Source organism: Myotis yumanensis, unplaced genomic scaffold (genome assembly GCF_028538775.1).
Source record: "Myotis yumanensis isolate MYYU_CA2020_CCGP unplaced genomic scaffold, mMyoYum1.0.hap1 SCAF_4, whole genome shotgun sequence".
NCBI classification, from domain to species: domain Eukaryota; kingdom Metazoa; phylum Chordata; class Mammalia; order Chiroptera; family Vespertilionidae; genus Myotis; species Myotis yumanensis.
In genome coordinates, this window is record NW_027223755.1 from 72,253,588 (window position 1) to 72,378,764 (window position 125,177).

The 125,177-nt window shown below is 38.9% G+C and overlaps 1 protein-coding gene across 2 annotated transcripts; it reads left to right on the forward strand.

Moving 5' to 3' along the window:
* The first annotated feature begins 57,551 nt into the window (after nucleotides 1–57,551).
* Nucleotides 57,552–120,405, forward strand: SRFBP1 (serum response factor binding protein 1). 2 transcript variants are annotated; one of them, XM_070412521.1, is made up of 9 exons: nucleotides 57,577–57,648; nucleotides 59,476–59,644; nucleotides 72,885–72,973; nucleotides 73,993–74,065; nucleotides 95,133–95,204; nucleotides 112,988–113,069; nucleotides 114,092–114,800; nucleotides 116,426–116,463; nucleotides 119,970–120,405. In XM_070412521.1, exons 3-9 carry the CDS (start codon nucleotides 72,894–72,896, stop codon nucleotides 120,152–120,154), a joined length of 1,239 nt encoding a protein of 412 aa, XP_070268622.1. In that variant the 5' UTR covers nucleotides 57,577–57,648; nucleotides 59,476–59,644; nucleotides 72,885–72,893; the 3' UTR covers nucleotides 120,155–120,405. The 2 variants fall into 2 exon arrangements, with proteins under 2 accessions (XP_070268621.1, XP_070268622.1); XM_070412520.1 differs by lacking the exon at nucleotides 59,476–59,644 and having other exon boundaries at nucleotides 57,552–57,648.
* The last annotated feature ends 4,772 nt before the right edge of the window (nucleotides 120,406–125,177 follow it).

A 125,177-nucleotide genomic window follows, 5' to 3' on the forward strand; every position in this document is an offset into this window, starting at 1 on the left:
TTTGATCTAAGAGACAGACAAACTAAAATAAGTGCATGTTGAGAAGCACTAGATGCTAAATTATTCGCTCAGGTTCTGTAACTAGAAAACTGAAATTAGCTAGTGCCCGAGGCACTGAAACATTGAAGTTTTAATATAAAAAGTTCTGCTTATGACTTTGCCCTGATGACTTCTTGTCACTCATATGCTAAAAGAAAAAAGACCATATGGGAAAGCACACCAGGGCATAGGCAATAATAATTAACTGCACCTCACTTAAAATCTTTTATCATGCAAGGTAGAACTCCATCTCCCAATGACATGAACTTACCTAAAATGAATAATACATGGCAAGGAATGGGTCCCTGAAGTTCAGAAAGGGGATTTGGCTCTCTTTTAGTGCATTGTGTAGACAAGGCAAGGGCAATTCTCATTAAAGTGTTGAGCATATAGTCAGACCAGTGAGGCACAGAATAATTACAGATACATCCCAAAAGACAAAAAACATTAACAATGTTACCTCATACACACCTAAAGGACCAGGACTAAAGGAAGTGATTACGGCATATAGCAATTATCTCTAAATGTTCCTGCAGGGGATCTGATTAAATTTTTATGATATTCTGAGAGAGTCTTTTGTGTATTTTAAAAAGATGCTGAGTATTTAATGAGTTATGGGAAGGTGAAAATTAAGGGGAAGCCCGGCTGGTGTGTCTCAGTTGTTGTGCATTGACCTATGAAACAGAAGGTCACGGTTTGATTCCTGGTCAGGGCACATGCCCTGATCGATATCCAATGTGGGGCATGCCTGAGACAGCCAATTGATGATTCTCTCTCATTGATGTTTTTATCTCTCTCTCCCTCTTCCTTCTTCTCTGAAATCAATAAACATGTATTTTTTAAAGAAAATAAAGGGGAAATGATTTTTTCTTTTCTATTAAATTATTGCATTGATTTATTGAATATATATTTATTTAATCATTAAATATCTTACAAATTTATTTGAATAATATCTGATACATTCTTTTAATGGGCAACTACTAAATAAAATCAAACTGAATACTAATTTTAATTACTGACTAAAATATCTGTTTTCTGTGAACACTACAGTCAATACAAGCACATTTAAATAATGTTTCAAAGACTTCTGCAGTGAAAGTATTTTATAATGCTCACTTGGTGTTTTAGTATATCTGAACAGTTTACAACATAATTCTATTTTTTGGCTGGAAGTTTAAACAATTATTCAGTAATTAAAGTAACATGTGTCCAAAGCAGGCATTTATCACAAATTCATATATATTTTAACAGAAAAAATATTATTTCTGCTTTTGGATAATATTTTAATATAAAAAGTAATGCCCATGAAAAACTAATAAAAATAAATCAGATGCTCAAAACTCGGAGGGAAAGCAGGGGATGGTGGGGGTGAGGGGGAAAGATCAACCAAAGGACTTGTATGCATGCATATAAGCATGAGTGATGGATGTGGACAATAGGGGGTGAGGGTGAGGGCAGGATTGGGGGGAAGAGCAGACATTGGGGGGATAAGGACACATTTGTAATATCTTATTCAATAAAGAGAAAAAATCTAAAAAAATAATAAATAAATTTTCTAGAAAAATACATTTTAATAAAATTCAAATATTTTTTAATGAAAATGTTTCTTAAGTATTCTTTATTACCTTCATTTTTAAAGTGGATCATCTGAAATTTGTTATAACATTAATATATTTTTTAGTCAATGATCTTAATGAGATATCTAAAACAAACTTCAAAATATAATTGTATTACTTTCTTATTAAATCAAAAGTGATTAAGGCATGACTTTCTCATGCAGCCTCTTAAAGACAAAGATTTTGATACATTATTTTTTCCTGAAGAATGGTATCGTAGCACAGGACATGAGACAACCAAGTGTGAACCCCGATATGTGCTCATATAGAGAAGTTTATTAATATCACATAGCACCCAGTTTAATAGCTGTTAGTTTCTCATCATCAAAAACTATCATCAGAAACTCTAATATTTACTTAGGAAACTGTTTTTGTGGTTTTTTTCAAAAGGAAAACAGAAAGAATGGTTGTGCTCCCGTATTATTATTTGAGTGTAAAAATATGAAATATCAGTAAATACTCATCAAGCACCAATGATGTGAAAGCAATCTTTGGTTAGTTATTAGAAAGAGATATGCCAAATGTTTATGTGTAATCATATTCCCCCATTCTAAATTGGCATCGTTTTTAGTAGAGACTGGGAAATGACAAATGATAATTGTTTCCTTTTGAACATCTGAACATATATAACATCCAGCTTGGATTCTCGATAGCTGAATGTAATACAACTAGCTAATTCATTTTCTCCTTTATCTGAAAAAAAAAGGTACAAAATGAAGATTTAGTCAACCAAATAAACAGTTTGGGGCTTAGATAAACAATTTTCATTTTAATTAGATCGATGAAATGCCTGCAAAGGTCTCACTCTTATAACCTCAATTATAGAGATTTCTGCACTAGTGCTGATGTACTCACCTCTCTAGAGATAGCTAGCCTACATCTCAGGTAAGATACTCTCCCTTCTGTGTACAGAAAGCATGTCAAGTGAACATCACAGTTTTGAACATTAGGTAAAGCCAGTATGCTGAGTATCGACAAGGAGTTTACCTAAAGAAGTAGTTCTCCAATGTCAGTGGCTAGACAGCTGCTTATAAGGTTGGTATTCTGGGATTCTGGGTTTTAACCTGAAAGACTTTGATTCCATAGACGTGAGATTGGATCCAATCTTGTTTCATAGCTTTTTAAACCAGAATTTTATAAATATTGTATAATAAATATTTTTTATGAGAATCTTGTCTTCATTAATACTATGCTGTATATTTTAATGTTATACCAGATTAAATTAAAAGACTTTTGCTAGGCCGGTGTGTCTCAGTGGTTTAGTGTCGACCCATGAACCAGGAGGTCACAGTCTGATTCCTGATCAGGGCACATGCCGGGTTGTGGGCTCGATCCCTAGGAGGAGGTGTGTAGGAGATAGGCAATCAATGATTCTCTCTCATCATTGATGTTTCTATCCCTCTCTCTCCCTCTCTCTGAAATCAATAAAAACATATTTTTAAGAAAGACACTTTCCCCCTTCCAACTATATTTGAATAACTTTACATTAACAACAAGACTGAAATAAAGCATGGACATATACATTTTTATAAATATATTTTTATTGATTGCAGAGAGGAAGGGAGAGGGAAACAGAGATAGAAACATCAATGATGAGAAAGAACCATCCATCGGTGTCCTTCTGCACGCCCCCCACACGGGCACGGGTCCCTGACCGGAATTGAACCTGGGACCTTTCAGTCCACAGGCCAAAGCTCTATCCACTGAGCCAAACCAGTTAGGGCAATTTTTTGAAGTTGGCATTCTTATTTCAATATGCCATTTGAAAAGTTTCAGTTCCTTAGAGATGAAAAAGGAAGAAGTCTGTCAGATTTGAAAATATTAAACATTGTATTTGAAAGATCCCTCAACATTCTCCTACCATAGCAACCCTCCTTCAAAAAATTCTGTAAGGGATAGATGACAGACAGACAGATAAACAAATATATAGAAATATTTATATTTATATATCTCTTCTATTAGTATCAATTACATTTCCAGGCTATTTAGCTGACAACTTAAAAATGTCAGATTGGTTTAAAACATGAAACCCAGGAAAAATGAATTGTGAAGACCAGTAAGCCTGACAATGTAAATATCTAGGTGTCCTAGGCCAGGAGAAAGTGGTGTAAATTATGGAATCTTCCTGAATCTTTGTCTGGGTTAACATGTCACTATTCAACCTATATATATAAAAGGCTAATATGCAAAGTGTCCCCTCGGGAGTTCGACTGGGAGACCGAGAGTTCGATCGCTCACTATGATGTGCGCTGACCACCACGGGGTGGTGCAGAATGAAGGAAGGCCCCGATCGGCCCTAATAGCTGGCCAGGCCTAGGGATCCTACCCTTGCAAGAATTTCATGCACCAGGCCTCTAGTAAAGATATAATCAAACTTGTCATATTTAAGAGAACAGGATTTTTCCAAAGAGTGAGGGAGGCTGGCATTCTAGACCAAGGAAAAATATGTGCAAATATGTGGTATACTCTAGAAAACCTATACAGTCCCGGATTGCTGGGTTAAGTCTGGGATGGAACTCTTTAAATTTTCTAAAAAGTAGTAGGCACAGTTCTGGTGAAATAGTTGTTCATGTGATTAATGTGGGTGCCAGGCTGAGTAGAAAAGGAATAGACATCAGAATAGAGCAAAGTGTGAGAAAATGGACAACTTGATTCTGAGACTATATCAGGTGTTAAGTTTTGCTGCATTTGAGGAAATAAAATAATACTGGTTTAAACAAAATAGAGTTGTTGTTTTTTCTTTCTCTCATGTAAAACAAGTCTAGAAATAGACAGTCCAGGGCTGGTAGATCACTCCACAGAATCAGTGAACAAGTCTTTTACCTTGTATTTCAATCATCTTCAGCTCATGCTTCCCTCCTCCTGGTCCAAAACAGCTGCCAAAGCTCCAAGCATCACATTTGCTGTCAAAACAACAAAACCAGAGCAATTTCTTTCCCCAACTTCTTTTAAGGACAGTTTTACACAAACTTTTGCATATATCTCCTAAACAAGAACTTAGTCATTTGGATAAGGCCAGTTATAAGAGAAGCTGGAAAATATATATTTTTTCTAGATAGTCACATTTACTGCAAATCACGAGTTCTAAGATGAAGGATAAAGAATGTTGGAAATAGGTAACTAGAATCCTCTGCCATGATTCTGTTAGTACTTAATATTTTAGGGATAGAGAAGTTCTAGGTGATAATGATTTCTAGGAGTACTAGTTTGCTAAAGTGTAGAGAGCATAAAAGATAACGATGTTGAAGAGCTTGGAAATGCTTGAGGTGAGGAAGCTGGATGAACACTAAAATCATTCAGGTTAATAATAGAATTTGCAAAGAATGGATACTAAACTCCAGCCAAAATCCTTTCTGAATTTGGGAAAAAACTGGGAGTCAATAACTGTATAATCAAGGATGTGCTTTTTCATAGGTTAATATTTTGTAACAGGAGAAGAGAATCATGGGACAGAGTTAGTAGACTTTAACTGCATCCCTCTAGGCCAGGAGAAGCAGAAGGTAAAAGTGAATGAAGAGCATTGAGCAAAACTGATAATGAGAAAAGTATGGTCCCACAGATTTTGGGTTTAATTACAACCTGGTGTGTGAATTGGGAATAATTCCTACCTCAAAGTATATGGTAAAGATGAAATGAAATAACATTAAAACATTATTGAAATCATAGCAGATTCTCCAAAAAATAAGTCACATGCACTCCTCCATCATATAGTCCCGTCTTTCTGTAACAGGAGTTTATTGTTTATTTTTTGAGATTATAGCCTTTTCTAGAAAAATGTAGGACAGGGGACAATACTATGAATTAAAATGCATCAACTGAACTTCAATTATGAAGGTTCGTATTCGCCATAATTTATGATAAATGTATAACTCTTTGTTAGGTCATAAATTGAGGCACTTGTTTTTCTTAGTGCCCTCTATTAGACATTAGGAGAGAGAGGGTGCTGAGAGTCTCAGTGCCATGTACGAAGAATAAGCAAATATCCTCCCAGGGCCCCTGTGCTAACAGCCTGCCATATGTCCACAGGCACTGGAGCATTAACAGCACATCTCATTTCATATCCCCACTTGACAAGCACAACTTAAAGCAAAGATGAGCTTGCAGGACACGTGCTTGTCTAATCCCCATTACTGCTAATTATATGGACACAGCAGGAAGACTGCATCTCCTCAGAATAAGACTTACTCTTCAAGACAGAGATTTAAAAAGTCAGCTAACTTTCAAAGCAGGGAATGATTTCGTACATTTATTGGCACTTTATATACCTGTGGAGATTTTATTTTATAATCTCAACTGTCATTCAGTTGTGGCCACATACCCTATCTGAGCTTTTTAAAAATAACGTCATTTTAAATCTAATGCCTGGCAAGACCTAGTGGCAATCTGTCTTCATAAAGAACCCTTGCCATGCCATTTTCTGAATTGCAGAGTAGAAAAATTGTCTCAAGGCTAAGTGAAAGAAATGAAATACCTAAAAATTAAAAAAAAAAAACTTTATTTGAATTCCACTAACATAGACCAAGTCATTTTTAAAAAGAGATAAGAAAAATTTAACCCAGTTTTATAGGCGATGTTCTAGTTTGATCCTTCTGAATAGACAAGGAAGTATCCGTGAAACGTTTGGACCCTAACAACACAATACATGATCCTATAGGACATACTACAAACACATTTCTCCATGTAGTTTCATCAGGATATTTATGATGCAAACAAAAGTTAAAATATAACATGTTTTCCACTCTTGCACCCTAGATTACATGTTTTTTTTTACAGTGCTTACGGCTATAGAGCATCAGAGAGAAAGTATGTCTTGATAAGGTATTAGCACATATTGTCAAAGCTGCAGAGCTTCACATTGTCCCTACGGTAAGCCAGAGAGCACATTCTTTCACCAACAGCTGCCTACATTTCAGAGAAAATCATTTTGTTATGGAATATCTAATAGTAAAGTAAAATTCCTTCCCACACCACAATGCAGACAGCAAAATAAGTCGAAACCTGATGCTTAGAGATATATAGAGCTTATACTTACCTTCTTTATCACTAGTTCATTGAATATCATTTTATTTTTATCAATGTCCCAATTCAACTCTTAATCTCTGAAAACTGCTTAAAGCTACAGTGCTTTTTGCCAGTGATCTTTCAGCAGATTCCAGTCTATGGAAATTCTTGAGGTTTCACGTTTTGAGCCTCTCCTTTTAAAGTTTTATCATCAGGAGGACTGGAAGCACTTTTAAGGAAGGAAAATTCTATGTCTGCCAAATGTGCCTTTAAAGTAAATTTTCATAAAGTTGTTTCCTCAGCCACGTGAAGCGTGATTATTACCCTCAGCTCACAGAGAAGGTAAGTGCCACAGAGGTGAGAGGAGAGACAGTTCAAGTTCACGTGCAGTAAGGATTAGACAAATTTTTTTTAACCTGGTCCTGTTCTCTTCAAGTCATACATAATTTCATCTGTGTCATCTTCAAAATGGAAAAATAGCAAAGACAAAAACACATGATTTGTCTTGTTTAGCTGGTTCAGAGTTTCTACTACTGTTAACACACGACAGTATGGAAATCTCAGTTCGAAATAAGGTTTATTACTGGTGTAAAGCTGACCTGAAAATTTCAATTAATTGTAGTGGTTGTATCTTTTCTTTCAAGGATTCAAAAGATGCACTCCTAAGTAATGAGAGGGCATCTCTGATTATTTGGCCCCTAGTGTCCAACCCAAGTGAACTGTCAAACTTAGGGTTACTTATTCATTTAGGAGATGAACACATAGGTGTACTGGAAATGAGAAAATACCCACCTTTCCTCTACTTCAAACCACTCATTCTCCCCAACCTCAAAAGATCAGAATCCAGTGTATTTTCTGGACAGCTTTAGGATGAGGCTTGGAACTTAGCACACTCCAATCCAGTAACTGAGAGTCAATTCATTAAGCAGTTTCCACAATTGAAGATAAAATGTGAATGAAGATTGAGTGAGCATGTTCACTCTGTCCATACTGCAGGGTAAGCAGAATGAGACTTTCAAGAACAAATAAAAGGCAATTTTGGAATAGCAAGATATTCTTCCTAAACGGTACAAGTGCAATTTAATGTTTTAAAGAGAACTGGAATTGGTTCAACCTGGTTATTCTAGGCAGAAGTGGGATTAGTTGATCCTTTCTTCTTTTTAAATGAATTCCATAAACACTCAGAAATTGATTGGAGTTACAAATCAAGCATCTGGAAAGAAAATAAACAAGCCACTATGAAGATGCCTCATTAAAGAGACAGCCAAGTTACCTGGCTCCAGTCTGGCCCTGTGACTCACACTATTGACCAGCTGCCAAGTCTCTCCCTGGAGGATAGCCATTTAGGCTGCTGGCTGAATGGCAGGAATTACAGTACAAACAGCCTTTTCTACATATTTCTTCTCTACCTCGTTAACAGCCCTAGTGTGTCAACATCATTGAGAAACAAAAAATAATAATAATAAAAAAAGGAAAGGTTAAAAAATTAATGTGATTTTTTAGACAAAGATAATTTATATTTCATTCAAATAAGCATATTTGCAGGGGAAAAAAAACACCCTAGATTTTTTTTCTACATTTGCATTAAATAAAATTTGTCACACAAATCTACTCATCTGTGATTGGGTGTTACTGTTTCCTTTAAAAATAAGTATTTACTAGCTGAAGTTCATAAACCACATTCATGTCTGGGCAAAAATTTACTCTTTGGGGCGTGTTCCTCTAATTCTGACCAGCACCAAACCACCATCCAAATTCAAAACTTTGAGTCACTTTTCTTTTTCCTTGTGGGGTATTCTTTTTATTATTATTTACTAGAGGCCCAGTGCATGAAATTTGTGCACGGGGTGGGGGGGGTCCCCTCAGCCCAGCCTGCACCCTCTCCAATCCAGGACCCCTTGGGGGATGTCCGACTGCCGGTTTAGGCCCGATCCCCAGGATCGGGCCTAAACCGGCAGTCAGACATCTCTCTCACAATCCGGCAGTAGGACATCCTTCGAGGGGTCCCAGATTGGAGAGGGTGCAGGCCGGGCTGAGGAACACCCCCTCCCCCATGCATGAATTTCATGCACCGGGCTACTAGTCTATATAATAAAAGCCTAAGTGACAGCTATGGTGGAACGACCAGAACTTCTGGTTGCTATGATGTGCACTGACCAGCAGGGGACAGATGCTCAATGCAGAAGCTGCCCCCTGGTGGTCAGCGCACTCCCATAGGGGGAGCGCTGTTCAGCCAGAAGCTGGGCTCACGCTGGCAAGTGCAGTGGCAGTGGCGGGAGCCTCTCCCGCTTTCACGGCAGCACTAAGGAGTAGTGAGACAAGCAGTAAGGAGCAGTGAGCAGGTGGGCAGTAAGGAGTGAGGGGTCCTGGACATCTCTCTCACAATCCTGGACCACTGGCTTCCAATCACTCACCTGCCTGCCTGCCTGGTCACCACTAACTGCCCCCACCCGCCAGCCTGATTGCCTCTCACTGCCTCTGTGTGCCAGCCTGACCACACCTAACTGCCCCCCCATGCCGGCCTGGTGGCCCCTAACTGCCCCCTGCTGCCAGCCAGGTTGTCCCCAACTGCCCCTTCCCTGCCAGCCTGGTTGCTCCTAACTGCCACCCCCTGTCAGCCTGGTCACCCCTTACTGCCCCCCCCCCAGTCTGGTGACCCCAACTGCCCCCTGCCAGCCTGGTTGCCCCCAACTGCCCCCCCCCACCAGCCTGGTCGCCCCTCACAGCCCCCCATCGACCTGGCCACCCCACGCAGCCTGCTGTTCAGTTATTTGGTTGTCCCTCACCAACCCCCCTGCTGGCCTGGTCATAGGCAGCCATTTTGTGAGGGTGTGAGGGTTAATTTGCATATTACCTCTTTATTATATAGGATTTTTAATTACAGTTGATTTACAATATTATATTAGTTTCAGGTATACAATATAGTGATTAGATATTTACATACCACAATATTTTCTTTTCTTTTAAATTAAATTTATTTGGGTGACATCTATACTAATAAAGAGCTAATATGCTAACGGTCAATATGCTGTAACGGTAACGACCAGGTCATTAGCATATTAGCTGGGGCATTGCTCCAGAGATGGGCGGAAGCAGGGAGGTGCCTGGAGGCGGCGGGACCATCCCGTGCCAGGGAGGGCAGGGGTGAGAGCCCATAGGGCCCCCCTCACCAGTCCTTCGCCACCCACCTCTCACACTCTGAGTGCCCCGTGGCCCACCTGCCAGGGGAAGAAGCACAGTACAGCAGGCAGGAGGCTTCCATGCTCTCCTCCGGCGCCATGATGGGGCGGAGCTGCTGCACTGCTCTGGAGACGGGGATTGGGGGGAAAAGAGGGAGGCATCCAGAGAAGGCAGGACCAGCCCGAGGCAACTCGAGGGTCTGAGGGCGGGGCTTGAAGTGGCCAGAGAAGGCCAGAGTGTTTGGGGGCTAGGCCAGGCACGCTGGAGCTCTGAGTGGACAGGTTCAGGTGTCAAAGCAGGGCTGCAGGTGGGTGGGCCGCTCCGTGCGATTTCGAATCATGTGCTGGGCTCCTAGTTGGTTAATAAGATTATATAGGTTTCAAGTGTACAGTTCTATGATACTTTTGCCACTTCATTCACCCTTGCATCTGGTCCCAGCCCTCCCTCCATTACCACTGGAGTTATTCCCATTCAGATGCTCTCAGGCCTGGTACCAGCCTTCACGGCAGCTTCTCTGACTCTGACACCTTCCTATGGAAATGCACATTCCTGAGGGTAATCTTTCCAGGCCCTGCTTCTGGTTATATCCTCTGCTCAAATGGCTTTAGCAGTTTCTAAAAGCCTAGAAAATTAAGTCCAAGTACCTCAGTAAGAATCCAAGGAAGGCTTTCAAATTCCCGCTCTGATCTGAACCCAACAGCTCCCATACTTTTTCAAATCATGCTATGATCCAAAAGATTGCCTGGCTTTCCTGGATCTGTCCTGCCAAGTCCACTGTATCCACTGCCTGTGATGTTTCTCTTCACATGGTCAGCCTCCTCAACAATGCCATCAACGAATTCCTTGCAATTCTTTGCCACCTGGCCTCCTTCAGGTCTCTGTTCAGATTCTGTCTCCTCAGGATAGTCTTTGTTGAAAATCAGAATAGGTTAGCTCCACTGTTTCATATTCTCCTAACATCTATATTTCTCCTTTGTAGAGCTCATAGCATGTATGATTAATTAAATATTTGCATAATTACTTGTGTAATTCTGTTTATGCTAAAGGCAAAGACTGGTATCTATTTATTCTCTGTATTCCCAACACCTGGGGCTACAGCAATCATCCCCCCTTCTTATCTCCTATGTGCATTTCTTCTGCTCCCAGAGTAGCTCACCAAAATGTGCACTGCAGAACTGTGCCATTATGATGTGTGCACGCATCTTACCTGTAGCCTTCTTGCTTTATTCACCGTTGTCTCCCTGACAGCACCTTGCACAAATCTGTGCAGCTCATGTCCAGTGAATGTTTGTTTAATCTAGTGGAAAAATCATTGAATGGATGCTTTTTCACACTGTAAAACCCAAACATAAAAACTGACCTTTGGCAGATTGGCTTTATTAGCTCTGACTTCAGATAATCAGTATAAATTCTTATCTAAGTGAGAACAAGTGAAGTTTACATTTTCTGCCATTTCAATAAAGAGGTCTTCGACCTTGAATTCTCTAATCACTTCAAAATAAATTCATTTTTATGTTTATTGTGTGTACCCTGCAAGTTGAGTTTATTTTACATTTGTATAGTTCAAATTCCTTCCAAAGTCTGTTATGTGTACTAGACTTATTCACATAGAAATATATGTGTGTGCTAAAGACAAAATGTTTTCAGCAACATGAAATATTTGCTAGATCTGTGGATCACCCCACAGCAAGTCCATACAAGCTTTTCTTGAGGGTCAACAATGTGTCAGAAGCTTTAGAATGTCCACAGCAACTCTGGAATTTCTAAATGAAAATATAGCAATACCATTGAGTATAGCTATGGGACTTGTCTTGAAGATGCAATTTCATAATAGGTGTTTATCCAAATTCTATGTACATTTGGAGTGGCAACACAGGCCAAGTCAATTTAAACCTAACATTACTATAATTAGAGACAATTTTTCATATTTTAGGCAACCATTTTTCTTTCCCCCCAATTTTATTGAGGAATAATTGACAAATAAAATTGCATATATTTAAAGTGGACAGTGATAATTTTATATATATAAACATACATTAGAATGATTATCAGTATCAAGATAATTAACACATCCATCACCTCACATAGTTAACTTTTTTGTGAGGTTAAGAATGCTTAAGATCTACTCTCAGCAACTTTCAAATATACAATATCATACTATTAATTATAGTCACCATATTGTACATTAGATCCTCAGAACTTCTTCTTATAAATAAAAGTTTGTACCCTTTCACCTACATCTTTCCCCTTCTTTCCCAGCCTCCAGAAACCACTATTTTATTCTCTATTTCTATGAAATCATTTTTTTTAGATCACATAAATAAATGAAAGTATACAATATTTGTCTTTGTCTGGCTTATTTCATTTAGTATAATGCCTTCCATGTGTCACAAATGATGGAAGGATTTTCTTCTTTTTATAGCTTAATAAAATTCATATACAGTATACACACGCACAATAGTCCTTTATTTTTTTATTTTTTTAAATATATATTTTATTGATTTTTTACAAAGAGGAAGAGAGAGGGATAGAGAGTTAGAAACATCGATGAGAGAGAAACATCGATCAGCTGCCTCCTGCACACCTCCTACGGGGGATGTGCCCGCAACCAAGGTACGTGCCCTTGACCGGAATCGAACCTGGGACCTTTCAGTCCGCAGGCCAACGCTCTATCCACTGAGCCAAACCAGTTAGGGCTATTTTTTTATTTTTGTGGTTATTCCTCACCCAATGATATTTTTTCCATTGATTTTGTTAGAGAGAGTGGAAGGGACAGGGAGAGACAGAGAGAGAAACACTGACATGAGAGAGACACATCAATTGGTTGCCTGCAGCACACTCCCTGACCAGGTATGTGCCCTTGATCAGAATTGAACCTGGGACCTTTCAGTCTCCTGGTCAACCCTCTATCCACTAAGCCAAACCAGCCAGGGCCACAATCGTTCTCCTCCTTTATCCATAAGGGATATGTTCACATACCCTCAGTGGATGCCTGAAATCAAGGATAGTAGCAACCCAATATATATTGTTTTTTTCCTATACATACATACCTATGGTAAAGTCTAATCTATAAATTAGGCACTGAAAGAGATTAACAACACCAATAAAAAATAGAACAATTATAACATTATACTGTAATAAAAGTTATGTGAATGTTGTCTTTCTCTCTCTCTCTGTCTTTCTCTCTCTCTCTTTCTTTCTGATAACTGATGTGATAGTGGGTGGGTACACTGAACAAAGGAAGTGGGATGACTAAAGATTTCATCATGCTACTCAGAACTACACACAATTTAAAACTTATGAATTGTGCCCGGCCAGTGTGCTCAGTGGTTGAGCATCAACCTATGAACCAGGATGTCACAGTTCAATTCCTGGTCAGGGCACATGCCTGAGTTGTGGTTTCAATCCCCAGGGGGGACCTACAGGAGGCAGTCAATGATTCTCTCTCATTGATGTTTCTATCTCTCTCTCCCTCTCCCTTTCTCTCTGAAATCAATAAAAAAATATATTTAAAATACATATGTATACTTTAAAAACTTATGAATTTTATTTCTGGAATTTTCCATTTAATATTTTCAGACTGTGACCATAGGTAACTGAAACCACAGAAAATGGAACCACAGATAAGAGAGTTTTTTTATCCATTCATTCAATGAAGAACATTTAGGTTGTATCCATATTTTGACTATTATGAATATAGTCAAAGAGCCATATTAAAATACAATAAAACACACAATGAGTTATAGTGGATGCTTAAATAAACATGGGAATTCATCATACTAAATTCATTTCCTTGAAATGTAATCATTTTTCATTCTTCCCTAATCAACATCCCTGTAAAAGGGGTAGTATATTTACTACTAAGGAACTGGGTACTCTATTACCATGTGTGAAAATACTAATTTATACAAAGTTCAAATTTGAAACAGTTTTCATGAATAATTGTTGGAGTACCATCCAAGTGTGAAACAATCTACTGCAGATAAAATATCATGATTACTATCTTCTGTGACAAATGAATGAAAGTCTACTTCTTTAATTTGGAGAAGCAGTGCTTTCCCGATCTGCATCAGTAAGTATTATATAATAAATCATTTTTTTTCACATCCCTGGCCACCTAATTAAAACCTTTGTGAGAGAAAAAGAAAATATAGCCAATCCTGGACCAAATTAAGTCAGGGAGAGAGGGGAGAACTGAGTAGAGATATAACCCATGTCCTGCCCACAGTGATTATCTTTCTGTCCTTCCATCCTTCACCTGTCTCTACAACCAGATTGCCTGAACAGTGTTTCTCAAGTAGGGTATATGAATTCTAGTCAAGATAATTTTTAAGTGATTTTTTTGTTTGATATTAATCTGAAGTTTTATAAATAAGCATCTTTTGTATATTTGCCTTATACTTGGAGTGCAGCTTCATCATTTCAGCACATGTTGCATTTGTCTTTATCATCACATTGAAACCAAATGGTTCACTTTATTTATCGAGGCTAATAACAAGAGCACAGATATGGACTTAATATACAAATAATATTTTCATGTCAGATGAAGATGAGATGGATGTCACTGAACACTCTCAAAGCAATGGTTATGAATCTGTTTAAACAAAGAAAAGTGAAAGAAAGTTTGAGTTATCCCTAGTATAGGCATGCCAAACTTAAAAGAACCTGCATTGCAGCAGCTGGTTTCACATTTATATTTTGAGCAATGATTCAATTTCAGGAAACAACATCATCTGTCACAGTAAAGCAGTGTTTTAAAATAAAATATTATGTTTTCTTTTAGTTTTGTTTGCATTTAATTAGCAAAAATTATTTTAGAGATTATGGCAACAGAGGGTTGTATGGGGAATTACTTCTCCTTCCCCTGCTACCAGTTGACAGGACCACTGGGCAGGACAAGAGAAATACACCATTACTGTATTAGTACATGCAAGTTTTCATGGTGTTTTAAACTAAGAAACAAAAATTAGTCATCATTTTCTATTCTTCTCCATTCAACAACCTTATAAAAGGAAGTAGTATATTTATTAATAAGCACAAAATGCTTGAACTTTTAAAATATTGAAAATGATGCTTTCAACAATAAAGACTTAAAAACAGAAAAATAAAAATATTGAAAATAATGAATAAAAATAAATTCAAGCTACATTGAGAAGGGTGTGATCATTCTTTTTCATTTAAAAGAGGCCATTCATTTCTCAACTTAGAGAAACGCTCTTAGCTGCCCAGCATGTTTTAACCTGCCGTTAGCAGTAGCACCTCACTTTTCCCTTAGAAAACCACTCCTCTATTCCACATGGTTCTAATAGAACTTTAATCACACTGTTTCTTCTTTCTTTATCCGTGTTATGAGCACATGATTCATTAGAAAAATCAGATGTCTTTCCAGGAATTTGAATATTGGGTGGAGACACATCAAAATAGAAGACATAGCCCTAACCAGTTTGGCTCAGTGGATAGTGCACTGGCCTGCAGACTGAAGGGTCCCAGGTTCAATCCCGGTCAAGGACATGTACTTGGTTGCAGGCACATCCCCAGTTGGGGGTGTACAGGAGGCAGCTGATCGATGTTTCTCTCTCATTGATGTTTCTAACTCTCTATTCCTCTCCCTTCCTCCCTGTAAAAAATCAATAAATATATATATTTTTAAAAAAAAAATAGAATATACAGAATTGAGGTATTTCCAAGGAAAATGGTCCCTGGAGCTACAGTGGATTTCTGTTATTTCCTGAATCCTTGTTGAATCATTTTATATTAAGAGTAATATATTAACCTTTCTATAGATTATGTTTTTTGCTTAAGTTAATCAAAGTCAGTTTCTATTGGTCATCACCAATAATCCTGATTGATGTACTAATACAAACAAAACTAAACAAACTCACACAAACATCAAAGACCAAAAAGCACTCAAGAGTTTAGAAGAGGTTAGAGAAGATGAAAGGAAGACTATAAATAATGTGGGTTTTTTTTTTTCCTTTCTCTAACTGACATTGAATTCACTTAATACATTTCTAAATTGTCATTTATTTAGCTCTATACTGTACTATATGACTAGTTCCTTGAAAGCAAGAATTAAATCTTATTTACATGGTAGTTGTCCATCTCACAAAATGTTTGGCCCATATAGTAGGTCGTCAAATATGTTTTGAAATTATGAAAGGTTCACATATATAACAAACACTATGTCAATAAACAAGGCTTTAAAAATTCATGGAGTTTCTTTTCTCTTTTTACTGTTTAAACTATTACAGATGTCCTATCCCCCACCCTTTGCCTACTTCCACCCAGCCCTCAGCCTCTCTTCCCTCTGGCCAAGCCCATACTGTTGTCTGTGTCCATGTGTTATGCATATATGTTCTTTGGCTAATCCTTTCACCTTCTTTCATCCAGTCCCCCTCTTCCCTCCCCTCTGACAGCTGTCAGTCTGTTCCATGTATCCATGCTTCTGTTTCTATTTCGTTTGTCAGTTTATTTTGTTCATTAGATTACACATATGAATGAGATCATATGGTATTTGTCTTTCTCTGACTTATTTCATTTAGCATAATAATCTCTAGGTCCATCCATGATGTTGCAAAAGATAAGAGTTCCTTCTTTATTCCTGCCCTGTAGTATTCTATTGTGTAGAAGTACCACAGCTTTTTTATCCTTTCAGTTTTTGGAGAATGATCTTTAGAAAGGTCATTATTACTGTCATGAACATCCTTCACTCTACAGTAAGCTCCTTTAAGTCAGAAAACAGTTTCTACCTTTGTATCTCCAGAGCCTTAAGTACCTCATATATAGCTGGTACTCAATAACTGCTTGTTGAGTAAATTAATATATATTGAAACTAAAATAATTCTAGAACTTGCATGATATATATTAAATGTACCAGGTAACTTGAATTAGAAGACACTTTTTTTAAAAGTATATTTTTATTGATTTCAGAGAGGAAGGGAGAAGGAGAGAGAGATAAAAGCATCAATGATGAGACTCATTGATAAGCTACCTCTGGCATGTCCCTTATTGGGGATGGAGCCAAAACCCAGGCATGTGCCCTGACTAGGAATCGAACCATAACCTCCAGGTTCATGGGTCAATGCTCAACCACTGAGCAATACTGTCCAGGATGAAGACACTTTTATGTCCTACTTAGTTCACATCTAATGTTCTCCCCAAACTTAACAAATCTGTACCACTTAACAAATTTCCTCCCTAAGGCTATTAAGTATGTCATACAATAGCACTGGTTCTTCAATTCTCTAACAATATACTAGGTCTGTTGAGGTTTAAGTAGAGAACCATGGAATCCTATCTAATAAAGACAGAATATGCAAATTGACCATCACACTGTCACAAGATGGCGGCACCCATAGCCACAAGATGGCAGCGCCCAGTCCCCTCAGCCCTGCTGGAGTCCCCCAGTCTTTTCAGCCTTGCTTGGGGGGAGGAGGGATCAGGCGCATGGTGTGGCCAGACCCACCCTCAGCCCCCCAGCTGCCCAGGGCCAGCCCGAGGCGCAGGCAAGCCTCGGATGGTGGCTGCCCAGCTGCCCAGGGCCAGCCCGAGGCTCAGGTAACCAGGGCTGGCCAAGGCTTGCGCTGCCAGAAGTGGCAGCAGCAGAGGTGTGATGGCACCTTCCCCTGATGGCCGGGTCGCCTCCTGCCCCTGAGGGCTCCCAGACTGTGATCAGGCTGGGCTGAGGAACCCCCCCTCCAGTGCATGAATTTTCATGCACTGGGCCTCTAGTATTGAATATTAATTTAATGGCAGGAGTACTGAAATAATTAACACCTTTATTAAGATATCCCTAAGTCCTTTTTGCTGAAGCACATGATACAGAAAACTCTTTAAGATATGTCTTGTATATTGTCCTTATTGGTGGTTATTTATTTTCATATTTATTTCTAAAAATGTAAAATGTATCAGAAAAATTAGTTGTTTATGAATTAAATATAATTTTCTCTAACATTTTGAACTGCTTGGGGCAACTATAAATTTGATGACAGGTATGAAAGCAGCAAATTTGATTGTACATATTATGTAAATAGAAAGGGTCATGATGTGTAAGTAAGGGTACAGTGAGTCATCACTGCATAGCAGAATTTAATTGACCATTGCTCAAAATGTCACTGGGTGACAACCTAAAGAGACTCATGGCCATCAACTGGAAAATAAAAAGCTCATTTTGACCTCTTCTCAACAGTCATCAAAGGATGTTGATAAATTACAAAAATTCTGGGAGCTATCCTCCTGGCTCCCCACAGAGGAGTTTGTTTATATTATAAATGAATGTTTTAGAGCCACTGCTAATGAATTTTTTCAACATGGTAATAATAATCTTAACCAGAAATATCTCTTCAGTTACTTATACACAAATTTCATATATTTTAAAATCATGTCATCAGTTTTAGTTTATTTTATTGTCACTATTATCATATTATTTAAAATAATAGCTTTTTGTAGAGTACTTATTATGTCCCTAGCACAATACTAAGAACTTTATGGAAATTATCTCATTTAATCCCTGCAACAACCAAATTTAAATAGGTGCTCTTATTATCTTTATTTTATAGATGAGAAAACTGAGGCTTAAAAAAGAATTTCTGAGCTATCTGGTTTCTGAACTCACAGTCTTGGCCACATATTGCATTACTAGAATAAAGAATGTGACCATACCATTCAAAATCTCATTTTAATGATTACTGTCATTCATAAAAATATTCATTTTATATTATTGTAAGTTAGACTATAAACATGAAAATGCAATTCCTGAAATGCAGAAAGGCAATAGCTTTATTGAGCAAAACTACTGCAGAAATTTTGATCTTTTCAGAGTGTTACTATTAGCAATTTACATAATAAAGTCTTATTTCAAAGATCAAATTATGTCATAAGATCCTATTATACCAAAGATCAAAGCAGGTTTTCCTATTCAACTTAGCTTATTCTATAGAAATAGATGCTTTATTAAAAAATAACTATATAATAATTACTGAACATAATTTCTAAATTATAGACACCAATATATTATTTAGAGAAGAAGAGAAAATCTCATACTCATAAGATCAAATCTCAACAAAAACATTAACAAGTTTCAAACAATCCATGGTTCGGCATAGTTCTCTCTAAGTTTGATGATGTCTAATACATCCTAAATCTCTTAAATCAAGCACAACATTTCCAATGGGCTTTCCTCAAGTCTCTAATTTACTGAGTTTTTTTAAAGACTGCTTTACATCAAACGCATTAATTACCTTCCTGAGCATTTTGGAATTCTGACTTCATATTTAGAACTTAGAGAATACAACCTCTGTTATTTGTAGTGTCTATACTTAATTCTTCTCACATCTACAGAAATGGAAAATTAAGAAGCACATGAAAATCTGGCTTTCATGAAAACTTCATGATGGTCTATTGTGTATTTATCAATATACAAGATGGTCATTTTTCCAATTTTGAGAAGCTTTATCTCCCTTTTTTCTGATTCTTATTTCTGCCCACAAATACTTAAATATGCCAATACTGTTAGCAGGCAAGGTTTTGCATTAGGATTTCCATGAAAATAATATCCATTTTTGTTGGACCATTTGTCCACACTATAGTATCTTAACTTAGATTTTAATCTAACATGCCATCTTTTAAACAGAAATTAAAAGAGTTTATCCATATTCGTCTATAATTTCTGTACACTGAAACCTCTGATTCCAACTGGTTGATCCTTTTACTGGGTTTTAGTTGCCCCATGACTGCCAGATGCTTAGACTGTAGACCTGTATGGACTTTACTTGGTGGCTAGAAATATGCCCAAACAACCTCATTTCTTCATAACATAACTCATAATTTAATAGTCACTTCCAAAATGTGGTACACTTAATACTGAGCACTTGATACAGTTAGTTAGTATGAAGATACACATTTAAATTTTAATAGTAATGTGTTTATTAAATATATATAAACATATTACTAATGCATCAAAACTGTGATACTACCCAGTCAGTATGGCTCAGTGGTTGAGCATCAACCCATGAACCAGGAGGTGAATTCGATTCCCAGTTGGGGCACATGCCCAGGTTTCTGGCTCGATCCCTAGTGCAGGGAGTGCAGGAGGCAGCCAATCAAGATTCTCTCTCATCATTGATGCTTCTATTTCTCCTTCTCTCTCTCTCTCTCTCTCTCTCTCTCTCTCTCTTTCTCTCTCTCTCTCTGAAATCAATAAAAAAATATTAAAAACTGTGATACTATTATAAAGATAAAGCTAAAGTAGTATGTAAGCTTTTTTTTCTTTTTCTTTTTTCTTAATCCTCACCTAAGGATATGACTTACGATTTTAGAAAGAGAGGAAGGTAGAAAGGGAGAGAAAGAGAGAGAAACATGGATGCAAGAGTAAAACATTGATCAGCCACCTCCCGCATGCCCCCAACTGGGAATCAAACCCAAAATCTTTCAGTGCACAGGATGATGCTCCCACCAACTGATCCACACCGGCCAGGGCTGTTTTCTTTTTAAGAATCATTTCAACAGAAAATATCAAGTAAATAAAAGGAGGGTGGGTAAATAGACAAAGCAAAACTTATTAAAATTCTATAAGAATTGCTTAAGTTTGAAAACAGTAATATAATTTTAAAATAATTTGACTGTAGTCTCAAAATAAGCATCAATTTAGGCCAACCTAAATTACTTTAACTAATTCATAACTGTTATTGAACTTTAAAAAAGAATAATTAGTTTCCATATTAGAGGATAATATCTTCAGGCACATCTAAATGCTAATGTTTTATTCAATGTGACATTCGAAGCATTAACTTTTAAAAATGAAGCCAAGAAATAAAATGTGCTGCATTTTAAATAATGTATAATATTTATAGATTTTTCACCTATTCATATATGTGCTTTACTCTGTAAGGACAATAAATACCAACGGCCTGAAAAGATTTATAAGTGCTTCCTAAAAGGTTTTCTGGGAATTTATTTGAGCCAGAAATATTATGAGCCATGTAAAATAAAGCAAAACTAAAAGTAAAGTAGATTCCACTCTGATGCTACATAATAAGAAGAATTTGAGACAAAGTAGATTCCATTTAACTGGCATAAAGCAAAACATGGTAGGATATCTGTAAATCAGATTAGGTAAAGTTCTGAATTCTATCCATTCTTAGCTGTCTCAAATTGTGAGAATTTGTGGCTTTTTAAAACTTACTACGGGGAAATTTAATAAAATTAATTCTTAAAAATAAAATTCTTTAATTAAAATGTCATTTATTTGGACATGAGCTTCCAGTTTGAGCTATTATTTCTTTTTGAAATGTCAAATTATAAATACTATAAATATAAATTAAATATAAACTACATTAGAGTATTTTAGACACATGTACTTCAATACCAAACATCAACAACATAATAATTCAGAAACAAATAAGACATACATGATTCAACACATAAAATTTGCATAATTTACTGTATTAAATGGTACTTCAATAAACAAAACTCTTAAAAAATAGGAAAATGTAGTATAGGAGAATTACAGAAGTAGCTAACTCTTGGTAATGGTGAGTGCTGACAGAAAATTATACTTTAAATAACAAATTATACTTTAAAAGGCTTTGGCATAAAAATTGTGACAGACAGTAGCTGGGGGTGGGTGGAAATTAGAGAGCTGAGCCTCAGGCACTTGTCAGCTTGCAACATTAATCAGATATATGTCCCGTGAAAGTAAATTATACAGCTTTGATACAGCAAAGGGATTTGCAAAGTCACTGAGACTAATTGTTAAAGATACACAACATGTACACACAACAATAGTTATTATCAGAAACTCAACATCTTGCCCTCCCTCTCCACTATGCACCAGTGGGAGGGACTAAAGACAAAAATTCTGTCTGCCTTCAATTTATGCAAGTAGGGTTTGGATACAGTCATTTTTAACATTATGATATTTTATTTATAAATATTTATTCCTCCTTCTTACATGGTTCTTTAAATCTACCTTTTCTATTCTTTTTTCCTTTTTTTGTTTGTTCCTTCCTTCCCTCTGCTTTTCCTTATTCCCTCCTCCTGTTCTTCCTTCCTCCCTCCCTCCCTTTCCTCCCCTCTTTCCCTCCCTCCCTTTCTTCCTTTCTTCCCTTCCCCCTTCCTCCCTTCCTTCCTTCCTTCCTTCCTTCCTTCCTTCCTTCCTTCCTTCCTTCCTTCCTTCCTTCCTTCTCTTTATTTCTTTTTTGTTTCTTTCTGACTACATCCAGTTGTTTATAGGTTACTGCTCATAACTATCATGATCACCAGTCCTTATAAGGCCTCCTCGGTATTGTATTTCTTGTTATATCTGCTTCGTCAGTTATTCCAAGCCCCATTCATTTATTCCCTTCAACCAAACATCCAGGTGTTAAATTGCATACAGATTTTGCTATGAAATTTAATAGTATTTTATGTGACCATAACTTATAATTTAAAAAATGGTGGTTCAATAAATCTTCTGTTTCTTACTCTTTCTATTCAAATTATTTTCTTGATTTGTATATTGCTATACAACATAAGTTTACTCCTTCTGTCCTCTGTATAGTATTCCTAAGTATGCAATTGGCACATTTATGGTATCCAATACCCCTAACAGTAACCAGTCTTCTTGGGAGATAAAAATATTAACAATATGAAGCTGTTGCTGTGGTTTAACCATTCAACCTGCTGATTCTGAAATAATTTATTCTTTCTAGCTCTTCTAACCCTTAAGCCCATATCAAATTAAAGAACTTTCATTTTTGAAAGTGAGAAAAATGTACATAATGAATAAAGCATTTAGTTAATCTTTCACAACTAACCTTTAACCGGAAAAAAAAGACTGTCAAATTATCTTCTTCCCATGCACTTTTTCACTGTCCTTTATCTTCTGAAAAATTAGGGAGATATCATTGGTCCAGGTAGCTGCACAGGTCATATTTAATGAGTTCCTAAGGATACATATGAAATGTCAAACAAATATTGTTACTGGAAATTTTAGTACTTTAAGGAGATACTTTTACTCTCCTTTTTCCTGCTCTTTTACCTTTCCCTATGAGCCCCAATGGCTTATTCTGTGTCAACAATAGAAGATGTTACAGATCTGACTATAACATCTCTAGACTAAAATTCAAGTTCTGTAGTTTGATGATAAAAGTATTAAAAATTGATTTTAACAAAGATGTTCAGTCTTTTCTCCCATTTCTTTACTATAAGGATTCTCTATAATAGTTTAATCATACTACCACCAAGTCCCCACCAGGAACTTGAATTTAGAATTACAAGAAAATGTAGAGTCTGTACTCAGAAAAAATATGGATTGAGCTGACTTACCATGTATAGCTGTTGTGAGGATTAAATAATATGAATGGATAATGCCTAGAATAGTGCTTGGTAAAAAGTACTCAATGTTAAATTTTTCATGTCTCATCTTGCTTGAAATCCCACTTTTGTGCCCTTTTTTTGGCACTCTACATTTTGGATCTCCTCAAAAACTATAAGTATCAACAACAGAACACAGAACCCAAAAATCGACCCAAGCCATTATGCTCAATTAATATTTGACAAAGGAGGTAAAAGCATACAATGGAATCAAGACAGTCTCTTCAATAAATGGTGTTGGGAAAATTGGACAGATACATGCAAAGAAATGAAACTAGACCAACAACTTACACCATACACAAAAATAAACTCAAAATGGATAAAGGACTTATATGTAAGACGGGAAACCATAAAAATCTTAGAAGAAACCATAGGCAGCAAAATATCAGACATATGTCATAACATATCTTAACCAATACAGCTACTAGGGCAATGGAAACTAAGGAGAAAACAAACAAATGGGACTACATCAAAATAAAAAGCTTCTGCACAACTAAAGAAACCATCAACAAAACAATAAGAAAGCCCACTGCATGGAAGAACATATTTGCCAATGTTTATCTGATAAGGGCCTAATCTCCAAAATTTATAGGGAACTCATACATCTTAACCAAAGGAAGATAAACAATCCAATCAAAAAAATGGGCAAAGGACTTAAATAGACACTTTTCAAAAGAGGACATACAGAAGGCCAAGAGACATATGAAAACATGCTCAAAGTCACTAATCATCCGAGAGATGCAAATCAAAGCAACACCTGTCAGAATGGCTATCATCAACAAATCAACAAACAAGTGCTGACAAGGATGTGGGGGAAAAGGAACCCTCCTGCACTGCTGGTGGGAATGCAGATTGGTGCAGCCACTGTGGAGAACAGTATGGAGTTTCCTCAAAAAGTTAAAAATGGAATTCCCATTTGACCCAGTAATCCCACTTCTAAGAATATATTCCAAGAAATCAGAAACACCAATCATAAAGGACATATGGCCCCCCTGGGTTCATAGCAGCACAATTTACAATAGCTAAGATTTGGAAACAGCCAAAGTGCCCATCAGCAGATGAGTGGATTAGAAAACTGTGGTATATCTACACAATGGAACGCTATAAAAAAAAAAAAAAAAGAACTCCTACCATTCACAACAGCATGGATGGACATGGAGAGCATCATGCTAAGTGAAATAAGCCAGTTGGAGAAAGATAAATATCACATGATATTACTCATTTTTGCAATATAATGAACAACATAAACTGATGAACAAAATAGATCCAGAGACAGAGAAGCATCGAACAGACTGTCAAACTTCAGAGGGAAGGCAGGGGAGGGGGGTAAGAGATCAACCAAAGGACTTGTACGCATGCATATAAGCATAACCAATGGACACAGACATTAAGGGGTACAGGGGTCCTCAAACTTTTTAAACAGGGGGCCAGTTCACTGTCCCTCAGACCGTTGGAGGGCCAGACTATAGTTTTAAAAAAACTATGAACAAATTCCTATGCACACTGCACATATCTTATTTTGAAGTAAAAAAACAAAATGGGAACAAATACAATATTTGTATTTGCATGTGGCCCGCGGGCCGTAGTTTGAGGACCCCTGGAGGGCATGTGCGGGGAGTGGGTGTGGTTAGGGAGAGGTTAATGGGGGGAAAGGGAGACATATGTAACACTATATGTAATACTTTAAACAATAAAAAATTAAAAAATATATTAGCCAACTGACACATCACTTTCTTAATGAAGCCTCCTCAAATGATTATTCTTAAAGAATTTTAGTTCTTGGTTCTTTGAGAGTAGTGACAATAACTCCTGTCGAATTTTCTAAAATAGTGAATGATGTAAATACAGTGCAAATTCAAATATTTTTTTGAATGAGCAATTTAAAACTGGTAAGTTTGAGCATGAGGTCAGAGATAAAGATCCCCAATTTATTCATAAAGATCCAATTTATGCTGGGTATGATTCAAAAAGACTATACAAAAGCAAACTAAGATTCTAATATCAGAAGGCAAGTACATAATAATCGCACAACTTTCTGACTTCTGGCTGGGAATTCTCAATTTGGACCTTTAAACTTTGAATGCAAAACCAGTATAGGGAATTGGTATTAAAAATGAAGAGCAGCCCTAGCCAGTTTGGTTCAGTAGATAGAGCGTTGACCTGAGGACTAAAGGGTCCCGGGTTCGATTCCGGTCAAGGGCATTTACCTCAGTGTGCAGGCTTGATCCCGGGCCCTGATTGGGGCTCATGTGAGCGGCAACCAATTGATGTGTCTCTCTCACATCAATGTTTCTCTTTCTGTCTCTCCTCCCTTCCACTCTCTCTAAAACACAGAGTCAATGGAAAAAATATCCTCGGGTGAGGATTAACAACAAAAAACTTTTAAAAAAATGAAGAGCACCTGGTCCCTATACTGTACTGTGACTCTGCTTTTTCTCCAAAACCTTTCTGTTGTCCTGCAGCTGGAAGCTATTTATTGAGACTGGGAAATATCACTGATACTTACTGACCTCCAACTAGAATGACCCGCTAGCATTTGAAACTCTATTCATATAATTGTGGTGGCCATACATCCCACTTTGCTTACAGTCTTGATTTACAACAGTTTACTACAGACAAACTGCAATGGAGGACTAAGCATTTCATCACATTATCTTAATAAAATATCCTCACAGCAGACTATTATTAATTTTTACTCTGTTTGGCTTTTTGTTTATTTTTCAACTTAATATTTAGTTATGAAAGCAAAAAAAGACAATCTACTATAAGTTTTATTTAAATTACAGATAAGATATCTGCTTTTATCTTATTGATTAGACTACTTATCGTCTTATCTATAGTGATTAAAATTTGAACACCAACCACAATCTTAGTTCCCTTTCCTATTCCAGAATAATCAGTACATTTAGTTTGGCATGAAACCATCCAGACAATTTTTTTATTATATTTACCTACATATATATGTAACAGTATAAAAAAATATGATCGTTTAATTGGGGAGAGTGTTTACATAAATAGCATTACATTGTAGAATACTTTCTGTTTCCACTCAACATTTTCTCAATAGTTATAGGTGAGATACAGAAAAGCGATTAATTTTTTAATGTTGGCCTCATATTTTTTCCAATTTGATGAACTCTCCAATACACACTAATATTTCATTTGTCTACTCATTTTAATTTTTTCTTGAGTAATTTTGATCCTATATATGGCCTTAGAAAATTGGCGTTTCCTCTAATTGTTCTAATTTATTTCCATAAAATTTGTCATCACCTTTGCACTGCTACCTGTTATCACTAAAGATAATAACTACCTGAAGTTATTTTTGCTTTCTGCTTTCATTTTGATGATATTTAAGAAGATTCTTTTGTTATTTTCAAAGAAATAATATTAGATTCACTGATAAAATCTTCTAAAATTTTTAATTAAAGTGGATAAAGATATATTTTGTTTTTATTTTTAATCTCCTGAAGTCCATTTTATTTGTTTTCAATATTTCATTAGTTTTATAATGTACTTAAGCCATATATATTTTGAGTGTACTGCTTTAGCCATAACCACAAATTTTGATATGGGAGGCACATGTTGTTCAATTATGAACAGTTCATAATTAGCATTTCCATTTATTCTTGAACACAAATGTTATTTTGAGTGTGTTTTTGTTTTTAGTTGTGTACTTTTTTGACTATTGAAATCTATATTGTACTGCAATCAGGGAATGTGACCTGCAGAAAAAGAAATTTTCCTGTTTATTAAGAGTCACTCCAAGGCCTAAACATAAATAATTTTGGAAAAGATACTTGTTTGAAAGAAAACTTTACAGTTGTAATTTTCAGTAATCTTACTTATTTTTAACCTTTTAATCTGTCATTTCTGAGTGATGGATATTAAAATGTCTCACTATGATTATAGATTTTATATTTCTAAGATTGTATAATAAAGTTCAGGCAAATTTGTTGGGTGCATAAAGGTTCCAACTGCTGCATCTTCTTGTTGTTCATGATGAATTGTTCTTTCAACTAGGAAACATACCTCCATTTTCCTCTGCTTATTCAGTATTGTAATGAATATACATGTAATGTCTCTTATAATAAGTATTTATCTTTTTTTAAAATAGTTTTTCATGGATTTCAGAGAGGCGGAAAGAGGGACAAAGATACACTGATGAGAGTGAAACATCCATTGACTGCCTCCTGCTCACCCCCTACTGAGGATCGAGCCCACAACCTGGGCATGTGCCCTGACTGGGAATCTAACCATGACCTTCTGGGTCAGAGGTGGATGCTCAACCAGTGAGCCACACCAGCCGAGCAGCATTTATCTTGATTTAAGGTTTTTTTAAGTTAATTTGAGCCCCTATTTTATTTTAATAGCTTTATTTAGCAATCACGTTTACTGTGGTTACTGAAATGTTTGTATTTCTCACTGCTATTTCATTTTGTATTTTTCACTATGCTTTCCGTTTTTTAAGTCTTGTTTAGTAACATACTTTTCACTTGTGTCTTTTTGCTCTTTTATCCTTATTGGTTTTAAATTAAACATTCTAGCCCTAACTGGTTTGGCTCAGTGGATAGAGAGTCGGCCTGCGGACTGAAGGATCCCAGGTTCGATTCCAGTCAAGGGCATGTACCTTGGTTGCGGGCACATCCCCAGTAGGGGGTGTGCAGGAGGCAGCTGATCGATGTTTCTCTCTCATCGATGTTTCTAACTCTCTATCCCTCTCCCTTCCTCTCTGTAAAAAATCAATAAAATATATATATTTAAAAAAATTAAACATTCTAATTGCATTTACTCCCTCTTTTTCTGTACAGAAATATAGAATGCTTTTTTGTGAAGCTATAGAGGCCAATTCCCCTACTCTCTGTTGAGTGAATGTGAAAAAGTTGGTGACTTCAAGAGATCATCCGAAGGACTTGTATGCATGCATATAAGCATAACCAATGGACAGAAGACACTGGGGGGTAGGGGAGGCCAGGGGATTGGCAAGGGTGGGGGAAACAAAGGACACATATGTAATACCCTTTGTAATACTTTAAGCAATAGAAAGAAAAAAAAAAGATGGTGACTTCAATTGGAATTTACTTAGAAATAATAAATAAACATACTGCTTAAATCCTGCACTGTTCTATTATTTCAAAGTATTTCAGGGTCTATTAGCTTTAAAAAATTCAGTTCTCTAAAATAGACTGTATTATCAATCTAATGAGATTTAATTGTATGACAAATTCTACATTTTTCATAGCAAAGACTTCTGGAAAGAGCCTACTTCATACTGGATTAACCACATGGCAGAAGTGACAGAATAAGCCCTCCAAAGTCATGTTTGTTGATTCTATACAGAAAATAAATTGTTCCAGACCCAAAATAAATTTTTAAAAAATCTACAGTGGAAATCAGAGTAAAATTAATAACTCTTAAAAATGCAATTATGTAGAATATCATATTGGCATTGAAAGGTTAAGAGCTAAGTAATGGGAAGAATTGGGTTTTAAAATAACAAAAGAAGGGAAAGCTTTCAAAAGTAGTATGAAATGCTAGGGTTAACACTGCTGTATGTAGGGGTAAGGGATAAAAGAATTAAAATCACTCCAAACATTGAAATGGTTCATTATCTTATTATTTGTCAGTTTGCTAGAGTAATGCATGCTGGTTGTAAAATATTTAAGTATAACAAAACTATATAACATAAAAAGAAGTCTTCCAGGATCCAAATCCAAAGTAAGAAAATAGTTTTACAGTGTTTTGTTTGTATTTATGCATTGTTACCATTTATAATTTTGGGTTCTTTTTAACAAAAAGATGAGCTTAGGTAAAAAATAATTTATTTAACTTGTCCCTTATTAGGCAACAATTTTCTTGCTTTCAACATTTCACAATTTGCAAATGAGAGTACAGTGAATACTCTCAATGAATATGTGGCTATATAGTAAATATATCTGTGCACATTTGCAAAGTGTACCTATGTTTCTCAAAATAGATTGCTGAAGAGGGTAAAAACATTTTACATTTGGATACATATTACCAAATTTCTCTAAAAATTATTAGATTACAGTATTACACATCTACCAAAAGTACTGACCTTTTGCCCATACCGTCATCAACACTGGTTAAGAAATATTTTTAAATGTTGATTTAAAGAGGTGTTAAAACATTATACTGGAAACACTTGTTCCTCTCCCCTAGAATAACAAAAGGAATAGGATTAAACTGAAAATAACAGTATTGACAGGAGAGAGAAACACATGCAAATATAAATCCTAACTAAGGAAACAGTTCAAACTCTCAAAGGAGAAGGGTTATGATAAAAAGGTTAGTTCAGTTTGATGTAGTCCATTCATTTATTTTTGCCTTCACTCCCTCGCCTTTGGGGTCAAATTCATAAAATCTTAACACCCAAGATCCATAAGTTTAGTACCTATGTTTTCTCCTCTGCAACTTACTGTTTCAGATCTTATATTTAGAAATTTGATCCATTTTGAGTTAATTTTTGTACATGGGGACAAACAGTAGTCTAGTTTCATTCTTTTGCATGTGGCTTTCCAATTTTCCCAGCACCATTTATTAAAGAGGCTTTCTTTTCTCCACTGTATGTCTTTTATTCCTTTGTCAAAATTATTTGCCCATATACATGTGGGTTTATTTCTGGGTTCTCAATTCTGTCCTATTCTGTGTATCTGTTTTTCTGCTAATACCATGCTGTCTTGATTATTGTCACTTTGTAGTATAATTTGAAATATAATAGCTTCACTTTGTTCTTTTTTCTCTGAATTGTTTCAGCTATTTGGAGTCTTTTGTGGTTTCATACAAATGGGATGATTCTTTTTCTATTTCTTTAAAAAATGTCATTGGGATTTTTATGGGAATTACACTAAATCTGTATATTGCTTTGGGTAATACGCACATTTTAATTATGTTGATTCTTCCAATCCATGAACACAAAATATATTTCCACTTCACTGTGCCTTTTTCAATCTCTTTTAATAATGCTTTGTAGTTTTCATGATTAGGTCCCTCATATCCTTTGTTAAGTTTATACCTAGGTATTTTATTCTTTTGGTTGCATTTGGAATTGTTTTTTTCATTTCTTTTTCTGAAATTTCATTGTTAGTATAAAGGAATGCAGTAGATTTTTGTACATTGACTTTTTATCCTGCAGTTTTATGGTATTTGTTTCTAAAAGTTTTTTTGGTGGAGTCTTTGGGGTTTCCTATATAAAGAAAGAATCATGCCATCTGCAAAAACGTGACAATTTTACTTCCTTATTTCCAATTTGGATGCCTTTTATTTCTTTCTCTTGTCTGTTTGCTAGAAAGCTTTGGCAGAGCAAAAGAAGCTGCCAACAAAACAAAAAGGCAACCAACTGAATGAAAGAAGATATTTACAAATATCAGCTTTGACAAGGGGTTAATATCTAAAACATATAAAGAACTCATATAACTCAACACCAAACAAACAATACAATTAAAAAATGGGCAGATCCAAACAGACACTTCTCCCACGAAGACATACAAATGGCCAGCACATATATGAAAAAAATGCTCAACTTTATTAGCTATCAGGAAAATGCAATTCAAAGCTACAATGAGATTCCACCTCACATCTGTTAGAATGGCTATTATCAACAAGACAAGTAATAACAAGTGTTGGAGAGGTTGTGGAGAAAAAGGAACTCTCATTCACTGTTGGTGGGAATGTAAACTGGTACAGCCACTATGAAAAACAGTATGGAGGCTTCTCAAAAAATTAAGAATACCATTAAGTTACCATATGACCCAGCAGTTCCTCTTATGGGTATCTACCTGAAAAATCTGAAAATATTTATCTGCAAAGATATATGCACCCCTATGTTTACTGCAACATTATTCATGGTGGCCAAGACATGGAGACAACGGAAGTGTCCTTTGATAGATGATTTTTGGAATACTACTCAGACATAAGAAAAGGTGAAATACTGCCATTTGCAACTACATGGATGGATATTGAGAATATCATGATAAGCAAAATAAGTTAGAAAAAGTTAAGAACAATATCATTCACTCACAAGTGGGAATAAAACTGAAAGCTACAAATGAATAAACATGAAAAACAAAAACTCATAGACACATACTACAGTATGGTGGTGGCCAGAGGGAAGAGGGGAGGAGTAGTAAAGGATAAAGGGGGTCAAATATCTGGTGACAGATGATGATTTGACTTTGGGTGGTGGGCACACATTGAAACATACAGATCATGTATCATAGAATTTTACACTGGAAACCTATCTAATCTTATTAAGTAATGACACTCCAATACACTTACATTTAAGAAAAGAAGTTTGCATGGCCCTAGCTGATTTGGCTCAGTGGATAGAACGTCGGCTTGCAGACTCAAGGGTCCCGGGTTCAATTCCGGTCAAGGGCATGTACCTTGGTTGCGGGCACATCCCCAGTAGGGAATGTGCAGGAAGCAGCTGATCGATGTTTCTCTCTCATCGATGTTTCTGACTCTCTATCCCTCTCCCTTCCTCTCTGTAAAAAATCAATAAAATATGTATTTTAAAAAAAGAAGTTTGCATGATAATTAAAATAATCTAATATCCATAAATTATTTGCAGTTGTTTGCCAACTCATATAAAGAAGAAATTTGCTGTGAAATATTGACCAACCTGATAATTATTTTTAAATCAAATATTACTATTACTAAAGATATAATTACAAATGTTCTGATGTCAATGATAATAAAAGGTAAGGGTGTCTTCTGATTTAAGATAAAGCTTTTCACTGCCTTATTAAAATCTGTTTGAAGCCAGAACCCACTGTCTGCTCTATATTAATTTACCACTTTAAGCTTTGCCACTTCCTGTAGCAATATAGTCACATTGTATATGATACATTGATATTAAGATTGAAAGACTCTAGTGATGTCATATTTTCTGTTATTGTAATAAGTAATAATTAAGTAGAAATGAAATTATATTCAAATTATACAATTAAATTGAAGCCACCAGTTACCTGAGTGTCCTTCAAACACCCATTTAATCAGTATGCATTTTTAATGGTAACAGTTACATGCTTACTGAGAGAGCTTAATTAAGAAATACAATGATGAAATTAGCAAAGGTACTAAAGGAAGCCATCTGGATATTTAATCTCACAATCCATAGACTACCTGTATGTACTTTATGTCTTTAAAATGCATTTAGGAAATATTTGGTGAGCCAATAGAGCAATACCAGATGTACTTTGCAAGCTCATTATAAAACAGATGGTCTTATGATCACACTTGTGTTTTAAAAGGTGTTGTTAAGGTTCACATTTATGGCACATGCTTCTTGTTTAATATTGTGAATGGTGTCATGCTGTCAGAGCATATCATATATTTCTTTTTCCTTTGCATCTGTTCAGTATGATTACTGATTCTCTTAGCAGGAGGGATAAATTATCCAGTTACATTGTTGGGAGTAAGGTATATCACAGAGTCTTAATTTTCTTATTAACATTATGACATCTGTATAACACTAAAGGCAACCATGAAAAATCAACACACATGTAAAAGCCATGTCACATTGCATCCAGTTTATTAAATATCCGATCTATGTATCTTAGCAAGATTTGATGTGAACATTTAATTTCTTAATGGTGTCTTTATGCTATATATGATAGAGTTTTGTTAAACTAAGCTCAAAGGTAAAATGCATTCTGGAAATAATTATTTATTAAGAAACATAACTATAATTATCATCAGCATAGTAAACTAATAATAAAAATATTAGCCTATGTTTAGCCATGATAGAAAATAAATGTGTCAGCATAAGCATGCCTTTCTGAAGAAAGCAACTAGGCATTATAACTTTTGCTCATACAATAAATTTCAATTTTGTCACTTCTTTAGAATATAATGAAATGTAAGAAAAGGGTTTCAAAAAAAAAGCTGATTTGTCTATAAAGTCAGTCTGTGTCCTGACATTCTGGCAATGCTCCCTGCCTGATTTGTCAAGATAATCTAAGTCTGAATATGAGTAATCCAATGGGATTTATTTTGTGATCTTAACTGACTAAATTAATATTACTGTAAGGAGAGATCTTCATCCATTCAACTAGCTTTTTTTTTTTTTTTACCAATAACTAAATGCTCTTGTGCTAGCCACTGGGGATATAAATATAAGTGTATCATTGTGCATGCCCTCAGGAAGATCATAGTCCAGTGGTAAAGCAGAATGCAAATAAATTTGTGTGTGTGTGTGTATGTGTGTGTGTGTGAGTGAGAGAGAGAGAGATAATTCTAAAGTATTAAAGAGGAAGTTTACTGATATCTGTCATTTACTTTGACATGCACCTAGAATAAAATGGATTAATGATGGATGGATGGATGGATGGATGTTTGATAGATAGATAGATAGATAGATAGATAGATAGATAGACAGGCAGACAAACACAGTAGAATATTAATGGTATAATCTAGGTGCTGTGAATATAGGGGTTTTTTTTCTGTAAAATTCTTTAAAATATTTCATGCTTGAAAACTTTTTATAATAAAATGCCAGTAAGGAAAATAAAGCTGGATGCTTACAATTGAAATTATGGAGGAAAAAGGGTAGTTGTTGGTTATGGCTAATTTAGAGTAACATGAGAACGGTTGGCTGTTTTAGGGTGAAAAATGGGGTAAATAAAGGAAAATCAAGGAATTGAGAAACCAGGGCAGGGAACTGGAAGGTTTGACTATTTGAATCTATATGGATATTGAAATCATCCAAATTCTATATCTGTTTGTACTAGACAACCAATACTCAAATATTTGAGGAATAAGAGAGACTGGACTGTGTATAGCTAACAGAAACAATAATAATCAATAACATAGTTTGATGGCAGAAGCTTCAATGATGGAGGCTTTTTAGAAGGAGGGATGAACAATGTTCTGAATACAGCAGGTAGAAACAAAAAGGGCATCTATTTCAGTTTCAGGCTCAGAGACACAAGGGCCATAGGAGGAAAATTAGCCACTACCTGAGAAAGCTACATAAAATATAGCGTGGTAAGTATACAATCAAGTCTTGGTTAGAGCACGAAGGTAAAGGAAATGTTTAATGGAGAGATGAAAGATATAGGAGGTTTTGATAAGGACAAATCACAAGTTACAGAGAGTGCACCAGCAGAGTTTAGGGAATAAAATTAGGACTAGGGATAGGAAATGAAGACAAACAAGGTTAAACACAACCCGTCTAAGGATGAGAGTCTGGGGCTTCTGGTGGGGAATAAAATACACAGAAACCAAAGGTGTGATGGGTAGTCTTTGTAGTCTCAGAGACCAACAAGCTGATGAAGTTTTGAATGATGGAAGGGGAAAGAAGATGCGGGTATCCTGTGAAAAGTAGGCAGACAGTTGGGGAAGGGATTTCCAAGCAGTGGGAACAGCCTGGGCAAAGGCTTAGGGGCTGTGACAATAGAATGTTCCAGGGATTACAAGTATAGTTCATTAAGTATTTGTGGTACATAAGTGCAAGGATGGGAGCTCTAATATTTGAAGCTTCAGGTCTTATATGCCAACTGTAAAGAGTTTTAAATGATCCTATAAGCAGTGATGAACCATCCTATCTAATAAAGAGGGAATATGCTAATTGACCCTTGTGCCGTCGCAAAGATGGCGGCACCCACAGCCAATAAGGAAGGAATATGCTAATTGGCTGCCACACCCTCAGAGATGGCAGCAACCACAGCACAAGATGCCTGGCAGGGGAGGGCAGTTCTGGGAGATCAGGCCAGCAAGGAAGAGCAGTTAGGGGTGACCAGGCCAGCAGGGGAGGGCAGTTGGGGGTGACTGGGCCTGCAGGGGAGGGAGGGCAGTTGGGGGGGACCAGGCCTGCAGGGGAGGGAGGGCAGTTAGGGGCAACCAGGCCTGTAGGGGAGGGCAGTTGGGGGCAACCAGGCCTGCAAGGGAGGGCAGTTGGGGGCAATAAGGCCAGCAGGGGAGGGCAGTTGGGGGGGACCAGGCCTGTAGGGTAGGGCAGTTGGAGGCGACCAGGCCTGCAGGGAGGGCAGTTGGGGGCAATCAGGTTGGCAGGGGAGCAGTTAGGTGTCGATCAGGCTGGCAGGGGAGTGGTTAGGGGGTGATCAGGCTGGCAGGCAGAAGTGGTTAGGAGCAATCAGGCAGGCAGGCAGGCGAGTGGTTGGGAGCCAGTAGTCCCAGATTGCGAGAGGGATGTCCAACTGCCGGTTCTGGCCCAATCCCTGCGGGCCTAAATCAGCAGTCGGACATCCCCCAAGGGGTCCCAGATTGGAGAGGGTGCAGGCTGGGCTGAGGGACACATCCCCCCAGTGCATGAATTTTGTTCATTGGGCCTCTAGTTGAAGATAAAGGGAAAATTCACAACCATCTTGAGTTTCTGAGATGATTATGGAGCCAGTTACTATATAGGATGTAATAAGAGCTGAGAGCATTTGAAAGTTGAGAGTACTTGGATTAGGGGAAATACCAGGGTATAATGAATTGCTCTTGTACCATGAGGTTGAATACAAATGTATGGTAACAATTTGGGTTATAGAATCAGGGAATGAGTGTGGATTGCTAAACAGCTTTTAGCAGTTTTAAATACTGTACTAAAATCTGATCACTGCCTCACCATTACTGCTAGCCCAAACATTATAATAAAAGAATGCAAATTAGAAGGACAGAAGCAGGAAAATCAAGAGAGATTTACAAGATTAACACATAAGACATTCTGACTTGAAAAAAATGTCTGTTAAATAATAAGTTAATATATGCCAATAGCTAGAAAAGAGTAGTTTGATATATTATCTATTTTTTATTTAGTAATACTTTCAAGAGCTATAACATTGTAATTATGAGCCCATTACTATTATATACCCCAATGCAAAATGGAGTCAACAAAATTGGAAACAGTCTTTGCTTTCTTAGAACAGTTACTGAGTTTGATTAAACAAAACTTAATGTATTCCAAATCATTTGCTGGCATTAACCTAGGAACTCATATGACTTCTTTATTCCACAAGCAGTGATGACCTACTTTTTTTTGGCTATGGCCCCACAGTAATACTATTATGAAAACCACAATACAAAGCCAATGAAGAATAAACTTACACCCTAATGAATATATTAAATATGCATGACCATAAATGACTCCTTCTTAAAAAAATTAAGAATGATTTCATAAATACATTTTTATTTTTGGTATTATGTTCCACTACACTTAGGGCATAAAATTTCTCCAATCAGTGGATCCATGGAGAAATCAGTTTCATTAAGAATATACAAACATACATTGCAATCGATTTCTACATTTAAAATTATTAATGTTATGAGTTCTTATCTATAATAATAAAAGCATAATATGCTAATTAGACTAGACGGCCGAACAGTGGAACGACCGTCCGACGACCTTCTAGATGACCATCTGTATGACCATCCAGGACCATGCTATGACATCCAGTGGCACCAGGCCAGCCAAGGCGGGTGCGATATGATTGGGGCCCGGACATTGCCCCATGATCGCCCCGCAGAGAGAGGCCCAGGCCACCGGCCAGCAGGCTGTGGCAGGTGGGCGGGGCCTCCCTCTGCAAGGCAAGTCTGGGTCCCGGGTGCCAGAGGGAAGCTGGTGCCAGCAGCCAGGGGAATGAAGACCTACTCTTGCATGAATTTCGTGCACCAGGCCTCTAGTGTTATATATATTGTGCATGGGCGGGGGGGGGGGGGGTTCCCCTCAGCTGAGCCTAGACCCTCTCCAATCCAGGACCCCTTGGGGGATAACCGACAGTCGGACATCCCTCTCACAATCCAGGATCACTGGCTCCTAACTGCTCACCTGCCTGCCTGCCTGATTGCCCCAAACTGCCCCCACTGCTGACCTGGTTACCCCCAACTGCCCCCCCTCACCAGCCTGGTCACCACTAACTGCCTCCCCCACTGACCTGGTCGCCTCTTACTGCCGCCCCTGCCTGTTTGGTCACCCCTAACTGCCCCCCCCCCCCCCACAAGCCTGGTCGCCCCTCACTGCCCACCTCTGCTGGTCTGATTGCCCCTCACTCCCACCCCCTGCTGGTCTGATCACTCTGAACTGCCCCCCTCCCCCGCCAGCCTGGTTGCCCCATGCAGCCTGCTGCTCAGTCGTTTGGTCAGCCCTTACTGCCCCCCCTGCTGGCCTGGTCGCCCCACGCAGCCTGTTCGGTCATCTGCTCGGTTGTGACGGTCACTTAGGTTTTTATATATATATATTATGAAAATGAAAAGTTCACTTTCTGAAAACTGAAAAGAAATTCATTTTTTCCAAGGGGAAAGACCATTTCTTTACTTCATATGGAAACTATCTTGCAAAAGTCTTAATTATAAAGCAAAATAGAATCCTGAAACTATAGCTTTGGGCTTTTTTTTGGACAAAAAATGGTTATATATGGGTTATTCACCATTCTGTCAATTTCATGTGTCTGTTTTCCCCAGTCCTGGTTAGATACAGTATTCTAGACTACATGGACATAAAATCATTAAATGCTAGAACACTGTCAAAATTCTAATCAAAGTTGACATTTGTTAAACCACATCTGTCAGTACTTAAACTTGACACACTATCAGAGTTAGTAAAGACATATTTATTATTCTTACACAAAATACAATTTCTTTTAAAACTTTTAAAAAATGTCTATTTTTGTTCTAACAGTTCAGTCTTGTAATACAAAGCCAATGAAGAATGAACTTAAACCCCACTGATAGAAGATTATTTATACTGCTAGAGGCCTGGTGAACAACATTCATGCACTGGTATGGGGGGAGTCCCTCAGCCTGGTCTGCACCCTCTCGCAGTCCAGGACCCTTCAGGGGCTGTCTGCCTGCCGGCTTAGGCCCGCTCCCTGCAGGATCCTTCACGCTGCCATGGAGGCAGAAGAGGCTTCTGCCACCACTGCTGTGCTCACCAGCCTTGAGCCCGGCTTGTGGCTGAGCTGCGCTCCCTCTGTGGGAGCGCACTGACCACCAGGAGGCAGCTCCTATTTGCGTGTCTGCCCCCTTGTGGTCAATGTGCATCATAGTGACTGGTGGTTTCACTGTTCGGTCAATTTGCATATTAGCCTTTTATTATATAGGACTAGAGGCCCGGTGCACAAAAATTTGTGCACTCGGGGGGGGTCCCTCAGCCTGGCCTGTGCCCTCTTGCAGTCTGGGACCCCTTTGGGGATGACCACCTGCTGATTTAGGCCCGCTCCCTGGGGAATTGGGCCTAAGCTGGCAGTCAGACATCACTCTGGCAGCCTGGGAGCCCTTAGGGGATGTCCACTTGCCAGCGGGAAGCAGGCCTAAGCTGCAGTTGGACATCCTTAGCGCTGCTGAGGAGGCGGGAGAGGCTCCTACCACAACCACCGTACTGGCAGCCATCAGCCTGGCTTGTGGCTGAGCAGAGCTCCCACTGTGGGAGCGCACTGACCACCAGGGGGCAGCTCCTACATTGAGCGTCTGCCCCCTGGTGGTCAGTGTGTGTCATAGTGACCAGTCATTCCCAGTCTTTCTGCTGTTAGGGTCAGTTTGCATATTACCCTTTTATTATATAGGATAGAGGCCTGGTGCATGGGTGGAGGCCGGCTGGTTTGCCCTGAAAGGTGTCCTGGATCAGGGTGGGGGTCCCACTGGGGTGCCTGGCCAGCCTGGGTGAGGGGCTGATGGGTGTTTGCAGGCTGGTAACAGCCCCTTCAGGGTGGGGGTCCCCACTGGGGTGCCTGGCCAGCCTGGGTGAGGGGCTGATGGCTGTCTGCAGCTGGTCACACCCCCTTCAGGGTGGGGGTCCCCACTGGGGTACCTGGCCAGTCTGGGTGAGGGGCAGAGGGCCGTTTTCAGGCTGGCCAAGCCCCTGGTGATGGAAGCTCCCAGCCCCTCCTTTTTTTCTTTTTTTTTTTTATTCTGGCATTTATTTACCTTCTATAAATGAAATTTTGTTGCTCTGAGTGGAGCTCAGAGCCCGCCGCAGGAAGCAGGAAGCTTGGCTTCCTCCATCATTGGGGCAACCAAGCCTCCTGCTTGCTCCAGCTCCGTGGCTGCCGGCAGCCATCTTGGTTGGGTTAATTTGCATATAGTCGCTCTGATTGGCTGGTGGGTGTGGCTTAAGGCATAGCAAAGGGGCGATCAATTTGCATGTTGCCTTTTATTAGTGTAGATTGTTCCTTGGGTTCCACTGAATTTTCAGTTTCAGGATTTTTAAATTTATTTAGTTATTAGTGTTTCTTATATTAATAACAGGTCATATGCTAAGTAAGATATAATCCTCTTTTAGCTACAAGATATGTTTCAAAACTGAGGCAACTGTAAGAATTCTAGCAGCTTCTTTAATTTATAGTCTGGCTGTAGCCCTGCAATAGTGCTGCTGAATCTCAATGCTCAAGATAACGCAGGTAATTTGTAAATGGCAGGCTAATGAGGTTGTCAAGCAATTGTTATCCTCCTATCTAGAATTTCTGAGAATAAATTATTATTAATGTTTGCTTAATTTAAGAACTGTTAGAATTAATAGTGCTTTTATCATCCAAATAGAAAAAAATGAGAGTAACTCCATTTAAAACTAAGTTCTATTCTGATAAAGATATACACAGCACTCAAATCAGCATATAATCAAACATAATAACCACCTCCCTCAAATCTAAAACAAATTAGGTCACCCAAGAATAAATTAAGAACTGAGCACTTAGTATTTTAAAAATCTCTTTCTTCCTCTCTTTTTGCTCAAGTCTTGCATAAATGGCTCAATGAAAATGACCCATTGGACTCCAATTTTTTAAAAACAATTATGTTGGAACTTTTGATTTTATCATTGGTCTTGTTTTCTCTTCATCCTAGAGCTTATGCAGCCTCTAACATTCTTTCCATTATGTCTAGTTTCCAGATCAGAAATCACTTCCTCAACTTAGTAATAGAACTTTCCTTCTTTTTTAAAGAATTCTTTAAAATATATGTTTTAATTTATTTCAGAGAGGAAGGGAGAGATAGAAACATAAATGATGAGAGAGAATCACTGATGGGCTGCCTCCTGCATGCCCTCTACTAGGATCAACCCAGGCATGTGCCCTTGACTGGAACTGAACCCAGAATCCTTCAGTCCACAGGCCGATGCTCTATCCACTGAGCCAAACCAGCTAGGGGTTTTTCTTTTTTTAACTTTGATGTGTCTCTGGGTCTTCCTACTCTAGTTCATTCTGGGAAATCAATATACTTAATCAAACAGCAGCCTATCTACAACCTCCCCAAACAACCTAATGGGTTTGTGAATTTCACCTTAAAATAATATATAACCCTCTGTCTATCCCATCCCCCCCCCACCCCCCCGCCTTAGGATTCTTGCTCTTGGCCTTTGTTTCTCTCCTAAGGAAAAAGAAAAAAAAAAAACATTAAGCAGCAGGAACACTTTGATTTGTTTAAATGAATCTAGGAAAAGAGAGGAAGTAGTCGAATAGCCTACATGTAACTTCTGATAACTACAGGATAGTATATATGATCTACCTTTTCTAATTCCCTGACCAACTGAGCAACTGAGTGGGATTACAACCTCAATGATGTAGATTATTTTCCCCAAAGTTGGTACTTATTTTCTAAAACAAGCATTTCTTAAAAACCCAGAAAACTCCTTAGTTAATTTGTTAAGCATGCTAGGAAACCAATTCATTTTTAAAACCAATAAAGGCTATCAAGTATTTATTCTGCCTCTCCAATACAACTGTACCCTAATAACCAAGTAATTGAAAAGGAAAAGTTTTTCTTCAGAACAACTCCTAAAAGAAAAAGAAATGACAGAATTAAAATATCACCATTTTGGAACCATTAAGAAATTAATGGAGCTAGACAATGATCATAATAGGTACTGATGTTCCAGAAAGAGTCACATATTCATGCCTTCTCATGGAAGTACACAATATTATCAATGAAATGTTTTATAAGTACCAAATCACAGGAAATATAGGTGTTAGGGAACAAAATAAATGGCACCATGGAATTTAGGGGTGATTTTAGTGCTTAAAATAATACAATCTCTATATATACTAGTGGCCCAGTGCACAAAATTCATGCATGGGGGGGGGTGTCCCTCAGCCCAGCCTGCACCCTTTCCAATCTGGGACCCCTCGGGGGACATCCCTCTAGCAATCCGGAACCGCTGGCTCTTAACCGCTCACCTGCCCGCCGGCCTGATCGCCCCTAACCACTCTGCCTGCTGGCCTGCTCACTCCCAACTGCCCACCCCCGCCAGCCTGATCACCCTCAACTGCCCCCCACTGCTGGCCTGCTCGCCCCCAACTGCCCCCCCCCCGCCAGCCTGCTAGCCCCCAACTGCCCCCCACTGCTGGCCTGCTCACCCCCAACTCTCCCCCTGCCAGCCTGCTCACCCCCAACTGGACCTCCTGCCAGCCTGATCACCCCGAACTGCCCTCCCCTCCTGGCCTGATCGCCCCAAACCACCTCTGCTTCTGCCCCGCCACCATTGCTTTGTCTGGAAGGACGTCCGGAAGGTCTCCCGGAAGGTCTCCCAGTCTAATTAGCATATTACCTTATATTAGTATAGATATAAGGCTACTATGCAAAGTGTCGCCTCAGGAGGTCAGTCAGGAGACTGGGACTTTGATCGCTCACTATGATGTGCGCTGACCACCAGGGGGTGGTGCGGAACAAAGGCAGGCCCCGGCTGGCAGCCAGAAGGCCCCAATCGGCCAGGCCTAGCGACCCTACCTGTGCAAGAATTTCATGCACCGGGCCTCTAGTAATAGAATAATTTTAAAACTCAAAACTTCATAATTAGCATACAATGGAGTCAAAACAGTCTCTTCAATAAATGGTGTTGGGAAATTGGACAGATACATGCAAAAAAATGAAACTAGACCACCAACTTACACCATACACAAAAATAAAATCAAAATGGATAAAGGACTTAAAAATAAGATGGGAAACCATAAAAATACTAGAGGAATCCACAGGCAGCGAAATCGCAGACATATGCTGAAGGAATTTCTTCACTGATACTGCTCCTAGGGCAATGAAAACTAAAGAGAAAATAAACAAATGAGACTACATCAAAACAAAAAGCTTTTGCACAGCAAAGGAAACCATCAACAAAACAACAAGAAAGCCCACTGCATGGGAGAACATATTTGCCAATGTTATCACCGATAAGGGTTTAATCTCCAACATTTACAGGGAACTCATACAACTTAACAAAAGGAAGATAAACAATCCAATCAAAAAATGGGCAACAGACCTAAATAGATACTTTTCAAAAGAGGACATACAGAAGGTCGAAAACATATGAAAACATGCTCAAAGTCACTAATTATATGAGAGATGCAAATCAAAATGACAATGAGATACCATCTCACACTTGTCAGAATGGCTATAATCAACAAATCAACAAACAAGTGCTGACAAGGATATGGAGAAAAAGGAACCCTCCTGCACTGCTGGTGGGAATGCAGACTGGTGCAGCCACTGTGGAGAACAGTATGGAGTTTCTTCAAAAAACTAAAAATGGAACTCCCATTTGATTCAGTAATCCCACTTCTAAGAATATATTCCAAGAAATCAGAAACACCAATCAGAAAGGTTATATGCACCCCTATGTTCATAGCAGCACAATTCACCATAGCTAAGATTTGGAAACAGCCTAAGTGCCCATCAGCAGATGAGTGGATTAAAAAACTGTGGTACATCTGCACAATGGAATACTATGCTGCGCTAAAAAAGAAGGAGTTCTTACCATTTGCAACAGCATGGATGGAACTAGAGAGCATTATGCTAAGTGAAATAAGCCAGTCAGAGAAAGATAAATACCACATGATCTCACTCATTTGTGGAATATAGTGAACAACATAGGCTGATGAACAGGGATAAATCCAGAGACAGAAGCAGTGATAAGACTGTCAAACCTCAGAGGGAAAGTACGGGAGGGTGGGAGTAAGGGGGAGAAATCAACCAAAGGACTTGTATGCATGCATATAAGCCCAACCAATGGACACAGACAACAGGGGGGTGAGGGCATGAGTGGGGGGGGGGGTATGGGGAGAATGAGGTCACATATGTAATACCTTAATCAATAAAGAAATTAAAGTTTGAAAAAAAACTTCATAACAAAATATATCTTTTTTAAAGAACGAGTATAATTAATAGTGACACTTAGAGCATAGAATAACACCTTAAATAGGTTTATATTCATTTGTTTTCTTTCAGGGATCACAACCCTCTGCTTCCTGTTGTTCAATGTACAAACGTTATTTATGAATTATATGTGAAATTCCATACATTTAATCCAGTTTTCTAGTTGTTTACAGCGAAAAGTAATCCCAGACACTGTTAGTCTCTCAAGACTGGGAGATGAACAACTCTTCCTGTTTATTAAAACTTGATCTTTAATATTTTGAAACAAAACTTTGGTGAATCAAAACCTAGAATGCCCTCCAGCTATCCTATATAATAAAAGGCTAATATGCAAATAGACTGAATGACAGAACAACTGGACTGAACCACATCCAGCACGGCCAGTGGTGAACCTGAGGAGGGGCGGTGAAGGATTAAAAAAAAACAGACAAGAGAATATAGTTGGGGCCAGGTAGATCACTGCGTCTGGATAGGGACACAGGGACCCCACCTGTAAGCCGAATCTTTATTCTGTAGTCAGATCACACAAAGCAAAACAAGGGAGTGGTCAAGATATTTACAATGTTCTTGCCAGTTTCAAATCTGCTTCTTTCCTGTTATTGCAATCCTCTGAACTCTATCAAGCTTTGTTTGATACCTCCTGCAGCCCACATCCCTCAGCTACCTAGGACTACAAGGTCAGACTGTAAGGTCAAGCTTATATACAAACATAGCCTTTGGCTATAATTGTGCTGGGAGGGCTTTGCCCTCCAAGCTGGGACTTGTACGTGGCTTTGGCACAAAAGGAACGTGTCCTCTCGTCAGTCCAAGGCTTGATCCTGTCCAAACGCTGTAGTTGCTCTCCACACCAAACAACCAAACACCGGTCGGTATGACATGCGCTGACCACCAGGGGGCGCACACGGAACATGGTGGGCATTGGCAGCAGGCGGCAGAGCACAAAACATGGCAGGTGTTGGCTGTGGTGGGATGATGGAGCAGGTGAGCTGGGGCATCAGACCAAGGCAGGGTGCTGGTCGCTGTTATTGGGGCAAGCCTCTGGTGGTTACTGAAAATTCTTTGCTCCCATGCACTGCAGTTTCACCTGGCACTCACACCCACTGCCAGTGCCTGGCACCGGCCCCGATCACTCAGTGCCACCAGTGGGTGCAAATGGCGGCCGTCGGCCCCGATCACCTCTCGGGATTTCTCCACCTCCCCTTGCTCCTGACTGGTGATAGGGGCCGGCAGCTGCTGCTCACACCCACTGACCGCACCGGAGCCACTGCTCGCACCCACTGCCTGTGCCTGCCCCACTTGCATCTGCTGCTGGTGCCCGGCGCTGGTCCCTATCGCTCAGCACTGTCGGTGGGTGTGAGCAGTGGTGGCCGGCCTCTATCGCCCCTGAGAGCTTCTCCACCTCCCCCTGCTCCTGAGGGGCAATCAGGGCAGCAGCTGCTACTTGCACCTGCTGATGGCACCAGCCCCACTCACACCCACTGACAGTGTCGGCCCCAATAGCTCCACGCCCTCAGCGGGTGCAAGTGGGGCTGGCACTGTCAGTGCATGGGAGTGGCGGAGGCGGGTGTGGGGCTGCCAGCAGACAGGGGACTGGGGGCCATGGCAGAAGGGGCTGGGCGAGGGCGCAGAGGATGGGCCAAGATATGCCCCTGTGCCCACCGCAGCTTCGTGGCCCACAGTCCCCTTCCAGGTACATGAATTTGTGCACCAGGCCCCTAGTAGAAAATAAAAATATAAGTATCTTTTAATGACAGATACATAGTAAACAAAAAAAAATCACTGTTTATTGTAAAGATGTTGAGAATGTCTTCTATGACATGATGGTTTCCAAGAGGAAGACCTAGTAGATGTACTTTTCTGATCTTAATATCACATTAAATGCCTTTCTAAAAACAAGACATAATTTAAGTTATAGACATTCAGAGGATCAAAATTACTGCATATATATGTATATATATATATATATATATATATATACACACATATATGGCCCGTGCATGAAATTCTTGCACGGGGAGTGGGGTCCCTCAGCCCGGCCTGTGTCCTCTCGCAATCCGGGACCCGTCAGGGGATGTCAGGCCTAAACTGGCAGTCGGACATCCTTCTCGCAATCCGGGATGCTGCATGCATCAGTGACTATACTTTTCATACAGGTGAAAGGCATCTTGCTGTTGTAGGGGCAGCTACATTTTTTTGCCCAAATTATAAAAAGTAGTACATAACATGAGCCTTCTGAGGCAGTAGTACCATTTTCCCCATGTTATGGGTGGAATTACTGAAGTTAAGTAATTGGCTTTGTCACACAGTTATAAGTGTCAGAACCAGGGCCGACCACAAAATGTACAAGCCAGAGTCCATGCATGTCATCGCTGCATCATCTTGTTTTTCCAGTGTTAGAGTAGCCTCACCAGGTTTTAATTTTTAAATCTAAAAGACTGTTCCCAATATATAGGGTAGGGTCCCAAGGCCTGGCTGGTGATCAGGGCCGTCTGTGGGGTGACTGGCAGGCGGGGCGATCAGGGGGGCCCCTGCTGGCACTGCCTGCTGGCCAGCTCTGCCCCCCAATTGCCACCACTAGTCACCTCCCTCTGGGGTGGGTTTGAGTGTCTGCCCCCTGGTAGTCAATACGTGTCATAGGGACCGGTCATTACGCCGGTTGTTCCACCGTTTGGTCAATTTGCATATTAGGGTTTTATTATATAGGACTAGTGGCCCAGTGCATGAAATTTGTGCACAGGGGGAGGGTCCCTTCAGCCCAGCCTGCACCCTCTCCAATCTGGGACCCGTCAGGGGATGTCCAACTGCCGGTTTAGGCCTGATCCCGGGGATTGGGGCTAAACCGGCAGTCAGACATCCCTCTCACAATCCTGGACAGCTGGCTCCTAATCGCTCACCTGCCTGCCTGCCTGATTGCCCCTAACTGCCCCCCCTGCCAGCCTGATCACCCCTAACCACCTCTGCCTGCTGGCTTGATAGCCCCTCACTGCCCCCCCTGCTGGCCTGGTCGCCCCTAACTGCCTGTGCCTGCCGGCCTGATCGCCCTCAACAGCCCTCCCCCGCTGGCCTGGTGGCCCCCAACTACACCCCCTGCCAGCCTGGTTGCCCCACATAGCCTGCAATTCAGTCATCTGGTCACCCCTCACTGCCCACCCTGCTGGCCTGGTTGCCCCATGCAGCCTGCTGCTCCGTTGTCTGGTCGCCCCTCACTGACCCCCCTGCCAGCCTGGTCACCCCACATAGCCTGTTGGGTTGTTCGTTCAGTTGCGATGGTCACTTAGGCTTTTATATAGATAGATTAGCTCTATAATCTTAGAGTTTAATCTAGAGCTCATTCCTAAAATAAAGTATAGGACATTGTGACATCCATTTATATATTACCCTTCTTTTGGTTCTATCTTATTTTCCTGCCTTTATTTCCCTTTGCCTCATTTTTCTAATTTTAACTTATAACACATTGTTTCTATAGTCCAAAACAGTTCTGCTCTATGTATAGTATCAAACCATTTTCATTGGCCTTACCTTGAATAGATGCAAGGCTTCTTTTCACATTAAAAATCAAATCTCTGTTCAACTTCCTTACTTTCTATTTGTAGAGCAGAGGTTCTCAACCTTCTGGCCTTTCAAATACTGTTCCCCATGTTGTGACCCAACCATAAAATTATTTTCATTGCTACTTCATAACTGTAATGTTGCTGCTGTTATGAATGGTAATGTAAATATCTGATATGCAGGATGGTCTTAGGCGACCCCTGTGAAAGGGTCATTCGACCGCCAAAGGGGTCGAGATCCACAGGTTGAGAACAGCTGTTGTAGAGTCTTACAATTGTCCTCAGCCATCAGAGAGAGTGTTGCCTTTAAATGTTTATTAAAATGAATCAAAGCCAATCACTATCTTGAAAATTAATCTGAATTGGGTTTTAATAATGTTTTCTGAATTTACCTTTAAATTATGATAGACTTTGTTACATAATCTGTAGCCTATCTTGGGTTAATTGGCAAGAAATAAATTATATATATGAAGGGATTTATAGTTCATAAAATACATTAGCTCATTAATTACTGAACATTCAATAAGTAATTAGATGAATGAGAAAGAATAACATGATTATCATAAACTAGAGTCCCAGTGCTTGAAAATTCATGCACTGGAGCGGGGGGGGGGGGGGGGGGGGGGTTCATCAGCCCGGCCTGCCTCCTCTCACAGTCTGGGAGCCCTCAGGGGTGGGAGGCGACCTGGCGATCAGGGGAAGGCAACGCCCCATAACACCTCTGCTGCTGCCACTGCCAGCAGCACAAGCCTCGGCCGGCCCTGGTTACCTGAGCCTCGGGTGGCCCTGGGCAGCTGTGGGGCTGAGGGGACTGGGGTACTCCGTAGGCAGCAGCACAGAGCGGCCGGGCTCACCCCCAGGGGCTGAGGGGGGCACGCACCTGCCGCCCTGTGGGGCTGAGGGGACTGGGCATCACCATCTTGTGGCTGTGGGTGCTGTCATCTTTGAGGGCATGGCAGTCAATTAGCATATTCCCTCCTTATTGGCTGTGGGTGCCACCATGTTTGCGATGGCATGAGGGTCAATTAGCATATTCCCTCTTTATTAGCTAGGATTATTAGTATAATTTATACATTCTTATCATAGTGTTATAAATCTGCTACCAGTGATTTTGTGTCAAGAGACTTGGATTGCCCTCTATAACTCTATGATCTCAAGCATATTTGTTATTCTTAAGAAATGAATACTTCATATGTATTATGCCTATCTCACAAATTCACAATCAAGATAAAATGAGATCATGGAAAATAATAACAGTTTGAATTATTGAGAGGTATATATTTATCAGGAAGTCTCTACATTGTATTTTCATTTAATCACCAAATAATCTTATGAGGTTGATTATCATACCAATTTTCATAAATAATCTTGTTACATAGAGCTTACATATTTTGCCCAAGGGCACATAGATATTAAAAGACAGAATTAGAATTTAATATCAGCTAGTCTGATTCCAGAACAAAGTTCTTAGTCAAAATGCTAAATTGCTAAGTATCTGCTGCATCCTTTCAGATTCTGTAAAACTTGGTTATATAACATTAACTAGTTATTTCAAAATTTTAAGATCTAAAATTCCAAGAATAGAAACTTTTCTTTAGATTTCCTAGACATATAAAGTGACAAATCTAATCAAAATACTCCATAAAAATTCAAATGAAACTTAGACAAAAAGATGCTGGAGAATTCATTTAGCAAACATATTAGCGTAGTGCAGGGGTGGGCAAACTTTTTGACTCGAGGGCCACAATGGGTTCTTAAACTGGACCGGAGGGCCAGAACAAAAACATGGATGGAGTGTTTGTGTGAACTAATATAAATTCAAAGTAAACATCATTACATAAAAGGGTACGGTCTTTTTTTTTTTTTAGTTTTATTCATTTCAAACGGGCCAGATCCGGCCCGCGGGCCGTAGTTTGCCCACGGCTGGCCTAGTGACTTAAAAATTTCCTGTCTCTTATACAGTAACTAGTTATAACCTTCAGTATGTTTTATTCATATAAACATAAAACATTGAATCTTAAATAAATCCATTAGTAGTTCAATTACTGGGTTTATTATTATTTAGTAATTTACTTTAAATAAAAAACTGAAACCTGAGGGGTTAATCTTAGATATTAAAGAAATATAAAACCTGGGATCTATTTTCTTTCAAATTCAGAAAACGCTATCATATCCATTCATTTAGATTGTTTTCTCTAACATTCAAAGTTTCCACTGTAGTGTGAAATTTGGAGAACAACACTGCCATCCAGGGGATAAAGGATTAAAAGGGCAGAGCCAAAATAACTGAAAAACTTAATGCAGAGGTCCTCAGGAGGGACTGAAGCACACAATTGTGTGGCAATCTGTTGTGAGGTAAATTACAAATGATAGTTTGAGTACTAAAGATTGAAAATATGCTTAACAAAAGACAGGATTCCCAATAACTTTTACTGACTCATCCAAGTAAGAGAAAGGTATAACATTACAATCACCTTGTTAGTACCAGCTCATAAATTTCTCTTCATTATTTTTAAATCCTCACCCAGGGATATGTTTATTTGTTTGTTTGTTTGTTTATTTATTTTTGTTAATCCCCACCCAATAATATTTTTTCTATTACATTTATTTTTGAGTATTTTATTCTCTCTGATACTATTATATATAGGATTGTTATCTTAATTTCCTTTTGGGTAGTTCATTGTAATTGTGTAGAAATACAACTGATTTTTGTTTGTTGATTTTTTTTAATCCTGCAACTTACTGAATGTGTGTATTAGTTCAAATAGGTGGGGGTTTTTTGTTATATCTTTAGAATTTTTTTACACATGAGATCATGTCACCTGCAAACAGAGATAATTGAACTTTTTTTTCCAATTTGAATGCCTTCATTTCCCTTTCTTGCCAAATTGCTGTGGCTAAGACTTCCAGTACCATGTCCAATAGGTGTAGTGACAGTGGGCATCCTTGTCTTATTCCTAAAATTAGAGGAAAAGCTTTCAACCTTCCACCACTGAGTATGATGTTAGCTGTGGGACCGTCATATATGGCCTTTATTATGTTGAGGTACATTCCTTCTATACCAAATTTGTTTAGAGATTTTATCAAGAAAGGATGTCGAAGTTCCCATTTTGTTCATTTATTGTTTTCCTGATTCCATTTGGTTTTATATCTTTGTGTATGTTTTTTTGAAATTCTTTAGGATGATTATTTTGAAATCTTTATCAGGAAGTTCATAGTTCTCCATTTCTTCTGGACGGGTTACTGGAGCTTCATTTTGTTACTTTGGTGGTCTCATGTTTCCCTGACTTATCATGATCCTAGTAGCCTTGAATTGTTGGCTGCACCTCTGAAGAGGCCCTTACCTCTGGTAGACCTTACAGACTGAAGTCATCAGGGAGTTTAAAGTGAGGGCCCTCAAAGTCACTCCCCACTCACCTCGGCCAGAGATTCTGTATAGGCCAAATGGCAGGGTCCACAGGCGGGATAGCTAGTGGGATAGGGACAGGTCAGCTGGTGGGGTCCACAGATGAGTGGGCTCATTGCTGGAATCTGAAGATAGGCACGCTTGATGCTAACATCTACAATCATACTTTTCTAGTAGCTACAATAAAATTAGAACATATGTGGGGGAATTTCTTTAAAGGGGAAAATCAATATGATCAAAGCAATGGAAATTAAAAAGACAAATGATAAAATTCAGCAACCATTTCTACCCATAAAAAAGCTGCTAGAAAAATAAAACTATCTGAATTTTATTAAACTATTCACCATAACGAACAACAAATATCATTTCAAATAGTGAAATGTTAAAGCCATTCCCATTAAAATCAGGAACAAGTTGGGATATCCACCATCACTGTTACTACTTATTGTTTTATAATTTCTAGTATAATAATACACTAAAATAAAATAATTGGCATAAATACTAAAAAATAGATGTAATTCTCTTTCTGATAATATGATGATATACTTGGAAAATTCTCCCTCAGAAAAACACACACACAACAAAACACTTGGATAAGTGATTGCATTACAAATATATCCAAAATAAAAATATGTAGCTTCTATCTATACTGGCACTATCAGCTAACACAGGCGGAAATGAGAAAACATATGCCATTGACAATTGTAACAAAAAACAACATGAGAATATATTTTAATTTTTGTTTTAAAAGTGTATACTACCACATGGTACAAAATTTAAAAGATACAAAAGGGAACAAGGAAGAAATACTATACTTATGTTTTCCAGCCACTGACTTCCCCTCCAGGGAACAAAAATGCTATATAATCAAGTAAATGTAACATCTACACTAATAAAAGAGAAACATGGTAATTAGCGTACGACCGCTACCCTTTTCATTGGCTAATCAGTGAGTATATGCAAATTAACTGTCAGCCAAGATGGCGGCCGGCAGCCAGGCACCTGGAAGCGAACATGAGGCTTGCTTGCTGCAGTGAAGGAGGACTCCAACGTTCCCCACCTGCGCTGCCGGCCTCTGAGCTGCAACTCTAAGAAACTCTGTAACAAATATAGAAGCTAAACAAAACCCCGGGATCTCAGAGCTGGAGTTATACATTGTTTTGATTATAGAATGCAAACAAACCAGATATGAAGCCTCAGAGCTAGAGCCAGAGTTAAAGCTGGCCCAGAATAAAATTTAAAAAAAGAGAAAAAAAAGGAGCGGTTGGGAGCTTCAGTCAACAACCGCCAGCTGCAAACAGCCATCATCCCCTCATCCAGGCTGGCCAGGCATGCCAGTGGGGACCCCCACCCTGATCCAGGACACCCTTCAGGGCAAACCAGCCGGCCCCCAGGCCTCTATCCTATATAGTAAAAGGGTAATATGCCTCCCAGCACTGGGATCAGCGGAGCCGCGAGGCCTCCTGGCACAGGATCAGCGTGACGGGGGCAGCGCCCAAACCCCCTGATCGGCCCTGCTCTGTGACAGGGTGCGGCGCCCCAACCCCCACCACCCCCCTCACAGGCCCTGCTCTGTGTGTGACAGGGTAGAGCCATAACCTCCCCATCGGCCCTGCCCTAAGTGTGACAGTGGCGGCGCCCCAACCCCCTGATCGGCTCTGCTCTGCGGGTGATAGTGGGTGGCGCCCCAATCCCCTGATCCGCCCTGCTCTGTGTGTGACAGGGGGCGGTGCCCTAACTCCCCTATCGGCCCTATTCTGTGCATGACCGGGGGGAGCTCCCCAACCCCCTGATGGGCCCTGCTCTGTATGTGACAGGGGGAAGCTCCCCAACCCCCTGATGGGCCCTGCTCTGTGCATGACAGGGGGTGGCGCCACAACCTCCCCATCGACCCTGCCTTGAGTGTGACAGGGGGCGGTGCCCCAACCCCCCAATTGACCCTACCCTGAGTATGACTGAGGGTGGCATCGCAACCTCCCGATCCGCCCTGCTCTGTGCATGACAGGGGGTGGCGCCCCAACTCCCCAATTGGCCCTGCTCTGAGCCCAACCAGGGGCTGCACCTAGGGATTGGGCCTGCCCTCTGCCACCCGGGAGCAGGCCTAAGCCAAGAGGTCGTTATCTCCCGAGGGGTCCCAGACTGCGAGAGGGCACAAGTGGGCCTGAGGGACCCCCCCTCCCCCCGGAGTGCACAAATTTTTGTGCACCGGGCCTCTAGTCCTATCTAATAAAAGACAAAAAGGGTAATTGACCGTACCTTTGCTACTCTTCCCATTGGCTAATCAGGGAGATATGCAAATTAACTGCCAAGAAAGATGGCGGTTAACCGCCAAGAAAGATGGCAGCTAATTTGCATACATAGGTGCAATGATGGGAGACGAAAGGGGAAGAAGGGAAAAACGATGATCAGAAAACCAGGCGGCAGGCAAGAGCCGGGTGGCAGGGGCCGCCTTTGCCCTGCCCCCCAGCCCTGGATCGGAGAAACGGGGCTGCCTTTGCCCACCCCCAGCCGGTGATCATGAAGGGAGAGCTGGGGCCAAAGGCACGGTGGCACTCCGGGAACCGGGTGCCACCGTGCCTGCGGCCCCATGATCTGCAATCGGGATCGGGATCATGATCGGAGAGCCTGGCTGCAGGCAAGGCGGCACCCGGGCACCCCAGCACCTGACATGCAAAGGTCGGGGATGAAATGACTTTTCCCAACCACATCTGCAAATATCCTGGGGAAGGCATCAATGAAGAGTTCACAACTCTCTTACTTGGCAAGGAAGAAAAAAGTTGGCAAAGGAAACAATCCCTTATATCAAAGTTAAGGTCCCTCTGAGTAAAAAAGAATATTTCCAACGTAAAGGAGGAAGCAGGCAAAAATAATAGGTTCTCATGACTTCCACTGAAGTTTGAGCATATGACAGAGTCAAAACAAATATACAAATTAAAACAGACAGTGGACATTCAAATGACCCGAATCAACTGTCACTGTTTGTCCCAATAGCAGCAATGCTTATGTGATAATATAGTTTAACAAACATATAAAACAAGTCACATGATAAGAGTGGTTCGGCTTCTAAAGTAAATTGAATATGTTCTTTAAAAATTCTCATGTCCTCCCCTCTGACTATAATTCTTAATTTTCCAATCAGAAAATTACCCCAGGGGATCCAGTAACATGTAGAACTCCAGTAACCTATTTAAAAAAACAAACATCCCAACTATTTTTAAAATATTTAAATTGATATTTTAGGGTTAAAATTATAGAAGACATTTAGATCCAAATATATTTTCTGAATAGAAAATATTTCAGTTTTTGATTAAAAAAATAAACATAAAAATATATAAGTGACACATTTTCCCAAGGAACTCTGAATTAGTACCTTTCCCTCTAACTTTCTTCAAGTTAAGAGAATCTATAGAGTTCCTTATACTGCACCAGTTTTAATGAAAGAAAATAAGACTTTCTAAGAGCATCAAATACATGTTTTCTTATTTACAAACATATATACTCTTCTCTCTCTCTCTCTCTAAAATATATTCTTACTGATTCAGAGAGGAAGGGAGAGGGAGAGAGATAGAAACATCAATGATGAGAGAGAATCATTGATTGGCTGCTTCCTACACGCCCCGTACTGGGGATCAAGCCCACAACCCAGGCATGTGGCCTGACCTGGAATCAAACTGTGACTTCCTGGTTCATAGGTCGATGCTAAACCACTGAGTCACACCGGCCGGGCTCAATTCTTATTTATAAATTCATTCCAAGGACATATACAGCTTGAAAAGCTTTGGAAGTAGTTTAAAAAAAACTAGCTTTTAAGTAACAAGAAAACAGTTATAGAAGAAAGTTTAAATTTAAAAAAAATTGTTTTAATTTATTCAAGAGTGGGAACATCCTCCATGAAAATGTGTACCTTGACTGTGGATGGCTGGGTGGCCTTATCACACCTTAGGAATTCAAATGCTTTTTACAATGAAAAGAAAGAGAGTTTCATCTCATTTCTCTCCCAGGGTAGATGTCTGTCAATAGAAGGTAGACATCAATAAAAGGAGGGGCTTGCACAATCAATCCAGAAAGTCAGCAATCTATGAATAATCCAGAACCGAGTATTTATCTCCTCTGCCACACACCCTCCCTCCCAGCCAATGAGCAAGATAATTACTCTCAAGTCAAGCTAAGTGCCCCCCAGTCACAGTGGCCTAATGCTGACATACAAAGCATACAAATAATTCTCACTCTGGCATAAAAGTGACAAGTTTCTTGGAAGAAAAGCATACTGTAAATTTCTCAAAGTCTTCCTGAAACATTTTTTAAAGTAATTTTTACTTCTTTAGAAAAAATGCATACATGGCAAACCATCTGTAATAAAAGGCCCATTCTATAAAATTTTACCTGGTCCTACTCCTATCTGCAATCATATTTATAGACAAATATATCTATACTAATAAAAGAGTAATATGCTAATTAGACTGGGAGACCTTCCAGATGTTCTTCTGGACAAAGCCATGGTGGCGGGGCCGAGGTAGAGGCGGTTAGAGGCCAAGAGGGGAGGGCAGTTGTGGGTGATCAGGCTGGTGGGGGGCAGGGCCGTTGGGGGTAAGGAGAACAGCAGGGGGGCCAGTTGGGGGCAAGCAGGCCATCAGGGGGGTCAGTTGGAGGTGATCAGGACAGCGGGGGGGGGGGGGGCAGTGTGGAGTGAGCAGACCAGCAGGGGGACAGTTGGAGATGAGCAGGCCAGTGGGGAGGGAAAGTAGGGGCAAGCAGGCCAGCAGGGGGGGGCAGTTTGGGGTGATCAGGCTGGTGGGGGGGGGCATTTGGGGGCAAGCAGACTGGCAGTGGGGGGGGGCAGTTGGGGGCGAGCAGGTCGGCAGGCAGAGTGGTTAGAAGCAATCAGGCAGGCAGGCAGGTGAGCGGTTAGGATCCAGCAGTCCCGGATTGCGAGAGGGATGTCCGACTGCTGGTTTAGGCCCGATCCCTGTAAACTGGCAGTAGGACATCCTTCGAGGGGTCCCAAATTGGAGCGGGTGCAGGCCAGGCTGAGAAACACACCCTCCCCCGTGCACAAATTTCGTGCACTGGGCCACTAGTGTGTGTGTGTGTGTGTGTATATATATATATATATATATATATATACACACACACACACTCACACGCATATATACATATATACTGTATATATACATACACACACACACACGTATATATATATATCCTTCCTGCAAACACACACAAACGATAGCATACTAAAGTATAATGTCACGTGATTTGTTCATCAAAGAATATATAAGGACAAGTCTGAGGAGACAGTAGTTGCTAGAAATATGAGGTGTTACAAAACAAGAGGTGTGGTCATGAGTAAACACTATAGCCTTTAAGAGCCACAGACAAACTTCATAATAAGAATACATTTTATGAAGCATTATGAAATCATAACAACACCTTTCTCACAAATAAAAAACACCTTTTTCATAAAGTTCTACATTTAGCTTTAAAACATCCTTTCCTAGGTATTTACGTTTTTTTCTTTCTTTTTATTTTCTCCCTAGGTATTTATGTATGTAGTGTCTACTACCTGCTGAGTTGAAAAAGCCCCTATATAGGAGCTCATCTTTTTAAATATATATGTGTGTATATATATATATATATATATGTATATATATATATAATTTATATATATATATATTAAATATATATGTGTGTATATATATAATTTATATATATATTAAATATATATATATAATATATATTATTTCAGAGAGGAAGGGAGAGGGAGAGAAACATCAATGATGAGAATCATTGATCAGCTGCCTCCTGCACGCCCCTACTGGGGATTGAGCCCGAAACAGGGGCATGTGCCCTTGACTGGAATTGAACCTGAGACCCTTCAGTCTGCAGGTTGATGCTCTATCCATTGAGCCAAACTGGCTAGGGCAGAAGCTCATCTTTAAAGAGGGAAGCTGATGGATAAGGAGACCATTTTAAGTCAGTGTATGGTTTATTCATGGCAAAAAAACAAAAAAATAAACTACTTTTATGTGACACTAGTCAAACAGGAAGTCAGCCATTAATTCATTTGTGCTCAAGTCATATATTAAACTAAAAGAATCCTAATCCAAATAAAAATCATGAGTTGCTGTAAATTGAGTACAGAATCAGTAGTTAAGAGCATGGGCTCCAGACAGTGCTGTCTCTTGGACAGAGTTCAGTAGTGGGCCTGGATTAAACGTTTTTTCATCAGACTCTTGAAATTGTTAATACTTTTATCTGTCAAGTTGAGTTTTGTGAGTGCAGTGGAACATACATCAAGGGCTTGGTCTCACACCCTCCCATTTGGGTTCTTTGGCTTCCCACAGCCCTGTCTATGCCCAGCGCAGGCACCCCTCCCTGATTGCTGGGGCAGGGCTCCTAGGCACCTGTGAGGGAGTGCACTAGCCCCACCAGTATTCCTGTGACTGAGGAAGCAACAGACTAAATACCAATAAGAAATATATAACTGGCCAATAAACCACGAAAGAAACTTTTTCCTACTTTTTGGATGAGGGGTTCTGCATTTTCATTTTGTACTGGGCTCCGCAGATTACAACCAGCCCTGGAGTCCTCCAGTTTCCACATCTGTAAGGTAAGAATAATTGTTTTTATCTAATTGGATTTGCTACTATTTTGGAGATCATGTGTCCCAGTACTTGATTCATGTTACGCTCAGTATTCCGGGTGTTAAGTATTAATCAATATATTACCTAATTTATACTCACTCCCTCAAGTCCCTCTGCCTGCAGGCTAATACTTTAAAATGCCCATTCCCACAGGCGGCGGCGGCAAATGTGTCCTGGTTTTGCTTTACACGTTCATTATCTAATTAAACTTTCTTACAGTGTGCAGGAAAAACATGTTCATGCCTAACTTATAATGTGCGGCTGAAACAAAAAGATGTATCTAATAAGGCGTGCAAGAATCTCCACATGTACTAGATAAATAAAAATTCGGAGCAAAACCTAGTGATTCAAGTGATGCTTTCAAAAAAGCTCTCTCACCTCCACTGGGGCAAAAAAGACTAAGGTCCTCACAACGCGGGCCCAGTCTACAAGTGAATAAAATAAAACCAGCATCTTGAAAACTTCCTTTACAAACAGATCGCAGAGCGCCCAAGGTCCACCACTCACGCCTGGTTTCCATAGGAACGCGCAATTCCGGCGCGTAGCCCTCTGCTCCGGAAGTTGTCCTGTCTCAGCGGCTGTGTCCCTTTGATTCAAGCGTTGGTTCGCGCACACGACTGAGGAGTTTTGGGCCAAAGAGGCCACCGTTGAGGGGGCGTGGCGACGCCGACGCCAAAGGTGGACTGAGTTCACGTGCCTCTGCGGATCCGCTTCCTAGATCAACCATGGCCCAGCCTGGAACCCTGAACCTCAATAACGAGGTGAGCACCGAAGTCTGGGAGCCTGTGGGGATGACCTTGAGGGCCCTCGAAGGGCTCTTCTGCGTTTCTCTGAAGGGCGCGTGGTCTGGCCGGGGTGAGGATGGGAAGTGCGGAGAGGAGCCTGCAGGGGGGCCCGGGCTGGTGTCCGGAACTCGGCGGATGCAGCGGTAACTCCGCTTCAGGTTTCAGGGTGGCTGAAGCTAGAGACGTATCCCTGACGTCTGGACCCCGGAACTCGTGTCTGTGGGACTTCGGGGGTGTATATATATATATTCAGTGCCCTCCTCTGTCCAACTAAACAGTATAGTACAAGGTTGTGAGGATTAAATTAACTGGAATACGTAAAGTGTTTGCACAGTGCCTGACAATCAGTAAACTCCCGGTACACGTTACCTACCCTATGTAGCTTCTCCTGAGAAATTGCTGACCCTGTATGAGGTCATATCTTTTATGAGGATGTATGCTCAGTACCTCATTTCCTCCTTCAGAGAAAGCCCCATTTCTTTGCTTTCATTTACAGCAAAACTTTAAGAGCTGTTTATACTTGTCGCCCCCAGTTCTTCTTCGCCCGTGCTAATTCCCGTCTCATCAAACATTTGCCTTCATCACCATAGCGTGCTCATGTCACTAGGCTACCGTTTCTGCCACTCTTCTCTTTACAGTTCTTGTTTCTATTCCAGGGAGTCATAAATCATCTGAAGATTAAACTTCAGCTGGAAAAGCAAGGTTCAAATTAGGATCTCACAGCTACAGCAAAGATAGCTCTTTAACTTCTTTATTCAGTGGATACATGTGTCTGCTGTAAGCTGCTCACTGTTTATATTACACCGTTGTGTAAGGCACTTTCTATTTTCAAGCAATTTACACCAGGTAGGAAAACTCACCTATGATTCAGAATAATGCCCAGGAAAACTGTTAGTACAGAAAAGTTTCCAGAAAAGGCAAAGCGAAGTGAGTGCAGTATTTGTTCTTGGGACTTAAGAATCTTATGCAGGAATTTCAGGTCAGGGACTCAATGAAGGGAAGAAGGCATTCCAGGCAGATGGACTAGTATAAGCAGAAAAGGGATGGTAGTAGGAAACCGCTTGGGTGGTGTAGGGATAGAAACTCTCCGTTGATGAGACCTTGTGGGATGAAGTAGGAAATGAAACTGAAATATATTACTTCCTTACTGCCAGGCCAATAAGTCTGGGTTTCATTTGGCAGTGGAGTACAGGATTTATTAGAGAGGGAAATATTAAAGATGCTCCGCGTATATTTATCAACATATGGTAAACTTGTGTTAGTTCCAGAAAACATTTAGTGGCTTTTTTGCATTAGGTTAACTATGGAGTATAAAAGATCTAATGGGAGTTCACTGGAAGTACTAGTGAGTTCCTGCTCAATTTTGAAAATTACTCTGAGAGTAATAATGACATATGCCACTCCTCATTTAAGGCTCTTTCTTTTTTCCGTTGAGCTCATTTCCAGGCCTCTTCCAAATAAATTTTGACCTTTAGGAAGTCTTCACTAATTCACCTCAATCTGGGCTAAGTATCCATTCTCTGTGCAACTAGAGTGCTTTCTACTCTGAAAACACCTGTTTACCTGTTTCTCTCTTTTTGTGTGTATGTCTATCACCTACAACATATGTGCTCTATAAATGTTTGCTGGGTGACTAAATGAACTTATCAAATTGGAAGCTTACATTCTCACACTACTAGGTGTACCGGTTAATAATGGCGGATTTTGTAATCAAAGAATACACGATCATTTCAAGAGAAACATCAAAAGTGCTTTATTCAAAGTAATGTCCATCGCTAGCTACACATTTCCCCCATCTTTCAGGTAATTTGTGGATACCATCCCAATAGAACTTTTCTTGTTTTGAGGCAAACCATTCAGAGACCCAATATCCCACTTCTTCATACATTTTGAAGTGCTGCTCAGAAAGTGCTTGTCCCATCGATCAGAACAAGTGGTAATCTGAAGGAGCAAGGTCTGGTGAATACAGCGGGTGAGTTAATACTAACCAGGCAAGATCTTTTAATGTGTCTTTAACTGGTTTTGAAGTGTGTGATGGTGCATCATCATGAAGCAAAATTACTTTGCTGTGTCTTCTGGCACATTCTGGTCGTTTCAGGATCAAAGCATGGTTCAAATAGATTATTTGTTGTCGGTAGTGACCAGCATTAACGGTTTCACCTGGTTTTAGAAGCTCATAATACACCACACCTTCCTGATCCCACCAAAAACAGAGCATTGTCTTCTTTTCGAAGCGATTACAGTCGATGTTGATGGTTGGCCTGGATCAACCCATGATTTTGTGCATTTGGGATTCTCAAAATAAATCCACTTTTCATCGCCAGTCACAATTCGACACAAAAATGACTTTCTTTTGTGCCGTTGAAGCATTTTACTGATGACTTTTCGATTTTCCATTTGTCTTTCGTTCAGTTGATGTAGCACCCATTTTTCTCCTTTTAAAATCTTTCCCATTGCTTGTAAATGATTGGAAATTGTTTGCTGAGCAACGTTTAATCTTTCTGCAAGTTGTTTTTGAATTTGACACACATCTTCATCCAATAATGTGTGTAATTGTTGGTCTTCACACTTTTTCAGTTGACCTGGAAGTTCTTTGTCTTTCATATCGAAATCATCACTTTTAAAGCATTTAAACCAGCGTTCACAAGTATTTTTTTAAAAAAATATATTTTATTGATTTTTTTTTACAGAGAGGAAGGGAGAGGGATAGAGAGTTAGAAACATCAATGAGAGAGAAACATGGATCAGCTGCCTCCTGCACACCCCCCAGTGGGGATGTGCCCGCAACCAAGGTACATGCCCTTGACCGGAATCGGACACTCTATCCTCTGAGCCAAACCGGTTAGTGCCACAAGTATCTTGAGATGCAGCATGTTCACCATAAGCTTCCCAAAGTATACGATAACTTTTTCTTCAAAATAAAGTAATAAATTAAAACTTCCTGCAAATATTCTTTTTGGGGGGCACAAAATTCAACATTTTTAAGCGTAGAAATATCTATGATGTTGACACCTTCAGCAAATTTGACATATGAAGTTTTGAAACTTGCTGTGAATACAACAAAATAAGCATACATATCAAATCGCATATATGTCAACATATATGTAACTTCATCTAGTGAGAAAAATCCGCATTATTAACTGGTACACCTAGTAAAGTAAATCTTACATGTTCTAATATGAAGGTGGGGGGAAAAGTAGACATGATGGTATAATCTTAATGGGAGGAAAACTGCAAAGGGAAAAGCAAATAGAGATTTGTCTGCATAAAATTTGAAAAACATCCTAAAGAGGGGAGGGAGACAAAACCAATTAGGAAAAGAACTAGGGCAAATATGACAGATAAATGGCTAATGCCATTACTGTAAAATACCTCATGAAAATTAGGAGGAACCATCTCATAGAAAATTGGTAAAATAAGTGAATTAACTCTTCCAAAGAAGAAATGTACCTGAAAAAAAGTTCAAATTCACTGTTATCTTTCAGATCTTTTTCATTACTACTCCTATCCTGTCCATGTTATATCTCCCACCAGCACTACTGTACTATCCCAGCTACTTACCTGTGATTCTTCTTTCCCTCCAATCTCATCTCTGTAGTGCAGCTGGAGTGCTTTCTTCAAAACATAAATCTTACCTTGTCACTCCCTTTAATGCAGCTGAAGTATTCTCTTCAAAACAAACTTAATCATGTGACTCCCTTGCTTAGAACCTATTTGATGATTTTCCCATTGCTTTTGGTCAAGACCTATCTAAATAAAGCCAATCTCTCCATCTTCTATTATACCACTCCCCACCCCAATACCCCCACCTCTGTCTCTTTACTTCAACTACACTGGCCTTCCTCCACCATCTATCCAGGGGTGGGGAACCATTTTTTTGCCAAGGGTCATTTGGATATTTATAACAGCATCATTTGAGAGCCATCCAAAATTATCAGCTTAAAAATTAGCCTGCTATATTTGGTTAAACATTTAATTAACTCACCCCTAATACCTTGGCAGGACCACATTGAATGATTTCACTGTCTTTGTACGGCTCTTGGGCCAGACATTCCCCACCCCTGATTTAGCACAGCATCTACATAGCCTATGCTTTTGCTTTTAACTGTTTCTCTCATTAGTCCATTTCATACTTTTTCAGGGAAAGCATTCTTGACCTTCATTACCCCTTTTATAAGCTCTTGTAGGACCATTTTACCTCATTTTAGAGGTAAGCTTGCAATATTTGCTTAGTGTGTATGTGAATGTGAGAGAGATTTCTATTCCCTCCACCTAAGTTTTTGTTCACTAACATATCCTCAGTACGTATCTGTTGAATGAGAATTTGAAGCATCATTTTTATGATCCTTAGTAATTTAAATTAGCTCTCCTTAACTGAGATCCAAGAATGTATTTCAGGGATCCTCTAACTGCCAGAAATTATGTGTAATTTTGTGTTTGTATGCCTGTCTCTGAAGGGAAAAGAGTCCTTAGGCATTCATCTATAAAGTTCTGGTATTATCTTTAGAATGTTGGCACTCATATCTGTGATTTATTTGATTGAATTACTTGTATTGTAATTTTTTATTATGGTTTTTCTTTTAAAAAGTTATAGTATATTTAAGTACCCAAAGTGTCTTAAAAGCCTGCCTCCAGAGGTACCTATTACGCTAACTTTCAATGTCTTCTACCCTTAATAATTCCATTCTTTTAAACAATTTCCAAGGATAAATTTAGGCTAACATTTACAGAATATTTCCTGACTCTAGGTCCTTAAAATACATTTATTCTTCTGAAGTAATGTAAAAATTTTACCTTTTTAAAATAATAAACTATCACTTTTTATTTCATCTTATAATTACTGAATGCATGCTTTATATTCAGCATTACTTTATGTGGGGTGACCTATAGAACTTCCCTAACCTCTAGCATAGTACCTTGTCTACAGATAGTAACAAGTAAATATGTGTTGGACATATGGAAGTATGGATAGCTCAACCTGAGTCTAATATTTACATGTGGGGGAGGATCTCCTACATGTAAGACTTTTCCTCCCTTTTTACTAGAACTAGAGAAAGGATGCACAGTTGAATACAACATGCTATTGTTTTTGTTTTTTAATATTTTCATTGATTTCAGAGAGGAGGGGAGAGGGAGAGATAGAAACATCAATGATGAGAGAGAATCATTGATTGCCTCCTGCACTCCCCCTACTGGGGATCAAGTCTGCAACCCCGGCATTTGCCTCCTGGTTCATAGGCTGCCTGCTGCTCAGTCAGCCACACTGCCACACTGGAGTAATGGATATGCAAAACTAGAGCTGAGTTTGCTTCAGTCATCTGTTTCTTTGGTAGCAGTGATATATAAAATAGTCAGGATACTTTAATTTCATACAAGGGCCAGGGGCTTTTATATAAAACTGTCATGTTTTTCTTGATTGCAGATTACCAACAAGCGTGTTTGAAAGTTGCTTTCCATTTCCTATAAGATAATAAACATAGAAGCTAATATGCCAGGGAACAAATGGTTTGCCTCCATGTATTGTAAAAGATAAGACTGTCAAAAACTATGTTTGTGTTTTTGATGTTGCAAAACTGCTATTTCATAATTGAGTGTGTAGTACTTTTAAAGAATTTTTACTGCAATAGTAAATAGAATCCATCCATAAGAAGGGAATCATTTTCTGCTTTGTTTTTAAACTATTCTGGGAAGTTTTGCTAGGTGGCAGCATATTCTCAGTAATGATTAAGTGGTAGATAATTACCAAGCATTCTAGAATTTTTACATTGTTGGTCATTAGAAATAAAAAGAAATATAATTCAATAATAATGGCCAAATAAGAAGTCCTCCATATAAAACCATAATTAATTTTGTTAACCATGAAATCGTTCAAATATATGGAAAATGATCTAACAAATGTCCTTGTAATCTGTTTCCTATGTTTAGCAAATGTCAGTATTTTGCCATATTAGACTGCCTCGTTCTACCCACTGTATTTTCAACCTCAGAAGTAATTATTACTCTTAGTGTGTTATTTTCTCATCCATAGCTTTTATAATTTTAGTAACATATATACCCATGCTTATATCCAGTGAATAGCATTGTGTTGTATATTTTTAAACTTTGTATGTGATATCATATGCATATCACTCTAAAAGTTAGTTTTTTTGCCAAACATTTTCAAGGTTTATCCATGATACATGCAAATCTTTTACATTGGTTTAAAATACTACATTGTGTATACCTTATATAATATTTTATCTCTTATGTAACGTTTTGTAAGAATGCTTCAGTGAGCCCTGGCAGGTGTTTCTCAGTGGCTAGAGTGTCACCTCAATCAAGCACTGAAGGGTCAGGGGCTCAATCCCCAGCCCCTGTTGAGGCATGCAGGAGGGAACCAATTGATTTGTATTTATCTTCCACATCAGTTTCTCTCTCTCTCTTTCTCTTTCTCTCCCTCTATCTCTATCTCTATCTCTCTATCTCTCTGTCTTTGCCCCCTCTCCCCACTCACTCTCTGAAAAGCAATGGGAAAAATTTCCTGGGGTGAGGATTAACAAAAACAAACAAACAAAAAGAATGCTGCAATAAATAGACTTATGCATAACCTTTTGCTATTGCTGGGGGGGTGTCTTCTACCTAGATTTCTAGAAGTAGGCTTTTGTTAGGTATTGCTAAAGTTTCCTCTGGAAGGAGTATACCAATTTGCATTCCTACCAGCAATGTATGAGAGTGCCTGCTTCCTCACAGCCTCACTGAAGAATGTGTTATCCTAGTTTTTTGTCTTTGTCAGTCTGATAAATTAGTAATGAATAAGCAGAAGTTGTTGCTTTTTCCAGAAGTTTTAATGTATTGTAAGAAACACAGATATACTCAGTTTTCTTAGCACTGCAAGCTCCCTTCGAACAATACTAGCTCTTGGAGTAATGGTTTTATACTAACCATGGGTTTTTGTTACAGGTTAATTCAGATAAATGGCAAAGTCAATGCATTATCTAAAAGAAGCTGGCTAGTTGACTGACTAGCAGATAGTCAATGAAGAGTCAGTTCACACCACCATCCCCTATCCAAACTGCCAGTTATAAAAATAATCACAGGAATGTAAAGTACAGCATAGGGATTATAGTCAATAATATTGTAATAACTGTGTATGATGTTAGATGAATACTTAGACTTTCTGGGATGATGACTTCATAAGGCATATAAATCACTAATCACTACGTTGTACATTTGAAACAATATTGTATGCCAGCTATAATTGGAAAATAAAGTAATTTTTTAAAATGGAAATATTATTTAAACACCTACTTTAAACTTTTAATAAAAGCATTCAAATGCAAAAAAATCAACCCAAAGTAGTATTTATGTTGTGGACCAAAGTTTGCTCTGAGCTTTGTAGATCAGAAACTTGCTGTTATCATCCCGAAAGTATAGCTCAATCTCTCAAAGCAAATTTGCATTAACCATAAGCTTATTGGAGGCTACATTAAGGAGAAAGCCTGTTTATTAAGAAATATATCTAATGTAGACAGTAATGCTCACATTGTAAGCATATTTTTTTCCTGTCTATTTGATCTACATTGGCTGCTTGGAATATAGAACCATAGAAAAGATTTTAATTGCATGATTCAGTATTGGGCTATGATACATCTGTCCTTATAATTGAGTTATTCCAGTACAATTTGGAATTTCCTTGAGTTGGACACTTCCAGCTTTTGCTTTCATGGTTCCCTTTCCTGTGTTTATGTTGTTTTTCCCCATATGCTTACATGGTCTTTTTGCAAGTAGTTATATTAGCTTTCCACTTAATTTATTTTAGGTCATATTTTTGTACTGTCTGTCCAAAGGGAGATCCATATTACATTACTATGTTCAGATTTTACCAGGTTAACTGAGGCATCTGTAAGTCTAGGTTCTAGGTGACACCTCACTTTCAGCGTGTGTGTGTGTGATGTGTTAACTCTTTTTCAACTGCTCTTGGAGATTATATTAAATTTATTTTGCTGCTTGGAAGCACTTTAGTTTAGGCTTCTCAGTCTTGATGATCATGACCTTCCAATTTGTCCTTCAGTTTCTGTCTTCAAACTCTTTCCACTTTTCTTTCATGTTGTTTCTTCTGTCAGCACATTTCGTTTCCATTTCTATGCCTCTTTGCTCACATTTCTATCCTTTCCCTTACAGACAGTATCATACTCTTATTGCATTTCTAACTATGAAAGTTCTATTTGCTTTTGGTTGGAGAATTCATCGAAGTGAATTTTCCAGCTATCTAATGATATTGGTTGTCTTAGTTCTTTTTGTTAACTTCAGCATTATCTATCAACCAGCATCATAATTTCTAGGTGCCCAATGATTTGGCACCCCTTGAAATTCTAACTAAAAGTCTATTGGTAGCTGTTCATCAGTTTTTCAAAAATAAGTTTAAATACTTTGAGAAAGCTAAGTGCTTTAGGTAAGCAGTTGTGAGAAAAAAGTATAATTAAATTTTTACATAAAGTGAACGTGCTTTTTTAAAAAAATAAACCTGTTAAATATTCTTCCTATTGTACATGAATGCTGAGAAAGTTAACCTAGAAAAGTATTTTTTGACATTGGCATGAAACTAAGTACATGAAGCATTCCCTTTGCTTTTAGATTCCCTTATGTAGTAATGACAAACATAGTAATTCCTAAATTGGAATTTTAAAATTGGAGTCTAGCTTTCCCATGATTGGAATGTAACCGAGGACCAACTCTACTCACTGCTTATTAGTTAAGTTTGGCTAACAGTGGTTAGCAAATGGTATATAATCTCATGCACCTGCAGGGTACAGCAATTAGAAACATTTGCTAATATATTTTAAGGCAAAATTTATCACTTGTTATTAATTTATTTATGAATGACTTAACTTGCAAAAAATGTATTACTAACCCTATTATGCTGCGCTTTTTCCCCCCACTTAAACCTAGTCTAAATGGCTTTTCATTTATTTAAGTACTGGAGGCCCGGTGCATGAAATTCGTGCACTTTGGGGGGGTGGGTCTCTCAGCCCAGCCTGCGCCCTCTCGCTCTCTAGGAGCCCTCGGGGGGATGTCTGACTGATGGCTTAGGCAGGCTCCCAATCCAGCAGTCAGACATCCTTAGCGCTGCCACAGAGGTGGGAGAGGCTCCTGCTACTGCCGCTGCACTCGCAAGCCTTGAGCCTGGCTCAGGGCTTCTGGCTGAGTGGCACTCTCCCTGTGGGAGTGCACTGACCACCAGTGGGCAGCTCCTGCATTGAGCATCTGCCCCCTGGTGGGCAGTGTGCATCATAGTGACCGGTCGTTTCGCCGTTTGGTCAATTTGCACATTGGCCTTCTATTATATAGGACTAGAGGCCCAGTACACAAAATTTGTGCATGAGGGGGGGTTCCCTCAGCCCCGCCTGCACCCTCTCCAGTCCAGGACTCCTCAGGGGATGTCTGACTGCGTCTTGCAATCTGGGACTGCTGGCTCCTAACTGCTTGCAAAACCTGCCTGCCTGATCACCCCTAACTGCTCTCCTACCAGCCTGATTGCCCCTAACTGCCTCTGCCTTGCCCCATACCCGGGACCCAGAATTCCCTCCTCCGGCTAGTCACAGGCACCCGGGACCCGGGCTTTCCTCCCTCTATCTGGCTGCAGGCACCCAGGACACGGGCCGGCTGCAGCCGCAGGGGACCGTGAGTGGGCGGCTTCATCCGAGCTGCAGCCACAGGCGCCCAGGACTGTGGGGCAGGAGGCTTGTCCCTCTCCCGGGCCACAGCCCGGATGGTCCCCATTCCTCTCTCATGAGCTCATTTGTGCCTGGCTGGTCCCCATTCCTCTCTCGTGAGCTCATTTGTGCCTGGCTGGTCCCCATTCCTCTCTCGTGAACTCATTTGTGCCTGGCTGGTCCCCATTCCTCTCTCATGAGCTCATTTGTGCCTGGCTGGTCCCCATTCCTCTCTCCCCAGTGTTGAGTGTCTGAGCAGTTCTAGCGCGAGGGCATGAGGGCGTGATGACCATTTGCATATTAGCTCTTTATTATGTAGGATGACTTTTTTCTAAATAGACTTAACACTACGGTGTCGGGTGAATTTCCCGCCAAAATATAAGATGGCGCGGGCAATTATTTCGGTTTCCCGCGCAAAATCAGGGATTTTTATGATACCTATTACCCCAATGGGTATGAAACGGTTCGCATACGCAGGTAGGTATCTTTGTGAACGGCAAACAAACAAATATTTGGTAATACGCAGTTACAATCGGCCCGAGTTTACACGTTTCCCGCACTCCACCGCAAATCTATATGAACCGAGTTAAGACGGCTCCCGCGGAGTACGCGCAATTCACGCGAGCCGACTTAACTCGTTTCCCGCACTCCAAGTGCTAACTTTGAAACAGATTCCAAAGAGGTTAACCTATCTATGTAGTGGAAAAGAAACCTGATTGCTCTGCATTCTGTTACTATACTATTCTTTTGAAATGGTGAATGAACAAGCGACTGTTTCTACCTTTCTGGTCATTTATTTAACAAATATTTATTGAATACACTTAACTGTATGTCACCCACTATCTTAGGTGTTAAGATACAATGTTGAGTAAAACAAGATACTTGACCTTCATTCAATTGATAAGTTACTGGGAGAACAACACATTAAATATCAGATTAAAAATAAAGTATTAAAATTAAATTATATTTTCATTATAAGTTTTATATGTACTCTAAGTACTTATAATTGGGAATTTTGACTCAGGGAGCCCAAAAAATGACTTTACTGGGAAATGACAAATAGGCCAAAAATCAGAAGGATCCGATGTTAACAAGCTGACTTGGGGAGAAAGAGCATATCTACCAGAGGAAACAGTAAATGTGAAGACTTGCTGGTAGATGTGAGCATGGTAAAGACAGAGGACTCAAAAAGAGCCCATGTGGTCATCCTAAGCAATTGGAAACCATTGAAGAGAGTGAAAGGAAGGTATGGCCCATCCACTGAGCCAATCCGGCTAGGGCTAATAATGTATTCTGACTGAATTTCGGAAACTGGAGAGGGGCAAGAGTGGGGAAATGAGTTACCAAACTCAACCGGGATAGCTAGGTGAGGTCAAGATAGAAAAAGTGGTACAATTTGAGAGATAATTAGGAGATAAAATTAACAGGACTTGGTAATAGATTTATTGTGAGAGATTTAGAAGTGAGAGCTATCTATAGTGAGCCCTAGGTTTATAACGAAAAGATTGTTCTATTCCTTGAAACATGAAACACCAAAAAAGGGATCCAGTTGGGGGTGAAGAACATGGGTTCCAGTGTGAGGTGGAAGTGATTTTAAGCTACTCCAAAGGAGCTATTGAGTAGGCAGTTGCACACTTGGGTCTGGAGCTGAAAGATATATCTCAGTTGAAGATATAAATTTTTGAGTCATCTTTGTTTAGGTGGCAAATTGAAAAAATATTCACACAGTAAGATCACTTAGGGCCAAAAATGGATGGTGAAAAGTACAGCTGGCTTAGGACTGACCTTTGAACTTGGAACACTTCATGACATGAAATGGTGGATGAGCCTTCAAAGACCAGAATGGAGAGGCTAGAGGGGCAGAAGGAAAACCAGGAGAGTATTCTGTCATGGGTCATGTAAACACTTGGAAAAGTGTTTCAAGAAGGAGGAAGTGGTGAACAGTGTTAGATGCTTTTGAGATTTCAAGTAAAATGAAGTCTGAAAATTTCCTGTTGTATTCAGGGTCATTTAGAAATCATTGGTGTCTTAGACACCACAAACTGGAATTATGTGGCATGAAAATGGTGATAATGACTTTGAACATCTCTCAAAGCTTGGCTCTGAGGCAGTTGAAGACAGAGGGTGCTCCTCATGAACTTTGTAGTGAGGATGTTTTGTTTGTCTTATTTTTAATGAAAATGACTCAAGCATGATAAAAATCAATGGGAATAATCCAGTTAAGAGATTGACAATTCTAGAAAGGAATAATGTATAGTGAGGGTTCTAGGATGGCAGAAAGGATGAGATTCAAAACAGTTAAAAGATTAACATGAGATATGTGTACGATTATTTCTTACTAGAGGCCCAGTCCATAAAATTTGTGCACCTGGGGGTGGGGGGGCTCCCGCCACCACCTCTGCGCTCACCAGCTGTGAGTCCGGCATCTGGCTGAGCTGCGCTCCCCCTGTGGGAGCGTACTGACCACCAGGGGGAAGCTCCTGCATTGAGCGTCTGCCCCCTGGTGGTCAGTCTGCATCATAGCAACCCGTCGTTCTGCTAGTTGGTCGATTTGCATATTAGCCTTTTATTATATAGGATAATACAACTTTATTAATAGAATAGGGTGAATGATGCAAATAAATTTGTATTAATGGTAGTAGAAAGATGATAGTTCCCATCTAATGTTTATTTTCTCAATGAAATTAAAAGAGAGATGAAAAGGAATGTTAGATATTTTAGGAAAGCAGACAGGTTTAGAATAGTTATTGTAGAGTGAATTGACCAAAAAAAAAAAAATGTAGGATTGCTAGGAAGTGTAAAAGCCTGTTTGAGGTTAATTATGGTGAATTTATAGTAGATAGAATGTATTAAGTATTTCCTGGCTATTGGGATGCTGTGATAAAGAACTCAGAATGTTCTTTTTATTCAAGATTACTAAAGGGATTGCTAACCATAGGGGAATTTAAGGTATTGGCAAATGTTGATCATGTACCTAAATTGGAGGTACATGTTGATCATGTTGATCAAATTGGAGGTACAATGTTGATCATGTACCTAAAGGAGGAAAATCAAAAGCAGAGGACTAACTGTTTGAGAGAAAGTACAGGGGTAAGTGAATTGCTGATCCAGTGAAGTCAGAGACGATTGTGGTGGGTGGAGTTGAATAAGCAAGCAGATAAAAATTGTAATCTTGCACTAGCTGGTTTGGCTCAGTGGATAGAGTGTCAGCCTGCGGACTGAGGGGTCCCAGGTTCGATTCTGGTCAAGGGCACATGCACGGGTTATGGGCTTAATCACCAGTGTGGGGCGTGTGGGGCGTGCAGGAGGCAGCCGATCAATGATTCTCTCATGTCATTGATGTTTCTATCTCACCCTCCTCCCTTTCTCTCTGAAATCAATAAAAATATATTTTTTAAAAATTGTAATCTTGTGGAATATTTCAACTAATCATTTTAGAAATAGAATGGTTATAAGTGATAAGGACTACAGTGTGACCTTGGAAGTGGGTCACAGATGGAATAGATGAGCTAATTAGAAAAGAGCACGTCAAGAAGTGAGGATATATTGGGTGAGTTATTAAGTGGGCATTACTGTCACTAAGAATGATGTCAAAACTTAGGGTGGAGAGAAATTATAAGTTGGTTGTCAGTATCTTCAATGTAATACAGAGCGTGAATGATATTCATGAAAGGCAAGAGAAGCTATTACAGCCAAATGCAAGAGCCTTGATATTGCTATTTTGGCAAGGGAATTTGTAGGATTGTGTATGCCAGGTACTCTTGAAAGACACAGAAATTACTGTGTAAACATTGCAAGTCCCCTGTCTTCTAGGAGCTCAAAAACTATAGGAAAAACAAACAAAACAAAACACAAAAAACAGCCACAGTGATTAATGACAGTATGGTGAAGTAGAATCTACCTACAAAGCATATTTGGAACCCCAAGGATGGAGTGGTTTTCTCTAACTGAAGAAGTCATTGAAGGTTTATGGGAAAGATGGTATCTGAAATGAATTTTATGAAGTTCCTAACGTGGAGGAGGGGAAGAAAGACAATACAGGAGGAATTACAAGATGTATGGCTCCTAATAACAGACAAACATAAATTCAAAATGATAGCATCCCATTGTACTAAGTACTGTTATAACATGTAGTTCTTTATCATTAGAATATTCCCATCTCTTGGCCAATACAATTTTTTTTGTTTTTGTTTTTTTGTTCTTGGAATTCAGTATTGTTCTTTAATGGGATGATTTAAAGCATGTACTGTGTATGTGTGTGAGCACACACAATGTGCCCTTGTGTTTTTGGCATTTCTTTTAAAGTTATGCCTCAAATAACTTATTGCTAAAAATAAATGCAGGGGTAATAAGTAAGTAAATATGATCACTTTCATGCATTTGCTTTTGTTAACACACTCATTCAATAAATTAAATTTCCATCATGATGGTTGAAGCTCTACTTTAAGCCACAAGGATACAAAGATTGATATGATGATCTCTGATCTCAGAAAACTCACAGTTTATTATGTTCCAAGCCCAACAAGCTATAATAAGTATCTTATATAATAAAAGGCTAATATGCAAATAGACCAAACAGCGGAACCGGAACAACTGAACCAGTCTCTATGACGTGCGCTGACCACCAGGGACATTCGTGGAACATTGTGGGTGTCGGCTGTGGTGGGATGGTAGAGCAGGTGAGTGGGAGCGCTAGACCAAGGCAGGGTGCCGGTCACTGTTATCGGGGCGAGCCTCTGGTGGTTACTGAAAATTCTTTGCTCCTGCGAATGCCGCAGTCCTGCCTAGGGCCGGCGCCTGCCCGCTCGCACCCACTGCTGGCACCAGAGCCACTGCTCACACCTACTGCCGGCGCCCAGCACTGGCCCTGATAACTTGGCGCTGTCAGCTGGTGCAAGCGGCAGCTGCCGGCCCTGATCACCCCTCAGGGCTTCTCCACCTCCCCCTGTTTCTGAGGGGAGATTGGGACCAGCAGCCACCGGAGCCACCACTCGCACCCACTGCCAGAGCCGCCACTCCCCCCTGGTCGCCCCAAGGGCTTCTCCACCTCCCCCTGTTTCTGAAGGGAGATTGGGACCAGCAGCCACTGGAGCCACCACTCGCACCCACTGCCAGAGCCGCCACTCCCCCCTGGTCGCCCCGAGGGCTTCTCTACCTCCCCCTCTTCCTGAGGGGCGGTGGGAGCAGTGCTGCTGGCAGACAGGATGGGGGGCTGTGGCAGGAGGGGCTGGGTGGGGGTGCAGAGGATGGGCCCCTAGTAATATTAAAATACTAATCATTAGGAATGCTGTGACTTTTTTGTAAGATAACTTTCTCTTGAGTCCTCAGACACATTTTAAAATATTGATGTATTCCTTTATTCACTCTTAGTGGAAAATGTTTGATTTCATCCAACTAGAAATATAGTTAACCAAAAATTTGGATAAAGTGTTAGACTTTGCCTATAATATTAAGACTCAAAATAAAGTATGTTTCTTTTTGAATTAATAACCTTTCACATTTTGGCTTTATTCTTCAAAGGTTGTGAAGATGAGAAAAGAAGTGAAGAGAATCCGAGTTTTGGTTATCCGAAAACTTGTCAGAAGTGTTAGCAGACTGAAGTCAAAAAAGTTAGTCATTTCAAGTTATGGCCTTCTGACTGATAAAATGTCAAAAATTGTTTTTATTCAATATTTACAAAATTTGAGGGTGGGGCCTAAGAGGGATAATTAAATATCTTACTCATGCAGCACTTTTAAAAAAAAAATAGAGAGGATCTGAGTGAGATAAAATGTGCTGTGTCAGCATGTTACATGGTTTGAATCATATTTGCTTAAAATACATGATGAATTCTGCTGCTATTTTTTTCAAAATCTCTTTGACCTTTTCAAAATGAAAGTCCTTTGGGGTTATGTATGTGTCTTATGTTGTTAGAAGTTATCTTAAGATGTGGTATAGTTGAGCAAATCTAGTAATACCTTGTGTGAATCAGTTGTAAAAATTTATATCACTTTTTTTCTTGAATTGCTAATTAATTTAAAATCTTCAGTACCTTGTGGAAGTGTTTATCAAGACATTGTGTTCCATCTAATTTTTTGAAAAAAATAGTATTTTGTATTTTCAGTGTCACTGGTATTAGAGAAAAAGTATGTTATTTAAAGTCTTCAAATGTGTTTTGCTCCTGATTAATTTTTAGTGCTTTCTTTCATAAATGTTGCAGAAGATGGCTCTCCTCTCTGATACGATCAGATATTTGACATCTTTGTATATTCTTTTAATTCCAGAGGACAAAATTTTATTTAATAAAATTATATCTAACCTTTAGTTGTAGCTTATGGACCTTATATTAAATACAATGTGCTGTTAACTGATTAATTAAAAAGTATTATTTGGCCTTCCCATTAAGGAATTAGAAGGCAAACAGCAGCAATAATTTTTAATATTATGCCAGGATAATGCCTGGTTTTGCCAAGAACTTGGGTTTATTAATAGAATTGGGATATATGTTGGAAGGGAAGAAAGCAGTGCAGGATGACTTTGCTCGTTATTTAGAGATTTATGATATTTTTCTAAAAGAAATGAGACTTTTCATTATGATATGAGTCTGTAATGCTTTTCCTGTCTACATATTGTAATGTATTTTTTGCAGGGGTACTGAAGATGCACTGTTAAAAAACCAAAGGCGGGCTCAACGATTGCTTGAAGAAATTCATGCCATGAAGGTAAGGACTTGTGCAGCTGTGTGTATGCTTGTGTTTCTGTCTCTCCTCTCAGTCTGCATTTTGTGTGTGTGTTTTGTTACTTATTTGAATATTATGGTAGGTTGACCAAGACTTATTTTATGGGTCTGTTTGGTGAAGAATGTAGCACATTTAGAAAATTGTAATATGTTGAAGCTTGCATTTTCTTTTTCACTGAATTTGTTAAAGTACTTGACTAATTTGCGCCAAAATACTGCCAAAATAAACTCATCTGTGTTTAATAATGCCTCATGTCTAAGGTTTTTATTTTTACTGTAACTTTAGGCATGTAGTCTAAGTTAAGTTCAAGAATTGAAGTGTTCATGGTATTTGGTAATGTGGATGGGGATATTGGTGGCTGACATCATGCTTTGCCTATTGCCAACTCAATAAATTTTTGTGTGATGGTGTCAGCATTTTATTCAGCTCTGTAGTAACTCGAAATAAAATTAGTATTGGACCAAAATGATCCATATTTTTGTTTCTTTCAGCCAGACTCTTCACTAGCATAATTTTTAGGTCTTCTCACTGCTCTTACTTTGTGGAAACTTTCATTTACCAAATGACATACTATTAAATGTCTGGGAGACTTTTTATTGCAGAACTTAAAAACAACATTTGGTACTAGCAATTATCTTAATTGTAGGGTCATTTTGCATGTATGTTTGACTATTACATTTTGGTATAACTTCCAAGAGTTTTTTTTTTTTTAATTTTACTGATTTCAGAGAGGAAAGGAGAGAGAGAGAGAGAGAGAGAGAGAGAGACATCAATGATGAGAGAAAATCATTCATCGGCTGCCTCCTGCACACCCCCATTGGGGATTAAGCTGTGACCTCCTGGTTCATAGATTGACGCTCAACCACTGAGCAACACTGGCTGGGCACTTCCAAGGTTTGAGATAGATAAAGGAATGATTGAATTCTCTAAAACTATTTTAATTGAGTTAAATTATCAAAGTTTCTCACCATTTTTTTTCCTTTTGAAGGGATAGTAAAGTATTTTATAGGTTAGTTATTTTTCACAGTTAATCTGAGTAGAAACAGATGTAGGACATCATTTCTTTTTGGGGTGAGGTGTTTTTATTTTTTCATTTTTGTGTGTGTGTGGCATTATTTTTAATCGCAGGACTACAAAATTTATGAAATACATTTGATTTATCCTCTCTAATGTTTTAATCCCTCTTTTTTTTCCCCAATCATTCAGTCAAAATACTCTATGTTTGCCTCCTAATTGTCATTTGTGTCATTTTGAATGATACATCATTTAGGCTTTTTCATATACCTTTTATTTCTCATGAAATTCAAATGAGAGATAAAATGTTTGGATACTCTTGTTTTGAGGATAACGCTAAGATAAGAACTTATTGTGTATCCCATTGTGCCTTTCACTTTCTCTTAATCAAGGTCCTTACTAAATTATTAAATTTCTTACCTATATTTTTTCCCGTAATTTCTTCTGAATTATCATTTTTGTAGTCCTCAATTATTCAAAGGCTTTGAGCTACTATATAATTGCTGATTTTATTTTTCCATGGAAAGGATGCATTATAATATAATAGGCCTATGTGTAGTATATGAGACTCTGAAAACAAAAGATATTCATTAATCTTCAGAGTACTTTCCTTCTGTAACTCTCAATAATGAATTTAATTTAAAGTTAATCAGAAAAACAAGTTGTCTTAATTTATCTATATGTGAAACTTGTTTTCTTTTATTCTTAAACCTCATCAGGAATAGCAAATCAGACTCAGTGAGAAAGTTCTTAGGTTTGCAACATTACTGTGTCACATTCATAGTTTTATTTTGTGTGTATATGTGATTGTATAAGACCACTGTGGAATTGTTGCCTCATAGAAAGCTAAAATGCATAGCCTGTATAGTCTTGGAATTCATAAAATTAATAGTATATACATATTTTGTCCCCTTGTATTCATGGCAGTGGGTTAGGGTGGTCTGAATTGGATGCTATGAATTAAACTTTTCTTTTGTAATGCTTTTTAAAAGTTGGATTAAATTTAAATATAAAAAACAGAAAAAAAGAGTAAGACTATGTTTGCTTTTCTTACACATCTAATTTTACTCCTCATTTATGATTTTTTTAATGGTCTACTTTTCTAAAAGAAACAAATATATAAAGCATTTTTTAAGTGAATGGTCATTTGAAATTTCTTAAAGAACAGTTTATCATATACATGGGAGTATCAAAGAAATAGTCACAAAACAGGAAACTCACAGTCTCAATTAAATTTGAAGAAAAACCTCTACTTATTCATTTTTCCAGATGAATTTTTTCCTTGGCTCATTTACCACTACATTTTTATAGTCTTGTTCATGACATACTGTCCTATACTTGCTTTCTATGATAATAGGGTATTTTGTTGCAAGATGACTTCCTCAAGGAGAAAACCTAAAATATTTTTAGAAATGGGAGTTTGTTTATTTCTGGCCAAGAGAAAAAAAGGGGGGCCTGATCTTTTTTTTTTTTTATAATATATTTTTATTGATTTCAGAGAGGAAGGGAGAGGAAAAGAGAGATAGAAACATCAATGATAAGAAGGAATCATTGATTGGCTGTCTCCTGCACGTCAAACTGAGGCTGCAACCCAGGCATGTGCCCTTGATTGGAATCAAATCTGGGACCCTTCGGTCCTCAGGCCAACACTCTATCCCAGGGGTCCTCAAACTACTGCCCGCGGGCCACATGCGGCCCACCGAAAACATTTATCCGGCCCACCGGGTATTTTTGCCCCTGCTGTGTGCATAGGAATTTGTTCATAGTTTTTTTTTAAACTATAGTCCGGCCCTCCAACGGTCTGAGGGACAGTGAACTGGCCCCCTGTTTAAAAAGTTTGAGGACCCCTACTCTATCCACTGAGCCAAACCCGCTAGGGTGGAGGGCCTGATCTTTATGATACTATGAAATCATAGGTTCCAATTAGTAGATATAATATGTGAATACCAACTCTGTTGCCTTTTCTAATAGTATTCCTACTTTTAATTCTGATACTAGTGTAAATTCTGGCTTCTGAAACAGTTTCTTTTTCTTTGAAATTAAAGTCGCTGATCAACTTTTATAGATCCCGAAGTTATTTAGCTAAAGAAAAAAGTAGTAAAATTAAGGCAGACAATGATATTAATATAAGTATACAAGAAATTCCTTCCTTAATAATAAAGGTAATATAACTAGCTTCTTCTGTGACTATTTACTATGTGCATGACACTGTGTTAATTTTTTTGTATGAAAGCTTAAAAAGAAATTTGCCATAAGGTATAAGATGCCTTATTTGTCCTCTGTCTTATATTCATTATCTCATGAGATAGATGTCATTTTTCTTACTATCTTACAGAATAGGAAACCAAGGCTTACAGAAGTTAAGCAACTTGCCCAAGGTCAAGTAGTTGTTGGGCTTCATAACTAAAAGCTAATGACCTTGGCAGTTTTACTCTGCTTCTTCGGTAAACCAGAACTTCTGAAATATACTCTGCTTTCCTAGAGACTAGATGAGATAATAGAATAAACATGACAGCTGCCCTCTAAGAAAAAAAGACCCAAAGGAGATTTGCAACCCATTTTCAGATTCTTTAATTCCTCAGAACTAAATGCATGTACCCAGTTCACTCAGCTGGCTTTTTGGGTTTTTTTAACTTCCTTCTCTCTGAGGCCATTGCTTTTCCTATACTGAGTATTCCTGTAGAGTGGAACTCGAATGTTATTCTGTAAGACTTTGTTCTGCCTGCTACTCTTTATTTTAAAACTCCTTTTGTTTCATTCTTTTCTAAGTTTACATGCTCAAATCTGTTATTAAAAGCATCTTTAAAGCACCTTTGCTTATGCTCTTCATGGCCTGTTTCTAAGTGGTTGTCATTAGTGGATCACAGATGGGAAAAGAGTTGTAGATTATGATCTGTTGCTATTATGCAAAGTAAAATAAATTAATATGTAAACAAAATAACATATCACATCTTTTGCATTTCATTTCACCTCAGCTATAAAATGAGCAGAATCTTATTTCAAAGGACATGTTTAGAAGGGTTCTGTGCTGAACATTCTTCAGATAAGGCCTTTCCTTCTAACAAAATCATTAGCCTATTTACCCTTGAATTGTAGGTTTATCATATATGTTATATATTAATTTGAATTTTGTGATATTTCTGGTTCTATGTATGTTTTAAAAATGTATTGAGTTTTTTTCTCTGTAATTTTACATGCTATGATTTTGTTAGTTTTTTTTTCATATGGATTCTTAAAAAGAAGTTTGCCATATCCCTGGCCAGGTAGCTTAGTTGGTTGGAGTGTCATCCGATACACCAAAAGGTTCAATTCTCGATCAGGGCACATACCTAGGTTGCAGGTTCTATCCCCCTCTAATAATCAATAAGAAAACATAGCCTAAAGGTGATGATTAAAAAAAACAAAACAAAGAAGTTTGCCATATGGTAAAACATGCCTTATTTATCTTGCAAGTATACCATTTTAATTGTGTCAAATTAACATTTAATTCATTTATTTACTGAAATAATAGTATTAAGAGGTATTGTTCATCTAAGATTATAATTTGTTGTTGTTAATCCTCTCCTGAGGATATTTTTTCCATAGATTTTTAGAGAGAGTGTAAGAAGGGAGAGGGAGGACAGGGTGGGGGGCAGGGGGGAGAAGCATCAATGTGAGAGAAACCTGAAATCTAGGTATGTGCCCATGACTGGAATTGAACCCATGACCCTTCAGTGGATAGGCTGACACTCTAACCACTGGGTCACACTGACCAGGGCAGATTAGAATTATTTTTGAGTTTTATCTTTTATTTGTAAGCTAATACAAGGAATCATTTTGTCAAATCAGGTTCATATGTTAGAGATATTACCTCGAATCCACCTTTACTGATCATTTCAAGGATACATGCAATCAGGGGGCACAGGTAAAGCAAGGATAGATCTGGGACTCGGAGTGATTCCACAGGTCCTTCCTTTCTACACCAGACATGCGCTTTCTTGCCCAGAGTAGATGAAATCTCTAAGTAGGAAGTCTAGTTATGACCTCATCACAGAGGGAGTTTAGATTTTGAAGCTTTCCCATTCTGCACTCCAAGGTTGTGTAGCTTAGGTAATATTCTCAGTGTGCCATACCTTAGAAATCCTTAGATTCTAGGTTTGTGTACTGTAAACATCCTTAACTAGGGAAAGGAACATTCTTCAGATAAGGCCTTTCCTTCTAACAAAAATCATTAGTTTGTTTACCAGGGGGACCAGTTATCAGCATATTAACAAATAGATTAAACTCCATCACCTACTTATACTTGAGTTTCCTCCCAGTAAAGAAGTGATTGCCCAGGGCAGCTGTTTTAATTCTTCCTTCTCTGATTTGTAATAGTCTTCCTTTGACTTTTCCCCCCTCTTTTGTTTATATCTCCTTCCAATGTTTTGGAAACTATTTTAAACCTGGAGAAAAATTATAATGCTACAATGTAGAGTAGTAATACATTGTATCACATCTAGTTTGTCCCTTTACTAGTGATGCTTAGTTCCAGTCACTTGGTATAGAGCAGGGGTGGGGAACCTTTTTGCTGCCAAGGGCCATTTGGGTATTTGTAGCATCATTTGTGGGCCATACAAAATTATCAACTTAAAAATCAGCCTGCTATATTTGGTCAAACATTTAATTAACTCACCCCTAATGCCTTGAAAGGGCCAGAATAAATGATTTTGTGGGCTTTATATGGCCCGGCCCTCAGGCCAGCAGTTCCTCACCCCTGGTTAGATGTTATCTGCCAGATTTCTCCATTTTCCTGTTTGCAATTATTAAGTAACTAGAGGCCTGATGCATGAAATTCGGCATGGGTGGGGTCCCTAGGCCTGATCAGCGATCAGGGCCGATCAGGTTCCCTGCCTTTCTGCCTCCTCCTTCCCTCACCACCCATGTCTGCCACCACCCATCCCCAGTTCCCTGGCCCCGATCGGGCCATTGGGACCTGCTGGCCAGGGAAAGGGACCGGGAGGTTGGCCGACAGGCCCTGATCAGGTGATCGGGGCCCGCCGGCCGGGGGGAAGGGCCAACCGCAACCACGGCGGGTGGGTGGCAGGCCAGTTGGGGCCTGCCAGCCGGGTGGAGGGACCCTGGAGGTGGGCCACCAGCTCCAAGGAGTGTGCCAACCCTTGGTCCCCCTGGGAAAGGGGCCACGTCTGCCGCCACCCACCCCTGGTTTCCCATCCCAGCCTGGGGACCCATCCCAGATCAGGCGATCAGGGCCTGCTGGCCGGCAGGGAAAAATCAGGAAGTTGACCAGCAGGCCCCATTGGCGACTAGGGCCAGGGGCCTGGGGACAGCTCCTGTGTTGAGCGTCTGCCCTCTGGTGGTCAGTGCGCATCATAGCGACCAATCTGGTTGTTTCGGTCGTCCCATCATAACGATTGCGTAGGCTTTTAAATATTTTTTTTTATTGATTTCAGAGAGGAAGGGAGCGGGAGAGAGATAGAAACTTCAATGATGAGAAGGAATCATTGATCGGCTGCTTCCTGCACGCCCCTTACTGGGGACAGAGCCTGCAACCCAGGCATGTGCCCTTGACTGGAATCAAACCCAGGACTCTTCAGGTCTCAGGCCGATGCTCTATCCACTGAGCCAAACCAGCTAGGGCTGCTTAGGCTTTTATATATATATATAGATCTGTAAGGTGATAATTTTGAAACTGAATATTCTGTAGTCTTTCACCCAGTAGTGACTAATGCTTTGTGACTTAATCAGTTAATTGTTTCTCTTTTTCTGCTGGAATTTTTTATTTTTTTATTTCTCTAATAAGATTTTAATTCATTAAGAGATTTTTAATTTTTTTTTTTTTTTTTACAATATTGAGGATAGTGCTAATAGCCATTTTTTCCTATGGAGTATGGGTTCTTGACTTCCTGCAGGAAAGATTTCACACCAAGATTACTGGAGATTTTGAAGTATGTTAATAAAGCTGGAGACAGTGAAACTGAGGAGGGGCTTAGGATAGAAGAAGCAACAGGAGAGAGACTAGGCGAGGCTGCTTTGGCTCTCTAGAAACATTATGGGAAAGAAGTGAGCCAAGGAGGTGCTGCTGCTAGCTCACTGGAGAGTTAGAGAACAGGAGGCCTTAGGGAGAGGGTCAGGGGGTTAGCCCAGGATATGCAGCCACTGTCCATTGCTCCCCGGTTGCAAGTCTCATGAGGTCCCTTAGAGTTAAGGAGATGCAGGCCTGTGGGGGAAGAAAAGGAGGAAGAGAAAGGTGTGGGCGTGTTCCTAGGAGGGAGCGCACACAAGTTTTGATAATCTTAATGTATGTCGCGATTTAATTTTTTACAATAATTTTTTAATGTTAAGTTTTTTGTGTATTTCTGGAGGATTATGATGTAGTTGAATGTAAAAATGAGAGAAAACTTTGTATAGCAATTACAAACCTGTGCTTTGTGAATATTGTGAGAGGAGTGAATGATATTGTTAATCCACAAAGATAGTAAGAGAATAGCTAATAGTCTGAAAATTGAATAAAGCTGTTTTAGTACTTGACAGTTTGAAGTTTTCAGCTATGTGACTATAGTTATGAACTGGGTTAATTGTTTGCAACAATCTTCAGAGCAGTTGGAACAGAGCAGTGTTCTTCTTTAGATATGTTTGCCTACGTTTTTGTCAGAACATATAAAATCTTTTTATCTAACACCGCTGTGCATAGGCCGGAAGAAGAAAAACAAACAAAAAAGTGGAATGAGTATGAACTGAAAAGTACAAAACTGAATTCTAAGTCTTGGAATTCAGGTTATAAACTTTGACCTCTGTAGGCTTTAGTTTCTTCATCCACAAAATTAAGATGATTGCGTAGATTTTTTTTAAGTCATTTGCTCCCTTGTCCTATTCTTTAATCTCAGTTAGATTGGAGTTTACTACCTTTGCTACCTGCTCTTTCAATCATGAGCAAAAAATGTAGGCTTTTTAGCTTCTCAGTGAAACAATATTTTTGTTTTGAAGTAGTTTAATTGAAATTTATATTTTATTTACAAAGCAGTGGTTGACATGTTTTTACATATCATTATAGGACTTATACCACTTAAATTCTAATTTACTAAATCAGCAATTTCTTATTCATTTTATCTAGTTGATAGGGTAAGGACCTTTCTAGATGTTTACCCTTTGAAACATCTAACTTTTTATAATGATGATGATTTTCTTTAAATATGAAAATCTTCTTTGCCTTAATGAGGAGACATGCATTTTTAGTATTTAAAAAATAACATGTAATGAAACTTTCTAAAAATTTTTATAGGTCTGTGTTTCTTCACAAAGTCATCCCAAACTGATAGTTGGTTCTTATTGGTCCCATGCTTTCTTCTTTTCCTATTCAGAGCCAAAACCTGTTAATGTGCTACGTCTCTTTCTTTTTCTTCTTTTATTACTTATTCCTTATTTCACCTATAGCTTCAAACTTTGCCCCTAACTGGGTGTTAGTCAGCTCATAAACTAGTTTATGCCTTAAAACCCATCATCATCCTTTAACTGCCTCTCAGTTTCTTCCTTTCCCCTTAGTACAATAGCATCTTTACCTCCAATAGCATATCCACCGGGAACTGGACCTCCTCACATCCCATTTCCTCAGCAACTCAATTTATCTACCTGCCTGTTCATCAGTGTCCTTGAATAAGATTCACACTGACTCTTAGATGCTGTTGTCCCCCCAAAAGTTCTTTCTTTATCTTCTCACTTTACACTCTTTAACCCTTTTCGGTCCAGCCTCGAGGCTGACTCGACAGGCCAGGCCCTAGGAGCAGGTCCAACATCGAGCAATAAGAACATTAAAAAGTTCAACATTCAATCCTGTCAATTAATTTGGACCAGACTGTTTGAATTCCAAAAATAACATTGGACCGCAAAGGGTTAACATGGCTACTTGCATTTTTGAAGGTCTGCATTCTTTTAATTTTCACCTGAGGATATTTTTCCCATTGATTTTTAGAGAGAATGGAAGAGAGAGGGAAAGATAGAAATATTGATGTGAGGGAAACACCAGGGCCCAGGCTGGTGAGTAGCCTACAACCGAGATACATGCCTTTGACCGGAATCAAACCCAAGACCCTTCGGTCCACAGGCCAACATTCTATCCACTGAGTCAAACCAGCTAGGGCAGTCTGCACTCTTATATTCAACTCCACTTAGTGCTTTTAGGTGCACCCAAAACTCAACATTTTACATGATTCACTGAGCTAAGTTAAAAAGCATGGTTAAGGTGGGGTTTCTTATGAAGCCTAAGGGCAAGCACTGAGTTTTAACCTCAGCAGGAATGAGAATCAGGATCTGGAGATTCTCAGAAACTCAGGTAGTTCTGTTTGTGTGTTTCTTTCCTGCTCCTTTTTCCTCCATTTTGTGCTTCATCTCTGCTTTTCCTCATCTCCCCCCTATCCTGCCCATTCTGTTCTCTTTCACTCCCCTTCTCTCTGACTTTCCACACAGCTCTCATTCCTTAGGTATTTCCAAGGTCATGGTATAGTGGCAACCTCAGCCCACATTGACTCAAGTTCTTGGGCCATCTTGGGTTAAATGTCTGTCACTGGTCTAAGTCTAATCAGCTGAGGCATTGGAGTATTAGGGGACAGGGTGATGGGTTGTAAAGAAAAGAAGATGGATAAGGAGATATTCCAAAAGAAGTCAGTACCTGAATATAGATTCTAACATTTTTGTTCCTCACCACCCATACTCTTATCAGATGTTCTTCTCTTCTATTCCTGACTTTGGTTTTAACACTATCATTCATCTAGTTTCCTAAGCCAGAAGTCTAGGAATTATTTTGAATTCCCTTCTACCTTAGCTACTTTCTATTCCCATATCTTGTCCTTCACTAAGATCTGTTATTTTTATCTTCTAAATATATAACCACTTCTTAGTTCAGGTTCTTATTATTTCTCACTTGTACTTCCTGCCTTAGGTATTACCACACTTCAAATCACATTCTGCACTGTAACCAGTGGCCTTTCTAAAATGCAGATTTGATCAAGATTCTGTCCTGCGTGGCATACAAGGCCCTTTGTGATTTATACTCGATACCTTTTTTCTCCAATTATACCCTCTACCTATCCCATACTTTTTGTACCAACTATAATTTATGAACCACAAACATATCAATCTGTTTCATACCTACTTGCATTTTTACACATAGCACACCTCTCCCATCTGAATAAAGACTTACTCTTTACCTCAGCTGCTTTACTTCACTTCTTATGTTACTTGCTCTAGGAAACTTTCCCTGACACAATCACTCTGCCCTGAAAAGAATTACTCACCACGTCTTCTATACAGATCCTTATCCTTCATATATTTCTACTATCATATTGAATGAATCTGCTTTCATGCCATTCCTACTACTCACAGAGACCTTCTTTAGAAAATACATTGTTTTACTCAGTTCTTTGTCCCCAATACCTGGTAACGTGTCAGGTGTATGATAAATGGTGCTGCCTGGCTAGCAGACTGAGTGACATTTAATGTAAAATTTCTTATTTTTATTGTCATATGTAGAATGTTGAGGTTGCTCTGAGTCTCAGTATATAAGTAGAATATTACTGAACTATTACTAAGAAGAGTCTCTAACCAGAGTTGTTTTTGTGTTTTAGTTGGTTTAATGTTAAGTGTCAGAAATAGGAAAATGGATAGGCTCTTCATTTTATAGTCACCTTTGGCCAGTTCTCTAAGGCCATTTAATTTCTAATTCAGTTTTTTTTAAAGGAACAACTTTTATTGCTTCTTAAGGCAGAACAAGATGCCCTGATTTAATATTCTTTTGTACTCAGCTTGTGACATTTGAAATGATCAACAGGAAGTCATAGTGGTGTTTTAAAAGATCATTATATATATACTGCTCTCCTCACACACATGAAACAACATTCAGAAACAGATCATCATGTTGGAATTCCAGTTTTCTTCCTGGCATGTGGTTTCTACAGCTTTAAGCCAGTATTTTGAATAAGTCCTCTAACCTTTAGCAGTGTTACATTTTTAATATGTAGGGGTCATGATTTTCACTGTAGGCTGTGTTGATATAAAGATGTTATATCAAGCATATGGTGACCTTAAAATATTTTTGTATGTTAAATTAAGAGCAGTTGTAACAAATAAAAATGGTATGCACCCCTGGTTTTGAAACTACTTGATTCTATTTGAAAACAGGAAAAGTTATAGATCCTTGTTGACAAAAGTGATGAAAATGCTATTACCATTTACTCAGTCATTATACACACCTAATTTTAAAATAATAAACTGATTTTGGAATTGTTTCAGTTCAGATAAACTTCAGAGGCTTCTGAGTATGTGAATAGGAATTAGTGTGGGAACAGGAAGTAAGAAAGGATTATCACATGAGTTTTTGGTCAAAAATGTTTTTTATCTCTTTTTGTTTTATTTTGATTTTTTTTTAAGTTTTGTAATTCTGCAAATTTGAACTTACAACCTTGGCGGAATGTTCCTCCTAATTGTGCAAGTATCCAAAGCCCTTTTCAACTGTTAATTTAACAAATTTGGACAACCAATACTACTATCATAATGTTAGCATGAAATAATGTGGTGATTGAGAAAAGAGGCAAATATTACAACATAGTTTGTTTGAAACACACAATGGGAGACATAGTCCTAGAGAAGGCAGTAATAAGAACAATAAATAACTGGTCTAGAAAATGGGCTTTTCTTTTTTATTCAACTGGGATGTCACCTGAATTTGGGATTAAACAGAGACACATTATTTTTAAACGTTTATACTCATGCCCAGCCTGTGTGGCTCAGTTGGTTGAGTGTTGGCCCATGCACCAGGAGGTCACCAGGAGGTCACCAGTTCGATTTCTGGTCAGGACACATGCCCAGGCTTTGGGTTCCATTCCCAGGAAAGGGTATTCAGGGGGCAGCCAATCGGTTTCTCTTTCATCAATGTTTCAATCTCTCCCTGTCATTTTCCCTCTCTAAAATAAATTAAAAATATACATAAATAAATAAACATTTATACTCACTAACATGCCCACATATTTTACATTGTTAGATTTCTGTTGTAATGGAAACCATACATTCTTTTCCCCCCATATGTTAGAGTAGCTAATGTTAGTATTTTGCTACTCAAAGTATTAATATCTTGTGACAACAAGAGAAACTCAATAGTATTCTATTTTTTCCTTAAATATGAAGTTTATTCTGTTTTCTCTACCTGCCATTAAATTATAAAAATGGTTCTTTGGCAGTTTGCAGTGAAAATATATACTTTACTTATATTCTTGCCCTTCTTCTGTATAAAAACTAACCAAACCTTTCAAACAGTATATTAAGGTAAGAAAGTAAGGAGAGATCTTCACTTTTTTAATTCTTAATTTCTGGTGAAACTCAATATATTCAAATAGAACTTGTGGGTTTTAGTTGTCATTAATAATTCTGTTGTTCACTATCTAAGATAGCATGCCAGTTTATTAATGATCATATATCTCTTAAGACTCATAAAATTTGCAACCAGAAAAGAAAAAGAAAAACTAAAAATTAAAAAAAAAGACTAGGAATTTCAAGAATAGCTATTACAAATTCCATGTTATATGTTCAGGCTAGTTAAATAAATTTTAATCTAGAACCTCCTATGTTTATAGATGAATAGATTTCTGCTGCCAGGGAACATACTATTCTGTGGGAAATAAGCATATGAATCTCTCTGTGATATATACTATACTTATATTATAATCAGAGTTTTAGGAACCTAGAGAAGGGATTAGTTAATTGACAGGATTTAGGGGAGACCTACAGAATGGGAAGCACTGGGTTGGAACTTGAAAAATACATATGATTCTGCTTTGGAAAAGGCAGTCCAGGTAAATAGAGCTCACCGAGAAGAAAGTATATAGCTCTGAAAGTACTTGGTGTGATTTGGAAGAGCTGCTCAGTACTTAACTTCTTTTACAATATTTAGCACATTGAAGTATATTTATTTCTTTAAATGTCTCCTCTTTTGAGGGTAGAATGTTGTCTTTTTATCTCCAGTGCTTAGTGTACTAATTGGCATAAAGCAGCCATTTAGCAAGTATTTCTTCAGTAGTCAATGTCATGGTTGGAATATGAAATGGATAGAGGACCAAAAGGTTAAAGATCGTGGCTTAATGGTAGATGAGATTATCATTTAAAGCCTTTAGGAAATATGGATGATGAAAGGTTTTTAAGTAGTTATATGTATTTTCTAGAAAGACAAATTTGAAGGAGAGTGGAGGATTGATTGGAGGGGAGATAACTGATTAGGATGGAATGACTGAATTACTTTTTCCATGCGCTAAGGAGACATCTATTAAGCCTATCTTTATGGAATGTAATATGCAATGTAATTCATTGTTCTTGCTCTGCAAAAGTATTATACTATCAGAGAAGGGCTGGTATGCATACTTTTAAGAGCAGACTAAGTTATGAGAGGTGCTTTGAAAATTTTAAAAGAGTAAGAGGTTGCTGTTAGCTAATAATCAGGGACAGTTTCCTGGAAAAGGAGACAGTTAAATGAAAAATATTAATGTTACTGATTTACCAAATTGATATGAGTTCCTTGATAATCTTTAAGTGAATCCCAGTTAGATAGCAAGGATATCGTTTAATGCAACAGCTTCACATCCCAGACTTATATGTTATTTATAGCACTAGGAAGCTCAACTTCAGATGTAAAAGCACTGCTAATAAACAATTTAATAGTAATTTTAGTTATTAATTACTGAGCACCTACTCTGTGCCAGGCTCTTTGCTACAGCATACATATACAGGAGTGGGCGACAGTAGGTTTACAATTGTTCACATGAAAAATAATACAAGAATAAATAGTAATATAAGAATAAACTGGCCCTAGCTGGTTTGGCTCAGTGGATAGAGCGTCAGCCTGCAGACTGAAGGGTCCCAGGTTCGATTCCAGTCAAGGGCATGTACCTTGGTTGCGGGCACATCCCCAGTAGGGGGTGTGTAGGAGGCAGCTGTTCGATGTTTCTCTTTCATCCATGTTTCTAACTCTCTATCCCTCTCCCTTCCTCTGTGTAAAAAAATCGATAAAACATATTTTAAAAAAAAAAAGAATAAACTGTTTCACATACAACTGTACACCTACTTTGTGTTATTTGTAATCTTCATAGTATTTTTTCAAGACTCCTATTTAGCCTCATTTTACTGATGTGTAAACTAGAGATTTACAAACGAATTGCTCTGCCCGAAGTTACACTACTAGAGTGTAGCTAAAGCCAGGATGCAGTACAAATTTGTCCGAATAAGTAGCTCATATTCTTTTGTGTTTTTTTAAAATATATTTTATTGATTTTTTACAGAGAGGAAGGGAGAGGGATAAAGAGTTAAAAACATCGATGAGAGAGAAACATCTATCAGCTGCCTCCTGCACATCCCCTACTGGGGATGTGCCCGCAATCCAGGTACATGCCCTTGACCGGAATCGAACCTGGGACCTTTCAGTCTGCAGGCCGACGCTCTATCTACTGAGCCAAACCGGTTAGGGCAGCTCATATTCTTAATACTCTACAAACCTAACATCTCTTACTTTAAGTATTATGTGCACAATTTTATCAAGAATAGTTAGGTATTATAAAGAAATGTGCTGTTTCTAAAAGAAAAAAATAGAAATGTGCTTTTGCATTATAATTTTAATGCTCATTATTAAATGAAAAGTAAAAATAATGAAATGATTTATCATCATTGCCTCTTGTGGACAAAATTGAATTTGTTTATAATTTGACATAATTAGAATAGTTGGGCCTTCCTAAAGATAGAACACCTGGTTATCTATAAAGGATTTTGTTTGTGCATTTAACATTTAGAAATAATATCTGGAAGCTAAATATCAAAATTACCAATTCCTAAAGTACCATGAATTAGTAGCTATGATTAGGTTTCTGAGCATTTTCATTCCTTGCTGCATTTGGCATTATATTTTAAACAAATTTGAGTGTAACATTATTCTAGTATTAATTGATGTAGGCTCTTTAAGCTATTAGCACATGGAGATATATTCAGTGGCAAGAACTAAAAGTAATTCCCTTTACAAAAAGGAATAAGGTAGGGTTGTCTGCTTTCACCATTCTTATTCAACATTAGAGGCCCAGTGCACGAAATTCTTGCATGGGGGTATGTGTCCCTCAGCCCAACCTGCACCTTCTCCAATCTGGGACCCCTCGAGGGATGTCTGACTGCCCATTTAGACCCAACCCCACTGGACATCCCTCTCACAATCCAGGACTGCTGGCTCCAAACCACTCACCTGCCTGCCTGCCTGATTGCCCCTAACCGCTTCTGCCTGCCAGCCTGATCGCCCCCAAACCACTCCCCTGCCAGCCTGATCGATGCCTAACTATTCCCCTGCTGGCCAGATTGCCCCCAACTGACCTCCTATGCAGGGCTGGTCCCCTCCCCCCCAACTGCCCTCCTCTGCCAGCCCAGTCACCCCTGAACTGCCCTCCTCTGCAGGCCTTATTGCCCCCAACTGCCCTCCCCTGCAGGCTTGGCCCCTCCCAACTGCCTTTCCCTGGGGCCTGATCGCCCACAACTGCCCTCCCCTGCTGGCCATCTTGTGTCCACATGGGGGCAGCCATCTTGTATGTTGGAGTGATGGTCAATTTGCATATTGCCTCTTTATTAGATAGGATAGTACTGGAAGTCCTAGCCACAGGGGTAAGACAAGAAGAAAAAATAAAAGGCATCCAAATTGGGAAGGAGGAAGTTAAACTGTCATTATTTGCAGATGATGTGATATTGTACGTAGAAAACCCTAAAGATGCCACCAAGAAGCTACTAAATTTAATTAATGAATTTGGCAAAGTAGCATGATACAAAATTAATATCTGGAAATTGATGTCACTTTTATAAAACAATGAACTCTCAGAAAGAGAAACTAAAAATAACAACAACAAAAAAAAGGCATTTACTATTGCATTGGGAGTCTTCAAAAAATAATAAATGGAACAGCCATCCCACTTCTGGGAATATATCCTAAGAATCCCGAAACATCAATCAGAAAGAATAAATGTACCTCTATGTTCATAGCAGTGTTATTTACAATAGCTAAGATCTGGAAATGGCCCAAATGCCCATCAGTAGATGAGTAGATTAAAAAGCTTTGGTAGTCTGCCTGGTGTGGCTCAGAGGTTGAGCGTTGACCAGGAGGTAACAGTTCGATTCCTGGTGAGGGCACATACCATTTTCCAGGCTCAATCCCCAGTGTGGGGCATGCTGGAGTCAGCCGATCAATGATTCTCCCTTATCATTGATGTTTGTATTTTTTTTTTTTAATCTATTTTATTGATTTTTTTACAGAGTGGAAGGGAGAGGGATAGAGAGTTAGAAACATCGATGAGAGAAACATCAATCAGCTGCCACCTGCACACTCCCCTCTGGGTATGTGCCCACAACCAAAGTACATGCCCTTGGCCGGAATTGAACCCGGGACCCTTGAGTCTGCAGGCCAATGCTCTATCCACGGAGCCAAACTGGTTAGGGCTATCATTGATGTTTTTATCTCTCTCTCCCTCTCCCTTCCTCTCTGAAATCAGAGGCGGGGGGGTGGGGGGGGAATGGGGTAGAGTGGAAGCTGGATGGAGGGGAAGAAAGGGTGGGGAAATGGGGTACATCTGTAATACCCTCAACAATAAAAATAAATTTTTAAAAAAGAAACAAGTATAGATTTTATTCTGTCCTTGAGAAAGGTTACTGGACATTTGAAGTTCTAGAGCAGGGGTGGGCAAACTTTTTGACTCGAGGGCCACAATGGGTTCTTAAACTGGACCGGAGGGCTGGAACAAAAGCATGGATGGAGTGTTTGTGTGAACTAATATAAATTCAAAGTAAACATCATTACATAAAAGGGTACGGTCTTTTTTTTTTTTAGTTTTATTCATTTCAAACGGGCCGGATCCAGCCCACAAGCTATAGTTTGCCCACGGCTGTTCTAGAGAAACTGCTTAAAGGAATTAGAGCTGTAATAAATTGTTTGACTTCCTTGAGATTTTAAAGATTATCCTTTATTTTTTCAGTTAAAAACCACTGTCTTTTAACACATTCCTAAATCCTGTTTAGTACATCCCTATATCTTAGTTATAATTCCAATATTATAGGGAAAGACTGCGTCAGTCACCTAATATAATTTCCCTAAGGCCTTTTGATGAATTTCCTAGGTCATTTACTGAAGGGGAAAAAATATTCTATGGGCTTATGTAATTGTTTATTGGTGCTTTTTCCCCCCCTTTAACTCTTTGGTGCTGGGCAAGGAAAACTAAACTTGCAAATATATGTAGATATATTTAGGATTAAAAAATAAAAATATTCAAATAAAGCTGTATTTGTGTCCTCTTTTTATTTGATATACTGAATAATAACAAAAATAATAACTGTGTAGATCTCACCTCTTCTGTTTTATTCTTAACATGTTATTGGGAATACAAAAATAAAATAGTTTTAAGTATTTTATTTACTCTATATATATTTACAAAATAGTAAACTTTTCTTCCTGAGGCATTTTGTTAGAAGACAGTTTCTAAAATGAAAAGAAAAAGCTGTCTACCCTGATTTATTCCTTTAAATTGCAGAAGTGCTCTTAAGTAGAACCTTCAGGCTGATGTAATTTCTGCATCTCATTTCTCTGCTTGCCTCCTTGAACATTCAGAAGTGGGTAATTTCATGAAGTTCCAAGAACAGTTTAGATGTTTTTATTTGGCATAAAAAAATGTGATCGTGTTTAATCACTTGAGTTAAACTATTTTTGTTTTGTCCTATTTTCTAAAAGGTATTTCTACTGTGAGAGATAGGACTATTTAATGCCAAGAGGGTTTTGCAGCTTCATTTGATGAAATTATTTGATTATGTTTATCCTTAGTTAATATCTACTTTTAAATGTAATGAACATCTTTGGACTATTTGAATTTCACATGTTGTTTTTTAGTTTTTGCTCACATCAGTAATTTCATAGCTTGATGAAAATAATTTATAGTTGAAAGATGCATTACAGTTTAGTTTTTAGAATATGAAGATTCAGCTTTAAACATGAAAGTCAACTTGGAACTAAAGTGAGACAGTACTGTTTGTAGACATTTAGTAATTCTTTAACTGGCTGCCAGCAAAACCTGACACTAGTAAAATTTCCTAATAGTAAACCTACTTTGTTTTATATATTACTCTTTTTGTTCAAGAACCTAAATTACCTTTCTATTGTCTACTAGATGGGGTCTAATTCCTCATGGGTAGTAAAAGCTAATTCATCAGTTGGTTCTTCTCATCCTGATCAACTTTATCTCTCATCCCCATTTTTATCTACATAATACAGTCAACTTTATATCCCTACACATACTTTGTATATTCCTGTTTTTAAGTTTCTCCAACTTTCTCTGATAACCACACGGCTTTCACCATCACCTCACACATATTCTTACAAAACGAGAATGGATCATTGTCAAACCCTTTATCAACCTCTAAAACAGAGCTTTTGTTGGCAGAGGGAGAGACGCATGAGGATTCATACCTAGTGACAAATACATGGGTGGGAGGTTTGTGCAAATTGAGAAGGGAACCCCAGTATTTGGGTTATCTTTTCGTTATTCCCACTATTGAGAACTAAACAGAAACTACCTTGCCTATTTTATCTTCATACATATATATATAGTACTTTGTGTTATGATGTCAGGTCATTTGCACATTATAAACTCTACTCTTTTTGGTTGTCTTTTTATATAGTGCCCAGTGTTCTGCATTTTAGAAGCTGTTTAGTAACATGCTTCACATTAAATTTTGCTAATCAAAGTAAAGATAAATTTCTGTCAGTTGTTTGCAAATTTCTTAGTTTCTTTTTTCCTATCCATCATTTAATAATAATGCTTGAGATTCTATGATTAAGTTTCCATTTTAGGTTTAAGAATTTGAATTTTAAATACAGTTGACTCTTGAACATCTTCGTCACCCTGCTCAGTGGAAAAGCAGGGTAACTTTTGACTCCCCCAAAAGCTGAACTACAGCTGTCCCTCAGGATTAGTTCCAGGACATACACACACACACACACACACACCACACTCACACGCCAGATACCAAAATCTGTGAATGCTCAGGTTTGTTATATAAAATGGCATAGAGCAATGCATACAGTTGGCCCTCTGCATTTGCAGATTCCAAGCTGCAATCAATTTTGATCCATGGTTGGTTGATTTTGTGGATGCAAAACCCTGGGATGTGGAGAGCTGACTGTATTTATTGAAAAATTGCTTGTCAATGGACCTGTGCAGATCAAAACCATGTTGTTGAAATATCACCTATAATGAATTTTTTGAAGGAAAATTAGCATTGATGACTTTTAAGATGTAGAAGGTTATAATTATAAAAGCAAAGAAGAATAAAGCCACTTCTATCATTTCCTGAAAATTTTAACAACGTTGGGTTGATACTGTTTTTGTACCACTAAGATGCAATATCATTGTTCTTAGCATGGTACTGGTTTAATAATTTTTAAAAAGATTTTGAATCTCTTTAGTCTTTTACTCCATGTAACTGGCATAGATGAAATATTACTTAAGATAGCAATTGCCTTCAATACCATTTTGAAAAATTATGTCAAAACTATTCAATATGGAAAAATCCTGAATAGAGGTCTTTTGGAGATTTACTATACACCCCAGTCCACCATCATTGTCTGTGTTACATTGTAACTTTAGACCAGAGCTGAAATCATTCTTACTATTTTAGTTAGTATTGTAGGTTTCAGAAAACAAAAGTTTTACCAGATGTTATTTAGTCCTGTAATTTGCCAGAAAAGTTCACAGACTTTTATCATGTCATCTTGGAGCCATCCAAAGCACTTTATTTCAGCTCAACGAAAATCTATTAGGTCTGTACTTTGTTTACCAAGTACTCTGATAGTTTACAGAAATTTAGAAATTAATATGATGCTTTCTTTGAGAAGCATAGAGTCTGATGAATGAGGTGGACACATGAACAGAGAATTTGAATAGTGGATAAAATGCCTATAGCTGTATTGAGGAGGGCCACTTAGTACTTCTTTGAAGATTCATGGAAGGCTTCCTGTTAAATGAAGCTGACTCTTAAAAAGTGACCATAACTTCCCAAGTTGTAGGATGGGAGACTTAAATTTATAATACTTTATTGTATTTGTTTTAGAGAAGTTATAAAGGAAGTACTTATAAAATTAAAAAATACAAAACATTTTTAGATTATTTTACTAGTTTTCCCTACATGAAGTGTTGCATTAGGTTTGATAGTGATTTAGATTCATATCTCAACATGACAATATTAACAATTAATCTTTATCAGAGGCATCTATATATATAAAAGCCTAAGTGACTGTTATGACCGGTAGACTGAATGATCGGTAGACTGGCTGCTATGATGTGCACTGACCACCAGGGGACAGATGCTCAGTGCACTCCTACAGCCAACCTCCTGTGGTACCTACCCCCAGCCAGCTGGCCCCTATTGGCCCTGATTGGGACTGGGCAAGACAGCCCCAATCGGCCCCAATCTCCGGCCAGGCCGAGGGACCCCACCCATGCACGAATTTGTACACCAGGCCTCTAGTGTATGTATAGGAAAAATATAATATGTATATAGGATTTGGCACTATGCACGGTTTCAGGTATTTACTGGGGTATCAGTCACTTGGAACATCAGTCTCTCTAAATTGATGAAATTGCCAATGTCATTAAAATAAGTAAAAATTTCTGTAAATGTAATAATTCTTAAATTAACGTTTTTAATTATTTTAATCTTATTTTTATTAAGGAAATGTTTTTATCCTGGAATTTTAGAGCACATTGAATGTTCTAGCTTTCATTGAATATAACTGTTGTGGGGTGATTAGCTTTTAAATTCATTTTGCTGTGACTTTTTTCTTAGCATGGTAATCTCTTACTGTGTGATAGAAATTGTTATCTTCTAAAAGTTGAAAATTCACTTAACATCAGATTTCTTAAGAGCAAAACAGAGGAAGTAGTTTATCTCATAATAATAATGAGTTTAAAATTAGACTCATAACTAAAATTATTATTATTTTTTTTTTTTACAGGAATTGAAACCTGACATAGTAACTAAATCTGCTCTTGGTGATGATATCAATTTTGAAAAAATCTGCAAAAAGGTATATCTGCAGTAGGTTGTATTTTTTTTAAAAGTTCCTTATTTATATTTTTTACTTTTTTCCTTAATGAGAAAACTTATGAAGAATCCAGGTATTATTAGTATATAATGAATTTTCCCCACTTGACCTTCAATATTGCCACCAAAAAAAATATTTAAAAAAAATACATATTTTATTGATATTTTACAGAGAGGAAGAGAAAGGATAGAGAGTTAGAAGCATCGATGAGAGAGAAACATCGATCAGCTGCCTCCTGCACACCCCCTACTGGGGATGTGCCCGCAACCAAGGTACATGCCCTTGACCGGAATCGAACCTGGTACCCTTCAGTCCGCAGGCCAACGCTCTATTCACTGAGCCAAACCTGTCAGGGCCCAAAAAAATATTTTATGGTAATTTATGAATTTCCTTTGCTGTGTTATCACACCTTTAAGGTCCTTAAAGGCACTGACTTCTCTGCAGTTAATTGATGTTAGATATGTTAAATGTTGACATAACTTAATATGATATTTATGTGTTAGATAACAGTTTGTCAATCTTACTAATTCAAACAATTGTTATTTTTATTCTTTCCAAATAATTTCCATGAATATTTCCCTCAACCCCTGCCATTCACCCCGTGAATGATTTTTTTAAACTCCCTTTTACAAATGAGAAGAGCTGAGAAAATGAAGTGAGATGATTAAGCTTATACCACTGTTATGCTGTACAGTTAGGACTTCCATCCAGTTGTTCTGCTTCTTGGATTTGCAACTCCTGCTTCTTCTTTACTATTTGCCTTTTTATATTTCCGCTCATTTTGCTAATGCCTACAATTAAGAGAATTTCTACCTGAGAACAGATTTTGGGTTGATTGATTTTCTACATTGTTTTTCTGTTTTGGCTTTCATTGACTTTGCTCTACTCTATATTATTTGTTTTTTCTTGCATTTGTACTTTGCTCTTTTTCTAGTTTCTGAATGTGGAAGCTTAAATTACTGATTTTATACCTTGTTTTCTAATGTAAGCATTTAATGCTATAAGTTTCCATCTAACCACCACTTTAGCTGCATCTCATATATTTGATATATTTTCATTTCATAGTTCAAAATGTTTTGAATTTCCCCTGAAATTTTATCTTTAAATGATGGTTTAATTAGAACTATATTCTTTAATCTCTGAGTAAATAGGGGATTTTCCAGGTATATCTTTTTTTTAAATTTTTATTGTTGAAAATATTACATATATCCCCCTTTTTCCCTCATCAACCCCCTCCACTCCCCACCCCAGGCACTTACCACCCCACTGTCTACTTCCATGGGTTATGTATGCATACATGCATACAAGATCTTTGGTTGATTTTTCCAGATATATCTTTGTTACTGTGTTTTTTTATATGAAATTTTTATTTTTTTAATTAAATCTTTATTGTTCAGATTATTACAGTTGTTCCTCTTTTTTACCCCCATAGTTCCCCTCCACCCGGTTCCCACCCCACCCTCTGCCCTTACCCCCCCCACCCCACCACTGTCTTCATCCATAGATGTATGATTTTTGTCCAGTCTCTTCCTGCACCCCCCACATCCCTTTCCCCCCTGAGAATAGTCAGACCACTCCCTTTCTATTCTATTCACCCGTTTATTCTGTTCATCAGATTATTTATTCACTTGATTTTTAGATTCACATGTTGATAGATGTGTATTTGTTGTTCATAATTTGTATCTTTACCTTTTTCTTCTTCCTCCTCTTCTTAAAGGATACCTTTCAGCATTTCATATAATGCTGGTTTGGTGGTGATGAACTCCTTTAGCTTTTTCTTATCTGTGAAGCTCTTTAGCTGACCTTCAATTCTGAATGATAGCTTTGCTGGATAAAGTAACCTAGGTTGTAGGCTCTTGCTATTCATCACTTTGAATATTTCTTTCCACTCCCTCTGGCCTGCAAAGTTTCTGTTGAGAAATCAGCTGACAGTCGTATGGGTACTCCCTTGTAGGTAACTGACTGTCTTTCTCTTGCTGCTTTTAAGAGTCTCTCTTTGTCTTTTGCTCTTGGCATTTTAATTATGATGTGTCTTGGTGTGGTCCTCTTTGGATTCCTTTTGTTTGGGGTTCTCTGCGCTTCCTGGACTTGTAAGTCTATTTCTTTCACCAGGTAGGGGAAGTTTTCTGTCATTATTTCTTCAAATAGGTTTTCAATATTTTGCTCTCTCTCTTCTTCTGGCACCCCTCTAAATCGGATGTTGGTACGCTTGACGTTGTCCCAGAGGCTCCTTACACTATCTTCATATTTTTGGATTCTTTTTTCTTTTTGTTTTTCCGGTTGGGTGTTTTTTGCTTCTTCGTATTTCAAATCTTTGACTTGATTCTTGCGATCCTCTTGTCTGCTGTTGGATCTCTGTATAATATTCTTTATTTCAGTCAGTGTATGCTTAGTTTCTAGTTAGTCCTTTTTCATAACCTCGAGGGTCTCACTAGACTTCTTGAGGGTCTCACTTAATTTATCGGCAGTTTCTAGAAAATTCTTGAAAAACCTTATAGGTGTGGTTTTGAACTTTATATCCAGTACAGTGTGGCCTTCACTTACGAGTTTAATTCGTTCCGTGATGGAGCTCGTAACTCAAATTACTCGTATGTCAAGTCTTAAAGTGAATGAGTGAGACACGTGATGCTGGGATGATGTTGTGGCGTTCACTGTGACGTTCGCTGCGCCAACTAGTGGTGGGGTATCTGAAGCTGGCTCGTAACCCGAATTTTAGCTTGCAACTCAAAGCAAAAAATCGGCCGAGAGACGGCTCATATCTCGAAAAACTCATTAGTCAGGACACTCGTAAGTCAAGGCCCCACTGTAGTTTGCTTTCCTCCATTTCTGTCATTTGTGACCTGTTTCTTTGTCTCCGCATTTTTTATGCTTCCCTGTGTTGATAGAGTGGCTTTCTGTGCTAGGTGTCCTATAGGGCCCAGTGGCTCAGCCTCCCCAGTTACCTGAGGTGGACACTCTTGGTGCACCCCTTTGTGGGCTTTGTGTACAGTCTTGTTGTAGTTAAGCCTTGATTGTTTTAGGTATCACTGGGAGAAATTGACCAATTGGCTGTGAGAATCAGCTGTATCTGCAGTGGGAGAACTTCTGTGCTGGAGATACCCTTCTGGGGCAAGACTTGCTTCAGTGGGGCTTTGGTGCTCACTGAGTCTGCCCCCTGAGTGTATCCCTTATGGATCTGAGGAGTTGTAATCTGGATGGCCCCACTCTGACCACTGGGTACACTGGCTCTTGGATCTCTAAGGAGGTGCTAATTTAGCCTCTGCCTGAGGCTACCCAGCAGGAGCTATGGAGAGATCTGCAGATTCCTCTTCTTTGTTTGGGGTTTGGAGGTGCCCAGATGAGGCCCAGCTGTGAAGCAATGCAAGCTGCTGTGGGGCCTTGGGCCTTCTTTTGGAAGTTCTGGGTCCCTTCTTATCCAGCTGCAGTTTGTTAGGTAATTTTCAGATTGCAAAGGGCCAGGCCTTTCATATGCAAAAGCCTCTGCGCCCAGCTTGGGTGGGGCGGAGTCTCAGGAGATCAACAGGGCGGAGCAAGCAGCTATGGCTGCTCCTCAGTCCTACCCTAAGAGGCCCCAAGGCTCAGTGTCCCGTGGTAATCGCTGCAAGCACTTCTCGAGTTCTGACCAATGCCAGACAGTCCAGTTTTTCCCCGTATGAGTCTGGGTCCCCAGAGACTCGCCTGGAACTGGAGTTCAGATCAGTCAGACACTTGAGACTCCCTCCCAATTGAAAAAGACAACCACGTCCTCAGTTGCCAGCCCTTTCCACGTGCGCCTCCTTACCTCTGCACTTCTGCACCTCCTCTGAGTCTCAGTGTGCTTTTCTCTTTCCTTCTAGTTGTAGAATTTCCACTCAGCCAGCCTTCCTGTGGTTCTGGATGATGTCCGTTTTTTCTTTTAGTTGTATTTTTGAAGTGGTTGTGCGAGGCAGCAATTTCCAGTGTTTACCTATGCCGCCGTCTTGGTTTCTCCTCTGTTACTGTTTTCTTTATGATACATGAGCATACTTTTTATGGTTTTTATTATTTTAACTTTATTATTTGTTATCTTGGTGACTATTTTATGAGCACTTGAAAACAATATGTATTCTATTGGGATCAGTGTCCTATAAGTGTCTTAGGTCAAATTGAGTGATGATGTTGTTCAGGTGATTTATATATTTACTGATTTTCTTCCTGTTTTATTAATTACTGAGAGAAGTATGTTTGAATCACCAACTATAAATGTCAGGTTGTCTATTCTAGCCTTAAGGAAAAATATACTCTTGTTCTACATTTATGTAGACTTGCACGGACTTCTCTACAATTAATTGGTGTTAGATATGTTAAATGTTAAAAGCATTTTATTGGAAGAAGGCCAGAATAGAAAATGGTTTTATTTGTTTGAGGAGAGTGAGGGTTTGTTCTTGCCATCATTGTCCTTGTCAGAGAAGCAACACCAAAGTATTGAGCATGATTTTACAATAGCCACTTTATTTTATACTACTATGATTTTTCAGTAAATATTATTTCATAGGAGTCATTCATAAAAGAGCAGGAAATACTTAGTTTTGTTATAGCTTTAAACTTGTGGTTTGGTCTATATCTCACACTAAATAGAATAGTGGTAATTGTATAAAAATATGGCAGGATATATTTTTGCTTTCTCTTGAGAGTTTTAAAAAATATATATATAATTTAAGATTTTTACCAGAATAAATTTTTTAAACTTTTTGGTTGCTAAATTCTAAAGGTATTTCATTAATGTTTAATTTGTGGTAAGAATAAAAAGCAGTTTATTTTTATTTCCTTAATAATATTATGTTTTTATCTAAACTCTAACAGTAACACTTGGCAATATTTATTACTTAACTTGAACTTGAAAATATCCAAAATAAAATATCCTGTGTCTTTTTTTTTTTTTTTTTTTTAACTTCTCAGCCAGATTGTTTTCCCTTTGGAAGGTTAACATCAGTTAGCATATGTGTAATATGTGTAAAATCAGTTTTTTAGATTATCATCTGTCTTCCATTTATATCCCTTTGTTTAACCTTCCAGTGTTTAAAATATCATTTAAATTGAAAATGGAAAAACAAACATCAGTATTACCTTATCATTATTTCTAATAGTAAATTCATTTGTATATATAGTTTTGAGATTTGTAATAGTAATTCAGATAGGGGGTTGTCGGAGAGCTGGTTTCTGCTCAATCCCTGCAGGCCAGGCCAAGGGACCCCACCGGTGCATGCATTTGTGCACCGGGCCTCTAGTATGCATATAAGATCTTTGGTTAATCTCTTCCTGCCCTACCCTCTCCCCGCTTCCCTCTGAGATTCATCCCTTTGTTCCATGTTTCCCTGCCTATTGTTTCCGCTCCTGCAGTGAGCTCTGCCCCCTGGTTGTCAGTGTGTGTCAGGTCAGCCGATTGCTTAGGCTTTTATATATATAGACTAGAGGCCTGGTGCATGAAAATTTGTGCACTTGGGGGGTCCCTCTGCCTGGCCTGTGCCCTCTTGCAGTCTGGGACCCCTCGGAGGATGTCCACCTGCTGGCTTAGGCCCGCTCCCCGGGCCTAAGCTGGCAGTCAGACATCCCTCTGGCAGCCCGGGAGCCCTCAGGGGATGTCCACTTGCCAGGGGGAAGCAGGCCTAAGCTGCAGTTGGACATCCTTAGCACTGCTGAAGAGGTGGGAGAGGCTCCCGCCACCACTGCTGTGCTGGCAGCCGTCAGCCTGGCTTGTGGCTGAGCAGAGCTCCCCCTGTGGGAGTGCACTGACCACCAGGGGGCAGCTTCTGCATTGAGCGTCTGCCCCCTGGTGGTCAGTGTGTGTCATAGTGACCAATCATTTCCAGTCGTTCTGCTATTAGGGTCAATTTGCATATTATCCTTTTATTATATAGGATTTGCCACAGGAAGGGAGCTCAGTGGAAGATGACCAAATAGGAAATAAGTCTGTTACATAGAGCTCTGTACATTTGAGGTTATGTGACCATCAGAATAGACCAGAACAAACTAATTTGTGGAATATCTTACAGCTTGCACAATTTCTCCTTATGCATTCTTATCTCAATTGACCTTAAAACACTGTAAAACAGTGATCTCATAGAGAAAGTATTCATGTGTGTGGGGAGGTGGGGGAGTAATAATAGTAATGTCTTTGTTTTTCAAATCAAGGAAACGGGGTACAAAGGTTAAGTAGCCAGTTAATATGTATGTGATGAGAGTTTAAAGCTAGAGAGTTTAGGGACTGGAACACTGACATTTCCAGACAGCTGTTGCCAGAATTTCAGGAGTGTCTCAATTCAAAACATCTGTTGCATGCATAGCAGTTGGCACTGTGAAAGATATGAAGGGAATAGAGACAATATTTTTTTTTTATTGACACTATTACAGATGTCCTCCATTCCGCCCCTCCTTGCTCTGCTTTGCCCACCTCTACCCAGCCCTCCCCACCCCTTGGCCTTCATCACACTGTTGTCTGTGTCCATGGGCTCTGCATATACATTCTGTGTCTAATCTCTTCACCTTATTTTACCCATCCCAACACCCCACCCCCCCTCAGAGATCTGTCAGTCTGTTCTGTGTATCCATACCTCTGGATCTATTTTGTTTGCCAGTTTATTTTGTTGCATAGATGCCACATGTAAGGGAGATCCTATGGTATTTGTCTTTCTCTGACTGGTTCATTTCACTTAACAAAATAAGCTCCAGGTCTGTCTATGCTGTCGCAAAGGGTAAGAAGTCTTTCCTTTTTACAGCCATATAGTATTCCATTGTATATATGTACAACAGCTTTTCTAAAGGATGATGTAATCCAGTAGAAATCAAAGACAGTTATAGTAAACAACTGTAGGATAAAAGGAAGCAAAGTAATACTTGTTAACATGAATACCGGTTGCCTGGCTTATTAAGTGCTTTATATATGCTAGCTTTCTCAGGGAAGATGATGATAATCCCATTTAACAGATGAGGCCATGGGCCCAGAAAGGTACAAAATATTCCTACAGTCAGATAGTAGGAAATGGCAGGTCCAAGGTCTAAACCCAGGTTTCTCGGTTTTTGGCCTACAGAATGAAAGTTTTGGATAAAAGGATGGAATAAGTTTCCATATGTGTAAGATGGTATTTTTGAATCATGGTACCATAGGGATTATGAATTCAACGAATGCAGAAGGGTCTCTTGTGCCCTTAAATGTGAATTCTAAACCTTAGTTTGCCATAGTTCTTTGAATCCATCTAAATGGACTGATTTATATATTTAGGTAAAACACAGAATTGAAATTAAGTCCAATTGAAAGCACTGCTACTAGCAGTCTACCTTTACAAGTTCATTTAAAATCACTTTGTTTTAGGCATATTTTCAAAGGAATGAACATTGCATGTAAGAGAGCTTTAGCTGCCCTGGCCGGTTTGCTCAGTGGATAGAGCATCGGCCTGCAAACGGAAAGGTCCCAGGTTTGATTCTGGTCAGGGGCACATGCTCGGGTTGTGGACTTGATCCCCAGTGGGGGACTTGGAGGAGGCAGCCAATCCATGATTCTCTCTCATCAGGGATGTTTCTATCTCTCTCTCCCTCTTCCTTCCTCTCTGAAATCAATAAAAATATATTTTTAAAAAAGAGAGAGCTTTTGCATTTTTAGATTGTTGTTTATATTTCTATGTACATTCTCAAAATGATTTTCAAAATTGAACACCAAATGCTTTGTGCTCACAATAAATACCCATATGCCAAAATAAAAATTTTCCATTAAAAATTTAGGTGTTTTCCCTTTTTTATTTAATTTATTTGAAATGGAAGAAACTGGAGGTGTGTTAAACCACAGTTTCCTGAGAATTTTCCATGGCAAACATTGTGTCAACTTTAAATAAGGAAACCTGTGGTTTCTTTCATACCCCACAATATTGTGATGACTTTCATGCAGGTGTAAAAACTATTTGCTCACAGAGACTACTTAGTCTTTTAGCTTCAAAATAAATTTATTTAAATTTAAAATGTATGACTCTATTTGAAAATTTTCTGTAAACTTCCATAGCATTTCTGTCTCTCTATGAAGTTTATCACACTCTGCCTTGGAATCGTTATTTGTGCATTTGTCTTAACCTTTTAAATTAGTGCAAGATCATACATAAACCTCAAAAGATGGTGTTTGTCTTCAAGACCATACCTTCACATCATAAGTCATGTTATATAAATGCAAATATAAATATGAGTAAATATAAAGAGGGAGGATGTGAGGAAAGAGGATGGACTGGAGAGAAATTAAAGAGAGATAAAGAAAGTCTTATGGCAGGGGTTGCCTGCTTATTCTTGTGAGCTCCTCCTACACTTAGCCTAGTGCTTTAAACAAATTGCAGCAGAGTCCCAAAGCACGACCAAAGGTGTGAGCCTGAGCCCACTTGCTTCACAAGCCTCTTTTTTTAAATGTTTATATTTGATCTTTTTCCCAAAAGGTTTGAAAGGGCCTTGAAGTTGGGTCACAAAATGAAAGTTATCTCAAATAATTTGGAAGAAAACTTGTTTCTCAACAACTTCTCGTTCTAGACTGAATTCAGAAACCTGACTTTGATACATGTAGTTCTCAAATTGTTTATTTAAAGAAAGTTAGTTAAAAATACCAATTTTATAATTTCAGCAGTCATTTAAATAAACTTATTTCTCTTAAGTAAAAAAAAAAGTGAAATTAATACTTTAAACTTTTCTTTAACTTTATTCTTCAAAAAGCAATTAAAAATCATTTATTTAATTGTTTAAATATAAATTTTAAGAATCTGTAAAGGGAACACAGACCAAAGATTTTCTTTAACAATTTACTGTCTTGACTTAATTTCAGTATTACCGATCAGTTTCCCAACTCAAACCTTTATCTTTTGAACTCACTGCTGTTATATATGGCTGCATAAACTATATACTGCACAACTCTAATTATGTGAATGGCAGTCCTGGATTATGCAATGCAATGGCTCTTTTTGAATCAATTTAACTTGTTATTAACCGGGTATTTTCCCCCAAATAAGTCCTCCACAAAGGTTGCAACATAAAAATATAGTTAGAGAGGAATACATAAATAAGAATAACATCTTCATTTATTAAATTAATACATAATTATAAATTTTAAAACTTACTCTAGGGCAGCAGTCACCAACCTTTCAGACCTCACCGACCACCAGTGGTCCATGGACCACCGGTTGGCGACCACTGCTCCAAAGGTTTCCTTAAACCAGCGGTTGCCAACATTTTGGACCTCACGGACCACCAGTGGTCCACGGACCACTAGTTGGTGAGCACTGTTCTAGAGCCTTTAAAAGACATAGAATTTCCAGAATTTGGATCATTAAGTCACTCTAGGATATTTTCCAGGGCAGAGAAATAACATTGGTAAATGAACTCGGTGATAAAATGATTCTTAACAAAACAGTATTTACCTAGAGTCAACACTAGATGTGCAGGTATTACCACTGCTCTTCTAAAACTTTTTATAACTAAGATGGAAAGTTGTAGCTAACTCTGGAAAGAAAAATACCCAATTCATCAAAGCTTTTAGCAAGTTGTCAAAGCAGGGATTTGAGAACAGTGGTAGATGTTTTGAGCAATTCTACATGAATATATTTAGTCAAAATCTATTAGGATTCCCAGAATTTTTTATCTAAAAGCATGTGAAATTAACCCATGTGATGAGAATAGTCACTTTCTAATTTGCCTATTGTACAAATACAGATGTTCATATGTTGGAGATTATCTTTGAAACAAATATTTTGTTGCTATAGGAAATATACTGAAGAAAGCAGTTACAGATAAATAGTTGTTGCTGCAATATCTTCTTTTCTCTTGGAACCTGAAAGAAGGGCAGGACTCTGGAGTGCATATGGTTGGTTGTATAATGAATGTATGGGGCTGCATTCACATAAAACTTTATTTTAAAAGATAGGCAACAGGTGACAGCTGGCCAGCTTGCCTACCACCGGATATAAGAGTCAAATACTTCTACAAGATTTTTTGTGAAAATGACAGGTCTTTATTATTTTTCCCCACTTTCAACTTAAGTTGATTACTCTTTAAGCATTAGCTGTTGACTTCTTGTGTGGTCTGTAAGGATTTCTATCTCGTTCCTCCTCTATGTCATATCCTATCTAATAATAGACAAACATGGTAATTAACCATACCTCCGCTACGCTTCCCATTGGCTAATCAGCAGGATATGCAAATTAACTACCAACAAGATGGCGGCTGGCAGCCACACAGCTGAAGTGAACATGAGGCTTGCTTGCTCCAGTGATGGAGGAAGCCAAGGTTCCCCGCCTGCCACGGCCCAGCTCTGAGCTCTGGAAGCAACAATGTTTCAATTATAGAAGCTAAACAAACCCCAGATACCTGCTTTCAGCCAGCCACCGCCTCAGAGCTGGAGCCGGGCCTCAGAGCTGGAGCAGGCTCTTAGCTCCAGTGACAGCTATAGAAGGTAAATAAATTCCAGAATAAAAAAAAAAAAGAAAAAAAAAAAGAGGCTGGGAGCTTCAGTCGCCCACCAGCCTGAAAACGGCCCTCAGCCCCTCACCCAGGCTGGCCAGGCACACCAGTGGGGACCCCCACCCTGAAGGGGGTGTGACCAGCTGCAAACAGCCATCATCCCCTCACCCAGGCTGGCCAAGCACGCAAGCGGGACCCCCACCCTGATCCGGATCACCCTTCAGGGCAAACAAGCCGGCTCCCACCCGTGCACCAGGCCTCTATCCTATATAGTAAAAGGGTAATGTGCAAACTGACCCTAACAGCAGAAGGACTGGGAATGACTGGTCACTATGACACACACTGACCACCAGGGGGCAGACGCTTAATGCAGGAGCTGCCCTCTGGTGGTCAGGGCGCTCTTATATGGGAGGAGCTCTGCTCAGCCACAAGCCAGGCTGATGGCTGCCAGTACAGCGGTGGTGGTGGGAGCCTCTCCTGCCTCCTCAGCAGCGCTAAGGATGTCCGACTGCAGTTTAGGCCTGCTCCCCGCTGGCAAATGGACATCCCCCGAGGGCTGTGGGGCTGCCAGAGGGATGTCTGATTGCCGTCTTAGGCCCAATCCCCCGGGGAGCAGGCCTAAGCAAGTGGTCACCCCCGAGGGGTCCCAGACTGCGAGAGGGCACAGGCCGGGCTGAGGGACCCCCTACCCCTGAGTGCACAAATTTTTGTGTACTGTGCCTCTAGTCTTTAGATATAAAAGCCTAAACGACCATCGCGACCGAACAGGCTGTGTGAGGCGACCAGGCCGGCAGTGGGGTTAGTGAGGGGCGACCAAATGACTAAACAGCAGGCTGCGTGGGGCAACCAGCCGGCAGGGGGGTAAACCGGCAGTCGGACTTCCCCCGAGGGGTCCTGGATTGGAGAAGATGCAGGCTGGGCTGAGGAGACCCCTCCCTCCATGCATGAATTTTGTGCACCAGGCCTCTAACCTAATATATGTAGACTAGAGGCCCAGTGCATGAAATTCATGCACTGCAGGTGGGGGTCCCCTCAACCTGGCCTGTGCCCTCTTGCAGTCCGGGACCCTTCAGGGGATGTCTAAGCTGGCAGTCAGACATTGCTCTCACAGTCTGGGGCTCTTACAGTCCAGGACCCCTCACTCCTACTGCTTGCCTGCAGTAGAGGCGAGAGAGGCTCCTGTCACCACCACTGCGCTTTTCAGCTATGAGCCAGCTGAGCAGCACTCCCCCTGTGGGAGTGCACTGACCACCAAGGGGCAGTTCCTGCATTGAGCGTCTGCCCCCTGGTGGTCAGTGCGTGTTATAGCAACAGGTCATTCCACAGTTCAGTCGATTTGCATATTAGCCTTTTAATATATACTAGTGGCCCGGTGCATGAAATTTGTGCACATTAAAAGGGAATTAATTAGAGGAAATATTTTAATATTGCTATTTGTCCTTTCTCTATAATAAAAGTGTCTGAGATTAAAGAAAATTAGCAAAATGTATATGAAAATCTTCCTCCTGTCAGAGTCTGGGCTGTGCCACGGGACCCAGAGTCAAGTCCCCACCCACCCGCGTGTGCCTCGAAATCGCGTAAGACCCAGACCCGGCCAGCCCCACCCCTGTCAAGCCCCGTCGCAGTTGGGGGGGCACAACCTCAGGTCCACTGGCCTGGCGCCAGGTGGGGGGCACTGCATCAGGTCCCATGTTCTGATGCCAGGCAGGGGCTTAGCCTTAGGTCTCCTGTGAAGCCCTGCCAGGTGGGGAGCACAGCCTCAGGTTCCCAGGCCCAGGGCAAAGGGCGCGGCCTGAGGTCCCCTGTTCTGGCACTGGGGAAGGGGGTGTGGCCTGAGGTTCCCCAGGCCAGGGTGAGGGGCGCTCCTTGAGGTCTCCTGTCAAGCTCTGCCCGGTGGGGGGGTGCGGCCTGAGGTCTCCCACCAAGCCCCACTAGGCGGGGGGCGCAGCCTCAGGTCCTCTGGCCCAGCTCCACGCAGCCTCAGGTCGCTGCTGATCGCTCGTTATGGGAACCCCGCCTCTACTGTGGGTGGAGCCATTTGTGACAGCATGATGGTTAATTTGCATATTACCTCTTTATTATATAGGACTAATAGGATTACATATACATTTAGATTAAATGAACATTTTGTGATTGTTATTTTAACTTTGTCATGTAGTGAGTGATTACTTTTCCCTTTCCATAATGTTTCTATTTCCTATAGTTTATCATTGTTATGTTTGTTTTGTTAGTTTTCTATGTTCTCTCTAGCATAGCACCAAACCCCTCAACAGTTACTGAAATCTCCTCTAAAAATATTTAATACACCAGGTGTTCTAATTCTAAATCTTCTGTCACCATACTGGGCATTTCTTTTGCCTGGATCTCTTCTTTCTTACATCCCGTGCCTTCCTCATTTGCTGTATCCTTCTTATTGGTGGTGAGGCATTGGCTACTTCTTGGGAGAATGATTCAATGGATGTGAACTTTTTTAAACCTTGCATGTCTCAAAGTATTTTTATTCTTACCTAGTTTGAAAATTATTTTCCTACAGCTATTTAGAAGCATTGCTTTATTGTCTTTTGACCTCTGATCCTGATTCCTAAATTTGTGTATGTGAGTGTATGTGATATAATTATTATTTTTGTGTGTGTGATTTGCTGTGTTTGTTTGCTTTTTTCTTCTGAAAGCTTGTAAAGTCAGTATTCTGATGTGACTGTTTTCATATATTGTGTTGAGCCTTTTCAACCTGAAAAATTATGTCCTTCATTGGACATAAAAGCTGTGCTACAGCTTTTAATATGCTTTCTGTAAAGTTCAAGCAAGCATGTTTGACCCATAAACTTCAGCATTCCAGCTTGTCACTGAGTGACTCAGGATACCAGCAAAAGACTTTCTTCCCAGATTCTCTCATATCTCTTTAAGGTAGATAAAATGGGTAAGAAGTCCAGTGTTGCATCAGGAAACCTAGAAATGTATTGAAGAAGCAGAAGACTGATTTGATACTGTATGTAATGAATGATCTCTCAATGGACTACATTTCTTAGAGAAGGTTGAACAGAGATGTGTAAGAGTCACAATCAAGGTATATCAGTTACCCTAAGGTTGCTATAACAAAATGCCACAAATTAGATGGTTTAAAACAACAGAAATTTATTCTCTCATGATTCAGGAGGCTAAAACATGAAGTCAAGGTGTCAGTAAGGCTATACTTCCTTAGAAGGTCCTAGGAAAGAACCCTTCCTTGCTGCTCCCAACCTCTAGTGTCCCTAGGCCTTCCTCGGCTTGTGGCAGTTTAACTCTCATCTCTGCCTCAGCCTTCTTCATTTTCTGTCTCTCTGTGCCTCTGTAACCAAATGTTAGGGCCCACCCTAATCCATTGTGATCTCTTAAATTAAATCTGCAAGGATCCTGCTTCTAAATAAGGTCACATTCTGAGTTTCTAGTTGAACATAAATTTTAGGGGAAGATTATGCAGTGCAGTACGCAAGGTAATTAGATAGCAGGAAGTCCTGGCAGAGGATTTTCACCAGGTATAATCTGAAGACATTATTCTGGGTGACATTACCTAGATCAATCGTCTAAACAGTAGATTTCAAACTGCCACCATCTTGCTTTTACTTAGATATTCAAAAGTTTATATTACCTGCAAGGAAAAAAACCTTATATTGGGTTATTTAACATTGTAGAATAAATTTAAAATAAAGATGTTTGAAGCTGGTAGCTCTTCTTTCACACACTAGTGAAATTTATTCACTTGCTTTATGGAATGTTTACTGAATGCCAGCTATTAACCGTTATTGTTCTAGGCACTGGGTCTAAGCAGGGGTGGAGAATGTCTGGCCCACGGGCCATATAAGGCCTGCAAGATCATTTGGTCTGGCCCTGCCAAGGCATTAGGGATGAGTTAATTAAATGTTTGACGAAATATAGCAGGCTGATTTTTAAGTTGATAATTTTGTATGGCTCTCGAAAATGTTATATATACCCAAATGGCCCTTGGCAGAAAAAAAAGGTTCCCTGAACCTGGTCTAAAGCAATGAAGAAGATAAAGTGTCTGCCTTACTGATATGCAGATATCTGCACTGGCATGAAGTATTAGGTGATGTGAAATAAATGAGGAATGATGGAAAGCGTTGTGTTAGTTTAGGCAACATTTTAGCAGAGACCTGAATACAGTGAGATGATCAACCATATATATATAGATATATATATCTCTATATATAGATATATATATATATATTTGGGAGTAGAGTATTCCAGGTAGGGAAGGTCTTGCAAAGGAAAAGCCTATAAGTATCAAGAACAGATAACATGATCTGGTTATATTTTAAAAGCTCACTGTGGCTGTTAGAGGGAAAATTGGCTGTAGGGGAGCAAAATGCTAAAGAGAGTGACCAGGTATGAAATTATTACATTTGTCCAGGTGAGAAGACCGTTGGTGAAAGGTAGTAAGAGTAGAAATGGTAAGAAGTGAGTATATTTTGCAGTTGGAACCATACGATTTGCTGAAGGATTAATTATGAGATGTAAAGGAAGGAAAAATACAATAGAAGAATCCTTAGAGTTTTAGGCCTGTGTAACCAGAAAAGTTAAAATTACTTACAATAAAATGGGAAAGTCTATAGTAAAAGTGGGCTTGAGAAGAAAATCAAAGAATTATACAACTATCAAGGAGGTGGTTGGATATATGAGTCTGTAGCCCAAGTTAAACTGGAAGTAGAAATTTGGAAGTTGTTAGCCTACAGATGATATTTAAAGTAGTTAACCCGCATTATGAATTTTCTAAATTCTTAAATACATTAAATATGATGTGTAATCTGTTCCTGTTCAGTCATCATCAAATATTTATAAAGTTTTGGCTGTAAGCCAGGCACTGTAGTGGAAGGTTCTGAGAATGCAATAGTGATATTGGACATCCAAAGTATAAATATAGAGGATTAGATAATTTCTAGGTGTATATTAAATGGAAGTTCAAACATTATATAGTCATAAGTTATATCACCTAGCTTAATACTATATATCATTTGATTCCTTCGTATTAATTTAGTCTTAACTTGATCTTTTCAGTTCTTTGAAAGCAGGAGCTATATTATACTTTTTAAGAAATATGTATTTTTTATTGATTTCAGAGAGGAAGGAAGAGGGAGAGAGATAGAAACATCATTAATGAGAGAGAATCATTGATTGGCTGCCTCCTGCACACCCCTAATGGGGGATCGAGCCCACAACCAGGGCATGAGCCCTTGACTGGAATCGAACCTGGGACCTTTTGGTCTGTAGGCCGACGCTCTACCCACTGAGCCAAACCAGCTAGAGCGATATATTTTTTTTTTTTTTTTAAATTAAATCTTTATTGTTCAGATTATTACATTTGTTCCTCTTTTTTCCCCCCATAACTCCCCTCCTTCCAGCTCCCACCCCACCCTCCACCCTCACTCCCCACCCACTGTGTTCATCCCTAGGTGCATGATTTTTGTCCAGTCACTTCCCGCATCTCCCACACCCCTTTTTCCCCCAAGAATAGTCAGTCTATTCCCTTTCTATGTCCCTGATTCTATTATAATCACCAGTTCATTCTGTACATCAGGTTATTTATTCACTTGATTCTTAGATTCATTTGTTGATAGATGCATGTTTGTTGTTCATAGTTTGTATCTTTACCTTTTTCTTCTTCTTCCTCTTCTTAAAGGATACCTTTCAGCATTTCATATAATACTGGTTTGGCGGTGATGAACTCCTTTAGCTTTTCCTTATCTGTGAAGCTCTTTATCTGACCTTCAATTCTGAATGATAGCTTTGCTGGATAAAGTAATCTTGGTTGTAGGTTCTTGGTATTCAGCACTTTGAATATTTCTTGCCATTCCCTTCTGGCCTGCAAAGTTTCTGTTGAGAAATCAGCTGACAGTCGTATGGGTATTCCCTTGTAGGTAATTGAGCCTCTTTCTCTTGCTGCTTTTAAGATTTTCTCTTTGTCTTTTGCTCTTGGCATTTTAATGATGATGTGTCTTGGTGTGGTCCTCTTTGGATTCCTTTTGTTTGGGGTTCTCTGCGCTTCTTGGACCTGTAAGTCCATTTCTTTCTCCAGGTGGGGGAAGTTTTCTGCCATTATTTCTTGAAATAGGTTTTCAATATCTTGCTGTCTCTCATCTTCTGGCACTCCAATGACTCTGATATTAGACCGCTTAAAGCTGTCCCAGAGGCTCCTTACACTATCTTCACACTTTCGGATTCTTTTTTCATTTTGCTTTTCCAATTGGGTGTTTTTTGTCGAATCTTTGGTTTGATTATTGTACTCCTCTGGTCTGCTATTGGGTATAATATTCTTTATTTCAGTCCGTGTATGCTTACTTTCTAATTTCTTTATCGTAGCATCGAGGGTCTCATTAGTTTTTGTGAGGCTCTGCACAAATTTATGGCAAGCCCTCAAAATTGCGATTCTTAGCTCCATATCCTCCATTTCTGTCATGTTTTTTTGTCTCCGCATCTTTTATGCTTTCTTGGTGCACCCCCTTGTGGTCTCTGTGCGCAGTCTTGTTCTAGCCAAGCCTTAATTGTTGTAGTTAACACTAGAGGGATTTGACCCCCAGGCCGACTGGCTATAGGAATCAGCTGTATGGAAAACGTCTGCCTTCTGGGGAGGTGCTAATCCAGCCTTTGCCTGAGGCGATTGGCAAATGGCTGTGCGCAGGCTTTGGGCGGGGCGGGATCAACAGGGCGGGCGGAGGGAGCAGTTATGGCCACGCTCAGTCCCGTTCCCAGAGGCTCTGCTTCTCAGAACCCCGGCAGCCGCTGCAAACCTCGGAAAGAAAGCTGCCCTCAGGTTCCAACTGATGCCGGATAATCCCGCTTCTCCCGTTTGAGTCTGGGTCCCTAGAGACTCGCCCGGATCTGGAGCCCAGAGTCTGAGACTCACTCCCGACAGAAAACGACAACCGCGCCCTCAGCCACCAGCCCGCTTTGCGCGCGCACCTCGGTACCTTTGTATTTTCCACACTGCGCCGCCTCTGAGCCTCGATTTGCTGTTCTCTTTCCTTCTAGTTGTAGAGTCTCTCTTCAGCCAGCCTTCCTGTGGTTCTGGGTGATGTCCGTTCAGTCTTTTAGTTGTATTTTTGAAATGGTTGTTTGCGGCAGCGGTCTCTGGTGTTTACCTACGCCGCCATCTTGGCTCCTCCTCCAGAATCGATATATTTTTTTATACTTTATAAAAATCACATGTAATGCCTACCACAATTTTAGAAAGACATTAAGTACCCAAACAATATTTATTCATTGATTACACAATAATTATAATTATCCAAGGACAGTAGTATTTTTATCAGCGTGAATTTTATTGTTTCAATTTGCAGCCTGAATCTACTGCGACTGAAAGAGCAATTGCCAGATTAGCAATGCACCCTCTTCTGAAGAAAAAAATAGATATGCTTAAAGGTATGAATTAAAGCCATGTACTTATTAATGCATTTGTGCATATTATTTTGAAAAATGGCTGTTGATTTATTTGTGTTTTTGGTTCTTTTGCCTTTCAAGGACCTTTTCTGTTATAAATATCTCTTTCAAATATTTCCATATGTATGGGTAGAGGCTTGAAAATATGGAAGGTATCTGATACCTAAAGAATTATCTAACTATCAAGAAGGTGGTCTGTAGCCCAAGTTAATTCATATTTTTTTCTAAATTCTAATATTTGAATATATGTAATATATATTCATGATTATATTGAATACAATTGATTTTCTAATTATTGATGTAATTCATATTATTTTTGATGTGTCTACTACTTAGCCATATGATTTTCATTTATGTGCCTGTGTATTATAAAATGTATTGAAAGAATTAAATGCTTTTGTCACAGATTGGAAGATATTTTTATGTCTGAAAGCCAATTCATAATGCTCTACAATTATATCAATGCATTATTCCTATAGAAATTAAAGTTATCATTTTGTTTTATTTATTTGCATTCAGTAAAGTTTTTATTGTTCTTCAAGACTCCAAGGCATAAAATGATAGGTTTTTCTCATTTTATGTTTTAAATGGATACTCCCGAGCTTTCTTACTCGAAGTTTGGTTTCTAAAAATCAGTAGCTTTCTTTGTAAACTCAGACTGTTTGTTATATATATATACTCATGCATCACTTAATAACAGGAATAACATTCTGAGAAATGCATCATTAGGCGATTTCATAATTATGCAAACACGATTCAGGGTACTTACACAATTAGATGGTATGGCCTCCTACACACCTAGACGCCATTATAATGTCATGTAACCACTGTCATATATGGCATCCATTGTTGATGGAAATGTCATTATGTGGTGCGTGATTGTATTTAATATAATGTATAAATTAGCCCAAGTGTTCCTAAATAATATAAGGAATATTATACTAAACATTGATATTTTGTGTTGTTTCAGTGTTGAAACAAGTTGTGTGCTATTTTTCTTGCAGCTGCCATCAAAGCCTTCAAAGATGCAAGACAGAATGATGCTGAAGTTAAGTCATCAACGAATGCTTCAGAAGAAAATCATTCCAAGGACACTTCATGTTCAAATGATAATGCCATTAAGTTGCAGCATGAAGGTGCTATTAGTGAGCAAAAAGACAAGGAAGCCAAAATATTAGCAAAGAAAGCAATAAATAGTTCAAAAGAAAAAGTAGCCAAGATGGAACATGGATTCAAAACAGTGGATATTCCAAATTCTCCATCACAGCCTTCTGAAAAGGATCCTGTAGTTCCCTCTCGACCGCAGAATTCTCCTGCTGACCCCAAAATGAAAACAGTAAGTCAGAACCAAGAAAAGAAAGCCTTTGATAGTTCACTTGGTGATAACAGTGATGGAGAAGAATCACATGAAGAAGAGAAGGAGTATTTTGATGATAGCACAGAAGAAAGGTTTTACAAACAGTCTTCCATGTCTGAGGATAGTGATAGTGGAGATGACTTCTTCATTGGGAAAGTCAGACGGACACGAAAGAAGGAAAGTAATTGTCCTCCTTCAGTTTTGGAACAAAAATCTCCCAAAAAAGTGTTCCCTGAAGAAGATATACTTGAAACCCGTGAGAGTATAAGAAATGACAGAAACAAGCCAAGTACAGAAGCAAGGAAGTTTGAATCAGTGTTTTTCCATTCTTTATCTGGATCTAAAAGCTCTAGAAGGTAATTATATTTTTGTATTCTGAAATAATTATTAGTTTTTAATTTTTAAAAATATTAAATATTTACACATCCTAATAGTGAAAGAAGAGACTACCTCCTCTCCATAATTCTGGTTTATTCAAACTACATCCTGTGACTTGGATCTCTCCCACTTTATATTAGGATAATATATACAAAAACACAGATGTCAATGACACATTTATATCCAGCTTCATAAGAAAATGAGATGTTATAGCCAAATAATTTTTATAGCTAATTTAAGTTTATCCCTTCAATTACCAAAGTTTTGAAACTTTGAATTAGCTTTTGATAAATAACTTTTGAAAATGTCTCACATAGTTCACTCTTTAAACAAAACTTAATGAATAAAAATGTGGTGGGTTTTTTTGTTGTTTTGTTTCTGTTAACCTATGGCCATTATTGTAACCATCCATCATTTTATTATGTATTTCTATTTCAGTACAGCTGCTTGCACTAACACCGGAGTTTTTCCAGAATGCTTTTTTATGTTTGGTGATGCTGCTGTCTCTGTCTCTGCTATTAAATACCACTTTTCACAGCTGTTCTGTTTTAAATCAATAAGTTTATTTTCATTTGTAATTTTAATCAGGTAGGGGTATCTTTACACATGGTAAGCTAATTTCTTCATTATTAGCTATTTTCTTCAGTGAACTGTTTTTCTATATATTTAGAGGTCAGGGATCATTTTAATACAATAGAAAACTGATATTGAAAGAAGTTTAAGAGTATGGATGCTGTAGCCGGTTTGGCTCAGAGGACAGAGTATCAGCCTGGGAACTAAAGGGTCCCAGGTTCAATTCCGGCCAAAGGCCACATGCCCAGGTTGCGGGTTCGATTCCCTCCACCCCCAGCAGGGGGTATGCAGGAGGCAGCCAATCAATGATTCTCTCTCATCATTGATGTTTCTCTCTCTTCCTCTCTGAAATCAATCAATCGATCAATAAATATAAAGAGTATAGAAAAGACACACAACCATCTTTGGAGCCTTGAAAATAATTAACATCTCCCAAACCTGCCTTGAAAGTCAACATTTTTTTTCTCACTTGAAAATAACATATCACTATCCCTTTTCTTTCCTACTAAATGTAAGTCTTAATTTTTGTTATAATGACTCATTCCCCCGTGAAAAGATTTTTTGAATTCTTTGTCTAGATAGACCTCAAAAATAGACACAAGGTAACCATAGGATATTAAGTTAGAAGATTTTTTCTTTTTAAATTTTATTTTTCAATTACAGTTTATATTCAACATTATTCATTTCAAGTATACAGCATAGTGGTTAGACAATCATATGCTTTACAGAGTGTTGCCCCCAATATTTCTAGTACCCACTTGACACCATACATAGTATTCCCTCTGCTATACCTTATATGTCTGTGACTGCTTTATAGCCACCAATCTGTACTTTTTAATCCCTTCATTTTTTTCATCCAGTCCCCCAAACCTATCCCCTCTGGCAGTCATCAGTCTGTTCTCTATACTTCTGTGTTTGTTCTTTAGATTCACATGTAAGTGAAATCATATGGTATTTATCTTTCTCTGACTGTTAAATCAGAAGATTTACTTATCTTTTAAAAATCCTAATGATGTTTTTCTTCTTTTAGAAATTACAGAGAACAGGCTCCAAAAAGCAACACCCCAGGTATGTTATTAATGGCTGGTTAACCTCCATGTGCAATAAAGCAATGCTTTGTCAAAGTGGAAGGATGAAAAATTCTCATTGCTCAATAGCCTCAATGGATTATGTACCCATAGAAATGGAACTAGAGCATCTTATAGTTACCTCTTATAATTAATTTAAGTTGTTTTATTTCCCTATGTCCTGCCATTGGGAAAGATATAGACAAAACTTATTAGGAAATATTGGGTGCATTTAATTTATCTTGAACTAAATTAATGCATTCTTTAAGTAAATTATTATATGAGCTATATCTTAGTCAACACTGTGCTGTGAAACATTTAGTATCAAGTATGTTACTTTCTGGGTTGAGAGTAAAATCAAAGTTTTTGGTGTGTTTTTTCTTTTTTAATCCTCACCTGAGGACATGCTTAGAGAGAGGAAAGGAAGGAGGGCGAGAGAGAGAGAAACTTTGATCTGTTGCCTTTTGTATATGTCCCAACTGGGGACCTAACCCACAACCCAGGTATGGGCTCTGACTAGGAATCAAACCAGCAAACTTTTAATGTACAGCACGACACTCAGCCAGCTGAGCTGCTCTGGCCAGCTCGAAGTGTTTTTAAATTAATTTATAACTAATCAAGTTTAATATATTTGGGTCGGCTGACTTCTGTGCATATTCCAAACTCTCACTGATTTAAAAACAATAAAAATTTGTTTCTCTCTCACATCACAGTCCAGCATGAATCAGCAGAGGGGCTATGTTTCACATAGTCATTCAAGGATAAAGTTTCATTTGGATTCTTCCTCTTGCAGTTCCCAGATATTCTCCATTTGGCCAACAGAAGGGAATAAAGTACATGGAAAATTTTACAGAAGGTTATCATGGGCCAGGCCTGAAGTGGCAGAAATCAGTTCTGTTATCATTTCATTAGCCAAAATTTATTTACGTGACCCCATATCTAGCCACATGGGAGCTAAGAAATGCAGACTGATTCTGTGGCTAGGAAAAAAAAAATAAAGTGGAATTTCTTGAACAGATAATCACATAATCACCATCCTTTTGATCACCAGATGCCCTTTTATTTTCCTCCCACACATAGAGCACACTGACCTCCTTCCCAACAAAGCCAACCCAAAGGCTCACCCAGCTCAGCCCAGGATTATTCAGTGATGCTGTGGTGCTTTCCACAGAACTCATGGATGTGACTGCTCTGAGTTTAGTGACCTGTATATTAAAAAAAAAAAACTGGCCCTGGCCCTGGCCACTGGCTCAATTGGTTGAATGTTGTCCAGTGTACCAAGGATTCGCTGGTTTGATTCCCAGTCAAGGCAAATGCCCGGGTTTCAGGCTCTGTCCCCAGTAGGGGGTATGCAGTAGGCAACCGATTGATGTTGCACTCTCACATTAATGTTTCTTTTTCTCTCTCTTCCTCTCCCTTCCTCTCTCTAAAAATCAATAAAAATATTTTTTAATAAAACATAAAAATTTGGCACTAGCTTAGCAGTTCATTGATAGAGGGTAAGAAAATAGATATCTGAGACTGAAAATGAGTATTTGTGTGCTAAAGATAGATAAAACGGTTGGCAGTGAAAACTTGGGAAGCAGGCTTCATGTTTTTGGAGTTTGGGGGGTAAGTGGTTAGAAACGATAAAAGATTAGTATACTGATGGCTCTTTGGCAATATACTACAAAAAATAAAGGAGAGATAATAGAAGCTTCCATTGGCTGTAACTCAAGTTACATGGCCTCAGTTAACTGTTGTGTGACGGGAAATACATTATGGTTGTGCACTTAGAAGGAAAAGACCAAGTTTGGCAGACACGAGGCCATCTGCCTCATTTACCTTATTTTCACAAACATAGGATAACTAAACTAAAGCCACACCCATTTTTTCCCTGAGGAGACCCATGTGAAAGAGATTTTTTTTGTTTATTTTTGCTTAACTTTTTAATTTATAATACTTACCAATTTACTCACATGTGCAAATTTACTTTGCATAATTATAAAAAATATTAGTTTAGAAATACTGTCTCATTCAAATCTCAGTTATCATGAAACAGTTTCACTTAACATTTAAACTCTTCATTCTTCATCACTAGAGCCACTCTGAGTATTATAAATTTCTGGAACACATGGTGATTTGTATAAAATATGAATGTGTACATGATATTTTGGAAACGCTATGCAATTGTTTATAAAACACCAGAAACCCGGTGCATGGATTTGTGCACCGGTGGGGTCCCTTGGCCTGGCCTGCGGGGATCAGGCCGAAACCGGCTCTCCGACATTCCCTGAGGGGTCTTGGATTGTGAGAGAGCACGATCGGGGCTGGGGAGGGACTGCAGGAGGGCTCCAGGGTGTGTCCAGCCCATCTCGCCCAGTCCGGATCAGCCAGACCCCAGCAGCAAGCTAAACTACCAGTCAGAGTGTCTCTCCCCTGGTGGTCAGTGTGCATCATAGTTAACAGTCGAATGGTGGCTTAGGCTTTTATATATGTAGATTATCCCATTTGCTTTTTAAGGAGATCTTTAAAAGGCTTTTGATAGTGCTGTCTAAATTGAAGTGGAGAAATTATGCATCCTATGTTAAACTTAATACATCTGTATTAAACTTTTTGCCTCCCTGTTAATTTCTTAATTTTTTTTTTTGTTCCCCCCTATTTCTTTCTGATTCTATAAACATGCATTGATTCAGGTCTTTTGAAGCTAATATATCTCTCCCAAACAGTAGTTTGTTCAAGGTAATGTAATTGAAGTGCCTCATAATATAAGATGCTGTAAGGACTAGAATATAAGTTGTCAATCTCATATCTTTTGGTAGCTTCATGATTAAAACAAAACTTTGTCTTGTATTGGAGTAGTTTTAGTAATTTACCTTGTAGTAATAACTTTGTTCAGTAACAGAAGGGAGTGAAATCAGTAAATAGCCTTTTAAAAATAAATCTCTCCTATCAACATTGTCAGATGTAGTATCTTAGTAAAGACGTGTGCTTTCTGGCTACATCTGCTTCACACACAGATTTCATAAGCAAATGATATTTCTTAAGATATCACAGCATATATCAGCCGTGGGCAAACTACGGCCCGCGGGCCTGATCCGGCCCTTTTGAAATGAATAAAACTAAAAAAATAAAAAAGACCGTACCCTTTTATGTAATGATGTTTACTTTGAATTTATATTAGTTCACACAAACACTCCATCCATGCTTTTGTTCCGGCCCTCCGGTCCAGTTTAAGAACCCATTGTGGCCCTCAAGTCAAAAAGTTTGCCCACCCCTGGCATATATTAAGAGGCAAGCAATACACATCCACTTGCAAGGATAGGAAGCATGTGTCCCAACATTTACTGCTAATGTATATTTCAACTTCAAACTGTGCCCTATTGGACTTAGGTTTAAAATGAGGTATTCCATTTCAGTAAAACTAAATTTCTTCTTCAGTACTGATTTGAAAAGATAAAATATATATTTTGTGCATGTTGTTTGGGTATATACTTAGTTTTCATTATTTTTGCTTCCTCCTCCCAGGTTTTCAGCAAAATGACCCTCAACTCAAAAATCAGTTTATTAAGAATGCACCAAGAGGACCAGAAAATACAAAACAGCAGACACAGCTGCCTCTTCATCCTTCATGGGAAGCAAGCAGGAGGCGAAAAGAGCAGCAATCTAAAATTGCTGTGTTTCAGGGGAAAAAAATTACGTTTGATGATTAATTAGTACCTCTTTTTGTGAACTTTTCCATCTAAAAAATTGTTTTCCTTCTTTTTGTTTTTTACCAGCCCATTATTTAAACTCGTATTTGGATAAGTCTTTTTGGAGGAGGTATAGAAATCAGTTTGTTGTCTTTATTTCTCTTTTTGAAGTATGTTCAAGTTATGTTTACATAAATCTTGCACAAATCTACATAAATTGGTTTTTAAAAATATGCCCAGAATGTTCCCTTTATAAAAGAATTTTGAGATTATTACTCAGATTTCCTCAGTTGTGCTTATCATGAAGTATATTTCACTGGATTAGGTCTGTGTTTCTTTGCCTTGAGAATAAAAGTTCAGATATATTTAAAATAATAATTGAAAACTATGAGGAAATTATAGCTATTTAAAGTAGATAACCTCTGCTAAAAGTTATTCTTGTTAGTAAAACTAAGATTAAGATAGTAATGTTTGGCCCTGGCTGGGTAGCTCAGTTGGTTAGAGCATCTTCCCAGTACAACCAAGGTTGTGGTTTCAGTCCCTGGTCAGGGCACATACAAGAATCAACCAATGAATACATGAATAGATGGAACAATAAATTGATGTTTCTCTCTCTCTAATATCAATAAAAAAAAAGAGAGTAATGTTCATTTGGGGTACACAGGTAATAAATTATACAAAAATATTAATATTGTTATACAAAAAATATTAATATTGTAGTTTTAATTAGTAATGATCTTGTACTTTTTGACTGTTTTAGTTTCCCAGGATAATTTTAGATTTCTGAATATTTCAATTATTTAAGTAACATACTGTTTAAATGTAGCAACACAACCAAAAATTAGTTTTCTATTTCACTGCATATAAATATTTCTGTTAAATTCAAAATGTATGACACCTAATTACGTGGCCATCTGCTCTTATAGAAACATTTTTGAGGAATCATAGATTGAAGGAGTTATGATTAAAAGAGCATTTCTACAGTAGCTGAACAGAAAGGTTATAAGATGACTCACTGAGGAGGGGGCTACTCTGTACATCATAGTATTTCTATTAAAAGAAAAATTAAGATTTTAAAAATCCTTTCAAGCCCGACTGGCATTGCTCAGTGGTTGAGCGTCAACCTATGAACCAGGAGGACATGGTTCAATTCCTGGACAAGGCACATCCTGCGTTTCAGCAAAATGCGGGCACATCAAGTAGGGGGTGTGCAGGAAGCAGCCCATCAATGATTCTCTCTCATTATTGATGTTTCTATCTCTCCCCTCTCCCTCTCTGAAAGTAATAAAAATGTTTATGTGTGTGTGTGCACGTGCGCACATATATATACATAAATAATAAAATCTCTTCAAAAGTTAATGGCAGGGAAAGCCTTCTGATTAGCAGGAATTCACAAGCTTTGGAGAGTCATTTCTACATTTTCCATGAGCTTAAAAATTTAGATAACTTGAGCAATGGAATTCAAGATACTGTGTGGAAAGAAAATTATTTCTGTGTTGAATGCAAAATTTGTTTTTTTCTTTCAAATTTTATTTTGACATAATTTCAGTTATGTTAGATTGAAATTAATTTCAATTATGAAAATTTATTACAGTAAAAAAGTGAAAGAAAAATGTCTCTATGCCTACCCAGATTTAGCCAAGCTACGAAGTTGAGAGCACTATTTTCCAGACTGCCAAGTCTGCTTAAGACTTTACCCCAAGCCCTAACTGGTTTGGCTCAGTGGATAGAGCATCGGCCTGTGGACTCAGGGTCCCAGGTTCGATTCTGGTCAAGGGCATGTACCTAGGTTGTGGGCACATCCCCAGTAGGGAGTGTGCAGGAGGCAGCTGATCGATGTTTCTCTCTCATCAATGTTTCTAACTCTTTATCCCTCTCCCTTTTTCTCTGTAAAAAATCAATAAAATATATTTTTAAAAGAAGAAGACTTTACCCCAATTGCAAGGAGTTAGGGGCCAATTACAAAGTTAGAAGAGCCCACACAAGACCACTCTTACTTCTGACACCAGTTGCAGGTTCGGAGGTGGTGTGTGGGAAGGGGAATGGGTGGAGGTGTCCCCATACACAGATTCAATAATTCACTAGAAAAACTTCTAGAGCTCACTGAAACCTATTATATTCACAAAGTTTATTTATCACAGGGAAAGCACACAAGTTATAAACAGCCATAGGGAGAGAAGCATAGGGCAATATCTATGAGGGTTCTAAATGCAAAGCTTCTCTTGTCCTCAGGACATACTATCATTGTGGCATCAAATGCAGATTGCCAATCTGAGGAGCTTTCTCAAGGTTTTGTATCCAGAATTTTTACTGTGCCTTCAATATTTAGGGATGATTGATTGATTGCTTACATGATTGTTCCAAAGGGACTGATACTTCATGACCCAAGCCCCTATGGTAAATCACATGGTTTGTCTTTTTTTAGTGTAGCCAGCTCCTACCCTAATCAAAGGTAGTCCAATCAGGTATGACATAGATTGCCTTCAAGAAGGTGAAGCAAGGCCGAGTTTTTTACCACACCCTATCCTGCACCCAAATTCCGTAAACATTTATTGCATTAACATTTTACTGCATTTTCTTTACATGTACTTTTCATCTTTCTCCTCCCTTTCTCCTTTTCCTCCTCCTCCTCCTATTTATCCCCCTCTCTTTCTGTCCTCCACTCTTTCTCCTTCTCCAACTGCTTTCTTGTTCTCGTCCTTTTCCCATTTCATTTTTCTTGTTTCCTTCTCTCCCCTCCACCCTTTATATTCTCTCTTTATAAACAAAGTCATTCTCTATTCTCTTATATTACCACAATCCAATCATCAAATGCTCAGATTTTTCCAATTGTCCCCATGTCTTTTTACAACAGAAAAACCAACATCATACCTTACCTTCAGTTGCCATATCTCTTTAGTTGATAATAGTTTGAGTCTGATTTAGTATTTTATGACATTGACATTTTTCAGAAGTCATTGTCCCTTTATTTGGGTTTGTCTGATGTCCCCATTATTAAATTCGAGTTAGGCACTTTGGGCAAGAATATCACAGGAGGGATGTTGTATTTATCCCAGTGCATATTAAGAGGCAGGTGATGTTGTTGATGTGACCTAGTACTGGTGATGTTAATTTTCTTGTTTCAGGTAGTGTCTGAGATTTCCCCACTGGAAAGTTAATATTTTCCTCTTTGTAATGAATAATTATTTTTAGGGAGGTACTTTTAGACTATAGACTATTCTAAAACTTTCACTGACTAGTTCTACCATTCAGCTGTAATTCTTAACTGAAACAAATACTGCTAGAGTAAAAAAAAAAATGTTTCTTGTTTCTACAAATACTAGCTGGCTTTTTATATTAAGGAAGAACTATTCAGTTTTTAAATTTATTTCATTGTGATCTCATGGATAGCTCTTTCTATTTTTATTGGTTATTTTTTATTTTGTTGTGTCTAATATTGGCTTATAAGGTTTACAATATACATCTTTATCACAGTCTGATCTACAGTACACTTTTTTTAAAAAATTGATTTCAGAGAGAGGAAGGGAGAGGGAGAGATAGAAACATCAATGATGGGAGAGAATCATTGATTGGCTGCCTCCTGCACACCCCCTACTGGGGATCGAGCCTAAAACCCGGGCATGTGCCCTGATCAGGAGTCAGACCATGACCTCCTGGTTTATAGGTTGACATTCAACCAATGAGCCACACTGGCAGGGCAGTACACTTTAATTTTTTTCCTCCCAGCCTTTGTTCTGTTATTTACATACATTTTGCTTCTACTTGTAACCCTATAATACATTGTTACTGTTTTTGCTGATAATAGGCCAGGAATGCTGCTAGACATTCTATAGTATATACAACAAAAAATTAATCAAGGTCAAAATGTCAACAATGCTAAGGTTGGGAAACCTTAGTGTAGGGCTCATTTGGCCCCATTACTGAATCACTATCTTATGCTTTGTCTGTAAGGAAATCTTTCTGTTGTGTCTGGTGAGAACACAAACTATTCCTGGGACTGTAAGTTCTTGGTATTGTTCCACTACTTTCTAGTGACTTTTCCCCCTGGCGTTGGTAGATTCTTCATACGCATTGCACAGATCAGTCTTATATGATCAACTTGAAGGAACCCTTCTGTACATCTAGGAACCTTTCTGTGCATCTTCCTCTTCTGTATTTTTCCTCCCACAGTCTAGTCAAATTAGCTTATCTAAACTCTGAACTACCGGGTAGTGAGCTGAAGCACTCAACTTATTTGGTTTTTTATCCTGTACAGCTTTTTTTGTCCATTATCCCAAAACCTTTGTTTTATAAATTTTATTAAATTTTCTAGTTGCTTAATGTAGAAGGGCAAATCTGGTTTCAGTTATGTAACAGTCAGAAATAGAAATCCCTTATTTATTTTGATACTCAAATTGTCCTTAATTTGACCACTGGGAGCCTTTCACAATATATTTACTTATTTTCTCAACAGGAGAATACACAGAAGTTAGTTTCAGAATTGCTAATGATGCCTCTGTAAAACAGAAGTCCATTAACCAAACTTCAGTATATGTTTAGAATGCTTTTTTCTTTAGCCTGAGGGCATATGGTCTCAAAACTAAGTTTGGAAGTTATCTGGGATGATGTCAGCAAAAATGGTGGAGTAAGGGCATCCAGAAATTATTCTCACTGTCACAAGGAATGAGAAAACTGTCCATATCATCAGAATCAACTTTTTCAGAGCTATGGAATTAACCAAAGGCTTACAGCAATCCAGGGAGTATTTTTCAAGATAAATGGCTTAATGTTCATAAGAATAGTGATCTTTGTGACATTTTAACTTGTCCTATTCTCGTCCCCCACTTCTCATATACCTGGTAGTCTTGAAAACCAGCAGCTGACAGCCACTGGGGGTCAGCTTCATAGATATATTATCAGAATTGTTATTATTTGACTACTTTGGTAGTTCACTGGAAGGCTTCTCTTGCAAATTTGTCTTGTGTCAAAGAACTTGCCCAGTGCATAAAGCCATTTCCTGAGATCACTTAGAAAACAAAGAGAGGCAATTGTTCAACATCATAGC

What these genes read in the sequence shown, in the direction of transcription:
- SRFBP1 (XM_070412520.1), top strand. Translation starts at nt 57,613, where the DNA reads ATGGCCCAGCCTGGAACCCTGAACCTCAATAACGAG. An exon ending in GGATCTAAAAGCTCTAGAAG is followed by an intron (nt 114,801 to 116,425) that starts GTAATTATATTT and finishes TTCTTCTTTTAG; the next exon opens with AAATTACAGAGAACAGGCTC. An exon ending in TCCAAAAAGCAACACCCCAG is followed by an intron (nt 116,464 to 119,969) that starts GTATGTTATTAA and finishes TCCTCCTCCCAG; the next exon opens with GTTTTCAGCAAAATGACCCT.